Source organism: Zalophus californianus, chromosome 7 (genome assembly GCF_009762305.2).
Source record: "Zalophus californianus isolate mZalCal1 chromosome 7, mZalCal1.pri.v2, whole genome shotgun sequence".
Taxonomy (NCBI): Eukaryota; Metazoa; Chordata; class Mammalia; order Carnivora; family Otariidae; genus Zalophus; species Zalophus californianus.
The window spans coordinates 68,835,154-68,979,332 of record NC_045601.1 but is presented as its reverse complement, the minus strand read 5'-3'; the positions used below and the strand labels follow the sequence as shown (position 1 = coordinate 68,979,332).

General features: G+C 36.9%; 1 protein-coding gene across 2 annotated transcripts; it reads right to left on the bottom strand.

Annotated features, from left to right (window-relative positions):
- Window positions 1-33,224: 33,224 nt before the first annotated feature.
- On the bottom strand, window positions 33,225-100,409 carry MAP3K7 (mitogen-activated protein kinase kinase kinase 7). 2 transcript variants are annotated; one of them, XM_027601916.2, is made up of 17 exons: window positions 99,957-100,409; window positions 86,522-86,632; window positions 83,744-83,809; window positions 83,204-83,249; window positions 81,974-82,112; window positions 77,260-77,384; window positions 74,105-74,233; window positions 72,218-72,348; window positions 70,219-70,300; window positions 67,361-67,491; window positions 66,568-66,697; window positions 62,937-63,017; window positions 53,879-53,943; window positions 41,950-42,055; window positions 37,627-37,688; window positions 36,638-36,753; window positions 33,225-34,589 (listed from the first exon to the last, which is right to left on the bottom strand). In XM_027601916.2, the coding sequence occupies exons 1-17, from the start codon at window positions 100,074-100,076 to the stop codon at window positions 34,409-34,411; spliced, it is 1,821 nt and encodes a 606-aa protein (XP_027457717.1). In that variant the 5' UTR covers window positions 100,077-100,409; the 3' UTR covers window positions 33,225-34,408. The 2 variants fall into 2 exon arrangements, with proteins under 2 accessions (XP_027457717.1, XP_027457718.1); XM_027601917.2 differs by lacking the exon at window positions 62,937-63,017 and having other exon boundaries at window positions 34,353-34,589; window positions 99,957-100,225.
- Between the last annotated feature and the right edge of the window lie 43,770 nt (window positions 100,410-144,179).

The window sequence follows — 144,179 nt, the reverse complement described above, 5'->3', positions numbered from 1 at the left end:
TCATTGTACAGAGGTGTGTATGCAAGTAAATGCTTCCTGCTTCCTCAAAGGATTTGAGGCAGTTTAGAGGAAACACAGAGGGTAGAGTAATAAGATTTTAATAAAGAGTGAGTTCCCAAATTAGAATAGAATGGCAAGACACCTGCAGAGTAATGTCATTGCTTCTACATGTGGAGGGCTCCGTGGGGTTTTTTTTAGCTCCTTTCACATACCTCATCTCACTTGGTCCTGCGGTAGGCAGCACAGCAGGGATCGGCTACACCTGTGAGGAGACTGAGTGTGGCAGTGAGGAGCAGAGTGGGTCTTTCAACTCCAGGCTGAGGCTCTTTCTATAGGAAAGCTCCTGCATCTAGAAACAGAGTTTTTGAACTGTGAGATTGAGGAGGAACAAGCGGGCATAAGCAGTGCCCACAGCATCCTGCTATCCGCATGTTAGTGATACACAGTGGGGTGAGCGCATGCTCCTCCAGAGTACCTTAAGAAGCTTCAACTGGTTTGTTTGGTCACTTGGCTGGACCCATTTAGGCTTTGGCTTCCTGGGAATATTTTATATTGAATTATGCCTGGGAATGTTCCTAGTATCTCGCTGGCTGACACAGCACCCCACGACAACAATAATAGTAGCAGCAGCTCCCAATGACTGATGGCTTACTATGTTCAAGACATTCTGCAATATTATATGGTCTTCCCATTTAGAGCTCTGTTTCCTTTCTTCTCAGATAAATGTTCCATTTCTGCCAAAGTTTCTATTCAAGCTGGCTTTAGGATGCCCACCAACCAGTTTGTCTTCCTGAGGGTAGACCATGAGGGCTCTTACCCTCGGCTGCTCTACATGGAGGCACATTACCTTCGCCACCAAGAGGGCCAGGACTCTTTTTTCAAGAGTGGTCCAGTTCCAGATGCCAGGTCTCCTTCAGATGCCAGCTTCTTCTGACCTGCTTCCTCTTGATCTAGTGCTTCCTTTATTCATGGCTGACATCGCTTGCTTTGGATTCAAATATATCCAGGGTCCCTACCCTAGCATACCTTAGGCACAGGCACAGAGCCTGGATCTCATTCATCGTTATGAAGGACAGTGGACAGTGTGTGGTACCTGAATGGGCTTTCGGATCGTGCAGACTTGGGTGTGAACTGTGGCTCCACGGTGTGTCTGCTGGGAGGTTGCGTGATGCACTGAATTGCTCTGCACTTCAAGTTCCTTATTTGTTAGCAGGGATTTATAGTCTGCTTTGCAAAGGCTTTGGATGAAGATGAAATGTGACATCTGCGTAAGGCGTAAATTTGGTCCCTGGCACATAGGCAGTGCTAAGTACCCAGACTCTGAGGCTTTACCTGGGCCCTTGCCTGAGCTCCTGCTTCCTTTTTGTGCCCCTTAGTATCTTAATGCCTGTCACAGGAGGTATCTGGGCCCGTTTTCGGAGCATGTGCCAGCCCCATACCACTATTCCTACCGCCTTAGTTCCCACTTTCACCTTCACTTCTAGGTTTGTGGAGCCAAACCCGAGGGCCTGGACTCCTGCCGGATGGGGCCCTGTGTCCCAGGTACATGGAGGATCCAAACGTGGGCCTCTGGCAGACCCTGCACCACTGACTAGTGATTCGGGGGTCATGAGTGCCCTATGGTCCGTCTAGGTTGGCAGGTGATCAAGCAAGACTGCAACAACATGTGCATCAGATCTTGCTATTCAAAGTCTCCTCCATGGTCACCAGCATTGGCATCACCTGGGAGCTTGTTAGAAATGCAGAGTCCTGGGCCACTGAATCAGAATCTGTATCTTAACAAGATCTCCGGTGATTCACATGGACATCGAGGCTTGAGAAGTCCTGGATTGGCCCCCAGAAGACAAGGGCCCTGCAAATCATTTCTACAGGAGAACTTGGGTTCTTCATTCCAGGAGGGAGCACTGGTTTCTACAAAGCCTCCAAAAGGTGTGTTCAAAACAAGCATTAAAGTCGAATTTATCTGTGTAGGAGTCAGTTTTGTCTTCTTTCTAGGTTGTCTAAAGCAAACCTTTGAATGTCTTTCTCCAAGACCCACAAATAATCCAGGATGCTGCTAGCTTGCTTCAGATTATCTCGCTTGTCCCCACTGCCGTTCGGTCAAGTCTCCCAGGCCATACCTACTCCAGGCCTTTCTGATCATGGAAACACAATCACACACACAAAGGCAGACACATACACACAGATGCAAACATGTACATGGGCATACATTACACACACACATGCACACACACACCAGGGGCCATGCCATTTCCTACTCCTGGACCTGAGCTTATGTTGTCTCTTCTGCTGCCTGGGATGCCTTCATGCCCTCGTTTGGCTGAATTTTAGTCTTTAAGTTTCATTTAAAGTGTCAGCTCAGGGGTGCCTAGCTGGTTCAGTCAATAGAGCATGCACCTCTTGGTCTCGGGGCTGTGAGTTCAAGCCCCACGTTGGGTGTAGAGATTACTTAAAAATAAAATCTTAAAGGGGCGCCTGGGTGGCTCAGTTGTTAAGCGTCTGCCTTCAGCTCAGGTCATGATCCCAGGGTCCTGGGATCAAGCCCCACATCGGGCTCCCTGCTCCGCGGGAGGCCTGCTTCTCCCTCTCCCACTGCCCCTGCTTGTGTTCCTTCTCTAGCTGTGTCTCTCTCTGTCAAATAAATAAAATTAAAAAAATAAAATAAAATAAAATCTTAAAAAATAAATGAATGACTAGCTCAGCCAGCGCCGCCATTTTGCTCTCACGAGGCCCTTTATACAAAGGCTGTGTGATGGCATCTCTATTACTGCCACATGGCATTACAGTGTTCTGTTTATGGCTTGATCACGTCCTGGAAACAGTGAACCCAGTGAGTGCAAGGACCAGGTCATATTTATTCCTCTTCGTATCTCCAACACCTAACACAATGTCAGATGCATTGTAGGGATGCCCTGAAAATGCTTATTGCATACGTGACGTGATAAAAAGCTTAGATTGTTCTACTGGCTTGGCATTTTGTCCTTTGAAGTTTAATTAGAGTGAAATAAAATTACTGCAGACTCAAAGCGTTTGGGGAAAATTCTGTAAAACCTTGCAACCCAAGTGGAAAAAGCAGATCAAAGAGAAATTAGACGGCAATTTGTTAAAAAAAATTCTGCAGTGGCATTTTAATTAGAGAATATCCTTCTCCTTGAAATTAAGAACTCCCAGGGAAATACTTGGAATGTTCAAGTATCCCTCCTCACACTTTTCCACCAGCCATTGCAGGCAGGATCTGCTGAGCAGCCGTTGTGAGGGAAAGCTCCGCGGAGGACAGCACACGGCACAATCAGACGTTCAGCACTGACACGGCATTCTGTACTTGGCACGATGAAGCCTTTCCCCCCTCCTCGTCCTGTGGGGAGAAGATGGCAGAACTGACAGGACTTGATGGCTGAGAGAAGAAACTCTGAGCATAACTGACCCGTTCCATGCACACAACTGGACTGTCAACAGGCAGGATTCAGCATTCTGGATACTCCTTTCGTGTCAACCAGTCTTTCCCTCTACCTCAGAAGGTCATCCCTTTTGACAAACATACACCAAACCCCAAGGTTCTTTGTAAGGAGGCAGTTGGAACCGGATCAGTGTTTCCTAGACTTTGGGATGTCACAGAGCCATAAAATTGTTGAAACTTAAGTGTAAGGATGACTAAGTTTAGAATTGCCAGATTTGTTTTGCTAACTAGAAATGCTAAGAACATCCATGATCAGAATTATGTCATAAAAGAAAATAAATGTTGACATTTAAATAAATGATCCCAGAAGAAAGCCCGGCTTTTAAAAAAATGGAATACATTTAGCTTTATGAAACACTCACATTTTTGTTATTTTTTCTCATTTCACAGCAGGCCAATGACAAGGAGTGTTTGTTTGGAGCAGTGTTTGGGAGATAGATATGGGCTTTGCCAATCTTTAATATGCTAGCTCCACGTATTTGTCGAAATCCCGAAGCCAAGCTTTTGTAGCAGAAAAGTGAGTGCAAGCTTGCGTGCTGGCATTCCGCGCCTGGCCAGTCACTGGCCTGCTCCTTATGTAACTGTGGCCAGAGGCACTCCCGCCATTACTTTTCCAGAGTCAGTGTGGTATGTCTCTGCTTTATGTTCATTAAAGAATATCGAAGACTTGAAACTTTGGCGTGATTTTTCTAGGGAGTTTGAGGTAGGATTGGGCTAAGCAAAAGGTTTGAGCTGAGGACTTTATCCCATGGTGTACCCACCTCTTATTTTTGCTCTGTCCACACCACGAAAATAAAGAAGATAACTTAGTACTGGAATGTGAATTTGGGGGCTTAATGCTAAGGGAAAATAAAAAAAGGAACACAAAACTCTGTGTATATATTATAAGAAAACTATGGAGTAAAAAGATGAAAAATAATTACAGTGATTGGTTGAAGGTGGGGGATCGTGGATAGATTTTTCTGTCACGTTTTCCAAGTTTTGTTACTATGTTTATATTACTTTTGGAATTTAAAAGTCATTTTGTAATTATAAATAAGTGAGAAAAATTGAAGAATTATATCTTAAGGGACTTTTTGGGATGTCACTGAAATGCTGTAAAAGCAAGCTGCAAACTAATGAATGTGTTGTGGCAGGCTGTATTTTCCAAAGATGGCCATAACACCACTGTCCTTCCCGCAGACTCCTCTTCCAAAGAATCTAACGCTCTTCCCACTGAGCTCTTCCCCCTGAATCTGGCCAGATCTCCGTAATGGCCTCAGCCAACTGAGTGTAGCAGAAGGGATGCAGTGTGACCTTTGAGGCTAGATTATAACAATGTCATATACTTCGGCTCTGCTTTCTTGGGATACCACCCCTTGAATTCAGCGGCCATGCTATGATGAAGTTCAAGGAAGCAGCCCATGTAGAGAGTCCACACGTAGATGTTCTGGTTGACAGTCCAAATGAGGACCCAGTATCAACTGCCAGACGTGTAAGTGAAGAAGCCTCCAGTTGATGCAATCTCCAGCCTTTGACTCTTTCCAGAGGCCTCAGACACCACGGAGAAGAGACAGCTGTCCCTTCTGTGCCTGGGTCAAATTCCTGATTCATAGAATCCCTAATTCTAAGCAAAATTAAATGATTGCTTCATATTATTAAGGTTTGGGGTTTGTTACATGAGGAATATGTGTGTAATATCATTCTCCTTTAGTAAAAGTAAGCAATCAAGAGCAAAAATGAAATTCCTGTATATCTATCTCTCTGTATCGTAGACCTTTGAACAATGCAGGGGGTTAGGGGTGCCACCCCACCCACCACAGAGTTGAAAACCCATATATAATTTTTGACTCCCCCAAAACTTAACTGCTTAACTACTAATTGCCTACTTGATGACCAGAAACCTTACTGATAACATAAACAGTCGATTAACACATACTTTGTATGTTTTATAGGTATTACACACTGTATTCTTATAAAAAATAAGCTAGAGAAAGGAAATGTTAAGAAAATCACGAGGAGAAAATACATGTACAGTACTATACTGTATTGGTAGAAAAACATCTGTGTATAAGTGAAACTGCGCAGCTGAAACCTGTGTTGTCCAAAGGTCAGCTAGAGACACAAAAACACCTTTGTACAGAGACACGTAACTTAAAAAAATTGTTATTGTGTTAAAATATACAAAACATAAAATTTACTATTTTAACCATTTTTTGAACTTTTAAAAATATAACTGACACATTTCCATTTTAACCATTTTTAAGTGTACAAATATTCATATTGTTGTACAGTCATTACCACCATCCATATCCAAAACTTTTTCCATCTTCCCAAACGGAAGCTGTACCCTGTTAACACTAACATCCCACCTCCCTCGGCCCCTAACAGCCACCCTTCAACTTTCTGTCTCTATGAATCTGACTATTCTAGGCACCTCATGTAAATGGAATCATACAGTATTTGTCCTCTTATAACTGGCTTACATCATTTAGCATAATTTCTCATGGGTTCAACTGTAAGGTAGCATGTGTCAGCATTTCCTTCCTTTTTAAGGGTGAATAATCTTCCATTGTATGTGTGTACCACATTTTGTTTATCCACTCATCTGTCAGTGGACACTTGGGTTGCTTCTACTTACTGTAAATAATGCCATTGTAGTGTAGTGTACACACTTGTTGAGTCACTATGATATACACCTGAAACTAGGGTAACAGTGTGTGTCAGCTACACTTCAATTAAAAAATAATAATGTGATTGTAAATAACGTTGCTGTGAACATAGGTGTGCAAATATATGTTCAAGTGCCTGTTTTCAATTCTTTGGGGTACATACCTGGAAGTGGAATTTGGGGATCATATGGTAATTGTTGATTTTCTGAGGAAGTATTATACTATTTTTCATAGAGACTGTACCATTTTACATTCCCGCCAGCCGTGCATAAGGGTTCCAATTTCTCCACATCCAACAATACTTATTATTTTGTAATTTTGTTCTTTATTTTTTTATAAGAGCCATCCTAGTAGGTGTAAAGTGGTTTCTCATCGTGGTATCTCATTTTCATTTTCCTAATTATTATTGTTGAGCATCTTTTCATGTGCTTGTCATTTGTATATTTTCTTTGGAGAAAGAGATATTTAAGTTCTTTGCCCATTTTTAAATTGGGTTATTTGGGTCTTTGGTTTGTATATAATCTTTTAAATGTATATATACACGAACAAGGCAGAGGCAGAAAAAAAATGGCCAACAGAGTGTTACCTCAAAGAGTGTGTGCTGGGAATGAGAAGACCAGGAAAAGTGAGATCTCTTTGCCTTTTATGTCACGTATTGCCAGTTTTCACTTGTCACCATGTGTCACTAATTGAATAAAGAAAAAAATTTAAAGAAATTATCAATAAAATGTCATTTTCCTTAAGTATCTTAAAATACCTGACTTGAGGTTTTTTTTTAATAGTACAGCCAAGAAAATGAAATAGTCTTGAGCTGACTGACCCTCCAAGCAAATTTCATAGGTAAAAAATTTCAATAATGAGAAGAAAACTTCATTGTTCTCGTTAAAGACCTTGGTCTGCCTTTCTCCCCCCCCCCCCCCCCCCCCCCCCGTCCCCTCCTCCCTTCTGGAAAGAGCTCAGACTAAGAGAGGAGCCTGTCTCTCTTTAAAGAGAGTATTTGTTTCCATGGTAACTTGCTTTCTTCATCTTCAGAGTTGTAAAGTGGGAAATTCTATTACAGGCTTATCCAGGCAGTTGCTTTTGAAATGGTGTCTGATATTAGCTGTTTGTTTCATTCACCTTTGCTGTTCAGGAATCTTTTGAATTTGGTGATTCTGTTTCGATCAGAGGAAGTAAAATAAAACAAAATGAAGCTGGTTATAATTGGTCTGATTGGGCCTGCTGTGCACTCTTATGGGGAGCGGTCGTGGGCTGTTGGAGCGCCCTGGGTGACGGCGTGATGTGTAAGGCCCAGGCCCACCTCTGCACCGATCCCCAGCAGCGAAGCCCAGCACACACAGCAGCTTGGAGATGCCCTGTGAGGTCAGCTGAAGAGGAAACAGAAACTACCTCTGCTGTCAGAAATGACTTCTTATTAATGGATTTCATGTCTTATCTATGAGATTCTGATGTGGGCAGGTGGACTTAATTACATCCCTGCTGTGAAAGCAACTGTAGTTCAAATAAAGCAAGTAACCAAATTACCTGAGGCTGGTGATTTTCATTTCTCCAGTAGCATCTATGCTTATAAAGCTTCATTTATTGACTCTTGGAATAGAAGGTTTTGAGAGTTTTTATTGACCATGGTGATTGGTATGCATGAAATCTATATGGTTTTTAATCTTTCTGAACCCTCAAACAAATGACATTTAAATCAATTTATATATGTGGAAAATCTCTCAAAAGCACCTCCTCTATTCAAGAAATTCAGCTACTTTATTTCATATGAAAGCAACTTCATGTGATTATACTGGGAAAATAACATTCTATGGGTTTTTTTTTTTTAAAAAAAGCTAATTGCTAATCAACGGCTTACCTCCAACTTTCTTAGGCAAAATATTAGTAAAAAATATTTAGATTGGGATGATGAGAAAGTTCTGGAGATGGATGGTGAAATGGTTAAAATGTAAACTTCATGTTATGTATATTTTACCACAATGAAAATAGTATTTAGAGTTTTCTAACTGGAAAATACAAGTTTCTGCAATTGCTAAAGAAAAGCATATTAAGCAAAACATAATTATCTGAGAGTCTTAGGCTCCTAGCTTTTTCCTCCAACTTTTTTGAAGTATAATTGAAAGATAAAAAATTGTATATATTTAAGGCGTACAACTTGAGGTTTTGATACACATGTGTATTGTGAAATGATCACCAGAATCAAGCTAATTAACACATCTACCACCACATAGTTGCCATCTGCTGGTGTTTTTTTTTTTTTTTTGGTGTGGTGAGAACTCTCTAACCTCTTAGCAAGTTTTAAGTACACAATATATATTAACTATAGTCACCAGACCGTACATTAGATCTCCAGAACTTACTCATCTTATACCTGAAAGTTGTACCCTTTAATAAACCTCTCTTCATTTCCCCCATTTCCCCTAAGGCGCTGGCATCCACAACCCTACTTCCTGCCTCTATGTTGACTATTTTGTTTTTTATTTTTTTTTTTAAGATTTTATTTATTTATTTGACAGAGAGGGAGACAGTGAGAGAGGGAACACAAGCAGAGGGAGTGGGAGAGGGAGAAGCAGGCTTCCCGCAGAGCAGGGATTCCTGGGCTCAATCCCAGGACCCCAGGATCATGACCTGAGCCGAAGGCAGACGCTTAATGACTGAGCCACCCAGGCGCCCCTTTATTTTTTAAAAGAGAGAGAGAGAGTGAACATGAGTGGGGTGAGGGGCAGAGGGAGAAGCAGACTCCCCGATTAGCGGGGAGCCTGACGACGTGGGGCTCGATCCCAGGACACAGAAATCATGACCTGAGCCAAAGGCAGATGCTTAACTGACTGAGCCATCCAGGTGCCCCGAGTTTGACTATTCTAGATTCCACATACAAGTGAGATCATGAAGTATTTATCTGTGTCTGGCTTATTTCACTTAGCATAATGTCCTTCAGTTTCATCCATGTTGTTGCAAATGGCAGAATTTCCTTCAAGTCTGAATAATATTCTATTTTACACACACACACACACACCCATTTTCTTTATCCATTCATTTGCCAACAGACATTTAGGTTGTTTCCATGCTTTGGTTACTGTGAATAATGATGCAATGAACAAGTGAGTACAGATATCTTTTTGAGATTTGGGCTCCTATGAGGGCTCATCCTTAAACTCAGACTCCCAAGAAAATTCCAAATTTCACTTTCTTTCGTCATCTTCAGTTTTGAAGCATTTAAAATGCTTCCCTTTTCCCATGAAAGATGATAAATATACTATGTTCAGTAGCCCTTACCTCTAGAGATATTACTTCATTCCCAACTCTTGCCTGGGAGGAGTTTGCTGTCTCACTAGGATAATCCAAGAACACAAATTATCCCAGAATCGCAAGGGATCTCTATGGCCATCTCCTCTGTTGTCCTACCAAAGTAGGACAGTATTTCTGACAGGTGGACATTGTTTGCCTGATTACTCCCACTGATGAGGAGCTCTCTACCTCCCAGTCTGCCCACTCCACCTTTGATCAGTCTCACTTTCTACACATTCAGCCAAGGGTTTGTCTTGGCCCTGTGTCAGGCACTGGAGACACTAAAGAGAACAACATGGATGTGGTCCTGCTCTCATAAAGTTTACGTTAGACTGTTCTGTCTTTTAGGCTGAAATCTTGCTCCTTCCCCTTAAGCTCATTTGTTCTAATTATGCCTGCAGTCATAAAGAGGGCATGATGCCATTAGTGCATGCTGGCCATGGGCAGCCCGGTGCCAAGGGCCTTGGCGGCTTCATTTCTTTCACTCTTCACAGGAATCCTATGAGGCAGAGACCATACTGTCTCCATTTTACCACTGAAACTGAGACTTAAAAGGTTAAGTATCTTGCCTAAGATCATATAGTTAGTATCTGTTTCTCCATTCATATTCATTCATTCATTTATCACACAGTGGTTGAGGATCTACTGTGTAACCAACTGACAATGGAGAAAAACTTGGTGGTGGCTGCCCTAAAGAACTCACAGACAAATGGGGGAAGACGTCAAGCAAACAAACAGGTATAATGCAGTGTGCTGGGCTGTGCTCTGCACATGCAGTGATGACACCTTGGAGGGTCTCTCATCTGGTCTTTGGGTCTAGTCAGGCTCCTGATGAACGCAGCCAGCCCCTGCCTTCTGTCACACATCTGACCCCTCTAATCCATCCATCCATCAATCACCTGTACCCTGAGTGATGTTTAAACTGTGAATCAGTTTTGTCACATTCACTCCTTTCTTTGTGCAGCCAACCAATATTTTTGGGGACACAAGAGTAAATAAATCAGATACAGGCAGGACATTTACAGAGTTTGTAAGGTAGGTAAGAAAAAGAGAGAGATGAAGAGGATCATTAAAAAAAAAAGCATACAGCCACTGTGAAAACAGTTTGACAGTTTCTCAGAAAGTTAAGCATAAAATTACCATATGACTAGCAAATCCACTCCTAGGTATATACCTAAAAGAATTGAAAACAGGTACTCAAATACCTGTACACAACTGTTCAAGCAGCATTTATTTACAAAAGCCAAAAGACAGAAACCACCCAAATGTTCATCAGGGGAGGAATGGAGAAACAAAACACAGTGGTATCTATACAACAGTGGAAAGTTACTTAAGTCATATGAAGTTGCTTCACAGAAGCGAGGCACAAAATGTTACCTATCATACAATTCTTTTTATATGAAATATCCAGAATAGGTAAATACATACAGACAGAAAACGGATGGTTGCCTGCAGCTGGGAGGAGGGAAAAATAGGGATTAACTGGTAATGGGTAGAGGGTTTTCTTTTGCGGTGATGAAAATGTTTTGAAACTAGGGGCACCTGGGTGGCTCAGTCATTAAGCGTCTGCCTTCAGCTCAGGTCACGATCCCAGGGTCCTGGGATCGAACCCCACATTGGGCTCCCTGCTCCGCGGGGAGCCTGCTTCTCCCTCTGCCTGCCGCTCCCCCTGCTTGTGCGCTCTTTCTCTGTCAAATAAATGAATAAAACCTTAAAAAAAATGTTTTGAAACTACAGGTGATGGTTGTGCAACATTGTGAATGTAGTAAATGGCACTGAATTGTATGCTTTAAAATTGTTAGTTTTCTGTTATGTGAATTTCACCTCAAAAAAACCCCCAAAAATATAACAAAGGAGCCAATTTTAGATTGGGAACAAGGAAGTATTCTCTGAGGAGGCACAGTTTGTTTGGGTTGTTTTTGTTTTTAAGATTTTATTTTTATTTGTCAGAGAGAGAGCATGAGCAGGGGGAGCGACAGGCAGAGGGAGAAGTAGACTCCCCGTTGAGCAAGGAGCCTGATGCAGGACTCGATCCCAGGGCCCTGAGATCATAACAAGATTGAAGGCAGACAATTAACTGACTGAACCACCCAGGCGTCCCTGAGGAAGCACAGTTGAAGCTGGGACCTTTAGGTCCCAGCTGAGCAAGAATTAGCTGGGAGCAGGTTGTGAGAAGATGCCACTGGCAAAAAGTAGGTGCGGATGGAGCTGAAGGGGAAGGCCGTGGCAGGATGAGGTAAAGGATTTGTAGACACATCAAGTGTCTCAGATCTTACCCCAAATACCACGGGAAATCTGAAGGGTTTTAATCCAGGGACAGTCACAGTAGCCTACATGTTACGACTTTTGATTTCTGCGGGAATGGATGGCAGGGGAAAAAGCAGAGCTGGGATGTAGGAAGAATGCAATGCACAAAAGCGACTCGGACTAAGGCTCCCTGGGGCTGTCAATTTGGTCCATATCCCTCCAGGGACACATCTGTCATCAGGACCTTATCCTTTCCCAGTTCCCCTGGCTCACCTCACCCTGCTCACCCCACAGCCTCTGCTGCAGCCATATGGAATGGCCCTCAGTACTCAGGAGGTACCAGAGTCTCTTTCACTCCAGGCCATTGAACATTGTGCTCCTATCCTGAAACATTTCCCCATAATATCTGCCTGGCCAACTTCTCTTCAATCTGCAGTATGCAGCTAAGGCTCATAGGGTCCTGGCCCCAGACTACTATAGGGCCCCCCCTGGGAGCTCCCTCCAGCACTCTGACCTAATTCTATGATGGAACATACCACAATGGGCGGCCTTTGCCCGTTTTTACCCGACTTGATTTTTTCCATTAACCCATGAATGCCTCCAAGCAGAAACTCCTTGTCCTGGTGCCTTGCACCATCCACTGTGGTAGATGAATTCTTTCACGAGACGTGAGTCAGAACTCAAGGTGGCTCCCCCAGAGGTCTGCTTTGAATTCTTAGTTAACATTTCTCCTTTTTTTCCTCCAAAGATCTCCATTCCCACCCTCCCACAGATACTGTCCCTTGTCAAAATGCTTGCCTCTTTCCACTTTTCAGAGTGGAATCTGAATTCCTTAGACAATATCAATCACATTTTAGTTCTGCAGACTTCTCAATGGTGAACGAGCCTCTCACCATCGCTTTTGTTCATAATGCCGACACACTCTTCAGTACATTGTCCTTCCTTTTTCATGACGCTTCTAGCTCTTTAATCTGAAGATTAGCAATTCATAGATAACTGATAGACCTATTGTTCTAATGGACATTTAACCCTCATGTTGCAAGTACTGGTCAGGTTTTTACTCTTGAAGATCCCATTTTATTTTAAAGATGTATTCATTTCACTGTTACTCAGGACCTTACCCATTTCTGGAAAACATTCACCTATTATCTTCCTGAGTGCCGTTCAGACTTCAGCATAATGTTAAGAGCCCAAGCAACTTGTACTGAGCCCCACCTCTGCCATGCACTAGCAGGGTAACCTCAAGCAAATTATTTCACCTCTGCATGCTTTTGTGCCCTCCTTTGTAAACTGGGGATACTAATGGTACTTACCTCAGAGTTTTTGTGAACACTGGACAAGTTAATACTTATAATACACTTAAACAGTGGCTGGAGTTTGCAGCAGCAACAAATACCTTCCGAGGAAGGGGAAATAGAGGGGGGTGGCTGTGTGTGCTATGGCAGCTGGGAGCTCCTGTCTGCACAACTCCACCTGGTCCTTTCTCCTTTCTGTGCTGAGTGGGGACAGGCTGGAGAAAGCTAACTTGGGAAAAGTGTGCTGCTGCCTGCATAGTGAACTCCAGCAATACACCGACCACAGAACACGTCTTTCTGAAGCTACAACAGCCGTAGGGACCTTGGTTTGGTTGCCATGGTACCCTCACATTTACTAAACTGATAAAAAATATTCTCTTGAATGCCTAGACTGAAAAATCATCCTCTACCGAAAGAAAAAAGAAATAACATTCCTGATAAGATAGCTTTAACTTAATTTTCATATTAAAGACTTAATTGATAAGAAAAAGCTAAAATCTAAGTCTGAGGAAAAGTTTGAAATGGAAAATACTTCTTTGCTTAGCTCAAGAAAAGGGACTTTTTTTTTCTTTTAAAGATTTTATTTATTTATTTGAGAGAGAGAATGAGATAGAGCATGAGAGGGGGGAGGGTCAGAGGGAGAAGCAGACTCCCTGCTGAGCAGGGAGCCAGATGCAGGACTCGATCCTGGGACTCTAGGATCATGACCTGAGCTGAAGGCAGTCGCCTAACCAACTGAGCCACCCAGGCGCCCGTGACTTTTTTCTTTAGCTGAGCAAAATCAACATGACTGAGCCATTGCTACTTTTTGACTCTTATCAACTTTCTGATTAACATTTAGGAGGCATTTATGCCCTGCTTGCCTCAATAAGTAGAAGCAGTTCATAACTTCAATACAATGGGTAATAGAATAAGAGATTAAAATGCAGACCAGCCACCTGTAGAGGATGTTGATGGCCTAGATTCCATCTGCTTGGCACATGTGTTACTCAGGGGGAGGACATGGAGCCAGACACCTCCTTGGGGTTGGGCAAGGATTGGCTGAGGAAGGATCAGCAAACCCCCCTGAAGGTCAAGAAGGCGGTTCAGCCAGGTAGGTGGAGACAGGTGCCCAGAGAGGAAGGTGACCAGTGGAAGGTAACCGGCCATTTAGGCAAGCAGTTGACCTTGGAAAGTTCCAGCAGGGTATCATGGGCTACAGGATGGGACCTCTGGGAATAGACCATATTTGGATGTTGGATAGGTGGGGAATTGGACAACCTGAGTTGGATCAGCTAACATATTTGATGGTGGTGTTGATGGGATTAGGGCCTACAATGAACAAGATCAAGGCAGGACTCCAGCCCTAAAGGGAAGCTGTCATCCTAGGAGGGCATAAGCTTAGCCGGAGGAGCAGTAAGGGGACCTTACATTGAGTCCCTGAGTGGCCCACACTCCCAGGGTGTGGACAGGACTGAGTCAAGTCACCTGGAGGACCATGGCAGGGATGTGGTAGTAGGAAAGGGCTCTCCCTGATTGGTGGTATCAGTTCGGTAAGCTATGTGCTGCAAGTGGCCAAAAACCCAAGTTCCTGTGGCTTCCTGTGTAGGGACATTTATTAATAAGTCTGGAAAGAGTGATCTCAGGGTTGGTAGGCAGCTTGTCAAGGTCATTCCCATCCTCTGCTCCATCACCCTTACATGTGGGCTTTTTGTCACTATCATCACAAGATGGTTCCATGTATTAGGTCCTCATGGTGTCTTAAGCAGGAAGGACAAATGGGAGCAAAAGCCTGCTTCCTTCTAGGCCTGTCTGGAAGGCTTTTACAGGAGCCCCCACCATCCCCAGCAGTCTTTCCCCCACTGCCCACTGGCCATATGTAGGTTATTCAGCCACCCCAACGAACCTGTAACAGAAGTTCAAAATGCAAATCTCTTGTTTCCAGCCTCCACAGAAGCAAGAGAGAAGGGTGGTAAAGATAATGATTACTGGAAATCTTTTTTACATAAATCTTTTGTCTAATGTAATTTTTTTTTTTCTTTTCCCCTTAATTTGAGCAGCACCCTAGATGCCCCTTCCTTCTTCCTTATCACAAGAATATTAAATTGCTTTGGCTCCTTTTAGGAAAAAATGGTATTGATTTTCTCATAGACAATTCATCCCTCTCTCTGAGGTTAACCAATCCTTATTCTTCAGGGTCAGGTGTTATGGCATGTGAGCCTTGCACCACAACTGGTAGCCCATAGTGAGGTGAGACACCAACAGCTGGACAGATGGCAGCCTGAGAGAATACTACCCGACATTCCTCATCTTGGAAAACTGCCAAACTCCCAAGGAGGGTCAATTTCAGGCAGTTGAGTTTTCACTTATGACTTCTGCCTCTCCTCATCCCAATCTATGTCCTTGGATAGAAAACGCCTAAGGATATAATAATAAAAACAAAAAGTATGTAACTATGAGGCATGAATTTCCTTATATGCTAAAAGGGTAGAGACTTGAAAACTGAAAAGATCAGTTCTCCCAGCCTAAAATGGTCTAGAAAACAGTTGAGCAAGAAGGCCATTTTAGGGTCTTCTGACCTGGAGGTGCTCAGACTTCAGGGGACGAACATACTACAGAACTGGGTATACCTTGGGGAGAAATGTAGGGGCCACTGAGCATCTAGAGTAGAATAAAGACACGTTCAGACAAATTAATCAAAAAGTTTACCTCACTTGTACCTTTTCTGAAGAAGTTGCTGGATGATACACTTTAGCAAAATGAGGGAGTAAACCACAAAAAAGAAAGACATGATGTCCAGGAAACAGGGATCCAGCCCAAGAAAGCACCAAAGGGAAGTCACAGGATGACAGCTCAGCCCTGGCGTGGAGAGTACCAAGTCTGTATGGGAGCTCAGGGAATTGTACTAGGTCTGCAGAATGATGGCTCCAGAGAGGAAATGGATCTGCAACTGTGTTTGAGAATATGAAAAATTATTAATAGGTGTGGGTGATAAATCTGTTGGAGCATTTTTTTTTAAAGGTAATAAATCTAGCTCTTCCTTGGCGCTGCCTGCGGAGGTGGCAGCCATCTCCTATTTCACTCTGGTGAAGCCCAAGGTTGTTAAAAGAGGACCATCTGGCACCAGTTAGTGATAGATCAAAATCAAGCACAGCTGGTGGGAACCCAGAGGTAGAAGATTCAAGGGCCATATCTTGATGCCCAACACTGGTTACAGGAGCAACAAGAAAACAAAGCACATGCTGCCCAGTGGCTTCCGGGACTTCCTCGTCCACACTGTCAAGCAGCTTGAAGTGCTGCAAATGTGCAACAAATCTTACTGTACAGAGATTGCTCACAATATCTCCTCCAAGAACCTTAAAGCCATTGTGGAAAGAACAGTTCAGCTGGCCATCAGTCATCAATCCCAATGCCAGGCCTGCATCAAAGAAAATGAATAGACAGCTTCTGCACATGTCGTATTGTGTTGTTAAAACCATAAAATGACCAAAATAAGGTGATAAATCTATAGACAAATGAAAAAAGATACTAGGAGAAACAAATGGTTTTAAGAGAAAGACCATATAATTATGGACATGTTACTTGGCTCGGCTGTGAACGCTAGTTATCTAGTTATAATGCAATATTGACTGATTTAATCTAAAATTGTGACCGAACTATATTGGGATGAAAGGGTAAGGAAAATGGGAGAGGTGTGCACAAACTGGCTAAATCTTCCACTACCATAATATGAGGTCAAAATTTTGGTATGCAAAATTTGTAATAGCAGTACATATTATTTACAAATATTAAGTTGTTAAAAAGAAACAACAGGCCCCAAATGGAGTCACCTGTACTAATCTCCATGCCAGTAGCCCAAGACTTAATACCTAACCTAATTGGGGGCGCCTGGGTGGCTCAGTCGTTAAGCGTCTGCCTTTAGCTCGGGTCATGATCCCAGAGTCCTGGGATCAAGCCCCGTGTCGGGCTCCCTGCTCGGTGGGAAGCCTGCTTCTCCCTCTCCCACTCCCCCTGCTTGTATTCCCTCTCTTGCTGTGTCTCTCTGTGTCAAATAAATAAAATCTTAAAAAAAAAAATACCTAACCTAATTGAAGTTCTAGCCTCCTTCAGGAATGGAATTTGGAACCCATTTGAAATATCCTTATCAACACTAGTGAGTTAATCTGCATGACAGAATCCTGCCCTTCCCCCAAAGGAAAGTGGCTGCGGCGCCTGGGTGGCTCAGTCAGCTGGGCGTCTGCCTCTTGATTTTGGCTCAGGTCATAATCTCAGGGTCTTGGGATTGAGCCCTTAATCAGGCTTCCCATTTAGCAGGGAGTCTGCTTGAGGATTTCTCTTCCTCTCCCTTTGTCCCTCCCTCCCCCGGCTCGTGCTCTCTTGGTCTAAAATAAATAAATCTTGAAAAAAAAAAAAAGAAAACTGACTTTGCCTGAAATAATCCTTTTTTTTTTTAATGACTTCCTTGCCCATACCCCATTCTGGCTATAAAAGCCTTCCATTTTGTACAGCTCCTCAGAGCTCCTTTCTATTTGCTAGATGTGATGTTGCTCAATTCATGAATTGCTGAATAAAGCCAATTAGATCTTCAGATCTACTCACTTGAAAATGGTTTTTAACAGGGCAAATAGAAGAAGTGGACTGAGAGCGAGAGGTGGGGCATAAGTTGCTCATTTTGCTAGAAGATACATTGGATTTTAAAACTAAATGCACATATCTCCTTAAAAAATAAAATGCATCTTTAAAATACCTATACAAAGTCAGGCAAATTGTTAATTTACTTGCGGAGGTGTCTTCTGCTTCTTTGCTCTGAAGCTCCTGCCCCCTATCCTGTGGTCAGGCTGCCATGGCTGTGCTATACAATCAAGACCCTTAATGAGCTGACCCAGCAGGCGGAAGTGGAGGAGGCGTCAGCATTTCAGGGCTTGTTTAGCCACTTTAGGTCCATCCATGTTGTGGCAAATGGCAAGCCTTCATTCCTTTTTATGGCTGAGTAATATTTCTGTGTGTGTGTGTGTGTGTGTGTGTGTGTGTGTACACCACATTTTCTTTATCCATTCACCTACCAATGGACACTTAGGCTGCTTCCATACCTTGGCTATTGTAAATAATGCTGCAATAAATATATGGGTGCATATATCTTTTTGAATTAATGTTTTCATTTTCTTTGGGTACTTAGGCTGCTTCCATACCTTGGCTATTGTAAATAATGCTGCAATAAATATATGGGTGCATATATCTTTTTGAATTAATGTTTTCATTTTCTTTGGGTAAATATCCAGTAGCAGAATTATTGAATCATAAGGGGAATTCTATTTTTAATTTTTGGAGGAACCTCCATACTGTTTTCCACAGTAGCTATACCAGTTTACATTCTCAACACCCGTGCACAAGGGGTTCCTTTTTCTCCACATCCTCACCAATACTTATTATTTCTCATGTTTTGTTAAACTTATTCCAGAATAGTCTGGGAGCCTCTATAAAAAATGAAATCATATTCTTGGATAGAACATTCCTTTTGAGGAATCTAAGGATTAAGAGCACCTGTATAGAAGGATATAGACAAAGAAGTTATTTCAAATACTGCATAATGACCAAAAATATTTAATTAAAAAATACCGTAAACCTCAAAAATGCCTACTAATAGGGAAAAGATTAAATTATGTAAATTATGTAGTTTTTTTTAAAGGACTGAATTAAGTCTATATATGCTGATCTGGATTGATGTCCGTGATCTATTGCTACATGAAAATAGGACATCGAAGAGCAGATATATAATGCTGTTTTGGTAAAAAAAAAAAAAAAAAAAAAAAATTAAAGCAAAAGAAAAAAGCCTGCATGTATTTTGAAAACAGTTAGGGAAGGATACTTTTAACAGATTATTACCTTCTTTATGTAATTGTGAATTGTTCGGCATGTTTAATGAGAATAGATAACTTTGTAATTTGAAAATCTAAGTCTGAAGAAGGAGGAGGCAGAAGTGAAGACAGAACAGTGGAAAGTCATGCACTGAAGGTGCAGTGGTCTATGGGGACACAGGTTGCTGTAGGAGGGTGGGAATTACAGATTTGTATTTGTGTATTTGCTAAAAGATTCTGCAACAAGAATATGAATTTCTTGGTTTATAAAAAAGTGATTTACATTTTTAAAATAAATGTTTTTAAAAATTGTATTTTTAAAAGTAGTTGTATCAGATGAATAAGGCTTCATAAAATTTATAGGCATTTATAGCATACATAATGTAACTAACCTGATGAAGGCCTGCAAAGATAATTTTTTAGATAATCAAGAATATTCTTTTCTTTTTAAATTGATCTTCTGTGATTACCGCAGTCTGTAAATAGTGACAAAGACCAATAAATGAGGAGGGAAGGAGGGAAAACACAAGAGCACAGCATAATGAATTGGTCTATAACCATCTAGAAGAGAACAAATTTCAACTAGCAGTTTTTCAGAGTACATTGCAGCCACACATATAATGAATCATAAATCTCTCTGCATCCCAATAAGGTTTTTGATCTGAAGGACACAAGGAAAGCTTCAAGTTGTATTGTCTTCCTTGAGGGAAAGAAATGAAGGTGAATTAAAAAATCAATGAGGAACAAATCCCAATCTGAGACACTCAGCTTATATAGTTGTGAGCAAACTCCCATCAACAGAATACATACGTAGACAGAAACTTTGCATAGACAAAGCAAAGCACCTTTGTGCCTATGTGATCAGACTCTGAAACCAGGAACCAAAGGAGCTGGGTCCTTTTCATGATCACATACCTTTACTAGCAGTGAAATGTCCTTTAACTTTGCTTACTCGTTCCTTTAAAGTAGATAAAGGGGGTTTCCTGCTGTGCTTCTATTCAGGCCTTGCCAATACTGTCAACCACTTGGGGTCCTGACAAAAGACCAGAGAAAATACTGGAGAGATACTTTAGTTTTAAAGCTACTTTAGCTTATTCTCATACTTAGAAAACCTCAGATGAGTCTACTTTTTCCAACATTAGCTATGCCAACTATCACAGTTAAAACTACGTGCTATTAACAAAAGTGACTTTTTTGGGGGGGAGGGGCAGAGGGAGAGAGGATCTTAAGCAGGTTCCAAGCCTGTGCCCAGTGTGGAGCCAGATGTGGGCTCGACCTCACAACCCTGAGATCATGACCTGAGCTGAAATCAAGAGTTGGACTCTTGACCAACTGAGCCACCCAAGCATCCCCATAAGTGACTACCCTAAAAGGAACAGAAAGGAAGCACGTACTCTTTGGGTAGGTTGATAAATTGAAACATACAGAAAATCAACTTTTATATTTTTCCTTGCCTAAACAAGCTAGTACCTGAGCCAGTTCTGCTGCCTGAAATGTTTAAACATTGCTATAATTGTTCCTTAGAACTTCACTAGGATCTGAACCTGCCATTTCCCTTAAATAACAGCCTGTCACAGTGACAAATGCGGAGGTGGTTGGTCCGCAATGCAAAAGTAGTCTGTTTCAGCAGGCTGTTCCACGTACGAGCAACAGTCAGGTTCATTAAAATGAAGGAATAAAACTTGTTCCTACTGAGACACAGTGCTTTGGTTATTTTGGGGTAAGATGTCGTTTTATACTTAAAAATAGTCAAATGGGGCTTAGAAGTATTAAATGTTAGAGATTTCCTTTACCACCTTTGTTCCAAATTCTTATTCTGCTGGCTGGTAGGAATGGGGCATTTTATTATCTATTAGAATGTGACATTTTATCTCATAGGACTATCCCCTACAAACTGATTTCAAGAACATGTGGATATACTTCTTCACTTTCCTTTGGTGAATAGCCGTCTTGTATTTTTAGTGATTTTTTTTTTTAAATATATAAAGAAGGAAAAAGAAAAGAACCACAGTAGCGAGGACAAGGTCAGACTATTCACTGACATGACAATCTCGTTTTTAGTATTTGTAATTCCAGGCTAGGCATGCCACCTATAGATATAATGGTAACAAGCACATTTCTGCTTTCTCCTAGATCACCATCCATCAAATTGCTCCTGGACGTGGGGAAGGAGGTGCAGTCATCAATGAGCTTTGCTTTGGAGTGCGAAAACGAGAGGGTTATAGCTGTGTGAATGAAAAGCAATTCCCTGGAGGAAAGACTGGTTCTGGGCCTGGTTAGATGCCACCTTACTGTTGGGAGTCAGGAGGCCCAGCCAGTTTCCATGCCGAGTACACAGGATGGCAGAGATCCAATTCTACATGCCTGTTATCTCGGTACTGTTAATGTTACCTTCCCCATTCTCTGCTAGGGCAAATTCATTTCTTCTGTCACATATACTTAAGATGTTGATGGTAAGAAAGAATGAATCAAAATATTGGGACGGGAAGGAGAATTGAATGTGTATTTGTTGACTCCTCTTTTCAGTAAAGATTCTAAGTCCTCTCATTTACAGTAACGACGTTAACATAAATTCTTTACAGTGCTTTTAAAAATGTTACCTTGATTTAGGAATCATGTTCTGTGAATGGATGTAAAAGTCAAGCCCCCCCATAGATCTTTAAGAATGTAGGAAGAGTCCTGGATTTGAGCCAAATTATTGCTCCTCTGCACAAGGGATGTGCTTGCAAGACCAGCATAATGGAAAGAGCCTCTCTCCGATAAAATGGCAGGGTAGCGTTGCCTGATACAACATATGACCCATTGTTAAGTCTTGCTATATTAAACCTGAGGGACGCTGAAACATCTGCCTCCAAACATACGTGGAAATTGAACTTAATACTCTAATCACCATAAATTGTAGTGATTATTTGTGTAAAACCCTAAGTATATGCTGTGACTAAATGAGTCATTTACAGAATATCCTTTCAGTTATTAACTTGGCATAAATACTAATCCCTGAAGAGTAAGTTGAACATTAATCACTTTGAACATGCAAGGACCTTTTTTAATCCCGAGTTTCTTATTTACATATGATAATTTCCCTGGTGGTAGCTGAGTAGGGATGATCATTGCTATGTAAGCAATAATGTATGACAAGGCAAGCTGGAACAAGGGATGGGGTTTTCCTCTTCTCCCAATCCCTTCCCTTCCTTCATTCCCAATTTAAACTTAATTAAAACTCCTCAGAACTTGGTTCTGCTAACTAACTAGAGGGCCACACAAGCCCTGAAATGCTGACGCCTCCTCCACTTCCGCCTGCTGGGTCAGCTCATTAAGGGTCTTGATTGTATAGCACAGCCATGGCGGCCTGACCACAGGATGGGGGGCAGGAGCTTCAGAGCAAAGAAGCAGAAGACACCTCCGCAAGTAAATTAACAATTTGCCTATGTATAGGTATTTTAAAGATGCATTTTATTTTTTAAGGAGATATGTGCATTTAGTTTTAAAATCCAATGTATCTTCTAGCAAAATGAGCAACTTATGCCCCACCTCTCGCTCAGTCCACTTCTTCTATTTGCCCTGTTAAAAACCATTTTCAAGTGAGTAGATCTGAAGATCTAATTGGCTTTATTCAGCAATTCATGAATTGAGCAACATCACATCTAGCAAATAGAAAGGAGCTCTGAGGAGCTGTACAAAATGGAAGGCTTTTATAGCCAGAATGGGGTATGGGCAAGGAAGTCATTAAAAAAAAAAAAAAAAAGGATTATTTCAGGCAAGGTCACTTTCCTATGGGGGAAGGGTGGGGGTCTATCATGCAGATTAACTCAGGGAATTTCACCTAGAGTGTATAATACTAAGTGAAATTAAGTCACAGAAAGAAAAATACCATATGATTTCACTCATATGTGGAATTTTTGAATAAAGAAAAAGAGACAATGAAAAAGACTTTTAAATACAGAGAATAAACTGGTGGTTGCCAGAGGGGAGATGGGTGAAAGCATGAGAGAAATAGATGAAGGGGATTAGGAGTACACTTACCTTGATGAGCACTGAGAAACACACAGAATTGTTCAATCATTATATTGTATACCTGAAACTAATATATAACACTGTAGAGTAACGTAACAGTGTAACATTACACTGTATGTTAATTACAGTTGAATAAAGAATATTAAACAATTTTGTAGAAAAAAACAAAAAGCTTTTTCTCTTTGACAAATATGATTAAGAAAATGAAAAAGGCAAGCCACAGACTGGGACAAAACATTCACAGCACAAGTATCAGACAAAAAACTGTAACAAGAGTACATAGAAATCTTACAACACAATATTAAGAGAAATAACCCAATTACAAAATGGGCAAAGGATTTTGACACTGTACAAAATAAATGATAATGAAAGCCGAATAAGCACATGCCAATATGCTGAAAATCATTAGTTGTCAGGGAAATATTCAAATTAAAACTGCTGTAGGTTACCACTACACACCTATTAGGATGGCTAAAATTAAAAAGACTGATCACACCAGATGTTGACAAGGATGTGGAGCAACTGTAATTCTGATACTGCTCTAGTACTGCTGGTGGGAACGTAGAATTATATAGCTGCTCTGGAGAAGTTTGGCAGTTTCTTAACAAGTTAAATATATACCTACCATAAAACTCAGCTGTTCCACTTCCAAGTATTTACCCCAAAGAAATGAAGACACATGTCTATGTGAAAACTTGCACACAAATGTTCATAGGAGCTTTATTTGTTAAGATTAAAAAACTGGAAACCCCAAATATCCATCAGTAGTTGAATGCATCACCAAACTTTGCTGCATCTATATAACAACTCTGCCGAAAAATAATAAAGGGACAAACTATTCATATATGCAGCAACCTAGGTGAATATCAAAATCATTATGCTGAGTAAAAAACCAGCCAAAAGAGATTACATTCTATAGGATTAAATTCTAGAAAATGCCAAATAATTACAGTTATAGAAAGCAGATTAGTGGTTGGGAAAGGAAGTGGAGGAGGGACACATTATCAAGGGGTACAAGGAAACTTTTGGAATTGGGGAAAGTCTCAGTATCCTATGGTGGTTTCACAGATGTATACGTCTTGCAAACTTATCAAATTGTACACCCAAGTATGTGCAATTTGCATGAAAATTATACATTAACTGTTGAGCATCTGTTTCCTAAGAACTTTAAAATCACTTTGTCCAGTTCAAAACAAACCTACTCCCAACTCCACTGGGTTTCTCACTGAAATTACATTAAACAATCTATACATACATGTAGCTACATAACAATTTTTATGTTGTTTTCTCATTTCGGAAAATGTTCATGTCTTGTTTTAAATCATTTATTAAGGCTATGGTGTTCATCGGCCCTATTTCCTGTTAAATGTTTTCTTTGGTATTTTATAGTATTATTGCCATTTCAGTTGGAGTAAAAAAAAAATCTCATTTCTACTTCTTATTGTTTATAGAGAAAAAACTAATTTTGATACATCAGATATAGTCACTCTAGCAAATTCCCTAATTTTTAGAATTTAAGTAGTCTTGTGGGCTTTCTATATAATTTTACATTCTGCAAGTAAAGTTAATCTTATTTCCAGTGTTTATATTCATTATTGTTTTGGGGTCTTTTCATCAGCTAGAACTTAAAAAAAAGTGTTGAATGACAGTGCACCTTTGCTTTGTTTCAGATTTTAATTAAAATGTTTCATATTTAGTGAAAATGACAGTCATTTAACTAATATGCTGTTGGTTTAGATGTGTTATCTTTATGAAGTTTGGGAAATTCCATTTTAATCCTTTATTTGTAAATATTATCAAATGTCCTTTAAGGCATCTATTGATAGAACTGTACAGTTCATTTATATAATGAATTATACTGATTTTTTTAAATGTTGCATTTTTGTTATAAACACTACTTCATGTATCAATCTTTTAATATTTTGAAGCACTCAATTCAGACAGATTTATATTATCAAGTGTAGAACTGTATCACACTGTCAACCTTAAAAGTTATTTTACCAGCAAAATGGATTTGGAAATAGCAGAGGAATTACAATTCAGAACATGTAAGCTATGGCAAACCATAGCCAAATCAGATTAAAGGAGAGGAACGGTACTTTATTTAGAGAAAAGGAGGAAGTTGGGAGGGGCTGTTTTGAACCAAAGTCTATTGAGGGAAAGTGAGAGTTCAGGGTGATGAGGGTTTCTCATCGGCTGAATTGTGGTATTTTCTTATTGGCTGGGCTAGTTGTTGGGCATGGAGAAATTTTTTCTTCCTTCTGCTGGAGTAGTCAAGGAGGTTTCTTCTAATTGGGAATACAGGGTATGTCTCTTCCTTTTAGGGTCTGCACTGGTGATGAGTGAATGAAAACTCTCCCTTCTGGCCTCCTGACTCTATTTTAATTTTTTTAAGACTTTAAGTAATCTCTACACCCAACATGGGGCTTGAACTCACAACCCTGATATTTAGAGTTGCATGCTCCACTGACTGAGCCTGCCAAGTGCTCCTCCTATTTTAAATGGGTTTCCTTTATTCAGTTTCATAATACTTTTTAATGGACATATAGTATTACCTGGTGTAGATCTATAATTTACTTAACATGGATTAATGGCTATTTAGATTGCTTTTTAAAAACTCAATGCTGGGGTGCCTGGGTGACTCAGTCGGTTGAGCGTCTGATTCGTGGTTTTGGCTCTGGTCATAATCTTGGGATCCTGGGATTGAGCCCTGCATCAAGCCCCACATCGGGCTCTGCCCTCAGCTTGGAGTCTGCTTGTCCCTCTCCCTCCCCCTCTGCTCCTCCCTTTGCTCTCTTTCAAATAAAATCTTAAAACCACAAAAACAACTCAATGCTGTGATAAACATAATTGTGTAACAGTATACCTCTAAAATGATTTCTGATTTCACTTTTTTAAAAGATTTTATTTATTTGACAGAGAGAGCATAAGTAGGCAGAGCGGCAGGCAGAGGGAGGAGAAGCAAGCTCCCCGCTCAGCAGGGAGCCCGATGTGGGGCTTGATCCCAGGACGCTGGGGTCATGACCTGAGCTGAAGGCAGATGCTTAACTGAGCCACCCAGGCGCCCATCACCTTTACTTTCTATGCTTCCTCCGTAGAGATGGGGAGTGGTGGAAAAGACAAAGTTCGTATATTCAAAACTTCTTGAAGTTCTGATGTTCAGGTATCACTCCTTGCATACAAAGGCAGTTTCTCCCCCAGGCTCTACTTACCTAAAGACATTCTGAGTTGCCCTCCTATAGTTTTTGAAGCTCTAGCTCTGCATCTTTCCTAATCTTATCCTTACCTCCATGCTCCTATGTTCTGTGAGTCTCAGGGAAATGGTAGATTTTATCTTTCACTGACTCATTCATGATTCTGACTCCAGTTACAATGTGTGGGTGTTTCCCCCCCATACCAAGCCATTCAACACCAGCTGGGTGTCCTATAATTCAACTCCATTCTGACACTGTCTACTCAGATACAGTATGAGATTCCACAGGTTAAGGGTTCAGTCCTACAAGACTACATCCTGCCCCCATTTCAGGTGCCAATTCCAAGTCCAAGTCATCATCTGTTCTTCTGATCTGACTGGCTATATAAATCAGAGGTCTCAAAAATCTCTTCCTTGGATTTAATTTGCTGGAGTGGCTCACAGAACTTGAGAAACATTTTACTTAGTAGAACACCAGTTTGTTATAAAAGAATATAACCCAGGAACAGCTGAATGGAACAAATGCACAGGGCAAGGTTATTTGGAAACGGTTCAGAGTATCCATGCCTTCTGTGTGCATCACTCTCCTCCATTCTTCGTGTTTACCAACCCAGGAGCAACCTGAATCCTGTTCTTTTGGGGTTTTTATGGGAGCTCCATTACACAGGCATGACCAATTAAAATACCGGCCTTTGGTGACTGAATTCCATCTCCAGCCCTTCTCTCCCCCCTGAGGTGGAGGGCAGGGGGATGAAAGAAAGTTCCCACCTTCTAACCAGGTAGTTGGCCCCCCTGGCAACCAACTGCCATCCCCACCACGTAGGGCCTTTCCAAAAAAATCACCTCATTAACAAAGCAAGACATCTTTATTGTTCTCACCACCTAAGAAATTCCAGCTGTGTGCCAGAATAGGAAGAGAGAATATAGATTTCTTATTATACATCACAGTATCTTACTCCTTCTCTTAGCTTTCCCAACAGTAGATGGGTTAGAATCTAGAAAACTTACAACGGCAATACCCCTTCTATCTGCTCTATGGTGTAGGTAATTCTACAATCTGCTAGTGTAACAGAATCACTTCAGGAACTGGAAAAAAAAGTTTATATCCTTGAATAATAGCCTGTCATTGTGAAGCAGAATTTCAGAGGCTGGGGTCCCTAGAATGTGTATTAATAAGAAAACAATTTAAAGCCATTCAAGTTCTGACTTATTTTTTTTACTCCTCTTGTTGAGACTGTGCTTCATCCTCACCAAAATCCATTGGAGAACCTTTGGAATCCCCTCCCTTTGGGTCCACCCCTACCTGCAAGGATCCAGGCTGGGGCCAGTAGCAGAAGGGAAGTTCCTGCCCCTGTGGGATTCATGCAAGGGCTCCAATGGTTGTGCCCATGGCAAAGGGCCCTTAGTTCCTGCCGAAAAAACATGGTTAGAGTGATGTGTAAGGTGGTGTTCTTCTGGTTTTTAATTTTTACTGTGCAGAAAACAGTAAAAATGTAAAGAACTTTTAAAAGGGAGAAATTACTACAATGTCAATACCTGAAGATAACAACCACATCACTTTTGTTTTCTCTCATAGTCTTTGCTGGAACTATTCCATTCAATGGCATTATTATTTCATATCCATTAAAGACCAAATCGACTTTTATAAATAACGCTTAGGAACCTAGTTCTCCTCCCCTTTTATTAAGTCTATCAGAAAATGTATTCCAAGTTCTAAACTAATTAAAAAGGAGATTTTTTAAGCCTTGAAGCTAAGAAGACCTGGGTTTGAACTGCTGTCCATTTTACTGGTGCTCTAACTTCACATTTTGAAGTTTTATTTTTCTGAGCTGCACCAATTACAAATACAGGGAAATCTTTTTTTTTTTTTAAAGATTTTATTTATTTGAGAGAAAGAGAGAATGAGACATAGAGAGCACGAGAGGAAAGAGGGTCAGAGGGAGAAGCAGACTCCCTGCCGAGCAGGGAGCCCGATGCGGGACTCGATCCCAGAACTCCGGGATCATGACCTGAGCTGAAGGCAGTCGCCCAACCAACTGAGCCACCCAGGCGCCCAATACAGGGAAATCTTTAAGCACACCATACTGATTGGATTTTGACACTACTGTGCATTCTTGTGAGGGGCCAGCTTTGCCTACTTCCCATATTACGGAGAGAGGGGAGGACAGAGGGCGTAGAGGTGGCCGTGGTCTCGTTTCCTTATGAGGGTTGTGGTGAAGGCTACTTGTCCTCTAAATCTTTTTGATCCTTCATTCTTAACTGAATGCCGACCGTCTAGTTAGGCCTGTGGCTGTCCATTTACACAGACATTCGCAGCCTCCCAGCAGGTAGGGTAAATGCATGTGACGACGTTCCGGCAAATGGATGAGAGCATGAGTGACTGCACCTTCGCTGCTCTTGCCCCTTCCCTTTCCTCTTTGGCTACGAGGCAAATGAGCAAAGCTACTATATTACTTTAAACTTTTTCTGTGAGAAAGAAAAAACTGCTATCTTGTTTAAAGCTATTATTTTGGACAGCAGCCAAACTTAGGTCCTTATGAATCACAGGGTACATGGAGCACAGAGACTAGAGACTTTTCTGATATGGCTGCAAAAGAAAGTAAAAAGGGAAGAAATACTCAGCTTAGGCCAAGGAACTTTGTACCACTTCCTAAAGCCTCCCGTACATAAAATGTGGAATCATGAATGGGAAGACAGAATTATGTAGTCAGACATGAGTTTTAGTATGAATTTTTAAGATTATTGTGAGGCAATGTACTAATATATAACAGCCTAAATGTACTGAAATAGATTGTAAGCATATAGATTATCAATTTCATATGCAGCTTAGAGAATAAAGACGTTTCCAATTCTCAAAGAAACAGTATCTGTTAAAAGGTTCTCATGGAAGAAACAAGAGTGGTTATCGATTTTTGCAAGTAATATGCTCATGACATTTTAGATGGATATTAGGTAGTATCTTTATAGGAAACGGATTAAAAGTCAAAAAGGTGTGTGAGGTAATATCACCATTTTTTCTTCAAACATAAAAAAAGTTACACCCATTTTCAGGTTTCTTCAGGCTCTAATTTGAATTTAGTAAATTTATCAATCAATGATTAATGCAGTTTTTCCTATAATAACTGAAGAGGAGGTATCTACAAGAATAAAAACAAGTCTGAGAAGTTAACTGCATTTGTACATTACTTTTATTTTTCAGAAGATAAATATCCAGCATTTGCTCAGTGATTTCTGGTATATTCAAAGCAATTATCCTGATGTCATATGGCATCTATAAGAGAGCACTGACCACTAAATTACAGGATAAAAAATGCATTTCATTACTTGGAAATATAAAAGCACCATGGAGGTGCTTGGGTGGCTCAGATGGTTAAGCATCTGCCTTCGGCTCAGGTCATGATCCCAGGGTCCTGGGATTGAGTTCCCCTTCTCCTTCTGCCCCTCCCCACCGCGCCCCTCCTCTTATGCACTCTCTCTCTCAAATAAATAAAACCTTTAAAAAAGCACCAGGAAACTCAGACAAAGTTAAATAAGCATTTGATTCTCAAAGACTTCACTGAGAAAACTGACATGAAGGGCAGTTCATTTCACAAACTCAGTTTTGGTGGGACCTCATGGCAGTAGGGATGAGAAACTCTGAGAGCAGATACTAATTACTGATAGAAAAGGAACACAGACCCTGGCAGTAAGCAGTACATGAGCTATCAGGGTGATCTTATTTATTTCTATGGGCACCTCTATAGCAGACAGGACCATCAACAGCATCGGTAGGAGATATCCATATCAAATACTATATACAGAAGACTGTTTGGTTACTTAAAATATAGTTTCCCGGGTTTCTGAGCAAGCAAAACAGCAGCCGCAATCTAAATGAAAATGAAAAGAAGAACTTTTAAGAAGTTACACTGATCAACCGTATTTGCTGAAAACTACCATGAACCTACCAATATGTTATTGTCCACGTCCATGTTGCATTTCTAACACCTAATGCAGAGAGGAACAGGCTTACTTTAACAAACAACCCAAATCACTCAGTAATTTATATACCATGTTGTGTTTCATATAAATCATTATTTAATGAAATAAATAAATTAAGTAAAGTATTAGGGTCCTGTAAAAATGTAAAAATTAAGTGATCTTCAGTGTTTCAGAAGATAACACGACACAAGCTGGCCACAATGGATGCATTGATTGCCTCTTCAAACCCATTTTCTCTTGAAGACTGATACTGAAAGATTCTCACGTATCACCAGGAATGGTTTAATTAAAATTCCTGTCAAAGGAATTAAAACAACTATTCAAGAGGGAGAAAAAAAGCTTAAAAAGTAAAAGTACATACTGAATGATTTCATTGTTTAAAACTGTAGAACACGCAAACAAATTTTTATTGTTAGAAAGCACTGTGTCTGGGGCATGGAGTAAAGGGAGGGAAGGACTGCAAAGGAGCATAGGGGACCTTGGGAAGGAAATGTTCAGTATGTATTTTGCTTGTTGGATGGCTTCCCGAGTGTAAGAGCATGTCAAAACTCAATAAACTGCATTAAACATCATTAAATGGATGCAGTTTCTTGTATAAAAATTATATCCCAATTAAAAAAAAAACAAAAAGGTAAAAACAAAAATACTAATGACAAACCAAAAATGAAAAAGCCTGGAGTAAGCCTTTCCTGAGAGTGGAGATGGAGAACAAGTCTTCTTTCTAGGCCTAGCTTTACAGTATCATTATTTGTATTTCCATTTTTAGCATGTCTTTCAGCTGAGGGGAGTAGAAGAGTGAAGAAGACACCCCACTCAACGAATAAATGAATGTGAAAGCTGAAGCACTCAGCAAGTTTTAAATTACAGTATGGCAGAGTGGTTTAGAGCACAGACTTGGGTTTAGAAGACATGTGTGGGTCTCAGTGTTGGCTTTGTTGTGATCTACAGAGTGGTCACAAAGCCTCTGTGCCTGCAAGTGACCTCATATCTTCCCCCCATCATTTGCATTTCTCATGCTCTTCTTCACATCATGGGCTGATAGTGGCCACAGAGTCCCCTTGCCTGAGATTCTGCCTAAAACAGATGATGGAGGAAAAGCAGACTCAGGAACAAGTCTTAACCTTTAGGAGCCTAATTTTCCATCTGTGAAATGGAAATATGAGCTAACTACCATGTGACTAAAGAGAACATGTAACTCAAGAGAACATGTAACTCAAGAGAACATGTAACTCAGCATTAGCCACAGGAGCTTCACTTATACTTAAAGTAATGTAGATATACTACAGGAAATCAGTTTTCTAATGAGAAGAATCATTCAGTAATGTTGTGCTTCATATAAATCATTATTTAATGAAATTGTGAAGAGTACCCATTTAACAAAAAAATGTGAACTGTTATAGATGGATATGTTAACTGGCCTGTCACTTAGCCTCTCAAAAATCATGATTACAACTGTGTTGAGTATTTTGAGAATACTCACTTTTCAGTTTTTATCTGATTTTGTGTAAGGTAAACACACTGCTACAGCAGAATACCCCATAGCTCATTTGCTGATATAAATCATTAACCATTTTTATAAACAAGTTTAGAATAACAATCTGAATTTTATTACAAACAAAAATAAATCTAAAAAGCTTCCTTCAAGTATACAGTATGCACAAGGATTTCTGCATTACATTGTTTTACATAAAATGTTCCAAATGACAGAAGTAGGACTTCCTACCATTTGAAGAGAGGAGTTGACTGCTGAAAACCACACACTTACAGAAAGAAAAATGTTTCATAGGCAAGGCCTGTGATATCTGGCTACAAGCAGGAGCTGAAACTAGGAACACGGAAGAAACTTGGGAGGAAAAAAAACAAATACTCTAAAATGGTTGAGTAAAAGAGTCAAACATTTGTAAACAACTTTTAAGCAAATCTCTTCAATAGGCACGTTGCTATAAAGTAATGTTAAATGATTTTCATTCGACTCAAAAAAAGTTATTTTTAATGCTGAGGAGTGTCTCTCTCTAGACTTTGTTTTCTTTCCCTTGAGGAAAAAATGAAATGTAATTAGGGACTGTGAATTTCTTACATGAGGGCCTTTAATCCACTTGCTTGTCTGGTTCACTATTTCTACCCAAAAATGAGGGTTAGAATAAAAAGTAAAACTTTTTTATAAATAAAAAATTTGGCTCGTTAAAATCTGTTTGAAGGTTTGATGAGTGAGGATGCTGGATAAAACTGGCTGTGGATTTTAATTATCCCTGCTGCCCTTTTCTCCCATTAAGGATAATCAGGACTTAAAAAGTATGAGCTTTTCAACACAACTTTAAAACCAAGTAGGCTGAAGTACACTCAGTGTCTAGGACAGTGTGAGAATCCCCAGGAACTTAACTGTAAACAAACAAGCAAACGTTCAACAGCCTTTTTTTGCACTTGGCACCATGACTTAACACTTACTATTTTCTTCCATTTTCCTATTGGAGATTTTTATGAAGTGATTGCATGTAATAATAATATTTTCCCTTTAAGTATGTAATACATAGCAAAAACACATTAATGACTAGGAATAAAATCTGAAATCTATAATGCTAAATTCTAATGGAAAGGTCGAGCATTAGCATCCACACTTGAATATCTCATGCTCTGAGATAATCAGAAAAGTCTATGAACACTGACTAGGTCCCTTTTGGTGGAGTGACACATACATATCACAAGCAGCAATGTTATGAATGAGTTATACCTTTCCTTAGTCTACAGTTATTTTTTATGCCAATTTTATTTTACTACTGATGTGTTGAGACCAGTAGACTTTCAATTAGGTAATCAAATTATTTGGGAATGATAGCCCTTCTTTTATTTAAATAAAGTAATGGTAGACATTTATTTACTGAAAACTACATTTTGAGGAAGCTAAAAATGACACAGTTTAGTACAAACTGTCTTTTACCTTTATTGCTTGTATACACAGGAATACATTATAAAACTCAGTTGGGAGGAGGAAAAAAATAACAGAAGAAAAAGTTACCTGCTTTAGCATTTTTAAGAATAGTTTTGATAACTTCTTAGATCAACTTGCTTATCTGAAACAGAGCAAAACTACAATACAATCATGATATAGTTCTAATAATCACAGCAATTATGCTTTCATTTTTAATTTTCTCTTCATAAAACATTAATGCTATAAAAAATGAAGTTGATGACATCCTTGTTTAAAAGACACCTTGTACTGGTATCAAAATGTGATTTTAATACCAACTGAAAAAATAGAGCTTATATAGTCTATTATTTCAATGAAGTTTTTTTATTACTTTTATTTTCAAAGTACGTTGGTAGCAAAGTTATTATAAGTTAACAATATAAATTTTCTCTTTATAAGTGTCGAAATTCCCTTGAAAGTGTTGAAAGGCAGCAGGCATTCTAGGATGGGCTTGCAAGGAAAATCAATTTTCCAATGTTGATAAATAGTATACTTGATGAATTTACTTTTTTAACTTCCTTACTAACTTCTCCTGATTTGCCAGGTTTTTTACTCTTTTGGTATCATAAAAGAAATCTAAGCCCAAGCCTTTAGCTGGAGCAATTATTTCCATTTTCCATTATTTCTCTTTAGTTTTTCAAATATACACTAAAACAATCCAATAATCACTGCAGGAAGGAATGATCATTTAAGCTGGACCGTGTTCATTTACCTTTTAATTTCATTTAAGAGATATTAATATTAGAGTGATAAAATCTTTACAGTTTAAACACACATACACACAATCACAAAATTAAAAATCTCTTTATCTTAAAAAAAAGGGTTCCACTTTGTTCAATGTATCATAATCAAATTTTAGTCCAATGAAATATGCTTTTATTAAATACAGCAGCCGCCACTTACCTTTCAATAGTTTATGGATAGAACTAAGTTCAGTACTGATTGAAGGATGCTGGCATCAGAGCCCTCACCTGCAACTATCCCTAAATGTTCTGCATTTCTATTAATGTACCACTGATTATTCTAGATTTATAATACCCTGTCTTTAACTTGGTATATACCATCTTTTGGAAAAAAAATTTTTTGAGATGAGATACAAGAACAAAATCATTCTTGAGGTTCCACCTCGAAAAAAAGACAATGTTTGCACATAGCAGCTAGTTTGATACCCCCTGTTTTTGTTAGGCTAGCCTTCACACAATGAGCATGCATATACAGCCATGGTTCACTGCATCTGTTCTGAAGTTGAGAACTGCTGCTTATTCAAGTCACAGATGCCCCCATGTTATGCAAGGAGACAGTTGAATTGCATGTCCACCATGAGAAAAAGAAAATAAACGATGAAACAAAATGCAGCAAATATAGGCAGTTGGCATTCAGAACACGCCCAAAAGCTAACACTCATGAATTGTCACTATAAGGGCTTTTCTTTAAAAAAAAAAAAAAAAGTCTTTCTTTGCATATTTTAAAATTTAAAGGTCCCAGAGGATCATGAAGTGCCCTGTCGTTTTTGCTGCTGACTTCTGATGACCTCTAGTTGTTTTTTGCATTGCTGGTAGTAAGTAGAAAGGCTTTTGTTTTCATCTAAAAGCTTTTTATGTTCCTGTACCAGACGAGATGTATTTTGCTGGTCCTTTTCATCCTGGTCCAGTTCTGCAACTAGTTCTTGCCTAAAAACAAATACCACATAATAAAATATTGTACATGACAGAAAAATTCATACCTTAATAACTGATGAGCTCAACTTATTAGGACTTTTATTCTGGGTTGATCATTATGCATCTTATGTACACTACTCAAACATACTTGTAGGCTAGAATGGAAACTATCACTCACTCTTCTGTGCACCCATACAAACACCATAATCCTTTCGTAAGTAACTATACTTCAATAATTAGTGAATGCAGATAAAATGGTATAATAAAAGTTTCAAAACATTTTATTCGGTATCCCTTTTGTGCAGGAAGAAGAAAAAAAGGCTGGGGAAGGGCTCTGACCCCAGGAAAATAACATGATGTTTTATCATTCACTCACATTCCACTTTTAACTCTTGAACTTTTTATTCATGTTTTGAAGTCACAGTCTTCTTTAACTACAGTGCAAAGTGGGGGCTTCATAAAACATGTGCAAGCTAATTAAAATAGATGCTATCAACTTAAATCTATTTCCTATTTTAAAAGTGAGAACAATACAAAGTGCCACTTTCAAATGAGTTATTCACTTTTCTGAACATTTTCAAGAAAGACCATTAGAGACTTATAGCCTGATAAACTTTGGGAGATGTTCAATATTTATTCCTAAAGTGAAGTTACTGGATATAACTGAATAATTAATGAAAAGCCTCTAGATGATTTTCTCATACTATTTCTCATTTAAAGTATTTAAAATTGAATAAAACTGTCACAGTTATCACATTCCTTCAATCCATCATTTATTTTTTCCAACACAGAACTCCTCTTTCAAATGAACAAATATGAAAAAAGTATAGATTAAATATGTAAAAGAAAGAGGTGCTTTGTTTTTTTTTAACATAAAGCGTCAACAGTTCTACAGTTAGCTTCACAATTTGCAGACTCTAATATTTATTTCCTATATAGCCTTTAAAGTACTAAGTTGAAATCATTTTAACAGTAAACTGTTAAGGAGCTTTTTTTTTTTTTTTACTACAAACAAAACTTCCCACAAATTACTTCAGGAAGCAAGAAATTTTCATTTACTTAGATTAAAATAAACAGAGGGAATCCTATTACCATGTATACATATAGTTGCCATGATTTTGTCCTATAGCACTTCATTTCAGTTACCACAATAATTCAGCTTCAGAGGTATAAAATTTCATGAGGATCATGCTTAAGAAAACTGAAGTTTTTCCTTTGTTTTTTAAGAATTTCAAATGAAGGAGTATGAAAATTGGCTTTCTTAAAAAAGGGAGGAGGAAGGCAGCCTCTTTATAACTCTCAGAAAAACACGAGTATAAAACTCCCCAGAAAAACACTCTCTCCTAAACATATACCTAGAAAGAATGTATCTACAAAATATTTTTAAGATAAAGCACAGCTGAGTATTAATAAATCAATTTTATCTATGTCCAAGGAAATAATAAATCTTTATAAATCTAAACAGCTTTTAGCTTTAAAATTCTTAGAACATAAAACATGTTTATAATAACACCAGTTTATTTTCCTTAATTTTAATATATGTAGTCAAAGGGTTGAGTTTTGCATGAAAAATAGCCAAAAGTTGCTTCAAACTTAAAGATGAACACACATAAAACCTCCAACTTGGAAATATAGCTGACTCTGGAACAACATGGGTCTGAACTACATGGATCCACTTATACAGGGATTTTTGTGCAGTACTGTAAATGTATTTTCTTTTCCTTAGGACTTCCTTAATAAAACTTTCTCTCTAGCTTACTTTATTCTAAGAACACAGTACATAATACATATAACATATAAAATATGTGTTAACTGACTGTTTATGTTATTGGTAAGAATTCTGGTCAACAGTAGGCCATTAGCGTTTTTGGGGAGTCAAAAGTTACATGTGGATTTTTTAATGAGTGGGGGTTCAGCACCCCAACCCCCAAGCTGTTCAAGGGTCAACTATGCTTAACGATTAGTTCTAAAAATTACAAAGTTTTCATGTCTCCCAACAATATTTCACCCTAACATATTTTAAACTCAAAATAGTGTTTTATTCATAAAAGATAACTTACTTTCTCTGTAATAACAATGCAATTTCTGTTTGAACTTTCATATATTCTTGTGCCATTTTACAATGCTGTTCAAATACTGCCATAGATTCTTTGGAGTTTGGGCATGGTGCTAGAGGCTGAAAATAAATCAGAACTGTTAACACATAATTAAATCAAATCTTAATATCAAGACAGTGACTGTGATATGTTTTTATAGCACTAAAGCAATGGTCTTTTAAAAATAAGTGTTAAACCATGGCCTAGAAAATTTCAGTGTCCTTTTGTCAGAGTTAACTCAGAGCTTGAATTCATCTTGCTGTTTTAACACTTTTGTTACAGAGAATCATGACCAGAGTATCATTGGTCTCTGGCTTTCCATTTCAGGTTGTCAAACCATATTATACAAAAAGAAGTTTATGGCTCCCATACTCATGAGGAGACATTGAAATGTATTACTTATATTTTCAGTCACTATGAACATGACAGTGTATCATGAAATCTATTAAGTAGAAATGAGCTCACGTAAATTTTACACTATAGCACTAAAATTAAAGAGCAAAAATGCTATTCTTGGCATTCATTTTTTTTTTTTTTTTTTGAGAGTGTGAGAGAGAGAATCTCAAGCAGGCTCCACACCCAGTGGAAAGCCCGACGTGGGGCTAGATCTCATGACCCTCAGATCATGACCTGAGCCAAAATCAAGAGTCGGATGCTTAACTGATTGAGCCACCCAGGTGCCCCCGTCACCCATTCTTGCATTCTTAAATAAAGATATGAAAGTATTTTAAGACAACTGTTAAGAACATATGATTTTACCAATTTTAGATCTGATTAACTTAACTGAACGAATCATTTTAACTTGATTTTAGAAAGTTTAAGGAGGCCAACTAAAAGCATAAATAAATGAATGTATGATGACAGATATGAACGTAACTGTCCACTTTCTAGATAGATTCTCTAAACTTTTTCTAAGGAAAAAGTAAACATTCACAGAGAAAGTACTCTTTTACCTGTAGTTGGTGATCCAGTGTAAGATAAGCCATTGGGATAGAGTTATCTGATCCATTAGTATCTGGAATTCAAGTATGTATTTTATTTTCTATCATAAATAATTATAAGCAAAAAGCAAGAAAGCATGCATGAATAGTGGCATTTTTTTCCTAAAATAAATAATACATTAAAGTTATTGCTATTGGTAATGAAGAAAGTCTATTTCTGAATTCTAAAGGTAAAAAGAGAATATCCAATCACCAGATAATCAGAATGCAACCATACTCTCATACATTAAAGGGTATAAGCCCTTGTTCAATTAAAAACAAAAATATCTACTGCTGAGACTAATACTACATTATATGTTAACCAACTTGAATTTAAATGAAATCCTGAAAGAAAACAAAACCAAAAACAGTGGTATGGGACCTTTATACTTTAAATTCAGTCTTCACTGACCCGACCTAATCAAATCTCCTGTCTCTTTCTTTCCTTGATCATGCTGTTTACTATAATGCTGTGTCAATTCCCTGAATATTAGTGTTCTTTAATGAAAAAAGGGGGGCAGGGAAGAGACACATTCTCTTCCAGTGGATTATTTTCAATTTATATATAGATTCTAGTGTGAACCCCTTCCCACCTCTCCTAATGAGAACCACTAAAGAAAATGAAAGATGCTTTTGAGGGGAGTATACTGAACACAGGTGTAATGAAGAGTATGGAAACTGTAGCTCAATGTCATGCATGGAACAGTTACATCGGTTAAATCAACCAACCAGTCAATTTTACCAAAGTATTTGAACAGACAGCTTTTGTTTGTATTTCAAAAGAGATACTGACATAACAACTTGCCATGAGTCACATGGGATTAACATTTATGCCTCCAGAAGCAGGCAGGATAACTGTGAAGTAAAATAGACTTTTTTATTTCAGAAGTAGCTGCTTTCCCACTGTTAGGAAAGAGTAAATGAGTTAAGTAAGTGAACTGTTCAGGGGCGCCTGGGTGGCTCAGTCGGTTAAGCATCTGCCTTTGGGCTCAGGTCATGATCTCAGGGTCCTGGGATTGAGCCCCACATCGGGCTCCCTGTTCAGCAGAGAGCCTGCTTCTCCCTCTCCCTCTGCCTGCCGCTCTACTTGCTTGTGCTCTATCTCTCTGTCAAATAAATACATAAAAAATCTAAAAAAAAAAAAAAGTGAACTGAGAAGTTCACAAAAGCCCTTTTCCTGACAAGTGACTTCTTGAAAGAGTGGTGCAGATAAAGACAAGGTCGGGCTGACAGCAAGGCACTGCATGCAATGCAGTAAAAAACTAAGACATTTTGATGGTTCAGTAACTTCAATAATTTATTACTGTTAATTCTAGTTTTCTTTTTCAAAGCCATTATGAATGTGCTTGCAAGTAACTCCAAAAGCTAAGCTAAATCAAATGAAATAAGATAATGCATGTAAGAAATACCATGCAATGCTAACACGTAGTAAGCAGTCAACACATGGTGGTGATGGTTATTATTGCTGTTGTTGTTATTGATAATAAATGGAGAATTAGGAAGGAAGGAAGGGCAATTTTACATACTTAAGTTTGTATTTCAGATCTAAAAAGTAATGTTTAAAAAAAGTAATGCTTATTAAAATACTGGAGTGCAATAAAGAAAGAGTTACAGTGTAGTGCCTAGTAGTCTTACCTACTTTAAAATCCTACACTAACATAAGTATTCTTCTGGAAATGGCTAAACAAGAAATACACTTAACTTGTTATTTCTCTAACTCCTTCCCCACCCACAACAACAGTTTCAAACTATGCTTCCATGTAACACTATTTTCCACAAAATTATAACTGATTAAAAAATATTTCCCCGACTTTATAGGAAAAATTAAGTATCTTGAACTCTTTCAACATTTCTTTTATTACTTTCTTAAATCTCTCACACTTGATAGATCTTATTAAATAAACACCCTGTATCTGATATGTATTTAATTTTTAATTTTTATTTTTTTTTAAAAGATTTCAGGGAGAAGCAGGCTTCCTGCAGAGCAGGGAGCCCAATGCCGGGCTCGATCCTGGGATCATGACCTGAGCTAAAGGCAGATGCTTAACCGAATGAGCCACCCAGGTGCCCCTCTGATATGTATTTTAAAATTAAGTATGTCAGTGTTTCACAGTATTCAGGGAATGGAAAAAAAAATCCAAGGATTGTTCTATTAACTATTAAAACACTCAGCTATGCACTGCAAATTTAGTAGTTCCTTAAATTTATTACATAAAGCATGATGAGTTTATTTTTATTTTTAATGTGTCAGTATTATGACTCTAATAAGACTGTAAGCAGTGGGCCATGTCTTATACTTCTATCTTTGCAAATAAGAATAACTCTTTGGTGGGTTTTTCCCTCTCTGTGGCTCCCTCTACTATGTCTAGTCATCTCTCTCACTAACTGCTCTTGGGTATGTATGTCTTTCTTTATCCACAGTATATTATAAATAGAAATCCAAGAACACTCATTATATGCTATGATTATTAAATTGATATGCTTTTTATATTTCTCTGAAAATGCATAGAAATTCTTCCTCTTTTAAAATAAAACTACCTAATTAATTAGGTTATTTAAACTTATGTATGCACTTCTAATTTTTTCCTGAATCAGGGGGCCTTCAAACAAAAAGGCTTTACCAGTATCTCTTCCCCGTAATTTATTGTATTAGCTTACCAGTACTTTTCTTAGAAACAGTACAAAGCTGAACTTCATTAAATATAAGCTTAAACCAGTCTCAACTTCTAAAATTATATTCAAAATTATCTAAAAATGATAACCACATACTTGCCGTATTTTAAGGCAAAGGCAAAATTCAGTTGAATTTTGGACCTAGGCATGATTTCTAGCTATTGGTATTTTAGGTCCCAGAAAAGAAAAAAATGAGCTTGGGGTTGAAAGGCTGGAAGAACACATGAAGTTGAAAAAAAACAGCAGTTATGTGAGAAGGACACAGAGAATTTTTATTTTACTTTCATGGACTCACAATTATGTCGACTGGAATGGCTACATTAGTCTAGGCTGAAGTCAGGAGGCCCTGCCAAGTTGAGCACTAGGTGTCAGCAAATGCTGTAATGTCAGGGCAAATACTCCCTCACCAGAGGGTTGAAGAACCAAACAGAGCTAATCTTACCTCAATGTTAATGATCAAATCTGTCAAGAGCATTTCCTTATCTACCTCTGAGGAGAAATCACACTGTGATGAATTCTGCGTATGTGCTGAGTAGTGTTCTGGACAATCTTAGGTTGGGCTATGCTAGGGGTGAAACTTGGGAGGAGTTTTTTGCCACCACTAAATTTAAACTTACTAAAACTAGAGAGTACACCGCTGGCTAAACATAATTGTATCTTGCGTGAAACAGAGAAAAGCTACTCAGTTAATTTTTTAAATTATGGACTTGACTAAGCCATGCCAGATATCTATAAATACTTATTAAGTAGTGTTTTAGTTTGTAAAGGGAGAAAGCTGACTTTTTAATTTCAATTTAATTGCCACTATTAATAACATAGTTGATCTTAAATAAAATCCCAAATGGTTTAATCTTCCAAGGTCTAAGAATCATCTTTCCCTAACACATTACCATATAAATAATAAATTTTTACAGAACCATAGTGATGAGTATTTATCAGGAAATTCTCTTAATGCTAAGGGAAAGTTAATTCCACTATGATGGCACATAATTTCCTGCTTGCCCATAGTAAAACAATTCCATCATTAGATTTTAATGCTAGTATTTTGACCAGTTAGTCATTCATGTTAGGGAGTTGTAATTTAACAGGCTTTTTAAGGTCTAGTTAACAGAAATTTATGTAACCGAAATGAAGTCTCCCTACCAGTTAAAAAATGATTCAAAAATGATTCAAACGGTCAGAAATTTTTTTTCTCACTGAAGTACATGGTATCTTGTGTCTAAAGACTGAGATTACGATGTTATTTTTATCATTCTGACTTTAGTTATCTAAAAGATAATGAACTTTACTACTATCATCTGTAGGATGGACCGAAAATAGGAAAATCAGAGACTGAAGTATCAAGAATACAGTATCTTCCTGTCTGCAGTGACCCCAAACCAAACCATCTTCAATACACATGTTTAGTATATGGGGGAAAAAAATGCAGAAGGCAAGACAATCTATCTCAGTACTCAAAAACTCATCTTTAAGTTTATTGCTAAATATTGATTTTATTAATATGAAAATCTAAACTACTGTAAAATGCCTGCCTTTATAAAGATCAGAGTCATGACAAAAATAAATGAAAACAAATATGATGAATTCAACTTCTTAATTATAGTGAGGAAATACACTGGTCACCTGTGGAATCATCAGGAGTCCATGGATGACTTCGAGTTGGCTTTTCTGAAGTTGGTCCTGAGGTAGTGATCATTCTGACGCTAGGACTGGATGACCTACTGCTTACCTATAGGAAGAAGTGATTGGAGGAACAAAATGTGATTTTTAAAAGTGAAAAAGAAAAGAGAAAATTATTATAAAGCAAAGGACAGCCTTCCATTTCTATCACTAGAGGTCCTGAAATACTCTTGCAAAAAATAAATAAATCCTCTAAGATTTTTACACACACACACACACACACACACACACACACACAAACATGTATGCATATATGTATACATACACATATAAAATTTATATGCACTCATGCATAATACCTCTTAAAACTTGATGAGCTTTCAAGAAAGTAAGAGAAATGCTCTGAGACCATAAATAAAGAAGGATTAGGAGTCCAGTAAGTGCTTAAACTGTTAGCCCTGGGAATTACAATTGAACACCAATGACTTAGAGCTTTTGTTTTGACTACGTTCTGCACTCAGAGGAATAGGCATAAAGTCTTGGGCGTTTGTAGGATGGGTATGAGTGGGGAACTGCTGTGCTTAAAGCTAAAACCTAAGAAAGGCTTCAGTCTTGGGCGAAGAGTGAACTAGGAAGAAAAATCTACCCTATAAAAGCAGATAGCAAATAAATTTGTTCGTGTTGGGAGTGGCTCTGGGTGGAGGGGAGAAATGTTATCCACTGTGAATTCATAAAATATTTCCATAATTGCTGGATGATACAACAAATCTTAACCACAACCAATCCCAAGCAGAAAAAATAACAGAAAAACTACAATAATGAATTAAACATGGATCATATTATAGTCAAATTCTAAAAAACAAAGACAAACAGAAGATGGCAGAAAGCAGCCAAAGACAGATTACCCACAAAACCAGACCAATTAGGTTCTCGACAGCAAAAAGGAAGCCAGAAGAAATTGGAATATCTTTAAACTGCTAAAAGAAAATAACTACCATCCTAAAATTGTTTGGTCAACAAAAATGTAAAGAATGAGGTCAAAATAAGGTCAAAATAACAATCTTAGATAAGCAAAAACGGATTCTACCATCCATAAGCTCTTATCATAACAATTTCTGAAGCATGTACTTTAGGGATAAGAAAAAATTTTCCCTGATTCATTGAAGGGCCAAGTTGCAATCAGGAATACTGGTAAACGTAAGGATGAATCTATACACAAAAAATATTAAACAACTGAAACATGACTAATTTACAACATCACCAAGCAAACAAATAAATAAGACAGTATTAAAGCCTGAATAACAATAGCATAAGCAAGAGAAGCACTGACTTAAAAATCCTTATATTGTTGAAGATGAGGATTTACCAATCCTTATATTGGTAAAGGTATTTACTTCAGGTTGAGTATGAGTGTTAAAATTTCACAGGTAGTTACTAAAAGTAGTAATATATATGATTCCCAAATTAGAAAGACAAATAATGGAATGAGAAATATATTTGTTCAATTCAAAGGCAAAAAAGGAGCAAAAAGGGAAATAAGAGAAAACATAAAATAAGAAGGAACAAATTTATCAGTAACCATAATATAAATGGATTAAATTCTTCAGTTAAGATATTTAAAATATCAGACTGTCAGGCTGGATTAAATGCTCTTTTAAGAGACAGATCTAGTTCACAGAGTAAACAGGAAGTTAAAGGATGAAAAAAAGATAGGTAAACCTACCCAAAATAAAGTTATGTAGCTATATTAATATGAGAGAGAATACATTTTCGGGTAAAAAAAAAAAATTACTAGACAAAGAGATAAAATGATTAAGTGAGTCAATTCATTATGTAACAACAATTCAAAATTTATATGCTCTACCTATTACAAGATACGCTATATCAATACACAGCTTCCAAACAGATACAGCAATAAAACTGCAAGGAGAAAGGGACACATTCACTACCATAGTGCAGTATTTTAATACTCCTCTGTAAATCATTTATAAAAGCAGACCAAAAAACAAAATACAACACCAGTAAAACCTGAACTCCGTAAGAAGCAAGCTTTATCTAAACATATCAATGAACCCTATACCTAAAAACTGGAGAATATGCATTCTTTTTAAACACCACGGAACATTTATGAAAACTGCTCATGTATTAGCTATAAGGCAAATCTCAAAAAGTTAAAAAAATTTAGTATTATATAAACATATATTTTTGTACTGACTCAAAATTAACCTTAAAAATCTCATATATTTGGACACTTAAAAACACTTCTAAAGAACTCATTGTTCAAAGAAAACAAAATGGAAATGAGAAAGGATTTGAACTGATTTTTACCATGAAACACAGTAAAACCTGTGGGATACAACTACAGAGGCACTTGGAGAAAAAAATACTTAATTCCAAATATTAAGATGAAAAAAATTAGAAGCAGTGACAATTTACAAGCTAGGGATTTAACTTATAAAATTAGAAAAAGAACAAAGTCATCAGCCTCCCCTCAAAAATAACAAAATAAGAATAAGAGAATACTATAATTTAGTGGTTAGTAAATTAAAACAAAAAATTCACAAGAAATAGACAAATTCCAAAAAATATATAAATCACTAAAGTTTGTTTTTTTTTTTAAGATTTTATTTCTTTATTTGACAGAGAGAGAGCATAAGCAGGGGGAGAGGCAGAGGCAGACGGAGAAGCAGACTCCCCGCTGAGCAGGGAGCCTGACATGGGGCTCGATCCCAGGACCCTGGAATCATGACCCGAGCAGAAGGCAGCCGCTTAACCGACTGAGCCACCCAGGTGCCCCTAAATCACTAAAGTTTCTACACATTATAGAAAATACCAAGTCCAGAGGATTTTACAGGTGAGTTCTATAATACACTTTCCAACTTAAAAGAAATTATTCTAGAAAAAAGAAACACTTCCTGACTCATTCTGTAAAGGCAGTAAACCTGATTAAGAAACAAGGTCAGAATAAGAAAAACTGCTAGCCAACCTCACTGATGAAAATAGGTGCAAAAGTCAAAGTCCTAAATATATTAGCAAATGGAATTTGGCAGTGTAAAAACAATAAAGATAATTTGAAAAGTTGAGGATACTAGGAATTCTATTAATCCAATTCATACTAACAGATTAAAGGAGAAAAATCTCAATAGATGCATAAAAAAGCATATGACAACATTTAACAGCCATTTATGAAACTACATTTAACAAACTTGAATTCCATTTAAGAGAAGATAGTTTCTTAACCAGAGAAATGGTATTTATAAAAAGTCTAGAAATGTGGTAGCACAGAAAATGGCACTGTAGGCTGGTGGACAACAGAGGTCACAGGCAAGAAGCACACAGGGAGACTCATGGGAATTGATCATGTTCCATTTCTTAAGCTGGGTGGCGGATTCATGAGTGTTCATTTTATTATCAGGCTTCATAACTTACATATTACATATACTCTATGTATTAATATTTCATATATTAAAAACTCTCAAAGGACATGAGTTAAATGGATTTTGTAAGATTCTCTCTTAAAAAAACACTTTTTTCTTCTTAAAGTGTTACTGAATACTCTGTAGGAGACTCAAAAAAGAATATGGAGTTAAGAATATAAAAAGTACATAAATTCAAAAAAATCTTCAACAGAAACACTCAAAGACTGCATCAAGTAAAATGAGAGGCAATAATAGTAGAAAGTCCCCTTGAGTAGAAATTAGCAGATGTGAGTTCTAATTATGGTACAATGTCTGATTTAGTTTACTTCAAGAAGTCTTGCTTTCTTTATCTGAAGAGGGGGTGGGGCTAGGTTAAAGATGTGGTAACTTTTAGTATTTTATCCACTCACTGCTAGAGTTCTATTATTTTAAGCCTTGAAAACTCACAATGGATTGAGGATACTAAAAAGTAAAGGGCACTTTTATAACAATTTCAGAAATTAATCATAATATAATTGTGAAGAAAAGACTGACAGAATATTACTTTCATCTTGGGTACCTACTGAAATTGCTTCAGAAATTCCAAAAAGCTTTCCCTACACCATAAACAATTTTCAACTCCATATCTGATTGGTCTTTCTAAAACCTTAGTTTATTCATGCCACGCTTAGAAAGGTGCCCTGTGTATAACAATGCTCATTCTGTTCTTCTCTCCTCCTTCCTAATTCTTCATCCTTTAGGGCCCTGCTGAGATTCCCTTCAATATCATATGTTTATTCTTGCTACATCCTTGGTTCTTTGAGCACAAAGCCAGAACCTGTGTTTGAAGACTGCTTTATTCTAGCAGCTTGTAGAATACAAATGTTCATTTACTGGTTGTTTAATGGATCATTCCTAAAATTCCCACCCTGGCATTCCTGACCCTCCATGGCCAGGTGTTACCTTACCTATCCAGATTATCTCTCCTCTGACAATTCCTTATGCCCCTTTCTCTTCCTGCTTTTAATCTAGACCCCATATTCATTCAAGGATTATATGGTCTAGTGCAAAGAGCAAGTATGACAACTAAACTATATGAAACTGACCTTTTTATACATCAAAACAGTTGAGTATCAGCAAATTCACATGATTTAGTCTAATACTTTGTGGAGACCTGGGTTTAAATCTCAGTTCTGCCATTTTTGGCTGTGTGAACTTGAATCAGTCGTCTTTTGGAGCCTTAAGCTCCTTATTTATCAAGTGTGGTTGAGCAGTAGTAATAGTTAAGAAGTGAGGCACTAGAAACAATACAATCCAGAATTTGAATCTCTTGTCTGCTATTTATTAGCAGTGTGGCTTTATGTAAGTTATTTAACCTGTAAGCCTCAATAAGTAAAATGAGGACAGTAATTACCTGCCTCATCAGTTTGTAAAAAAATCAAATGAAATGAAGTACCCAAAGTGTTTTTTGACACAATAAAAATGTTCACTAAATGGCTGATTATTAGGCTGTAAATCTAAGAGAGGAATATATGAATGAACTTGCAGCACCTAACAATTCCCTCTCAAGATCAAAATCACAGTTCTTTTAATAAAACGTAGTGACTAAACCCTATCACAAAGATACTTTTTTCCTTTGGCTGTATTTATAGTCTGCTACTACATAAACCTCAACTTGATACTGAAATAGTTTATATTACCGTCAATGTTTATTATTCCTCAAAAATATTATAATATACTAAGGGCAGAGATCATGTGTACTTTTATATTATACTCTCCAGTATTTAGGAAATTACTGAATATATAGTAACTATAAAATAAATACTCATTGAATAAAATGATAACATAAGCTGTTAGCACTCAGATATAAGACTGGTGCTTAGGCTTATTTACCTTTTGTATACAAGAAAGAATATGTACCAAGAAGAACCAGTAATGAAATTCCTAACTCTTACTTTCAGATGCTGCTACCTTTGGCAAAAAAAAGTACAGATAATATGACATTATTCCCAAGTCCTTTAAACCTTCTTCTTCTTCTTTTTTTTTTTTTTAGAGCGGGGGGAAGGAAGAGAGGGAGTGGGAGAGAGAGAATCTTAAGCAGGCTCTATGCCTAACTTAGAGCCTGATATGGGGCTCGATCTCACAACCCTGAGATCATAACCTGAGCTGAAATCAAGAGTCGGATGTTTACCAGACTGAGTCACCTAGACGCCCCAAGGCTAATATTTTTAAGTTTCAAAACTAGTTTTTCCTTAAAACTACAAGAAAAGCCATCATGAGCTAAATTTAGATCCATAAATTAACTAAGTAAGTCTTCATATTTCAAGAAATTGGTAAGTAACAATATGCTAAAACGTTCATATAAAAAAAACCTAAAGAAATATTTAAAAACAAGCCATAATCAAATTTCTTGAACACCTGAAAAGTTAAGGTATAAATAAGAGGATCAGGTAATATTTGACAATTAAAAAAAAAACAAACTCATTTATGGTTTAAATTTATGTTACTGCTTGCAAATTACTACAGAAGAAGTAAAATTAAAAAAAAAAAAATCACTGGTCAAATTCTTATGGTCATGTATGCTCTCAAAACTGGGAGGGGAAGACGAACCATGAGAGACTATGGACTCTGAGAAACAAACTTGAGGGTCTAGAGGGGAGGGGGGGGATGGGTTAGCCTGGTGATGGGTATTAAAGGGGGCACGTTCTGCATGGAGCACTGGGTGTTATACGCGAACAATGAATCATGGAACACTACATCTAAAACTAATGATGTAATGTATGGTGATTAACATAATAAAATAAAATTAAAAGAAAAGAATAAATGTCAAGCTATGTTAAAAAAAACAAAAAAAAACCTCATTTGGGCTGCTCCTTCTTCAAGACATTTACAATTACTTTATTCTATTCTTATACAAATTGTAAAGTTTAAGAGAGATAGAGAAACCTGTCTTACCGCAAGGTTGGATATGAAAGTGGTTACAAAGAGTACAGAAAAGCCACACTGAAATTTAAGGCAGAAGAATACTAAGCCAAATTTAAACCAGAGGGCAAATTAACCATCGGTAGACATGAAACAGAACTGGACTTTGCCCAGAACTTTATCTCTATACTTATAAAAAGGAATTGGGAGTTATTTTACAGACAAAAATAAAGCTTTGCTTTTTACGTCTCACCTGAATGACTGGGAAAATATTTTCATAAGTAAAAGATTGATGTCCAGTGCTACCATTTAGACTGACATTTAAAAGCTATTTAAAACCTTCAGCTGCTAAAATTATACAAGCACAAAACACAGAGATTAACTGTTGATTTATATGATAATTTTGCTGAAGTAACATCTGAATAATACAAACATTAAAAAGAAATGGGTATCAAGTTAGTGATGTGCATTTACAAGGGTACTTCCTCCATTATGATAGTCACAGATAATTCAATTAAGTCTATACATGACAGGTAATACTGAAAACATTCTTTCTAATCTGAAGGTATAGGATCAATCTAATTCTAGCTTCACTATAGTTCATTATAAGGAAATTTTAGAATTTTATTATTCTTACATGGTTTTTAAATTCTCCAAGAGAAAGGTATACTATGAACCAGGAATTTTTTAACAGAAATTATTTATACTGAAGGAGGTGCAGACTGAGGACAGACAGAAGAAGAAGTAGTATAATAAATTATATCCCTTAAATAAATAACAACTGATATGTGATAAAAGGCCTTTGAGGCCAATACTTTCTATGATCCCTAAGACAAACTTGTCTTATAATACAGGAACCGAATGCCAAAGGGATTTTACTTCTTTCCCAGTGCTATTTTTGTTTTCTGGATAGTAATAAATTATAATGAGAGCAAGGAAGTAGTAAGAACATTGGGAGGTACGCTATGGGGAGGCAGGTATACATTATTAAGCATCTACAGTGTGTCTGGTACTTTTACATGTTCTAAGAACCCCAAGGAGTGGGTGTTATGGTCCCCACTGGTACATAAGATTGCTGAAGCTCAGGGAAATTAAAGAACTTACCTAGAGTCACATACCTGACTAATAAAAGTAGATTCTAAAGTCCACTTAAAAATATAGTATGCCTCGTTCTCTAAACAATCATAATCACATCATCTATCTTGCAGTTGTGATTTTCACTGACTGCTGTCCCCCCCGCAAAAGACATCCTGAAAACAGATCTATATTGGATACAACTCCAGAAGGGGCATGCAGACATACACGAAAATGTGTAATTTTAGTGAAACACAGAAAGGCTACCCAGATGTATAAAAAATAAATCTGTGCAGCTACCTATGGAAATTTATTATCAAGGTGAATTAGCCTTGCTCAATAATATGATACAGCTAAAGCTCATCAATCATTGAAAACTACTTAAATACTTAATGATGATGCAGACTATCAGAAGTCAAAACACTTGAAATTGAAGAGATCTAGGACTACTTTAGCATGCAATACACTCAGTTTCACACGCAACACAGAATGACAGAGGTTTGTGTGCTTTGGAGTCATATCTAGTTTAATAACTTGGTTATAGCAATTACTGGTAGTACAAGGGAAGATGACTTTGGAAAGTTTCTCTAACCCTCAGTTTATTCATCTGCAAATGAGGAAAATAAAAGTACCAAATTTACAGGGTTATGATTTAAATAACATACATTAGTGGGGCGCCTGGGTAGCTCAGCTGGTTAAGTGTCTGCCTTCCACTCAGGTCATGATCCCAGGGTCCTGGGATTGAGTCCCGCATCAGGCTCCCTGCTCATCGAGGAGTCTGCTTCTCCCTCTCCCTCTGCCCCTCCCCTCTGCTCCTGTTCTTGCATGCTCTGTCTCTCTCAAATAAAAATCTTTAAAAAAAAAAAAAAAAAGGCCTGACTGGCACAACATTGGTGCACAACAGATATTACTGCAGTTCTCTAATTGATCTGGGCCTAAGTCTGATGTGCTCAAATACATCAGGGAAAGCTGGGCCTTCTTGGCACTGTCAATGCTCCCTAGCCAAAGACCACCAGGAACATACCCATAGTGGGATGAGATGAGTTTAACATTCACTGCAGTGAAGCAGAGTGCTTGCAATGGGATAATGTGGGGTCTCTCTGAAAAGATTTTAGAGCTTACTGTATATTTGGAGTACAACATTGGTGCACAACAGATATTACTGCAGTTCTCTAATTGATCTGAGCCTAAGTCTGATGTGCTCAAATATATCAGGGGAAGCTGGGCCTTCTTGGCACTGTCAATGCTCCCTAGCCAAAGACGACCAGGAACATACCCATAGTGGGATGAGATGAGTTTAACACTCATTGCAGTGAAGCAGAGTGCTTGCTATGGGATAATGTGGGGTCTCTCTGAAAAGATTTTAGAGCTTACTGTGTATTTGGAGCTTTTGCTGAATGATTTTGGGGAGGTTCTAAGGAAGGAGGGGTTCACTCTAGATTGGCTACTGCCAGAAAACAGAGGCAATTCTTCAGGGAAGATAAACTCGGATGAGGATAAAGCTGCAGCTGGTAAAGAAGCACAGTCACTCGCATCAGCTGGGAAAAGGCAATGTCTGGTATTTTGTGTGTGGCACAGTGACCCTGTTTTGTCTGTGCTGAGACATTATAAAATGTTCTTGTTTTGTCTCATCTTATCATGGTCTCAGTATAATCTTGTCTATTGGTGTTCTGAGAAATTGTTTATGTCCAGCTTCTAACAGTACTTGAGGCCTCAGCGTCAGATCAGTTCCTGGACATCCTGGGGCAACTTTTTTTCTCAGTATGTTTTCAAAGTACCTAAGAGGCCAGATTCACTACGTGTGCTTAATAAGCTTCCTCGCTTAATAAAAACCTGAATTAATTTAAAAGTGAGTTGTATGTTGTAAGGATGCACTATTTCAGACAAATCACAACTACTGTTAATTCAGATGTTTGCTTCATTCACTATTCTGCTCAATAGCAATGGCAGTATAAAAACAACCTAATTTTAATTTAAAGATATAAAGTCTAAGTGATTTTAAGGTCAGTCTTGAATCAAGAGCCAAAGTATAAACTCCAATCAGTTCACTTTCCTCTATGAGATGTATTATTAAGCTTCATTAGTAATTTTTCTCTCTTCCTCTGATGACTGTACTGGGTGGAACAAAGAACAAATTCTTTTATGTTCTTTCTCAATTTCCATGGCCAAAACCGATCGACCAACCAACCAACCAACAAAAAAACCCCATACATCTGTTTTATCATTGCTTAGCTAGACTTTAAAAAGAATTATACCTTCAATTTTGAAAATCCATACTGTGCATAATTTTCTTTTTCAAATGTTATTTTCATGAGTATTAAAAAGATTTAATGGTTTATCTTAACACTTTCAGAAGGAAAATGTTTTCCCAGTGTATTAGAATTACTATCTACCATTCTCATCCCAAATGGCATTTTAAGTTTATAATACTTAAGTAATTTTGAAAGGGTGAATCAGTGTTAAAAACTGGCTACACAATGGCTATCACCTGTTTTAAACAGGTTGTACTGCCACACCAAATTCCCCCTCACTCCGAATCTTCTGTAGTAGTCCATGACAATTCATGCAAATGATTGTCACACAACCACAGTCTGCCTCAGTTCCAGTGTTTTCCTACGGAAGGTATTATAAATTAAAAGGGTAACAATCATAATCTCAAGTAATACAGAATTTGTGATGAAATAAGGAAGGCTGGTATGGTGAGGTCAGTCCTGAATGACAGCAATGCCTTTACTACAGAGTACAAAGAAAAGCACTTGCACTAGCAGATGCTCCTGAACTGCCTTAGAGCAGGCTTTGCATTCCCAGTCAAAGGGAGAACACTTGGCTAAGAGTTTCTCATAACTGGAATATCAATGGCAATAGTAAACAGTGTTAAAAAGGCTGAGCTCATCAAGCCTCTAAGGAATCAAAGCAAATACCAGGTGCTAAACTATCTGTTACTAAAGGCCCTCATTAACACTTGAAGTATTTGAGGGGAAGAAAGTAGGAAATTTCATTCAAAAGTTCCAGGGCTTCACAAAAGCAGATATGCTGAAAAAGCCATTAAAATAAATGAAATAAAATGATTGTATGCATTTATAATACCTTCAGATTTAGGGTTACTTAATATCATATATAGTAAATTTATATGTATAATGTATGTATGTGTGTATATGCGTTTGAGTGTATAGGCACTGTGAGAAATAAAAATATATCCAGATATAAATGAAGATCAAGGATATTTATCATAAATATTTCAAGTGCTTTTTGTTAAGTTGATAGCTATAAAAGGCTTTCAAATTTTTATTAACAACTATAAAGATTCTCTAAAATTTAAAATATTATTTAAAAAAGGAGGTGTGCCTGGGTGGCTCAGTTGGTTAAGCATCTGCCTTCGGCTCAGGTCATGATCCTGGGGTCCTTGGATGGAGCCCCGTGTCAGGCTCCCTGCTTCTGCCTCTCCCTCTGCCATGCCCCCTGCTTGTGCTCTCTTGCTCTCTCAAATAAAATAAATTAAAATTTTTTTTAAAAATATGAAAGAATAAAACACCTTTCTAGAATGAAAAGTACTAGTTCATTTTATCAGAAATTAAATCATTTTGTTTCTAATACATAATCCTATTATTTTACATGAATATGGACCATAATGTGACATTTTTATTACTTCAGATATATGCTATACTCATAACACTTATTGCAACACAAGTGAAAATAAATCAACAAATACCTCACAATTAGTTCTCATTCATTTAAAAAATATCATATGAATTATATACATCCAGTATATTGATCTGAATAACAGAAAAAAACACTGGCTGAGCTTCCACTTTTATAGACTTGTTAAAACTCTGTACTAGTCAGTAATGACTAAAATTATAACACTGTCTGGATCATTTATAAAGAAAGTGATAAAGAGATAAGAGGAGTTTAGAAGAACATCCAGAAATATAAGATGAAGAAAACCTTAGCAACTGTGATAGAAGCCTTTCCAGAATTTATCCATCTGCTTAGTAAATACTGTCTTAAGAATATTTCACAAAAATATAAATCCAGTAAGATATGACAAATTAAAAGATGTTAGAGACATCTAGATATGTCAGTGCCTTATGTAATGTCACAGGAGTGACATTTTCTTGGGAAAATATTTATTAGTAAATATTAATAATCAGTAAAATAATTAGTAAAAAATTTTTTCTTTACCTCCTTAGTAAAAAGGAGGCAGCACTAAGGATTCACTTCAGAGGATAAGGATAACAAACTGTTAAATTACAAAGTTGGTATTTCTTTATGAAATCATATATAAAAACCCTGTAATGCACATGGAGCACTATTGAATTAATCAACCTACTATAATAAATTATCCTTCAAGTTAAACTAATAATGGCATCTATACTTTTTTCCCAAAGTATTTAAATTCAAATGCCAATGAACTCCTCTACCACAATTTTAGGTCAACTCATGAAACTAATTCTGCAGAGTATATATGTTATAGTTAATTCTTGATTTCTGCCCCTTATTATTCTTCAAAGACAGAGAATTCAAATGTTAAGTTTTACCTGACCAGGTTCTGTTCCAGTAACAGTCAAGTCTTGGATGGATCTACGTCTTGGCTGTCCGTTGCCTTTTAAAAGATAAAAAAAAGCAGAATACTGAGATCTCTTCAGACAGACAACAAGGTTGTTACTGCTACAGTAGGAAGCTGGAATTTGTTCCTCCTTGGATCTACACAAAATGTTTGTGGGAAAAATAGTTAAGTCAGTTTATTGTTAAAAAGAAGAAGAAGAAGAAGAGAATGTTGTAAGGAAAGGAAGAGAAACAGCTGCAGAATTTTAACTCAAAAGTTGCTGGCCTACAACAAAGTAGGTCCTACTCCTACCCCACATGAATAGCTGTTGAACTCTCTTGCACCATCTTCTGTCATGTATTTAAATAGAGGAATATTTGTGGGCTGGGGCTGATGATGGCATCTATTTCAAGGGCCTTACGTTACAGTGTCTACAGCAAGACAGCTAGCCAGCAGGTAGTATGACATGACTGCCTTTAACCAACAACAGTACCTTGTTCATTCAGAGCCTAAAAGGATGCTTAGGCTTAAATTTATTATACTGAGTCACACTTACTTAATCCCATTAGTTTTTGTCAGAATCTAGTAATTTATTACTGGTGAACAACTCTATTTTAATTTCCTGCTGAAGATGAATGACTCTCATTCGATTCTCAAATGTACAGCTTGCTGAAATGGGCTATTGTGTTAATTCTGCTTTAGGAACACCAATGCTAATAATAATTTAATCTAAAAATTAGTTTATGAAAAATTTCTATAAATATAAGGAAAACAGAATGAATTAAGCAAGAGTTTCACTCAGTACTTTTATGTGGGCACAGAGTTGTTTATATGGTATCTTCTAAGATGAGAGATCAGTTGTCTAAAAGGAAACACCAAAATATTGTGAGAAACAGCTGAAACAATACTCAAAATTCTTTTGACTCTGAAAGCTATATTACATAATTTCTCAACTAGTAGGTAGCACTCAGAACATGCACTCTAACAGTTCTGGCCCGATTAGCAGACAATTCATTCTTAAAATTTTGTATTTCTATAATCCTCAGTATCTTATTTTAAACCAATCAGCAATATACCTTAGCATCTTAATCCATGTGACCCCATTATTTTGCATGTAAACTCAAAGGACCTTACAACAGAATAAAGTTTAATGCAGTAATATGTGTAGTAAATATAAAAACTCAAGTTTATAGCCACACTCAAATTCATAAGACATCATCACTTTTTTTCATTTTAAGCTATGTTTTAGAGTTCTCTACATAATTTTAGCTCAAATTTACTTCAAATTTCACTTCATTCCAAGTTCCAACTTTTTTAAAAAATATTTTATTTATTTATTTGAGAAAGAGAGAGAGTGAGAGAGAGCACAAGCAGAGGGAGTGGCAGAGGGAGGAGAAGCAGGCTCCCTGCTGAGCAGGGAGCCCGATGTGGGACTCGATCCCAGGACTCCAGGATCATGACCTGAGCCAAAGGCAGACGCTTAACGGACTGAGCCACCCAGGCGCCCCGCAAGTTCCAACTTTTGGATACAAATTAAAATAACAAAAATAACACACATTTGTTGAATCAGGCACACTAAGACACTTTTATGAAAATTTTTAACTATTGCTGTTTCCTGAGAACAAAAAGATCCCTACCACCATGACTAATAAGCAATTTTAGGCACACTTCATTCAACACAATCATTCTAAAATTAGCTTAGATGAGACAGGCTTATAAAAGTGTCTGGAATTCTCTTTTCAGATTAGCAACATTTGTGAATCTGGGGAACCACCCAGCACATGTGTCTAAAAATCATTACATCACCACTGCAATAACAAAAACAAACTAAAATCTAAGTGGGGTAGAAGGAAGGGGAATAAAAACTTTTAAGGAAGTAGGGTAAATAAGAGGTGACACAGTTAACAAATGCCATAAAATGAGAAATCTTCAAGCTACAACATGAATCAAAGCAAGCAATATTAGGCAATGCATTTTAATTAGCATAACCAACGGCAGAAACCATCTGGCAAATAGTTTAGACAAAGCAAAAAAGGACTGCAATCAACAAATACTTGTTGCTCCAATATTAAGTTTTAAGTCATAATTTAGAAATGTGAATGTAAAAAAAATAAAACTCCTATTATCGCAAATGAAAATTACTGGGTGTGTTCTCAGTAAATTTAGCTTGAGTCTGAACTTTTTTTGCAACTAAATACTAATTTAGAAACTCACTTATTTTACATTTTTTCATAGTTCTTTGATATGTACATACCTATACTACACATGGTAGTGTAAATGAGAAAAGCAGAATCAAGGGCTAATACGATGTCTACAGATGCCTAATCAAGGAATCTGAAACCTGCAAATGATGTCCTGAGTATTTCATTTTGTAATAAATTCTGGAGCTTTCAGGACTTACAATAGGGAACAAGTGATACTTTTTAGAACAACTTGTCTAAGAGCAACAAAAGGAATATACTATATCCCTAGCCCATCATAACCCCCCCACATACCCCCTTTTCCCTCCAAAAAGAAAGTATGGTTGAAATAGCAGCTTATAGGTCAGTTCAATTGTTCTTACAATAATGTCACAAAAACAGAATCCATCTCTTCAAAAAGCTGCTCTTTTAAGTACAACTTATTTACTGAACTGGTATTTGAACAGAGTCCTTCCTAGTCACTCCTGTGGCTTTTCTTATTGGTTTAAGTAAGCTCATTGTTTTCCTTACCTTAATTACTGTTATTTTTCTATTTTCCAAACTTCCTCAAGACTCTTTTCATGTAAAAATCAACACTACATTTTCCTGGAGACATCTCTTAACAAATATTGGAAAATATGAGATTCATAAGTTTTGAATATTAAAATATTCATTAAAATAATGTTAATATATAGAAATGAATATTAATACATATTATATAGAAAATAAAGTATTAATGAATATTAAACTATTCCTTAAACTATTTTTAATATTAAAAATGATATTAAAATTTTTAATATTAAAAATTGTGTTTTCATGTTTAAAATATAGGATTTAAAAAAATTTGTACGGCACTATACACTGTAGTATTATATCATTGCTTCATAGTAAACTGTGCAATTTAAAAATATATGTTCTCATTTAGGCTGCCACAAACTTCATACTCTTTTATTTATTTCAACAAATCCTACCTCATTCCTTAGAAGGCCCTTCAGGGTGAGTTTTTTTTCCCTCCTAACAAAGGAAAGTAATTATTATTGATGTTTTGTTTTCTAACAAACTAGATTTCATTAGGTTAGAGTTCAGTTTTTTCGACTGCAAAATGTGATCTTGATAGGCTACTATATGTAAAGACTATTAAACATTCTCTTTAATGTTGGTTAGATGAACTTCCTTATTTAATTAGCCACAAATAACAGAATTTTAGCAAGGTGAGGTGGCTATACACAACAGAAGCAGAAATATTTCAGCATAGCTCTCCTTGGCCCTCAGAGTCCCTAATTCAAAGGTTTATAGCTGCTAATGACACTATGTGTCCAAGGCAGAACTTGCCAGATCTAGGAAAGTTTCCTTATCTCACTGTCTCTTCACACCAGCACTGCACTATTCAGGGGGAAAAACTGCACCAGTAATTTATGTACTTACAGTTAAAGTAATGTTTATAAATAGTATCTACTGGTTCTTGAACCAAATATAGTATTAATAGGTTATATTCTTGTCCTGACGGGAGAAAGCCAAATAGTGCCCAAGTGTCTCTGAACAGTACTGCAGCCTCCAGCTGTCCAGCATTCTACAAAGCCCTCATTGCACTGCCCCCCCACCAGCCCAATCTGTTTGCCAATTACTTCAGGTATCTGAAACTTCGAAGGAGGAAAATACTTTAGTATGAGAAACTCAACTACCCATTTATTTTTGTTAAATATGCTTGGGCTCTCCCATACTCTACTTACTCTATTTAACTACTCATCATACTCTTGAAAACAACTAATATAGAGCTAAATGTGTCTGACTGAAATTAAAAGTGAATATTCATTAAATTTTTCTCAGTTAAGATACCTAATGCAGCTGAAATCATAAGGACACCTGGAGTTTCTTTCAGCTTTAAGAACAGTATTACAAAATTGAAGGGGGAGATGAAACATGAGAAACGATGGACTCTGAGGGGCAAGCTGGGGGTTCTGGAGGAAGTGGGGTGGGAGGATGGGTTAGCCTGGTGATGGCTATTGAAGAGGGCATGTTCTGCATGGAGCACTGGGTGTTGTACACAAACAATGAATCATGGAACACTATATCAAAAACTAATGATGTAATGTATGGTAATTAACATAACAATAAAAAAAGGGGGGGAAGAACAGTATTACAAACAAAAAGCAGCTAAATTCAGGCTCTTCAGGGACCTAGGCAAAAACATTTTACATGACTGACTAAAAAACATTTGCATATTCCATCTTTATTATTTATTATATCCTTAAGAACTGTATGTAAAGACGGAAAATCATCTTTGGTTAAAGCATTCTATGATTTTAAAATGCTATGCCATATTATTTTAGCCTTACAAAAGGTATACTAAAGCACCACTGTTCAAGGCTCTCAAATGGAAGCACATTAAGGCAATTTTTATCTACGGAATAAATGAGAATTTTCAAGTGTTTTAAATGAACTCAAGCATTATAATTTAGTCTGAACTAAGAAATTCAGAACTACTGAGCATAACAGCAAAGAAACTGTTTAAACATAAATATTCTTTAAACTTTGTAGGTTATTTTTTTAAAGATGTATTTATAATATAATTACGGTAGTCCTACAATATCAGTATTTGGAAAAATTTACTTTTGCAATATTTGGAAATATGTATCATTTTAGGATAGTAATCAATCTGGTCTAAACTGTATATAAGGAATTTCATTTTAGAAAGTAAGGAACTACAGAAGACTAATGTTTTCATTAAATCTTTTATAGGTGGTATATACGTATGTATTTGATAGTAGCTTTTCAGTGGATTGCAAAATGCATTATTATTGCAGCTGATTTCCTTAAGTGCTGTAACTATTCACACAAGGACTCCAGAGCAGAACTGCTAATCTTTTTTGATTACTGAAACTAAAGCCATGAACAAAATCTGCATTAACTACTCAGTCTCTTACCCCATGCTTTAAACGGGAAAGGCTGTTGCTCCTGTTTTGTTAATTTTTGACGTTTTACCTGTTTATCTTTGACACTGGGATTTTTGAAAGAAATGTAAAATTTAGGTATTCTAACACCAGTAAATATTATCAGAATGTATTATATAGTTTCATAATTCATATACCCTATTTCATTTGAGTATATGAGATGAAGATGGGGAAAAAAATAGAGCCTTGGAAGCCTGGATATAACAAAAATGAATGCGGGAAAGTCAAGAAAATCCAAGTAGAAGAACCAAATAAACAAAAATTCATATTCTTATTAAAATCTTGGAAGAAAAAAATTAGTAAACTTAAGCAATCTAATAATATGCCACTCATTCACCTTTTCTTTAAATAAAAGTAAAACAAATGAAAAGGAACTGGCTAAAAGGGAGAAATGATTATGCTTTTAACACTTGGAAAATATTTAAGAAAGTCTATTTCCTCTTCTCAAAGTTCATTTCAAATTATCAGTTTATAATGTTCAATAAACAAACAGATTAGAAACTGGTAGGTCAAACAGTTTAAATCCTGAGCAAGAAACTTCTACATTTACATTTACTTTGCTTAGGTAGAACCCTGTTACTTGACAGGACCCTCTCCACAAATGAGGAATTGGCAAAATGTCATACTCTACTGGCAATCTGCTCTTAACTACGTGTTGCTTGGTAATAAAAAGCCAGATTGATCTCCAGCCACTCTTTGTGGACAGTGAAAAGTAGAAGGGAGTCATCAGCAGCAAACTTTGCCAATACTTCTTCAGAGCCAGCGTCAATGTAGAAGAGGTATAAAAAATTGTGTAGCTTGATCCATAGGAACTCCTGAGGTATTAAAGGTCTATTTTTGCAGGACCTGAGTGACTATTACATTAATGAATGTCACTGTAAGCCTTAGATTGCTTGCTCTTCCTCATCTGAATGATGGCAGAATATAAAACAGTGCAAAGAGCAAGCAAAAAACAAGACTTGAATTTGTCCACCTGTGACTAGATTAGGCATTTCAGTCACTATAAAGATGTATTTAAAAAAAAAATTCTTTAGAGTAACAGTGTGTATTTCACAATTTAAACAACTTGGTAAATTTGAAAAAATTCAAGCAAGATACACCTCAAAAAGATGTATTTGTACATTGCCAATAAGTACACATAAAAGTTTTGTGATGCTTAAAGGAACACTTTTTTATGACAAGAGGCAGTTCATTCTGAGAAGTACATTAGACCCAGTATACTGGACTTGGCCAAAGAAAAGTATTATCCAAAATACTTATTCATTACAGATAAGATAAAAAAAATCGCTATATTTAAAAAAATGCTTACAAATGGGATCCAGCACTAATGAGTACCTGTTTGGGTATATCAAGAGGTTCTGTAATACCATAGGACTTGTGGGAAATGGACTCTGAAGAAAAAAATTCTAAAAGGTACTAAGAAATTTTGGGAATTAAGTAACATCTTCCTTTATAATTTAAAATGGCCATTTAAGACCATTTGAAATATTCTCAAAGTTTGGGTTATATTTTTATATTTAATTTTTAAAAATACAACTTAAGAACACATTAATGTCTGGCTTTTATGTCCAACTGTTGTTAATTTCAGTGCTTGTATTCTTTTATTAAAGAAAACAAAACTGATTAGGTTAATGTTTGGATATCTGGGGGGGGAAGTCACCAAGAATATTTAATAAAATGTTATTACTGAATACCATTTCTATTTGAACAGCATTGTTGCTCTGGCAATTAAGAGCAGACTTAAGGTTTCCTGACTCCAATAAGGACCCAGTGTCAAGAGAGGGTCTTCTGGCCAAAGAGCTCTCTTTAATGTGAACACATTATCCTCCTGTGAAAGAGGAGCAAGGCAGAATTACTCTATCTTCTCTGACTCAAACGAAAGAGGAGAAAATGGACGTGACTTGGAGTCAGATCTAGGTTGGGATCCTGGCTATGTGCCTCTGGGAAAACCACTCAAAACTCATGAGATCTAAGTTCCTCATTCGTAAAATAGCCATAATTTTATCTGGTAACCCATTTATAAGACTGCTATAGAGGTCAATTAAGAATGTGTACTCTGAACTACTTTATAGGCCACACAAGAGCATCTAAGCAGGGTTTCTCAGCATTGGTATTGTTGACATTTAAGGCTGGATAATTCTTGGCTTTTGGAAGATTGTCTGGTACACTGTAGGATGTTTAGCAGCATCCTGGGCTCCTGCCCACCATATATATGCCACCTGCCACTTGTGACAACCAAACATGTTTCCAGATGTTGCCAAATATCCCCTGGAGGGCAAATGCATCCTGGTTGAGAACCATTAAGACTATTCTTTCTCTTTTCTCTCCCTCAGTCAGTATTTTGTATAGTACTGGCTACATCGTTCAATACATGTTGTGTGTATATGTTCTTAATGCTTACTCATAAGACATGGATTAAGATTATACTGCCACTTGCCTAAATTCTCCTGATTCATTCAGACATTGAAAGTAATCACACTTAACAGTATGCATGTTTAAATGTTCCCACTTCTTTAGTCAAATATTATTCTCTTAAACACTGTACCTTTCAGCATGGAGGTAAAATGATCTCAAGTACTTTGTTAATTCTGCAAGCACGCCATGACTCAGTAAATGAAATTACTATGTGAGAAATGGGTTAACTCTTTTCTCTGAACAGCAATAGTGATGATGTTATAGAATAAAGCACTTTGAAAGAATAAAAATTAATTACTTTAATATAAAATGGTTTTCTACAAACAAAATGCCTCCTAAGAATTATTTATGTTTTATGCATATTTATAATGTATACAGATTTTATATATCCTAGTTCCTAGCCATGGGAGGTCAATAATAGTTTGTTCATTTAATAGGTACATATTTATTAAACACTATGTGTGAGGCACTGTGTCAGGTAACTGCTAATACTGTCAACAGTAAGTAACAAAGACATGGTCTCTATTCTGTTTTCATTTTACTAGAGGAGAAAATGACCTCTAGGTATTCAACTATGATACAATACTATGCTAAAAGCACAATCACAGGTAGTGTATAGAGTGCTGAGGAATTTACCCAAATCACACCCATGAATGTGTGTGGGAAAAACTGTGTATTTCTTTTTGGGGAAGAGGTGGAGGAAAACCCAAAGCAGGTGGAGAAATAAATAATTTTGATGACATATACTAACCGATAATGAAGGTCACATATGCCATTTAAGTTTCTGCCAAATATGGTGATTTAGAGTCATCTATGAAATTATTACTATAACAAATAAAAGCAATTTACCAATTAAGACTGAAGTACCATGTGTGAGTTAGGTATAAAAACATGTAATGTGCAGGAAGATTCTCTTGATAACATACAAGAATCAGAATTGACCTTGATTCTTGGGCAAGATACCATGCAAAACAGCAAATCTCATTTTTATTTTGTTTCTATTTTCTAGGTTAAGGCAAAAGGGTATTTAGCAATTCTTTTTCAACTTCAAATTTCACTTGCTACCAACAGAAAGAGGCTTGGAGAGGAAGCCTAGAGGAAACCCCAGAAGTAGAAACTTAGGAAGGAAAGGAGCCAAGGTCAACAAATATTTTTAAATAGTTGTTTCCTCTTTCTGCTGGGTGCAAATAAAGTCTTGGTTCAGCTCATCTGCTCACTTAAAAGCAGGCAGGAAGTTGGTAAAATTCTAGGCTAGTATTCTCCCTTCTGGGAAAAGGTTTACTTTGCCTTCTAGTCTACCCTCATTTTTGGAGACTTAAGGTATCCTGTCAAGTCTGCCTCAGTATATATAAATGTGTAGTTTTCAATCTGTCTTCCTAATCTCTGCATGCAAGGTATCTCTTTTTATGTCCTGAACAAATTGGAGCAAGAAGCATTTTATAAGTACTAGGGATCATTATTCCGGTCCCACAGCTATTAGACCAACTCAGGTGGTCTATGATACCTGATATGACGATCTCAGGGACATCCAGAATGTTGCCAAATGAAGCAGTTTTACGGTGGCCCCGTTTAGGCTTGGAATAGGCTGCAAAAACATATATATACAGTATACATGCAAACAACCACAAACAGTAACAAAGAAAACGATTAACTACAAAAACAGAATACTTTTCAAATAGTTATGTTAATAATACTTCATGCAAAATGGCATGCAGAACTATCTAACTTTTCATCCATGCTTAGAAAAGGCGTGATTTAGGAGAAAATATCAATAAAGAAGTCTCACATACTGGTTTTAATTAGCAAGAAAAAAAATAAAAAGGACAGAGACAAACAAAGCTGCAGGGTAATGAGGAAGCTAAATTTCAAACATGTTCAGAGAAACAATCTACCTAAGTGAAATCGCTGATAAGCGATGGAGGGCTAGGATGAAAGTGGGAAGGGAGAGAGGAGTTAAAACGAAATAAGCTGCCATATTTGTTTTAATCACACAAACAAAGGAATATATGTTCAAATTAGATGTTTCTTGAAGTGTGCTATAAATAAAATTCGTGATTAAATAATTATTGAATCAAAGTATGAAATGTATATGCTTTTTAAAATAAGTATTTACACATACTTCTATTAAACTGAATATTTACTGTAGTTTCCAAAGTTCAAGGTACATTTCCATTAAATGTGAACAGTATTAAAAGCTGGAGAATATGAGTTTTTCAAAGACAATTCATAAAAAAAATCTTAACTGTACAAAATTCAGTGATGTTCAATGGCATCTGTTCTACATTTAGAGAGGGTGGGATAATTTAAATGTGTGTGGTTGTTTTTAACCTAGTGAAATATCACTTCTGTAAGGAATAATTATAAACCAATACCTGACTAGAAAATTGACACTAGCAAAGATATAAAACTGTTGTAACACCACTTCTTATTTTAGAGTAGCAATCATTATTTAGCACATCTAACTTGAATGATATCCTTGAAGTGGAAAGGTTCCCCAAGTGTGAAGATATGTCATTGTGTGCACTATTCATCTGCCACTACACTGAGATGCCCTCACTCCACAGGAAAACACTTGCGACTCAGAGACCAGGAGGGCTCGTTAGTGACTGATGAGCTCCATTCAACCTGATCATTTATAAAGATCTCTCTGTGTGGCAAAGAATTCCAGTCCCCTGCCAATCTCTATTCTTCCCCTCTTTCTAGCAACTGAACCCTGACTTTACTCAGGACAGCAATGTCCCCAGATAAAAGATCACAGATCCTTTTGTCCCTTGCAGCCAGGTGTAGTCATTTGACCATATTACTATGGCCAAAGGCATCTATACGGAAGTTGTTGGGGGGAACTTCTGGTAAAGATCCTTAAAAGAGCTTGGGTATGGGCCCTTTGGCCTTCACCTAATTTTTCTTTCTTGCTGCCTGGACTGTGGATGTGACAACTGCAATTATGGTAACTATTCTGGAGCACAAAGTTACCTTGAGGATGGAAGCCACACAATAGGATTGTGGCCCAGAAACAGAGGAGCACAGCTGCCTAATGATCATGGAGCCTACCTTCAAATTTCTTTACGTGTGAACAAGAAAGCTTATGTGTTAAAGACACTGCTATTTTGAATATTCTGTTATAGCTAGCCGGTTCTAGTGCTGATATAATCAGTGTTCATTAGTAGATGAAGACAAGTACAATATGTTGGTCCTCTGGAAAACTTCTGAAAAGAGCTCCACAAAAAATGAGAATTTCTATTTAAAAAAAAAAAAAAACAACCTGGTTAGGTTAGCTAAGTTAAAAAATATATATAATATACATGAAAATACATGTATACACATATATGGTTAAAAGACCAGAGGTAAATACACAAAATTGTTAAGTGTTTTATCTCTCAGTGGGACAATTATGGAAAACTGGTTTTTTTTTTTTTGGTTGTTTCCATTTTCATATTTTCCATAAAGAAATGTATTTATTTTTATAATTAGCTCCCCTCTACCCCTGGAAGAACTGGAAAGAAAACAAACCAGCATTACTAAGCTCAAACCTGGTTGGAAAGAAGGTTACAAGTTCACTCAGGTAATAAAACATATACAGTTGACCCTTGAACAATATGGGTTTCAATTGCGTGGGTCCAATTATATGTGATTAAAAAAAAAAAAACAGTATAGTACTGCAAATGTGTTTTCTTATAATATTCTTGTTTTTTTTTTTTAAAGATTTTATTTATTTGAGAGAGAGAGCATAAGCAGGGGGAGCAGCAGCGGGAGAGGGAGAAGCAGACTCCCTGCTGAGCAGGGAGCCAGATGTGGGGCTGGATCCCAGGACCCTAAGATCATGACCTGAGCCGAAGGCAGACACTTAACAGACTGAGCCACCCGGGTGCCCCTAGTTTCCTTACAACATTCTTAATAACATTTTCTTTCCTCTAGTTTACTTTATTGTAAGAATACAGTAAATAATACATATAAAATACAAAACATGTGTTAACTATTTGTTGTCGGTAAGGCTTCAGGTCAATAGCAGTAGTTAAGTTCTGGGGGAGTCAAAAGTTACATATGGATTTTCTTTTTTTTTTTTTTAAAGACTTTCTTTATTTGAGATAAAGTGAGAGCAGGAGAACATGAGGGTGGGGGCGGGGAGCAGAGGGAGGGGGGAGAAGCAGGTTCTCCACTGAGCAGAGAGCCTGCCTGACACGGGGCTTGATCCCAGGACCCTGAGATCATGACCTGAGCTGAAGGCAGACATTTAACTGACTGAGTCACCCAGGTGCCCCTGGATTGACTGATTGATTTTCCTTCTTTCTCTCTCTTTCCTTCCTTCCTCTTTCCTTTTTTCTTCCTTCCCTTCTTTAATTTTTTTAGGTTTGATTTATTTATTTAGAGAGAGAGCATGAGCCGGGGGAGGGGCAGAGAGAACGAGAGGAAGAGTGAGAATTTCAAGCAGATTCCCTGTCAGACGCTCAACTGACTAAGCCACCCAGGCAGGCGCCTCTACATGTGGATTTTCAACTGCATGGCGGGTCGATGCCCTGAACCTGGGCGATGCTCAAGGGTCAACTGTAATTGCTTTTGTGCTAACCAGTCCTTCTGTAATTAATCATTTTAAGAACTGAAAAAATGGAATTCAAATGCTAGCTTTTTCAAGATTAAATAAAATTACCATGATCTTTTATATAACAATTAAAAGAACTAGCTACACCCAACTTAGCTATTTTTGCTACTGGAAGGAAGAGCAGACAGTAAGGCCAAATCATATTTGGATCTAGAGTACATTTTTCTGCTAATTTCAAAACAAAATATTTGCTATTATTTGAAGTCAGCACAAATTCTAGTAGAATCACTAAAAATCCTCTAAAACATTCTGGTTTTGGCAAAATTTCAATTTCCCACTTAAATTTTCAGTTCACATTTGAGCTGAATTACATTCGATAAAAATATATTTTATGATCCAAATAATTTTACAAGTCATACTTGCTTTATTTGGAACTGGAGAAAAACATATAAATTATTTGCTAGAAGCTTAGAAAGTATATTGTAAGCCTACTTCTTGCTTTAAAAAAATTTATGACATAAAAAAACCTGACATTCCCACTACTGAAACAATTAAAACTACTCTTTCCACTCCTTTCAGATTTTTATTTCCTTTTTACCTGTGGTCGCAGCAATCCTGGCTTCTATTTCAGACATGTCAGCACTCATTCTCTTGCCCTCGGAGGTTGGGGGCAAACTCTCCACACTGCTCCCACGGGAAGCTCCCAAGCTTAAACGTCCCGATTCACTCTGTTAAAATTATAGGTCAATTTGAATTACTGAAGCTCTTTAAATTGAAAAATCCTGGGCAGCCTAGGAGGAAGATATCACCTGAGATTCTTAATGGATTCTGTTCTGAAAGAAAAGTGAAGTTTTAGGGAGAGGGAGCTGCAGGGGTAAGGGAGAGAAAACTACAGATGCTGCCTTTAGGAAAGGGCAGTCACTGGAGTTGGGAGTTAAAGGCTACAATTATTAGTTTACCTAAATGCCTCAGGTAAGACGAATAAAATCACTTAAAATACTTTTAAATCAACAACAGCAAAAATATAATAAATCTGGACAATACAAAATGATAGACTTAAGACAAACTCCTTTAACTGGGTAGTAGAACCAAGAAATAACCATTTTACTTTTTTTTTAGCATTTTACATTTTTAATCATCAACCATTAAAGTTAGGGAACATCACAGAGAAGGAGGTGCACTGTGGCAAAGGCAGCAATCATCAGGAGGGAAAACAATTTGGTGATAAACGGTAGGAAAATCTCACTTTATGTCTCTATTCTTATCTGTCTGCTTTAGGAACAAGATTCAGCATTTGTATAATGGAAGATGACAAATAATTAATTTCAGTTAGTATAAAGTTATGACTACTAGTAAGGTAATCATATTTTACTTTTAGTAACCAAACAAACCTGCTGCTTTGCCTGATTTTTCAACAATTTTGATTCTAAGCGTTTAATAGTATCATTTGTGGCAGGAACTTGCTCCATATTAGTGTCACTTTTATTACTGGTATTTGTAGAAGCGATGTCCATGAATGAGCCTAGGAAAGCAGAAATATTTATGATTACAGGTTGGGAATAATACAGATGCTTCATTCAATAATATGTAACTTAAATTCTTTTCTAAACTAACAAGACATGAATAGAAACAAAATAAGACTTTTTGAGCCAATGAAGATATCCAAACTCATTTTAAATGAAATTTAAGATAGTATAAAAAGGGAACCAAAATGCTCAGTCTTTTTTTTTTTTTTTTAAAGATTTTATTTATTTGACAGAGAGAGCACAAGCAGAGGGAGAGAGAGGGAGAAGCAGGCTCCCTACTGAGCAAGGCGCCTGATGTGGGACTTGATCCCAGGACCCTGGGATCATGACCCGGGCCAAAGGCAGCCGCTTAACCAACTGAGCCACCCAGGAGTCCCGAAAATGCTCAGTCTTGTAATAGCCAAGGATGACTGTAAGGTTTTTAGCCTGAGCTAGTAAATCACAGTTTAGGGATTAAATCAAATCCTTAATCAAGATGAGGAAGACCATGGGAAAAGTAAGTTTGAGGGGAATGTCAGGAGCTTAGTTTTTGGAAAATGTTAAGTTTGAGTTCCTATTAGATATCAAGTAAGTAGCTAGATACAGGAGTACGAGGTTCAGGTCAGGTGTGAACAAAGTATCAGCAAATAGAAGTATACAGAGTTATGATATTGGATAAGATTACTTAGGAAATGAATGTAGAGAGATAAGCAGAAGAGCCTTAATGACTGAGCCCTAAGCATGCTGACACGAATAGATTGGGAAGATAAAAAAAATTACCAGCAAAGGAAACTATTAGAGAAAGTGGCCAGAGATAGAAGATGGAAACCCAGGCTAGTATGGTATCCTAGAGACCAACTAAAGAAAGTGCTACATATAAAGAGAAAGTAATGAACTGTGTCATATGTTACTGAAAGTCAAAAAAGATGAGAACTAGGTAGCGTAGCTGGTTAAGCGTCCGACTCTTGGTTTTGGCTCAGGTCAGGATCTCAGGGTCATGAGATCGAGCCCCAACTCAGGCTCTGTGCTCATCAGGGAGTCTGTTTAAGATTCTTTCTGTCTCCCTCTGCTCCCCCGCCCCGCCTTACTTGTGCATGCTCTATCTCCCTCCCTCTCTCTCAAATAAATAAATCTTAAAAAAAAAAATGATGAGAACTGAAAATCATTTCAATTTAGTCATGTGGAGACAACTGGTGACCTTGACAAGAGCAATGCTGGAGTAGTGGTATAATAAAAGCCTGAATGGACTGGGCACTAGAGAGAATGAGGAAGAGAGAAGCTAAGAGGATGCAAATACAGACTATAGATGCCCTGGGAATGATTCCAATAGAAAGGCTGATGATGCAAGAGACTGAGGGAAGAACTGCTGGGAAGAGCAGGTGGGATACAGTGCACAAGGAAACAAGCTTGCCTCTGGTGAGGAGCATGGAGAGCTCAGCCACAGTAACAGAAAAGAATGTAGAGCAGATGGGCACAGATACAGGTAGATGGGCAGATGGAGTAGGGGAGCTTCTGGAAGCTATCTTCTGATCGCTCCAATTTTTCAAAGAAATAGGCAAATAGGATCAGCTGAAAGTGAGGAGTGAAGAGGAGACATTTGAAGTTTGAGGAGAGAGGCTAAAGTATAAAATTAAGTCATCTAGGCGAGAGGGGATAGACTGAACTATAGTACAACTGTTCAGCATCACTAAATCACTAAGGCATTTGAAGACAGTAAACATGTGCTGTTTCCAGCCACATTCAGCTGCACTGGTACAGGCAAGGGCAAGCCAAGTGTCAGATTTAACCACTTGTGGTTTAGCCAAATAAGCCTAAGACAAGAAATTATAATAACTATCCGGAATTAAGTGAAGGGAGGATAAAAGGAAAGATCTGAGAACTGTGGCTCAGTGAAAAGATGGAAGGATCAAAGGCCTGAAGGTCACAGTACTTAAACAGTTTGGAGGTGGTGGTAGAAACAAATAATGGAGAAGTTCGCTTTAGAATTCAGAGCAACTTAAAGCTTTTCAGTAAAAATAGAATTTGGGAGTAACTATTAAACCAGCTTAAAATAAATGTAATTATTTTTGAGGTGGGGGAAACAGATGAGCAAAAATATTTGTCAGTAAAAATAAAATTTTAAGTACCAGATAAATATATGTGTACATATACACATGTACCTTTTAGTTGTAATTAAATTAATAATGAATGCTTTTGCCATATATTTTGAAAAGCACAATTTATCTTAGAGACTTATTTCTACTTTTTGATGACCACAAAGTACAGATTCCACTACTACTTTGTATTTAGAAAACTAACGAACTTTGAACTAAAAATAAAAGTTCTTAAATAAGAGTTTCTATAGACTCTTCTACAAAGACCAAAAGGTAGAGTGTTCATGATGAAGAAATATGCTGTTTTTTACATTTACAATGATTCCTAGTATTATCTGATCTACCCGTGTCTGTGTAAAAAACTTTATTTTTCAAATAAAGAATGACATTCCCAGCAATACAATATCCCATATCTTTTTATTATATTTAACCATGCAAGAATTCTAAGACTTGGAAGCAGGTCTTTAGTAACTCTTTAATCTGGGTACCTTCATGAAGAATGATGCACCTGGAAACCCAAATTGCAGTCAATCATACAAAATGAAGAAATTAAAATGCAAATGGAGACATCATTCATTGCCTCTTGATTATAATTTCATGGGAAAAGACACAAAAAATTAGGGTTATTACTCTTTCAATCTACCCACTTACCTGTACTGGTGGCAGAGTTGCTCTGTCCTTCATCTGAATACTGACAAGGATACTGTAATGGCTCATCTGCTCCTGGAAAGTACTATGTATGAAAAAGTAAATCACATTTAAAATTTCTTTAATACAAAATAAATCCTGCAAGAATTAACTTGAAGAATACACATTATTTACTTGTCCTGGGATGTGGAAGTAGCAGAGATGGTGCTTTATTTTCCCTAAGGCATATACTGAATTTATAGATGTCTAAACTCAGTATATGCCTTGTATTTTTTTTAATTTTATTATGTTAATCACATTACATCACTAGTTTCTGATGTAGTGTTCCATGATTCATTGTTTGCATATAACACCCAGTGCTCCATGCAGAACGTGACCTCCTCAATACCCATCACCAAGCTAACCCATCCCCCCACCCCCCTCCCCTCTAGAACCCTCAGTTTGTCAGAGTCCATAGTCTCTCATGGTTCGTCTCCCCCTCCGAGTCCCCCACCTTCATTTTTCCCTTCCTACTTTTTTTTTTTTAATATACAATGTATTTGTTTCAGAGGTACAGGTCTGTGTGATTCATCAGTCTTACACAATTCACAGACGCCTTAAGTTTTTGATTTTACAAAGATGATGATAATGTGCTACTCTTATATTTCAACTGTGATCAATGCTGTGTATGTACTTAAGTATCTATTTTACACAGAGCCTAGAAAGTCCTCAAGAAAACAGCTTTATTTTTCTAGAGGAACATATCAAATATAATAGTATTCCTCGTAATTATGTAAAATGGATTTATGTTCTCATAGCACTGATACAAACTTCCAAATTGCAGAAATTATTGTCAGTCTGACAACTGAGCCTGGTATGCCATAGAATAATTATTAGAACCAATATTTTGAATATCAAAGATAGATTATGGCTGTACCTCTATAAAATGGAGATACAATATTGGAAACTTTTGCTGGACAAAAATTAGAATTTAGGGAAAAAAATAAAGGCTTTCTTTTCAAGTCAGACAAAGCACATATAAGTACAATTATAACTTGAACAATTTATATATCCCAATGTTTTAGGGTATCTCACTATGGAGACTAAGTTTTCTTATGGGCACAACTTTAGGGCCTAGGATTCTAAATATAGCTGGTACCCACATATGATGTAAGTTTTAATCAGATTAGTTCAATCTTGGTTTCCCTAAATCATTTTCAATAGAATAAACAAATCTTTGGCCATTTAGGAAGTCTGTATTTAAGGAGACTGAAAGGTTCTTCTACTGAGAAAAATTGTTCTACTGTTCTAAAATTCAGGCACTTTCATAAGTATGTGAACTTTTAAAGTCAAAGTACCACTTGGGAGATTTTGTTAATGTACCAAAAACTAGAAGCCTAAAATTATTCAAATAATTCTAAAAGTGTTTGTTTATAGACTAAGAATTTTGATAATCGTTTGAAAGGGTTCTTCTAAATTAAAAAATTCTATCTATAAATCCCAGAAGTTTAACTTTTTAATGGTAAATAAAAAGCTAAAAATATGCAGTTAAACAACAGAAGGTAAAAATCATTAAATAAACGTGTCTGGGAATACAACCATTCTATTGCCTTGCATAAATGATTGCTTGATGAAGATATGTACTCAAGAAAATTTAAAATTTAGTTTGGCAAGTATTAGAGTCAGAAAATACCTAAGTCCTATATAAAGACATCTAATTGAGCTTCTCTCACATTACTGATGAGGCAACAGGCCCCAAAACACATCTGTCCACTAACTTAGGCAGGAGGAAAAAGCAAGTTCAGAAACCTAGTCTAGCTATCTATTATAAAAAACTTAGATTTCCCCCCCCAAAGTAACGTTTCCTCCGATTATGAGTAATAAATGCCAATTCTAATTAGGACAATACAGAAAAGTATAAAGCAAAAAAGAGCAATAATGTCTTTTCACTTTAAAACCCCATTCAAACTCAGTATATATCAAATTCCCCTAAATCCAAAGCCCCTCAAAAGAAGGATTATACCCGCATCAAGTGAGTCATTATTTTCACAATTTCCTCCATTGAAGGGCGCTGAGAAGGATCTTTAGACCAACAACGAGTCATCAGGCTCTCAATGGGCTTAGGTAAATTTTTGATCAGTGGTGGTCGAGTACCTATAATTGAAAATTAGAGGGGGGGGGAAGAATGTATTTACCCAAAGAATGGTGTAAGCTTTTTATATGTATTTCCAATACAGTATTTATTTTATAGATCTTGTAATTTAAGATTTATTTTGGAATAATAAAAGTACTTTTTTTTGTCTATTAGGTTTATATTACATTTTCATAAAGGGGAAGGTACACCTCTTGCAAAGTCAAATTAAAATTTTTATATTCATTATAGTAAAAATAAGACTGAGAAATAGTATCTCATTTGTTCTAACATTGTTCTTTTAACAAATTATAATGGTTTAGTGGGTGCTTTATTAAGTAAAATAAAATGGTGGTTTGAGATAATCTTACTTGAACTAGATTTTCAGATTCACTGTAAAAATTTCAAATGTATTTGAAAAATCACCTTGGAGAAGTCATCAACTATGATGTTATACTCACTGACCTCTAAATGACTCTTTTGTCAATGGCAGACCTTTTTCGCTGCTGTGAATCCATCACTTCCCCAACTGAAAACTGTCAACTTTTGTGTAATTAACAAGACTAATATAGCGAGGTCCCTAACTTAAAGAAAACCTCAAATATAATGAAATCTTTGTAATTCTACCAACTTACAAGTTAGTTCTTTTATTCTGTACTTCACTAACAGTCAATTATTTACTGACAACTGACAGAAAAACAAAACACACTGTCTTAGTCAATGTTCTAGCATTCTCTACAATGACATTAAGGTGGTAAAATGAAAGGCAGTACAGGAAACCAAAAAAAAAAAAAAAACCACTTAGGATTACTCAGATGATGGGACTGTTTGACAAGTCTATGAATGACCTAGTTAGGTAGGTATTTGTATGATCTGTGGAATAGTGTATTAAAATGCCATAATCAGAATGATTATAACCAACTGATAGAAATTAAATAATAGAGAATGATATAAAAATTAGGAGGGTTAAGCAATTTTCCTCCATGAGTTTATTTTTCCCAAATTAAATGTGAAATAACTTGATTAATGAAGAACATGTATTCTAACAACCTGAGTGGTTAGAAACATCACAACTACATGTTTAAAAGAAGCAGGAGGGATAAAGGACACTGAGTTCATAAGTCAATATAACTTAAAAATATGGACACTGGGAGTCAGAAAGATCTGGATGGGAATCCCAGCAATACCACTTACTAATCTGATGACCTTGGACAACTTCCTTTCCCTCTCTAAGTCTTGGTTTCTGTAAAATTGTTAAATGAAGCAATAATAGTAATCCCCTTATAAGGATGAATGAAAAGATAAAAAGAAAGCATATGTGAAGCGCTCTGTGTTTTGCCTTTATGAATAGCTGAATTAACAATTCTTATTATTATTCTCTGCTCCCTCAGGAGAAAAGGCTATACCTCCTCAATTAACCTTAAGAACGTTGAGAAAGATTTTATTTTGTCCAGAGAGTCCAATCTGAGGTTTCTCTATCCCCTAGAGAAAGCCAACCCAGGTAGTTGGCTCTGGCTGTCTACTGATGGCCTTTCCCTAATTAGCAGTATCAGCAGACCTCCTCAGCCTTGGGCAAAGGACAGGACCACTCTCAGCCGTGCCCTACCTGACTTTGGGGGCGAGGGGGGAGAGTAGGAGATTGAAGACAGCAGAGTATTCTGGTAACAAAGAACCGGACATTTTAATGTTAGGGATAAATGGTCTTTTTTGAGGTAGATACAACTGTCCAGACAGAAAATATAGAAAATATATTAAAGAAAAATGTCTTTTTAAACGAACCGTTATGAACAGCCCACATAATACGGAAAGCTGGGCCACCAATCTCATCAAAGGGTTTCCGACGTGTTATCACTTCCCAAAGGATAATACCCCAGCTGAAGACATCACATTTTTCACTGTAATTGCTACCTAGAGAAAAAGGTGGTATAATTTTAAGATTCTTTTCCACAACTTACAGGAACAAATGCCTACATAAATTTTTAAGAATGTGCACTGTGTACAAGAACAGGAGGATGCAGCATGTAGAGCTGAGAAATTACTCTTTCTAAAGTACCTTAAGTCTCTGCAACAAAACATTTATTTATGAATTAAGTAGTAATGATTAACTTTAGAAAGTCAGTCATTTTCTACCTTTTCATCGAGAGGCACAGGATTTCTCTTTTATTTATTCTGACTTATACTTTCCATGGGGCAGAATATGAAACATTTGTACTTCCCTTTCTGTGATTTTTTAATCTTAAATTTTCTTCCCCCATTCATTCTCTTGATAGAACTACTCTACTATCACAGCAGAAAAAACTTCTAATTTAATGATAAGACTTTCTTTTCAGTATCTGGCAAGATAAAATTCTTAATTTGCGGAGAGCCTGGGTGGCTCAGTCATTAAGCGTCTGCCTTCGGCTTAGGTCATGATCTCAGGGTCCTGGGACTGAGCCCCGCATCAGGCTCCCTGCTCCGCAGGAGGCCTGCTTCTCCCCTCTCCCACTCCCCCTGCTTGTGTTCCCTCTCTCGCTGTGTCTCTGTCAAATAAATAAATAAGATCTTTAAAAAAAATTCTTAATTTGCAAACTTAAAAGTTGTAAGCAATGAAAATTATGGATAACAAATTTATAGTAAACAAATTATGCTGCAAAATTTACAGTATCACTAAATTGGGTGAACCAGCACAATAAACAGCCAAAAAAAACCAAAACCCCAAAAACCCACTGTATGAATGATTATAGTGATAGTCACACAGGTACTTAGCATGTGTACCACAGAGGCACTAAGCAGTGCACTGTAAGCATGAAAATGATATTACAATCGAATTTGGGTTATAGGGGCTGACATCTTTCAGAAATGAAGAAATCTGCATAGTCTTATAGTATGAACTTTTTTACTCTAAATTTTAAAAGTAACTTTTATTTCTGGCCTCTTTTGTATAAAATAAATCTTTTTGCTCTTTACACTAAGTAATACTATGTGATTTTAACTCACAGAGAAGCATTTTAAATGAATTGTTTTAGGGGTGCCTGGGTGGCTCAGTCGGTTAAGTGTCTGACCAGCTCAGGTCACCATCCCATGGTTCTGGGATCGAGTCCCACATCAGGCTCCCTGCTCCATGGGGAGCCTGATTCTTCCTCTGCCTGCCACTTCCCCTGCTTTGTGCGTGCATGCACGCACTCTCTCTCTGTCAAATAAAATCTTAAAAAAAAAAAATAGTTTTAAACCAATGTATTCTGTATATGAACTTAAAAATAGGAAGCATTTAATTTTGTATAATTTAACAGTTGCTGGTTTCATTCACTTTTTAATTGAATTTAATGGCAAAACAGCTCCACTCAAGTGACCAACTGCATGGCAAATTTCTTTCTAGCAGGTGCTAAAAACAAAGAAACAAAAAAACTTTAAATTCATCAAAAATAAAAGAAATAAGCCATAATCAGAATCTGATTACTAAACATATCTGAATTTTATGGACCGTCATACTTCCTAACATACAAATCACACATCTTCAGTTCAACTTTTCTCACTTAAAAGATAATTTGATGTTTTCATATAGAAACCTATTATGAAATTTGTGGATCATTCTTTTAGCACTTGAGTGAGATATGGAGATGTAAAAGAAATTAAACATAAGCTTATCCTTTACTTGTCTTTCTTAGTATTGTATTTCTGCCAAATTACTTGCATTCCTTCTAAGGCATGCTCATTTACACTGTCAATTTTTAATTGCTAGGAAACCAACACAAAGCACCGTTATTTTTGGTATTTATGTTCTATAAAGTTTCTGTGAAGACTGGACTAGTGAATGCGGAGTCATTAGCTCGTAGGGGCAATCAGGGTTAGGTTCCTGTGAACCTCTTAGTGTCAACTGATCAGTACATAACCTTGTTTTATATGTGTTTCTGTTTAAGACACCTTATTTAATATATACTGTAGGGTCATTAACATTGAACTTATGGAACACCACTATAACTCATGCCTGAATAAAGATTAGCTAGCTCATGTATTTTCTCTGTTAAGATATATCAGAATCTTATTATACTTAGGAAAGCACTTATTATACTAGAAAGCACTTCAATGCTGCCCTTGGAGGCCATCTTAAACAGTGAAATCACCAACAAAAAGCACATAAAAAATGAAAAAAACAAAAACAAAAACACGGCACTAAGTAGATCATTAAAATGACACAGTATGAAAGCTGAAATAAGAAGGCAGTGTGTTGTCTTGTTCCTCAGCTGGGAACATGTGTTGGATGACTCAAAATTCTCCCCTGCTCTGTACATGCCTGCAAAAAACCATGAAAGCACCATGAATACTGATTTTAGGGTTAAAAATAGGCACGTTTTACAGCTGTAATAGGTGGAATATGAAAATGAGGCTTGACTGTACATATACTTGAACTTGTATAGGACACTGCTAGACAATACAAATCTTGCTATGAGATTTAAGATCTAGGGCTGTATTTATTTACTACCTTCTTATTAGACTTTAGTACAGTTGACCTGTGACTATTGATTTGAAATGCAGAGGTCCACTTAAATGCCGATTTTTTTTTTGAGAAATACAGTACAATACTATAAATGTAGTTCCCGTACTATTTTCTTAATAACATTTTCTTTTTTCAGTTTATTTTATTGTAAGAATACAGTAATACATCTATAATATATGTGTTAAAAGATTGTTTATGTTATCACTAATGCTTCTGGTCAACAGCTGTCTATTAGTAGTTAGGTTTGGGGGAGTCAGAAGTTACATGTGGATTTCCAACTGCATGGTACCGGCCAGCTCCACTAACCTCAGCATTGTTCAAGGGTCAACTGTATATCCTTTTTCTAATATGTACTATGCAGAAATAAAACCACTGAAACAGGATAAAGCCTTAAACACACACTGGATGTACATGGAGTAAGAAGGCAGATTATCAATCACAACATGCTTTTGTCATTTACCTTCAAAAACTTCAGGTGCCATCCAAGCAGCACTCCCCTTGTTATTGGTCATATGAGTCTGAATATCACAGGCTGTACCAAAGTCACAGATTTTTAATACTGTCCCGCCTGCAACCAGCAGCAAGCTATTTACAAAAAACAAAAACAAAGGTTGTAAGACCAATACTTGATATCTACAATAAAAGAAGAGATATTTGTGGTTAAGCAAAATGTCATCATTCAACTCTTGTCAAATGCTTCCTGGTTACCCAAATAGCTAAATGGTTAAGAGGAATATTAGCAAAAAATAAATGACCTTAACCTAGTTCTCTTAGGGAGACTGCTAGATCCACATTTTGATGTCTCCATCTCTATATCCGTAATCTTTCCTGACCATACATCTCCCTGGGCCAAAATAAAACATAGGGTTTAAAAAAGTCCTAGTAGGTCAACATTATGTGTCCTAAAATGGAAGTAAATGGATATCAGTACCTTCGTAAATCACTTGTCCCCTAAACTCAATCTACCTATTGTAGTGTTTTTCAAGCTGCAGGCAGAAACCTAGTCATAAAATTTAAATCATAAAAATCTAGATCAGAGATCTGGAAACTTAAGTCACAAAACTCATTCAGCAGACTATAACAGCATTTAAAAAAACAAGAGAAAATATCAAAATGCATCACAACTAGTAAAATTAAATACTGTTTGATGTATGTTGTTTCAGTTTTATACACATTAATATGTATACATGATAGACTGTGAAGTATTTCTTATTGTGGATCATGGTCCAAATGTTTGCAAACCTGTTTTGTTCTTATTAACCTTATGGTGAATAGAGATAATTCTTTAGCCTACTGTTGCCAGACTGGTTAGCTGTTCACTGACCCCATTTCCTTTCCCTCCTGGGCATGAAAGATTACCCTTTCCAGACTTCTGAGTAGTTAGATGGCTATATGACCATTCTATCCAACGGGTTGTAGGTAGAAGTGATGTACTTCACTTTCAAGCCTGGCCATAAAAATCTCCCACATACATGTATTCCTTTTCCTTTCCTCATATGCCACTGAATGCAGAGGATTTTGAAACTACAAGGAGCCTGGGATCCTGAGCCACCATGTGAGAAACTATTTCATTTTGGACTTCATATGAGTAAAAAAAATAAACTTGTATTTTGTAAAGCCATGAGATTTTAGAGCTTACCTATTGTAACAGTGCCACTCTAACCAATATAAGAAATTGGTATAGAAGTGGATGCTGCTATAACAAAAATCTAATATATTTGATATTAGCTTAGCAGTAGGCGACAAGAAAGCTAAAATTGGAGGCTGGAAAGATAGAGATCCATGTAATGACATGGCAAAACATCTGGTAAAATCTGTCTCCTATGATAATTTGTGACCTTGAAGGACTGGAAAAACTGACTGCTTCTAAACTCCAAATAGCAGGAAATAAGACTGACAAAGGCCCTTAAGACTCAGTACTGCAGCAAAGAACAAATTAAGAGAAAGAACTTCCCACCTACACTTGATGATTTCACGGTGCCTCTGTTCAGTTGAGAAAAGGCAATGTGGCCAGAAATCAAATAAACCAGGTTCAAGATTTTGTCTAAGAATGAATTCTGGTAAAAGTCACAGGCACATGAAACTGACTGGAACCAGGGAGATCACAAGTCTACTTTTGAGGAAATCAATATTGCCAAAGGAACCACAAATTTCTAATTAAAAGACTTTTGATTATTTTGAGTCTTACAACAATCCTCAGGACCCCAGATCTACACAAGCAAGGTGCAGCTGTGAAAACCATACAGCTTCGGAGGAGAGTATATGCCAATACCCACATCTGACATGGTATGAAGAACGCACAAAGAGGAACCTACAAAAGGGTGAAGCTTGGAGTCATGAGCAATGGATAAGGGAGTTCCTTTTCAAGGGCCAAAGGAAGATCTGATCAAGACCCCTCTCACAAATCCAGGGCAGAGGGACCAGACAATGCCAAGACTTCAACCCTATAGACTAGTAACTGCTGTATGCCTCCATGCTTCCCTGTTCCCAGTGGAAACTTTTACTGATTGTCCTGTCTTTCTGCTATTATGCATTGTTTGGGTTGGGAGAGAGGTGACAGATAACTTGTCCTTTTAATTCATTTGTTTCCAAACTATGGGAGGCCACATCTAGACCAGCTGGAGGACCGCATGTCATCCTGAGATGTTCATCCTGGATGAACTGGATGGTGACTGCAAGAGCCTTTGGGATGTTTAACTGGAAAAGAGTAGTGTGTGGTTCTCACCTGTGGTTAGAGTAGTACATACTCTGGGTGACTGGGACTGGCCAGTTGCTCATAAAAGCCATCCCCTTCTTCCTCTGGGGCATATAAGACATTTCCCAACCTCTCCTGTAGGTTATTATACCTAAGACTGAGTTGTGGCCACTGATATGTGGGTAGCGGGAGGGTCACTTCTAGGCCTGGCTCAAAAAACCTCTCGTATGTGATCTCCATTCTCTTTATCTGCTGGCTGAATACGTAAGTTCCCAAAGTCCTGGAGGATGGCAGAAGTACAAGACGGAGGGAGCTTAACTGGGTCCCTGAATGACAATATGGAAGATCATCTGCCAAACAGGAACACCTGTTTTGGATTTCACATGCATGAGCAATAAATTTCTACTGTGATAAGCCCAGTATTAGCTACAGCAGCTGGTGTTAAAACAATATTCCTATTATGATTCCTTTAAAGAAACTGATACTCAGAGTCTTAGTTTTTATATCCCAATGTAACTTATTACTCCTATAAAAACTGAAATCAGTATAAGGCATTTTAAAAGTGTAAAAAGAACTATGAAAGTAAAAGACAATTTTATTAGCTTATTAAAGAGTTAAACATTTAAAAATAAATGTGTAAAACACTTTCTATATCATTACCTAAAAAGCTTAAAGTCATGTATAAACAAGAAGTAATTCTACTAGTTTTCTGTAAACAAGTAGAAATAATTCTTTATTTTGAATTCCCTTCAACCACTTTCTCTTATATATAGCCAACATTTATCTTAATGTATGTTTACTTATTTTGTTTCACCATTCCTTCTTGAATCTTATACTTGTCTTATGTAATCATTTTCTTTCTTCCCCAAATACCTTCAGTTAAGGTCCATTTATAGTGAATTCTCTTGTTTCAAAGCATCTTTAACTCACACCCTCCTCCTTAAAAACTAATTTAGGGTCGGTACACTATTTTCTCTCAGCTCTGTGAAGTTATGATTCCAGTTTTCTAGCTTCCACTAATGGTGCTGGAAACTATACTTCAGTCTGTCAATCCTTTGTAGGTAATCTCTTTTCTGATTAGCTGATTTAAAAATCTCCCTTTTGTTTTTGTTGTTCTGAATCCTCTAAGGTGTGTCATAGGGTAGACTTCTTTTCATTTATCCTGTTTAGAAATCATACCTTTGTTCAGAAAATCCCTGGCCAATCCCTCTTGAATTATAAACTCTCTCCATCCTATTTTCTTCTACTGGAGTTCTCTGTTGTCTGTCCTGTCTTTCCTTTCCCTGTGATCCTTAACCTATCATTTTTCTCATTTATTTATTTGTTTGTGTTGCATTCTGGGTTGAACTGTTTTCTCTTTTTCCCCAGGTCCCTGAGAGGAGAAATAAGGTACACTAGTGAGAACAGTCATTCTAAGAGCTGAAACCTATGTAGAATGTATCAGATTAGACATGAGAGTGACAAGTTGTACCCAGAAGGGACACTTTAAAGCTACCTGTATCGGGCGCCTGGGTGGCTCAGATGGTTAAGCGTCTGCCTTCGGCTCAGGTCATGATCCCAGAGTCCTGGGATCGAGTCCCGCATCGGGCTCCCTGCTCCTTGGGAGCCTGCTTCTCCCTCTGCCTCTCTCTTTCTCTCTCTCTCTCTCATGAATAAATAAAAATAAAACCTTAAAAAAAAAAAGCTACCTGTATCAAGAGAATGCAATACTTGAGACTGGTTTCCTAGGGGAAACCTCTTATATGAGGACTGATGTGGTGGCGGGGGAGTGCGGAGAGAGAGAATGGCATGTGGACTTTTTTTTTTACTCTGTCACAAGTGGATAAAGAAGAAAAAAAATCAGAGAGGAAAGGGGACAATATCACATGTATGTTTTCTTTAATTGAGTACTTATGCAAACAAAAAACCCCCAAAGTTTCAGCCTTTTAAAGTACTTATTTAGGGAGTTTTGAAGTTCTTTCAAAGTCTAATATGAAGAAATACAGAATATTTCAATTTCTACCCAGATGCCGGAAATATCCTTTTGCCTTCCTCTAAAATGGCAAATAATAACCACTCTGTAAATTTTAACCATTCTGTAAAGAATGTCTACTACATGTGGACATTGTACTAGCTATTAGGAATATAGTGGGGAATAAGACAAATTTGTTTCTGTTCTTATAGAACTGTCTGGGGGCAACAATATATACAGCAGGCACAAAATAAGATTTCGAGGCTAACCAATTATAGAAGTATGCTAATCTACGGCAGGAGTTATTAAAATAAAAATTTGATTAAAATTAAAATCCTACTAAAGACAACATTTTAAAATGCAAGCTTAGATAAATAAATAATGAAAGTGAGTTAAAAATAAACACTCTCAAGCCAAAAGGGAAGAGAAAAGAGAGTCAAGTGCCAACAATTAGCTTGAATTAGGAAGTGGGCGGGGGGCTTGGGGGGTGGGAGAGACAGAGATAGACACCACACTATTAGGACTTACTTTGGTGGTTTCAGGTCCCTGTGAATTAGAGCTTTGGGTTGCATGCTGTGAAGATAAGCCACTCCTTGGGAACACTGTAAACACCAACTCATTGCATGGGCAGCAGTGTAATATGGCAATGGTTCAGCACCATGCAGCACTGCAAAAGAAAGGCACAAACTAAAAAGAACTTTATTGCATATAACAAAAGACACAAGGTGAATGCGAGCACTATTGGAACACATGACTGGGTATTTTTCTACACATGCTCCCATCAGTCCTGCTTTTAATTCTTTTCTAAATACAAAGATGGAAATATCTAATAATTTCAAATGGGTAACTACCACATAAGTACCTAAAATGTAATAGTACTTCTATTAAATGTTATACATACACTCTAGCAAAATTAATATGAATTACCACATTTTTCCACAGTGACAGTCTTTCACACAATAATATAAATTATAAGCAATGTGATGGCATGCTACTATAAGATACAGAGAAGTAGTACAAAAAGAAATAAAACAATGTGTATCAAGATGTTTACAACTATGCTTTCTACATTAGCTAAAAACTAGAAATAGTTCAACTAAGTAAGACAATGGAGTATTAGAGATACCCATTAACAATGATGAACACATGAGCAGTAAATATAAGTAAAATTTACGTAAAATGTTAATTTAAAAAATAAAATGCAACCATTTATTTCATATAAAGGCAACAATTAATATACTTACTATATGGCTGGTGTTTCTTAAGAGTGAAAAAGTTAGTTCCGTTCTATAAAAATAACTAAATGACCTAGTTTCTTTCATTGTTATAATTAAAATGTTTTGTGAAGTGAGTTTTCACAATTTTATTTTTTGTAAAGACAGCAAATTAAGCAAAATGAAATGGAAGAAAGTATGGCTAAAGAGTTCTCAAATGAGGAGGCTCAAAGCTAAGAAAGGGCAAAAAGAAAAACATTAAAAGTATGAAGAGATTTTAAAATTTAAAAAGCAAATTTTACTTTACTTAACTGCTTTTAACATCATGAAAAATACCATCAATTGAAAAGATTGATAGACTTCTAAATTTCACATACTAATGTTGTAACATCTCATCTTTTCATTTCTAATTTTAGATTTTTTTAAAATTACCTCCTTTTGAGATTCTGAAGGTAAACTGTGAAGAACATTAAGTAACAGTGTGTATTAAAAGCTTTTCAATGATTTTACTCTGCTAGATAAAGACAGGTCTAATGACACTCACCATTATATAAAGAACCCCCTTCAGCATATTCCATCACAAGACACACCTAAAAGAAACATGTGTCAGTATAATAATTAACCACAGGGCTGTAACATCTTAGGTGACTTGAGAGATAACTGAGTTCAATCTTTAATTTTATAAATGCATTAAAAATTATTCTTTTGGTCCCCACTATGTGAATGGTACTAACGGAAAAAGAAGGGGATCTATGACCTAAGGCCTTGTCTTGTAAGGGCCTACTGTCTTAAGAGTGGGGGTGTATGTAAAAACATAATTGCAAGTCCTCTGAGAACATTCTCCAGGGCTGAGTAGATGCTGTCGCAGAACATCATAAGCCTCATAAGATGAGGTTATTGGATAAGACCACCCAAGATAACTCCTCCAATATACTGTGCTGCTAACAGTAACAGAAACAAATATATAAAATCTAATTTTTAAAAAAATAACAACAGATCAAAATAGTTTCATAAACTACACACCTGAAACATTTACTATGTCAATGCTTACAGACAGGTGACAATGAAAAAGTGACAAACTTACTGGATTCAAGCAGGCTCCATATAGCTTTACAATATTAGGATGGTTCACACGGGATAACTGTCGAAGCTGTAACAAATTAAGGTTTCTTTTAAAAGATGCTAACTTTTGAGGAACTGATTACATTACATCCTTACAATTTCAGGGTGTACAAAACATCAGTTTAATCATTCAACAATCATTATTTACTATGTAGCAGGCACTGTGGTATAAATGGCTGCCCAGAATGGCAAAGATTCCCTGCCCTAGAGCTCTCACAATTTACTTGGGAGATAGGCATGCAAACAAATAATTAAGCCAAAATGCAAAGTGCTGTAACAGGAGTTACGAACAAGCCACGATAAGGACAAGTAAGAAAAAATAAACTTTAACCAGAAACATTAGGACACCATCCCAGAGATGGCACTGAACTTAGTTAGCCAAGGCAGAAGAATCTATGTCACCGTCATCACCTTCCGAGCTATGGCTGCATAGTCCACCTAACTCTGTGCCAGGCCCTGGTGGGCACTTGATAGATTGTGTTTAATTCTCACAACTCTGCAAGAGCGGTATTGTCATTTCTACCTTTAAGAAAAACGGACCTTTAAGATAAGGCTCAGAGAAGGTTAAGTGAGCAGCTCAATATCCTACAGCTACCGTAGGTTTGAACTTTGGTCCATCTGACTTAAAATCTGCACTCTTTCTGCATATGTGTATTGTCTTCTCTACGTCCTTCTCCCATCTCTTGAATTAATTGCCTTCTGTCCATTCCCACGATCACTGCCTTAGTAATTCTTCCAACATGAACTGCTGCAGTAATTACTAGGGTATTTTCCCAGCTGTATTCCCTACTTCCTTGTGGTAGTACCAGGTACCTATGCAAATAATCCTCCCCAATCCAAAGAATCACACTGAGGTCAGTGAGGGTTTGGCTGTACTGTTTCTCGTGCTCTACACCTGAAACTTCTATTAATGTGTCCCTCCAAACTGCACCTTACTCTTTCTTCTCTCTCCCCTCTCTTCCTCTTTTTCTCTATTATCCACACTATACTGCTGGCGTATATGCTAAGGTAAACCTTTTTATTATTTGCTACTAGAAAGTTGTATTTCTCTACAGTCAACATTTGTGTATTTTCAGTCCTAACACAACAATTAATATCACTATTTATTATATTCATTTATTATACACATATAATTATTATATTTCATCTTCTAAAGGTTTAGCACTGAGCTTCGGATAGTAGATTATGTAAGCATTTATTTCTGCTCCTTCCCCAAATCCCACCAAGATATTAAAGGCATTTTTTCAAGGCACAAATTCAGAAGGATGAAGAGAATGTGAAATGAGAAAAGAGCACACATTTTTGGAAGTTGGAAAGCAAATGACTAACAATAACTGACACAGCACACCTAAAAGAAATGAGAAAAAGTGAGCAGAAATTAGATTAAGCTCATAAAACCTCCAAAGGGTTGGGAGTGGTGGGAGTGGTGGTAGTACCAGGTACCTAGGCAAATAAGCCAACAAAGGAACAGAGAGATTAGTTGAAAGGCAGACCAGATTCTCTCCCTTCCTGACTTCAGTTTAGTGACTGCCTATTTATCATCCCAACAATTAGAGATTGATTCTTTGATATAACAAAGAGTCTCTGGATTGGGGGACACCAAACACAACTAAGGGATGAGCTCAAAGTAGTTGCCTCTGAGAAGCAGAAAACTTGATGGGAGGAGATCTAGAGAATTAAAGTTTTTAAAATAAAACTATGTGGAGAACTATTTGACAATCTGAATTACCTGTACGTATAACCTCGATAAAATTTTTTTCATCAAAGCTATTATAATCTTTTTGACTCCTAATTCTTAGCATTTAACACATATGCTTCTAGCTAGTTTTGTGAAAGTGCCAATGCACTTTTAGACCTTATTTAAACCATAAACAAAAATCATGAATAAGGCAAGGCTGAGGCCACTCTAGGAGCATATTACCAGAGATGATCTTTTCTTCATGGGACCCCAAATTATCAGCATTTCTCAACTCATTTAATTAATTACAAAAATCCACTTTATCGTATCCTAAGTTTTCATTCTCCATATTTTGGATTTAAAAATATCATAAAGTATATTTGCAAGTTATAATTAAATACAATCACAGATATAAATTCAGAAAGGTTTGTAAGGTAAAGACCACTTATCCATTGGCCAATGAGAAAAAAAACCCCAAAATTTAAGGAACTGCCATGATCTAATATACAAAATAGTATAAAATTAATAAAGAATAAATCTGACAATACAATTACTATTGATTACTGAATTCATGATTATTGAATTCTCCTTCATCAAATCTGTAAGAGAACAGAGTTCTAGATTTTCATGCTAAATGAGAAAAAAATTAAATTCGAAATTATTTCCCTGTAAAGTGATCTCATTTGAATTTCTAAAAATATTGTCAAAAATGAATGCATAAAATTTCCCTTCTTAATTTTAGATAATGGGAGAGAATACCATTTCCTTTCTATTTTAAAATTTAAATCCTATGCCTTGAAATAGATCTGAATTACACGGATGAGACTGTATTTTAATTCAGGGATGAATTCATTTATGTAGTTAAGAGTCTCCCCCCCCCAATTTTTAATCAGAATTAAGAGTGTGAATGAAAAATGTTTCTATAGCATTATCTTTGGTTCAACCAAATTGCTGTGGTTCAAGTATACAGAGAAATGACAACTGGGAAACAACTTTTTCATAATATTAAATTCACAGAGTATCTTAGGTGAAGAATTATATATTAGAAATATTTTAACTTACCTCTACAATAAAAGCTTTCCTCTCAGATTCACTTTCTATTTGTTTAATAGCAACATCTTTTGCTCTCCAGTTAGCTTTGCAAACCACTCCAAAGGCTCCTCTTCCAACAACCTGAGTTAAAAAACAAAAAACAAAAATACCCATGAGAATCAGAAATAAATAGATCCTGCCCAACATATAAACACTGAAGCCGACTTGAAAGACTTATTGAAATCATCACTATCTGGATTTGCCACTGAGCAAGTACAAAGTTTCATTAAAGTGAGGAAATAATGAAATGAACTTATCTCTATCTTTTTGAAAGTTTATTGTCTAGCCAGCTCTTCACTGTCAGGTAAAACCAAACAACAGACAACAAAGACTCCTGGAGCAAGAAAACAAATTAAAACAGGCAAGATGAGGGAGAGGATAGAGAGATGATGTTTGGGAAAATAAATATAAAAAGCAAGAACATACAATCAATGTTTTTAAGCTATTTAAAAACAGCTTTTGAATAATTCAGTAGGGGTATGAAATGGAGGTGAAAGGATAAAAATACAGATGATAAAAAGACTGGCCACTGTGAAGGCAAACAAAATATGGTATCACCTATACAACAGAATACATTCATCAAGAGAAAGAAATGAACTACTAATTGATACATGCTACAATGTGGATGAACACACTATGCTAAGTGAAAGAACCTAGACATAAGAAACCACATACTGTATGACTCCATTGACATGAAAAGGCAAATCCATAGAAATAGAAAGTAGATCAGTGGTTGCTTGGTACTGACAGTGAAAATTGGGATTAACTGTAAATGGGTAGGATGAATATTAATTAGGGGGATGAAAATGTCTGAAAACTGATTTATGGTGATAGTTGTATAACTTGGCAAATTTGTACAAATGGCTAAACAGGTCAAGTGAGTGAATTTTATGATATGTAAAATATCTCATTAAAGTTATTTTTGCAAGTTCTAAAGTAAAGATTGGCCATATGTTGTATTACTGTTGACAGCTAAGTGATGGGTACCTCATGGGTTCATTGCTCTCTCACGCTATGTTTTCTACTTTCACATATGTTTGAAATTTGCCATAAAATAAAATCAACAAAAGAACAGTTTTTGATCCTTGTAAAACAAAATCATTAGGTTTTTATCACTGTAAAGGATCTTAGTTAAGTGTCATCTACTCCAATTTTTCAGCTTCTAATGTATCTAAGTACTTTGTGTCAATGTTTTTTCCTTAAGTGAAATACCTACCTCTCTGTACATCTCTCATTTATGATGTACTTTCTATGTAGTGCTTTACATACATTACCTCATTTACACAACCACAGGAGACAGGTACTAATGCTATTCTTTTTTTACAGATAAAGTAACCTAGTTTTAAAGTAAACTAACTTGCCCAAGGCTATATTAGTAAAGAACAGTTTGATGCCACAGAGTTTAACACCAGAATGTTAAGGATCCTAATATACACACATATATCTCTAGTCTATGTCAGAAAAGTACCAGTTATCTTTCCTTGGAGAAATTTTCACTTTAGACAAACTTACAAGAACAAATCCCTGGGCACAAAGCTCTTCTGTAACAAAGCTGGCTATATTTACATCAGAACTCTTTTTAGAGTAAGAAGAAAGTGCTAATAACTACTGAGACAGTAGCTTGAAACTGGGATGTATGGCTACTCTAGCCATAGCTCAAATTCTGTTTCATACATTACACAAAGCAGTATGGACATTTCTCATGTTAAATAATGTATAAAACTACCCAAATGGTTAACCATGTACCAGGTACTAGTCTATGCACTTTTCAGGCATTAACACATTCTTCTCTATTTTATTTTGTCATCTCTAAGTATTTTTTTAAGTTTTTAATTTTAATTCCAGAATAGTTAACATACACTGTTATATTAGTTTCAGGTGTACAATATAGCGACTCAACAATCCTCCACATTATTCAGTGCTCATCATGGTAAGTGTACTCTTTAATCCCTGTCACCTATTTCACCCATCCCCTCTGGTAACCTTCAGTTTGTTCTCTACAGTTAAGAGTCTGTTTCTTGGGGCACCTAGGTGGCTCAGTCGTTAAGCGTCTGCCTTTGGCTCAGGTCATGATCCCAGGGTCCTGGGATCGAGCCTCTTCTCCCTCTCCCACTCCCCCTGCTTGTGTTCCCTCTCGCTCTCTGTCAAATAAATAAAAATCTTAAAAAAAAAAAAGAGTCTGTTTCTTGGTTTGTCTTTTTATTTTTCCTTGGTTCATTTGTTTTGTTTCTTAAATTCCACATATGAGTGAAACCATAGGGTATTTGTCTTTGACTGATTAGCTTGGCAGAATACTCTCTGGCTATATCCAGGTTGTTGCAAATGGCAAGATTTCATTCTTCTTTATGGCTGAATGATATTCCTGTGTGTGTGTGTGTGTGTGTGTGTGTGTGTGTGTGTGTGTGTGTGTGTGTGTGTGTGTGTGTGTGTGTGTGTGTGTACATACGTACACACACATCACCTTTATCCATTTGTCAGTCGATGGACACTTAGGCTACTTCCATATCTTGGCTATTGTAAATAATGCTGCAATAAACCTGGGGGGGGCATGTATCCCTTTGAATTAGTGTTTTCATATTTTTTGGGTAAATACGCAGTAGTGCAATTACTGGATCACAGGGTAGTTCTATTTTTAACTTTTTAAAGAACTTCTATACTGTTTTCCACAGTGGCTATACGAGTTTGCATTCCCACCAACAGTGCATGAGGGTTCCTTTTTCTCCACATCCTCACCAATACTTGCTCTTTCTTGTTGTTTTTGATTTTAGCCACTCTGACAGATGTGAGGTGATATCTCATTATAGTTTTGAACTGCATTTCTCTGATGATGAGTGATGTTGATCATATTTTCATGTGTCTGTTTGGCCATCTGTATGTCTTCTTTGGAGAAAGGTCTGTTCGTGTCTTTGGCCCATTTTTTAATTGGGTTGTTTTTGGGTGTTGAGTTATATCTCTTGTAAGAGAAAGAAACCAACATCAGTCATTTCCACTAGTCATCCAGTTACTTTAACATGAATGGGTACTGGCTAAACCTGGCACCATCAGAGTAAGGGAAAGAACACATCTGGGCTCTAAACCCCAACAGACTTGAGTTTGAATATAGGTTCTGTCTACCTATTAGCTATTAATGCTGGGGAGATTAACACCTCTGTGCTTCTGTTTTCTCAACAGTAAAAGGGAGATGCTTACAGTGTCCTCCGTGATATTTATAGGGTTCATAAGAAAGCCAAAGCCATGCATTTTCTTAAATCCTACAAAAGAATAAGTGCTTAGAGTTAGGTATGAATCAGTGTACGGAGCTATATTATTCATTTCTCTTACAATTAGCCATAATGAGTAGCAAACAGGTCCTGAAACAAATTTCAACTTTATGGCAACATTAGGCTAAGAAGGTATGGATGGAGACCAGACATCTATTGATATTACTATGAGATAATGATTATGAGTTTAAAATATTCTTCAACCATGTATTTAAAGGTGCCTCATAGCAACTGGTACTTAGTAGGTCTCCTCCTGTTTTATTTTCCTATTCTCAGGAGCGTCCATGAAGGAATTCCAAACATTACATTTGTGGATCATTCACTTGTCACAAAAACTGTTAGGTGTTGTATGACTAGCTGTGATCCACAAGTGCCATCTAGTGCTGAGATAATGGCTGAAATCATGTGGACAAATGAGGACATGATGAACTTTCCTCCATTTGCTTCAGGAAGCAATTTTTGGGAACACTTTGAAATATAAAACAGGCATATACATGTAAGATGAGAGCCCATGGCTTTAAGAAGCCACCACTCATGTTAGGGCTATAAGATACTTCACATATATAGTGAAACAACAGATACAAAATGATAGTAAAGAAAGTATAAGATGCCTAAAGGTTGTATACATAAATTGAAATGCATGATAAAAAAAATAACTGCTATGAATTCAAAGGAGTGACATTAGAAGCACGGAGTCAATGCTTAAAGAATTAAATTTCTGTGTATCTAATGATTCTGATTGCCAATTCCAGTGAATGAAGGGGAGTTTCTCCACACCACCAAGCAATGCTCAGACACCAGCTGGGTTTCTTATAATTCAGTTCAATTCTGACACTATCTACCTGGACATAGCATCAGATCCTGCAGGTTAAGGGCTCAGTTCTGTAAGACTGCCCCTTCCTCCCACAAACTTCAGATGCCAGTCACAAGCCCAGGTATCACTTGTGCTTCTGACCAATGGTTACAGATTGGAGGTTCCAATGACTCCCTCCTTGGGTTCACTTAATTTGCTAGAGCAGCTCATAAAACTCAAACATTTTACTTACTAGATTACCAGTTTATTATAAAAGGATATAACTCAGGAACCACCAGATGAAGAGAACCATAGGGTAAGGTATGCGGAAAGGGCGCAGAGCTTCCGTGAGCTCTCCAGGCAAGCCACTCTCCTAGCACTTCTATGTGTTCACCAACCTGGAAGTTCTCTAAACACTGTTCTTTTGGATTTTTATAGAGGCTTCATTAGACAGGTATGATTGGTTAAATCTTTGGTCACTGGCAAGTGATCTGACCTCCAGTCTCTCTCCTTGAATCTCCTCTCCCCTCCTTGGAGGTTAGGGGGATGGAACTGAAAGTTCCAACCTTCTAATCACAAAGTAGGTTCTCCTAGCACCAGCCCCCATCCTTTGGTAGGGTTCAAAAGTAGCCTCATTAACATAACAGAAAGAGAGAAGGGAGAGAGATAGAGAAACATTTTTATATCTCTCTTCACTTAGGAACTTCTGAGGGTTTTGGGAGCTGTGAGCTAGGAACTGTGAAAAAGGCCAAATATATGTAAGAAATATACTATTTGGTCATTCAGAATGCAGTACCAAAAAAACCTCCCATTTTCTCAAAAGGCATAAATGTAGAGACATTAAGAGTAACAAGAAAAAAAAATAAAGAACTGACCTTGTGAGACAGAGAAATAATTCAAGACAAAACAACAGTGTTAAAATAATTTTTTAAATACTTAACAGCTGAAGTGAGCCAAAGTTGAGTCTATGATGGTGGCTGAAGAAACACCCCCTCCTCTTCAGGGATAGGCTTAGTGATTCAGGATAGGTTTAGGGATTTGAGGGCAGAAAGAACTTAACCCTCCCACTTCTCAAAGAGATCCCTAAGAGAGGGCAGCCTCATGCAGCTTAGCTAACAAGGGAAGCTACAGATGATTGAGAATGCAAGGGAGACAGACAAAGGGAGGCCCTACTCAGGTTCTCTCAGCCCCAAGAGAACAAGGAAATGATACAAAAAACTCTTGCCAAGAGAAAAGTGAGGCAACTGAAAATAAGAATTTTCTGAACTGTTGGAAGGAGGCTATTGTAGAGCAAACTGTTGGAACCTATCATCACAGGCTGTGGGATGGTAGATAACTCAAACACAGGGAGCTAAATGCAGAGCTCAGCTGAGTTTTGGAGAATCAATGAAAGCCAAGGGGGAAGGCCTAGTCCGTAAACAAGAGAGAAATAGGTAAGTTCTCCTTTCAAAATGGGTAAGGGTGAGGTTCATGCCAAGAGAATAATGAACTTAATTTGTTTACTCCTTACACTATTAGTTTTTGAATGTCTACTATATCCAGCTACAATTTAGGATACCAGAGATACAGCAATAAATAAGACAAAGGCCCTGATCTACATGGAATGTGCTTTTAATGAAGGGAGGTAGGGGGGAAGACAGTCAATGGACAAAAAGATGAATGAGAAAAATATCAGATTGCAAAAAAATGCCATGGAGAAAACAAAAAGTGAGGATGATAGGACAAAGAGACTAGTGGAAACTTTGAGATGGACAGTATGCAAGGCCATCTCAGGAGGTTACTAACCTGATATCTGAATGATACAAGGAACCAATCAAAGAAGAAGAAACAAGTAATGCGAAGGCCCTAAGGAGGGGTGGAAATAATCCCTCATTCCCTATTCAACAATATTTGAACTCCATCTACAGACTAGGTGGTATCCTAGACACTCAAGATACAGAAGTGAACAAAATAAACCATAATCCTTGTTCCTACTGCTTATATTCTTGTGGATAGAGACAAAGAGGGAGCAATATATACAAGAAAACACGTATATTTTAGTAAATAACAAGTGTGCTAAGAAGAAAAGGAGAAAAATCTTGTGTGTACACACGTGTATGCACTACCCACCCTGCCAATTTTAAACAGGGTAGTCCTGTAAAGCTGCACTGAGAAAGGTAACATTTTAGCGATGACCTAGAGAAATACTTGGAGGGTTTGGTGTGGGCAGTGCATAGTGGGAGAAGGGAAGAGTGATGCAAGATAAGGCTGGAGAGACAGGCAGAGTCTGGATCCTGAATGGCTCTCTGCATCACAAAAAGGAGTTTGGATTTCAGTCTAAGTGCAATGGGAAGCAAAAGGAGGAGTTTAAGAAGGAAAGATGTGATATGATTTTTATTAAAAAAATCATTCTAGCTCTTACATGAAAAATGGATTGTAGAGAAGCTAGAATATATAGAGAGACTAGATAGGAGGCTATTATCGCAGCTTAAGCAAGAGAGAGTAGCTGTGAGGACAAGACTGATGGTAGTGCAGAAAAATGGGCGGATCTGGGATATGTTTGACAGGGTTAAACGAGCTTGTGAGCACCTGAGTGGCTCAGGTGGTTAAGCTCCTGCCTTCGGCTCAGGTCATGATCTCAGGGTCCTGGGACTGAGCCCCCCATCAGGCTCCTTGCTCAGTGGAGAGTTTGCTTCTCCCTCTCCCTCTGCTCCTCCTTCCCCGCTTATGCTTCTTTCTCTCTCTCTCCATCTCAAATTAAAAAGAAAAAAAAAAGAAAGAGCTTGCTGATGGTCTGCACACAGCAGGATGGGTGGAGAGAACGGATGAATCAAGGATAATGTCTAGATTAGGCAACAGCTTTATGAAGGAAAACAAAGAATGGAGCAAGCAGATTTTTTTTTTTAAGATAACACATTTAGCAACTAAATAACAGCATTTAGTTGGTTATTTCTAGTCAATCAACTGGTTCAGATTACCAAAAAATAGTATCTAAATACTGGGGCCCCGGAACTGAGTTCTGAAGAACTTCAATATCTAGAACACACAGGAGAAAGAACCAGCAAAATCTGGGAAGAAACAGTCAATAATGTAGCAAGCAACCCAGAAGAGTGTCACAAGAAGCCAAGGGAAGACTTCCAAAAAGAAAGCAAATGCAAAAACAGCAAAAGCATTAATTCAATGGCTCTCAAAGTGTGGTCTCTGGATCAAAAGCATCAGCATCACCTGGGTATTTGTGAGAAATATAAATTCTAAGGTTCCAACCCCTAAGTACTGAGTCTGAGGGTAGGGTCCAGCAATCTGTGTTTTAATAAGCTTTTCAAGTGATTCTGGTTTGAGAACTTTAGGTTATATTAAAAACATAATTAACGGTGAAACAAAATACTCTGGTGGAAGCCATCACAGAGACCAGTTGATATTATCTATGAAAAGTTGTCCAGAGCACTAAGGGGCCATCTTGGGCATGAAGAAAGGAAAAGGGGAATTCTTGTGAGCAACTCAATGTTTTTCTTGACATACAGGTCAGTAGAAATGAGTGGCATAGATGGCAAACTGAGACACATTAGCAACTGAGGTAAACAATGAAAACCAAATATTCAAATTACAAAACAAAGAAAGGAAGTCACTTTTTACTACCAAATTTCTAACTCAAGTTGACAAATCAAATATGCTTTTTGGATTGCATTCATATCCAAATAACGTAAGTTTCTTTGACACATTATCATTAACAATTATTTTGAATGACTTCTTTCCCCAAAGATCAATTTTCAGCAAGGGTGTAAAAAAGGGCACACATCCAAATTACAAGTATCTCCCCCATCACACATATCCATACAAAATGGCAAACCCAGAAATAAATACTAGATATTTTTCACAGTCCCTCATCTGTAAAAATAGAACAGAGGAATGCAAAGAGGACTTTGGTTTTAAAAGGGAAGTTAATTTAGAAATATTTCCTCCTAAATTTATGAATGTTTTCTAAATTAAAATGTTGTTAGATTAATTCTCTTATGATATGCATCCTTCCCCCCCTGTGGTGTTCTGGTTCTGGGTCCAAAACTTTAGTTTCATAGAGTAAAGCAGATTTAAATGTAATTTTTAAGTAAAATATACAACAGAAGAATATGAGAGAAAGTGTGAATATTTCCATGCAATTTATATTAAAAAGCACAAATATCAAAATCAGAATTCATTGTGTGTGTGTGTTTAAAGAAAGCAACTCCTTTAATAACTAATTTCTTTAGGATGGGAGACTATTCCTTCATCCAAGTCATGTTATTAAAAACAAATGAACAAACAAAAAACCCACCTAAGTTATACAAAATGGAAAAGGATGCCCATATGCTCTTAATTTACTATGAAATAATTCTTCTTAATTGTCCCCAATTCATGTTATTTTTAGTTCAGTGACTATAGTTGTCACTTTGATTTGGCCCAGCTCGGTGGACTATGTGAATGGACCCTGGCTATGCTGCCACTGCTCTGGCTAGAAATATGGAACATGACAGAACAAGCATAGATCTTGCATGTATTCGTTAGAACTTAGAGCCTCCAACTATTTCAGAACTTAGAACTTCAATATCTATTAATAAACTGTGGCAGAGCAGAACTGCCATCTGCTGACAAGACAGGCTTGATAAGATAAAGGTAAAGCTTTGATTATTCAAAACTTTTGAATTTTCACGCAGTCTTTTAAAACCTGCCATAGACATCTGACCCAGTTAGTAGGCCTTTCTTTCAAATAATATGCCCATGTCATCTTTTTTTTTTTTTATTTAAAAGATTTTATTTATTCATTTAACAGAGACAGAGACAGTGAGAGCGGGAACACAAGCAGGGGGAGCGGGAGAGGGAGAAGCAGGCTCCCCGCGGAGCAGGGAGCCCGACGCGGGGCTCGATCCCAGGACCCCGGGACCATGACCTGAGCCGAAGGCAGACGCTCAACGACTGAGCCACCCAGGCGCCCCCCCATGTCATCTTTTAAGCCACACACACACAATATAAGTTATCGTGTGCTTATCTCTTCACTGTGCTAACAATTTCAGATTTCTAATGAAACCAATGATCATTAAGTTTCATATGGAAGAGTTTATTAATTCTGGATATCCACAATTAAATACACATTTATAGACTCAGTTTTTTCAGGCCACTATAAACAAGGTTTTTCTCCATTATCAGTTACCCATATACTTCTAAATCTACAAAATATACATCATTGCCGAAGTTCTTTCTACATTTCCCTTTAAAACAAAACCTTTGGGTCTCTATAATGAAGCTTAACAACATATAAATACTGTAGTGATTATATGTGCCTTGCTCATATTATACTTGATGTCAGCACTGTAGGTCTCCCTTTTAAAAAGCAGCCACGCCAAATAGGGTCTTTTTAGGATTTTAGTGAAAGAACACCAATACATAGTTTACTTATAGCATCTACCCTTTACAGCATTTTAAAAAACCCCTGCTAAACAAACTTATTTGCTAGGTATAATGGAGTATAATGGAATCAACATTTGGATAGAGAATCAGATTTCTAGTTTAAATGCTGCCTTAGCCAAATCACAAACTTACTGCAACCTCTGGTTTTATCACATGCAGTATAAAAGAACTGGATGAGCACTAAATCCTCATGATTATGCAGTGATAACTTCAACTACTCATTCAACAAATATTTATAGAAAAACTAGGTTCTCTACACATTGGTGTTACAAGTGTGAATAAGGCACCTTACATTTTGCTGGGGGATACACAATTTTGCTTACTGGTTAAGTGCCACAAAGGATAACAGAACTGATGAAGATCTAGGTTATTCAGGGCAAGTTTCCCTAAGGAAATTCCCATTTGAGGTGGGACTTGGTGAGAGGAAGCAGCCATGTGAAGTTCTTGGGGTAGAGAATTCTAGGCAGAGGAACAAGTGCAAAGACATTCACCTTTGTGCCTTTACCAATCTATGATGCTTACCTTATTCAAAATCTGGTTTCAAACTATTTTCCATTCAATGAAGTCTTCTGTGATTAACCCTACTTTCAAATTATGGCTTCAGTGCTCAGATATCTATAGCCACAGTTTTAAATTCATGGTTCTGAAAATGTTAATTATTAACTGTTCTGTGTTTATTCTAGTCTCACAATAAGTCAAAAATTTCAAGAGAATCCTAGCATTCTTCTATTCATCTTCCACAGTATCTCAGCTGTATTCTACACAGAAGAGAATGCTCACTAAATGTGTAGGACCAACCACCGTAAAGAAAATCAGTATTTTGTTTCTCGATTCCCAGAGTAAGGTTTGGTTAGAGTGCTTCAAAAAGAACTAAAGCAACACTGTAAATCTAGTAGAAAGAGCACTGACTCAGGAGTGAGAAATCTCAAATTCAATTCCCAGCCCTACCATTTACTTAGACATGAGGTTTCTAGTAAATCAAACTCTATGACCATTTGTCAATATCTGCAAAATGGGGATATCTGCCCCGTCTAACCAGGGTTGGTTGGTCACCAACTACATTCGACAAGAGATCATGTAGAGCTTACTGTGTGAACAGAGCAAAAATACTGGAAATAATGAATGTGTTTTCATTTTAGAACTGGAAGACACCTTAAATGATCATGTTTAATCCTTCATTTCACATGAGAAGTCAGACACCCAGAAAAACTAGGTTACCTGCTCAAGGCTACAGAAATATATTATGGTAGAATCAGTATGGCATTCAATTCTTTAGAACACCCAGCCCAGTACACTTTTTACCACACCGCACTGCCTTTACCACTTTTTGCAACCTAGTCTTCAATGTACACACCTCACAATTTATTCTAACATTCTCTTCCAGAATGGTAAAAACTAGGTGGCTTAAAAAAAAAGTACTTATATAGGTTTCTGAGGCCTCACATAATTTGGTATCAGAACTGAATTTAGGAAGTACAGCCCTGATATTACTGAGTCACAAGATTAGGAATGTAAGGATTACAATCAGCTGATGCCTTAAAAATATGCACTAAAATATCTACTAAATGACTGCATATTTGGTCTGTGGTTGGAGTATTTTTCTTACACAGTTTCTAACTGAATCAATATAATGTTGCTTCAATTACAGTTATTTAAAAAATACAGAATATAATTTATAGACAATGTATCTGTACTATTTAAAATACTAAAAGCAATGTAAAATACTTTTTGTTTCTGGTCATTTTCTTTGTTCTCTTATTTTTGATTTTAATCTAGAAGCAAAATCTAAGTTGAGAAATAGTTATTAACTGAGTGCCTATAGTACACTCTGGATTATATAACACTGTTTTAATGTGTGCAAGTAAATGTAATGGGAATTATATAATGTTTTCGACATTAGAAAGGTCCAAATTCAATCTTTAAAGTGAAAATAAATGGGGTATTAAAAAATGAAAACTAAACTAAATAACCAGCTAATTTTAGAAATTTTCATCTGAAAACAAAAATTTACTCCTCAGGAATGACCTAAGTATACTAATAAAGAAAGGTTGAAACAATATCTAAACTGAAAGAAAAATCTTTAGAAACATAAAACTTTATCAGAAGTTAAATAGCTTTCTGCAAAGAGCAGTAAAATGATGTCTCCTCAGTAACTTCCATTCTTCCAAAAGGCAATAATGTAAAATACTTTAGAAAGTAGTGTGACAAAATGAAGGTTGTAAGAATCAAATAATGTAAGTCTGTGAAAGCATTTGGTAGTACAAGTTATTATTATATAACAATTTGTAGTCTACAAGTACAGCAGTTTGCCACAGAGTAGACGTAAATGCTTATTTAAAAACTGCAATTCTTTTATACTGACTCATTGAATTTTTCTTAAAAAAGAAAGTTAGCCATGAAAGCGGATCAACCATCCACTTCTGAAAAAGGAATTTATCATAGCCTCAATAGAAAACACACACCCCCATACACACAAATAAATTCCCTCCTCTTTCCAAAATATGGGTCCTTCTTTTAGCCATGTGACCTTAAAGAGGGTCACTGTTCCTCTGTGGAACTCAGTTCTCTAGTAGTAAGTGTCAGATACCATGTTGGGTGTTTTGATTTTATTGCCTAATAGGACGTATACAGATAAAATTAAATAGAAATTATTATTCCTGTTTTATAGTTAAGGAATAAAGCTATAATGCTCAAAGGGATTAGTTAGGAAACTCGCTTCAAATCACACTGCTAATAAGTAGTACACCTGATACGTTGAACCTTCTAACTCCAAAGGCCTTGTTTAAGCTACCTTTTAAAATGAGGCTGTTCTCAATGATTACTTTATGCCATAAAAAGATATGATTAAGGAATCCATTTTCTTCCAAAATATACATACAAAAGAAATTATTTGTTGAATGATAATTATCTCACTATTTTAGCTTGCCACTGCCTAAAAATAATTTTGGGTTTTTAAAGTAGAGATAACTCACTGCAAGTCTATAACATAGGATACACAGTATTCTTTATGGCATATATACCGCAAAGTATTTAATAAATTTTAAAAATGAAGAAAAAATGGTAACTGATGCTACTTTCAACTAAAGCTTTACCACTTTCTAAAGTGTATCTTTAAAATATATATAGTTTTTAATTTTCTAAATTTGGTGGTCCTCAGAACCAATCTACTCTGTATATTTGAAAACAAACATGTTAAAAGCACATTACTATCTTTCTCTAAGATAACTTATTACAGAATAAAGAATGTATTTGGATTTTCTAACAGCGATTTCTGGTTTGGTGTTATATTGTGGTTTTCACCGAAATCATTAATTATCTCTTCGGAATATGCTACCTTGAAACATTTTTTCATCGCAGTTTACATTACTAATGGTAAAATTTATCCAAATTAGTCCAACTGAAGGCAGAACATTTAATATTATGACTACTGCTCTATAGAATCGGCGAAACTGAGAACCATTCGGTAGTTGGGGAAACACTTTATTTAGACATGATGATATATTTATTTATCAAGCATTTATTGAACACACATTACGTACCAGGCACTGAGCTATAAGTCGAACATAATACAGTCGCTGGCCCTTAAGAACACCAAATCTCAGTGAACTGCAACTCCAAAACGACCATGGTCTTCGATGAATTTACTACATGTATATATTTAAGAACTGGTGGACCACACCATCTCACCAGTTCATTCTGCAGTTTCAGATGATCGAACTCCAGGCACCGGACCAAACACAAAAGTGCCGAAGCGAGGAAAAAGCAAGCTTTCCCAGAGCATCTGAAGGCAAAATCCCCTCTATAACTAGCCTGTGTGGGGACTCCCGGGGGGACCCGACCGGGCCCAGAGAATCAGACGGGCCGGGGGAGGCACCTTAAGAGTCGGGACCACGCAAAGGCCGGTTCCGGTGCCCCCGTGCCGGGCCTCACTCACCTCTTCCACCTCGATCTCCTTGTAGTCGATCTCTTCAAAGTTGAGGACTTGGGAGGGGGCTTCGATCATCTCACCAGCCGAAGACGAAGAAGAGGAGGAAGCAGCGGAGGCTGTAGACATGATCCCTCGCGAAGCCCGGGGGGCCCGGGGAGGCTGCCACCCGGACACTCCGGGGGAGCCCCGCGCCCACCCGCCTCCGGACCGACCTTCAGACTGAAGCCACGGCTATCCGTGGCGGGGACAGGGACAGCGGCTACAGCCGAGTCCCGGGTCCGGCTCCGCTGCGTTTTCGCCGCCGGGCCCCGCCCACTGAACTTCCGGTTCCGTCCTGAAATCGGAAATTGGAGGGCTGTGAGCTCAAGAAAGGGGAGGGGAGAATTTTGTGACTGAGACAGAGAAAGGAAGGACAGATTGGGGGTGGGGTGGGTGAGAGTGAGTGGCGGGCTTGGAACTGCAGAACAAATTTCGCGAGATCTTTATTAAAGGGCCTCAGCATCGGGTGATACCGCGAGAGCTGATGCGCTGACGTAATTAAAATGCGCGAACGGAAGCGGCGCGGAGTACGAGGGAATATTTAATGCGGTTGGTCGTTCAGAGACTAGCGGGAAAGATAAAAACTAAGGTTTCAACTCTGGTAAAGTGTGTTATGGCTCCGCTCCCTTTTCTCTCAGAGACCTGCGGACGGATGGGCTAGTGTTGGACTAAGTTTTTGTGACGAAGCTTTTCAGTTTCACCTCTAAGCTAAACAACTATTTAAGAAGCCTTGGGAAATGTGTTTCCCTCAATGCGGTGTATGGAAGAAAGCAGTTGATACTGTTACTTTGAGCCAGTCCCTGATGGTATGAGAGATTCTAAAGAAAATAATACAGAGCGAGCCAACGCATGTAACCTGAATAACACTGTGTAGGCTGAGTGCACACAAACAGAAGTTAATATTAGGTAAGGTAGATATTTATAACTTGGCATAACTTGTATTCATCTGAAGTTGTGGGTTGTATTATACTTATCGAGTGCGGAGCACTCAGATGCTTTACGTTTATAATTTAATCATCAGTATCCTTGCAAATTAAATATTTTGGCTACCATTTTAAGGACATGAGAAAATAAGCTCAGAGAGATGAAAAAGATTATGAACCTCACAGGCTAGTAGAAGCTGGGTCAGTGTAGCTCCAAGGTGAATAGTGTTGCCTGTGTTGTGCTATCAATACAATTTTTAGTTTTAACCTAGCCTTTAAACTTTATTTAGTCGATTTGACCTAAAGCCTAACTGGGGAAATTGGAGTTAGAAATGAAGGCTTAAGGACCAAGGATGAAACCTTATTAATGTCAAATTCTAAGACTCAGTAGGGTAAGAGACAGAAAAGGAACAGTCGGGGAAGTGAGAGGAATGGTAATGGGAATATCACTGGAGGACAGCTTTCCAATTAAAGAGTAGCCAACCCAATAAATGCTGTACAGAAGTAAGTTAAACACATTTGGGATAGCAAATGGATCATTGGATTTGGAAATTAAGTTTTGAACTGGAAAACATCTGTCATTTTTTTGTAGTTCTGGTAATAATGATAGTTTGGTGAATGGCTATAAAAAGAATGAAAGAATTTCTTCTCCATATACACTCTGGGTGATACACAGTGTCTTGAATACCTAGACCACTTTTATGATGACTCCCAATCTCTCCCAATGCTCAAATATTACCTGAATTCCCAGCCTATTGAACATCTCTCTTTAGGTGTAGCATAAACACGTAAACTTCAAGATTCCAAAAGCAAATGCAAATGTTACCCACTAAAATATGTTTTTCCGTGTGCATTTTCTATCTGTGAAGGATACCATCCATCTACTCATTTGTCCAAGTGCGAAATCAGGGCTTTATTTCAACATTTAAAGTGATGTTTAGTGCACTAATAACTAAACAGAAGTAGATTAAGTCAATAGGATAACTATCATTTTCACCTGTCATTTCTAGATTTCTCAAATTAAGATGGTCACCTCTTACCTCATGCTATCACTCTGCAGGTCGTTACTGCATTAACAGTAGTGATCTTAAATCAGTGCGTCTACCAAGTGGAAGCTCAAGAAATGTTTGTTCCATGTTCTGGTTAAATGAATAGCTTTTGCTAGTTCTCCCTTTGCCTGGAGTGTAAGGTCTGTTTTCTGTACCTTCAGTTTAGAACTAATATCCCACTGACAAGGGACTAATCCTTACAGCCATGATGCTATTCTGTTTGACCTCCTCTCCCCGCCCCTAACGTATTGTTAGGAAACAAATCAAACAGAAGAGTTGAAAGAATTTTACAGTGAACTCCTATATACTTACCATCAAGATTCTAACATTAACATTTTACTATACTTGCTTTATTCTATATTTGTCCATCTATTTACCCATGCACACATACTTCTATCATTTTTTTGTTGGATGCATTTCAAAATGAACTTCCTACATGATTTTGAAATCTACAGTATTTCTGCTTCTATAGTTTATCCATTGATTTGGACTTATGAGACTGATACTAAAGTCAGTTCTCCATTGTGCTTGCAGACTGCTTTTTTTTGGGGGGGGCGGGGAGGCAGGCAGGGAGGTCTGCCTGGAACCTTTTCACTAGCTTCTGATAAAGTTCCAGCATTATTCATGTCTGCATCCAGTCATCCCCAAAGTCCAGTTCACCTCCTGTGATTTGATTATGTCAATTCCCAGTTTTCATTTAAGCTGAGTCAAGTTGTATTTTTGTCACTTGCAATCAAAGATTCCTAAGTAATTCAGTTTGAATCCAGAGAAATGAGGGAAGGGGGCTGAACTTATCTTAATTCACCTTAACTTTTCCCTTTAACTTCTTTAACTTTAATGAGTTAAGAATGGAAGGTTGAACCTCACAATTTAAACTTTGGTTACCAGTCTGTTGTGTCTACACAAATTTCCAGAGATACAAACAAGGCTTTTAAAGAGTCTTCTTGAAGTCCCTCCCAGTTTGAGCACTCTCCACCAACCACCCTCATGTCAGTGTCCTAATAACTACTCTTTAACCTTCAATCCTGTCTTCAGTTTTAACTCTTCTGCACTATCCATGGCATGAGGACCAAGAGTTTTGATATCAATTTCCCACTATCTCTTTGAATTTTTTAAGTGGGATTCTCATCTTACTTGGCTCATTTTGGATATGAGGATATCTGGCACCTATTTTCATGGAGACTTAGCGGAAACAGACTAAAATAGTTCCACTTTAATATTCTGTTGCATCGGCATGTATAATACATCAGATAACGAGTTCCATATTTTGTCAGTTAATATGTTTGTTATGAATAACAGGAGCTCAACACACAATGGCTTAAACATTAAAAGGAATTTATTTGCCTAGTTAAGTGGAAAGTCAAGAGCTAGGACAGATTTTAGGTGTCATAAACTTTGATTCATAAACTTAACGATAGCATCAATAATTTAGTTTCCATTATTGTCATCTGCCTTTTGTGGTATTTGCCATTACTCTAAAACAGAGTTTCTCAACCCTTTTTTCTTTATTGCTTCCCTAAGAGCCTTTTAAGATTTTTTTTCTCAACGCCCCCTGCCCCCCAGTTTTAATACCACCGATATGGTACTTACCTGTTTATGGACTTTATGCCTGTTTTATGCTTTATACATAAAAAGAGTAAGATTTTTTTTTTCTCTCCCCAATTTTCACCCCCACTGAGAATATAGGCTCTAGCAGTTTCGCTTTTCATGTGATATACACACTCTCCAGTACAATGACAGAGTGTCTCTTTTGGTAGCTATTTCAGAAGAGCAAGGAACTTCCATTTTCAAAAAGCCCTTGGCAACTGTACCCTTGAGTAAGCAATAGGAGACAGGAGGTTTGAAGTTGAAAATATCTTGTATAACTTAGACTGAGGACTCCCAGGAATCATGGGCTTTGAGAAGGAGGAACTCCCAACCAGAAGAAAAATCTGAAGACTCCTAGGAGGAGCAAAGCAGGGAATGTTTGTTTGGTTGGCAACCAACAAATGTTCATTATTCATATGTCTATTCCGGTTGAGCTGTAAATCTAGAAAGTATTATCTTTACTGCCTGTTCTAGAACCAAACTAGCCCAACCTGATCAAATATTATTCTTTCCAGGAAGTTCAGAAATAGTTTTCTGTTCAAATATTCAAAACTGCAATACACGAAGGATAGCCAACTCCTTAGCAATTCAGTGACACAGCTGGAGAGCAGCTCCCCAAATTCATGTATTTCTCAAATATTTGAATTTATTCCATATTTGTTACTCCCCACATCTTTTTCCTAGGTCTTTTGCAGCCCATGGGATGCTGAAGGGGTTTGTGTTTCAGATGCCCATTATATGGATGGTAAAGTTAGGCCTGTGAAGCAGGGGAGGGAGGGAGTAGAGGCAGGTACAGTTCCAAAGCATTCTTGACATTACGTATAATGGACATTTCTGTTTGTAGCTAACTAATGTTTTAGTTTTTACTCCCTCAGCTAAGCTGGCTGCAAGGCAACTGCCTTGATGGTGCCCTTGTGTCCTGCAGATAAAATCTCCATTGTTTTTGAATATTTGATAAGAAAAAGTTCAACTGGTTTCAAAATTCATTCATATTATCACAAGAAATTTGAACATTACATTTGCATTCAAAGAAGAGGAAGAGCTGTTAGAGTCTTAAATATGATTTCAACTGTTGCAAATTTTAAAATTGTTCTAAAAATATTTAAACACTTTTTTCATTTCTTTTCATCAAAGAGAACAAAGTTTCTCTTTGATGATGACTATCAAGTGTTTGAAGGGAACATCCTTAAAGGTCTTGATCAGGAATTGATAGTGGGCATTTTAAGCAGAAAATTTTATATTAAAAAGTAAAATTTATGAAGGAAAATGTATTAAAAATTCTTATTAAAATTTTGAAAAATATTTGATATTTATATAAATTCAATGCTTAATGTCATCTCTAATGTTTTGTTTATTTTTTAAAATTATATAGTATGAGAAAAGCAATTATATTCTTTTATTAAGCCCCAAATAGATACCTCCAAATTCTTCACAGTTCATCTCAGAGTATCTTACAGTGTTATTCTCTACATGAAAAATTTGAAGAAGCACTAAGTTAAGAGGCTGTTAAAGTGGTTAAAGCAAGAAATAAGTAGTTTGAACAGTATAGATAGTGGCCATAAGAATTATAGATAAATGGATAGATTTGAGAGATACTGAGGAAATGGAATTGGTGGAATTAGTGATTGACTGGATGTGGAGGAAAGAGGGAAAGAAAAGAGCAATATAAAGAATGATTCCCAAACTTTTCACTTGTACAACTTGGATAGGAAGGATGCTATTTACAGAAGCAGAGAAGACTGGGACAAGGTTTGGGGAGAAAAGAATAAAGAAATCAGTTTTAGACATATTGAGCTAGAGGTACCTGAGAGACTTCCAAGTGTAATTATCAAACAGACAGTCTTAGGGAAAAACATGGCACTAGGGAAACAGATCCTGGCCTGCTAACAATAATTTAAGTCATGGAAATGAATAAGGTCACCTAGGGAAGATGTGTCAAGTGAGAAAGAATAGGACTTAAAACAGAACCTTAAGGAATAAAATATTTAAGGCATGGGTGGATGCAGAGGAATTGCTAAAGAAATTTGTGGAAAACTAACAATTATGATGTTGTGGAAACCAAGATAAAAGGATGTTTCAGTGTTCAATACTTCCAGGAACTTAAACATGAGGTGTCCACTGTGGGTGTGTAAGATTCCTTGCAGTATGGACTTGAGTCCAAAATAGGAGAAGAGGGGTCTAGGTCAGGAGCTGAATGCAGGCTTTGCTTATATTACCACATTCTGGTGAAGGTAATATCAAAGTAGGAGAATGGAATATATTTACCAGCTTGTTGTCTTGAGTTAGAACTTAAAAATATTTAGACATGTAGTATGTGAGCCTTTAATTGTATTCTTGCCCTGGACCCACAAATATTAGGAGAAGTTCTGTTTTTTGTGTGTTAGGTTTCTATTCCTACATACTAGTCTAGAGGTAAGCTGTTCTCAACTTGGATTTGCAATTTCCCAAATTTCCCACAACGTCTCTGCTCAGTCACCATCCCAGAGGTAGTGATGTTAGCCTCCTTTCAGCAACATACCCCTTCACTTTCTATCCATTACTCAGTTTTATTTCTAGCTCTTTACCTATCTGACATCATCTTATTTAATTATTTGCCTCCTTGTTTATTTTCTGTCCTCCCACCCCTCCCCATTCCTGCTCACTGGATGTTAGTTCTACTTGGGACAGGGATTATAAGCATTGTGCTCACCACTGTCTCAGGATTGAGAACAGCACCTGAAATGTAGTAGACATTTAAAAATTTTCTAAAATGTAAATGAGTATCTTTAATTCTAAGTAAATACTATTTAATTTATTTCAGGTATAAGGAATGAGTTAATCACATATTTTTTATAGTATCATCGAGAGAAGATTTAATAAACGGCTAAATTAATATACAAGTATCATATCAATTGTTTATCATGGAGATTTCTTAAGTATTTGAGAGTTTTGAAAATGCTTTGTTCTCCTGGTCAATTTAAATCTTTCTCCAATCTTAAAATTATTCATTTTTAAGATATTTCACTTTCTAGATTTTGCAAGGATAAACTTTAGTTCCTCTTCTTTCCAAATACTCATTACTATTTAATGCATTTAAATTGCTTATTGAAATTGAAATGTTACTGTGATGCTAATGATTGCTTTCAGAAATAACTGATATTTTAACTAAAATAGTTGTAAAATCAGGGGTGCCTGACTGACTCAGTCAGTAGAGTATGAGACTCTTGATCTCAGGGTCCTGAGTTCAAGCCCTATGTTGGACGTAGAGCTTACTTAAAAAAAATAAATAAATAAAACAGATGTAGAATCAAACAGAATAGGCAGATTTTTATTTTTTGAACTTCTGAGGCAAGCTTAAACATCATGATATATTTTAGCATTAGTTTTTAAAAGCAAAAACTTAATCAGATAAGAACATACTTCAGAAATAAAAATAATCTTCATAGAAGTACTGCTCTTCACTACAAAAGTGCATTCATTAAATATTTTATTTCACAGACTAATATGTCAAATTAGTGTTCTCAGATGGTCTATCTCAGAAGAAATTCCAGAAACAATTTGGCTTCATTTACAGGAATAAATAAGGGTGGTTTATTTCACACAGCCTCAGGGAATCACAAATTAAAACTTTCCACTAAAATGAATGCCATCTACTGTTCATTATTTCAACAAACAAACCACTCCACTCTGCTGAAGTTGCAATCAGGATAAGGGATATATAGTGCTTGAAACCTGCAAGGCTGAGAGGGCCTACTTTGCATTCTTATTCGTAAACAGCCCATTTCACATCTTCCTCTGAGTTCCCCAGCACCCCACAGAGCTACTCTCAGTGGTGCAAATCTCCATTAAGTAAACAGAGGCTCTGTATTTAGAAGCCATCTCTGGGAACTCATAGTGTTCTGAGAGGGAAATTGGTATTATCAAGATTAAGGTATTAAGAAAAGTTCTGTTAAATTTTTGTTGGGATGCTAATTTTCTAAAAGTTGTTAATTCAATTATGTAATGTGCTTAAACTTTAACACATGGTACAGGAAAAGAAACAGGGTCTTTCAATTATGCCCAGAGGCATTCAGAAAGTTAAGGGAAATACGTCTAAACGAAAATCATCCCCCAGTGGTATTTTAGCTTGATGTTCAATATTCACTTGTTCTGTCATATTTGTCATCTGTCATATCTGTCATAAGTTTGGGAAATCAATATTTAAAGCTCAGATAGTTGAAGAAATACTGGAAATATTAGAAAAATTCAGGAAATGTAATTATGACGATTATTCTTTAAATGGAATCTCCTACTTGTAGTGCAATTTTAGCATGGATTATTAAATTCATGCTGGGAGCTTTAGCTTGAATTGTTAAAGAAATAATCCAATAATTTTTTATTATTTGAAGCCTGACTGACCACACTGTCAATATTGAGCTAAATGAGTTACCTTGTAAGTTATACGATATTCCTATTAATATTACAATATTTTGTTCATGTTAGGAATATGAATCATATCAAAGTTGTTAAATATTAAAATGTCAATCCATCTCTAAATCTTAATGTATATGAAATGGTATGTGAAAGTATGTAGTACAGTGCCTAGAAAATATGTGGTGTTCAGCAATGTTAATATGAATGAAATACTAGATAGAGGAACAGAAGTAGATGACATGATGTGACAACAAAAGTTAGCCACAGCCTACAGTTCTGTCAGTGAGTATTACTCCTGGAGAATCTGATCAGGTAGGTCTAAAATGTGACTGAGGCAGCCTTAGTTTCTGTTTCCCAGCCTGGCTGGAGTTGAGAACAGTTAAGGTCACATATAGGTAATAGCATGTATTTTAATAATTCATTTTGAAGAACTAAAAATTATACAACTTTAATCTTGGGCCTATTTTTCTATTGTTGAAAAGAAGAAAGTTGATGTTAGTGATTCTGTTCTGTTTGATAATACATATCTTTTGGCCACAGTTGAAGACTCTTTCCAGTAGCATCTATGGAACAATTCACCTTGGTGAGGACACATTGATCTTGGCTGAAATCTTTGGTTTTATAAATTTAATAAATCAATTTTATTGGTTCACTCAAAGGCTGATTAGGCTTTAGATTCCTGCTTGTCAAAACCACTAGTGACCATAAGAACTAAAAAGCCAGTACTATAGTATGGTCCTTATGAGTGAGGGGCTGGAGAAAGGGAGCCTAGTTAGAGCAGGGGACTCTAATAATAGAGTAGATTAACAAAAGAAGCTTGAAAGGGGTGGTGTATTTAAAGATTATGGTGCGGTTGTGATGAACTCACCAGTGTCCCATGAAATCATTTTACCAACATTCTCTGAATACTTTTATAAAGACAGTAACTGGCATTGTAACCGTAGAAAGATTTCTCATTTTAATGGACCCTTGAGGTTCTTTGTAAAATCACCAAAACGTATTTACCTGAAAGTTTAGAGCCAGATTACTGGTCCTAGCTTCTATTGAGCTATTGAATTCGATTCTACTACTAGTAGCTGCTAACAATCCAGTTCTAGGCTTTTGCATATTGAACTATCAGAAGATCAAATTGCTTTTGGGTATATTGGGGGTCCCTTAAGAAAAATAGATTAATTGTAACCCTATTTGTTTGCAGGATGTTTTTTGAATATGGGCCTTCTCTGGAAAAATGTGGAGCCTTTTCTATTTATTTGATGAGATAATTATACTTTAGGATTGCATCACTACGAATTTTCTAATAGTATTTCTTTTCTTATCTGATCATTTATGGATGTAAGGCCAACTATGCTTAAAACTTGGTGGTAGTGTGGTGAGATTCTTTGGTTTCAGGGAGAAGAAATTAAAGTTGAAATTTAAGCAGAGTAAAACATTTTAAAGAGTCCAAGTTCAATTAATCATTAAGAATGAATCTTCAGGGATGTTTAGGAATATGGTCATACTGTAATTGAGTATATCAAATATAATGTTTTACTGCATGGCCATTAAGTAGAAATTCGTAATTTGGAGAGGGTGAAAAATATTATCATTCAGTTTATGTTAGAGCTTTAAAATCTTTAATTTTTTAAAACTTTCCTAGTAAATACTTGTGTTTCCTTGATAAATGGCACTTGCTTAAGGTTAGTATGTCATTACCCTGATCAAACTGGATTCACAGCCTAAAGGGAAATTTCATTCTGAAATCTAATGAAGCAATTCTTGATCAATCTAAAAGAGAGTGAGTTTTATACCTTCTCATATATCCAGACAATTCAAAAGTTTATTAATCAATATAAGCTATCTTCATTAAAAGAGAAACGATAGCATATTTGAATTGACGTATGGTCTTTATTAAACTAACAAAAATGGAGTCATCTTTGGTTTCAACTTCATATAATATTGCTTACCTTAACTTTCTTGCTCAGAATTGATTTCTGCTTTTTCTAAAGGACTCATTATCAACTTTAATAAACCTCAGCTTGATCCCCTTTGGAAAACAAATAATACATTATTTCCTGAGTCTCTAGCTTAATTTACCAAAAAAAAAATTGCATATCATCAAAATTGATAATTCAGCTCCAGTTGAAGCATATTGAACTGACATACAAAAGATTTCTGAAAGCAGCAAAATTTAGCTGTAGGACTGTAATAAGATGTAAAATCTGGGTTAAAAATTTAGTCTTGAAATGCCATTATATTTTGAGAAAGAATGTGGGAGATTTAGGACATGTAGAGAATAAGTAGTTAAACAACACTTCTTTCAAGATGCTTTTTTACTTTAGATTTTTAATTGACTTTATAATTGTGTTTATATTAGGAGAAATTGTTGGGGTTTAATCTATTTTTATTTTTGATATTTTATGGCTAAAATCGTGTATATAACTATCTCTTAGAAGAAAAAGTCCTACGTCGAAGCCATCCCCTCTTAACTAGGTGGACAAAAGTAAAGATTAAAAAATAAAATTGAGAGCTCACTGCAAGTGGGCTGCTGTGGCTGTGTGTAGTGTTCTGGTGTATCTCTTCCTGGATAGCTCAGTCCTAAATCATTAATCCACTCCTCCATCAAGCAGCAGTGATTTACTGAGTATAGGCAGTAGTAGCTACTATACTATAGTGTCCTTAAAGGCTAGTTAGCATGGTGCTATGAAGAGTTTTATTTTCATATCTTCTCTTTTTACTCTAGAGCCTCTTCAGTTACACATACCAATTGCCATTTCTTGCCTGTTGTAGCAGACACTATGAGTGCCATAGTCATACCCTCTCAGATTCTTTTTGTATTTCCAAACATGCCAACTTGATTTTTAAGGGCCAGCTATTACATCTTTGTTGGGGCTAACTTTGGGTTAGCAAAACTCACTTTGTTGACATGCTTGGGTGGTCTGAAAATGCATGAAAAGTAATATTCCTAGGTAATGGCCCTTACCCCAGTGAACATGGTATAGAGGGATAACCACGAGGCTCTTCACCCCTTTACTGGAATAAGTCTAGAGCTTTCCTACGGTGTCCACTGTGGTATTTGGCTTATGCACCATGAATTAGCTGCCTTTCCTTTTCTGTATTATGTTCTCATTTCCCTGTCAAGGTCACTATTTCAAATAAAGCATGTGCACTCAATCCCTGTCTCAGGGTTTGCGTTTAGGGGAAACCAAACTAAGAACTTGGTATTCTCTAAACAATAAAGATAGAATCTTGGTTGAAGCCATGCAAGTCTACAAAATTCAAATAGTAGGTACGATTTTTTTTTTTTTTTTTACTTTTTCAGGACTGAAAACTTATATACCCCAATATACGACTGGCAGAATCTTACTGGGTATATTTGATTTTAAATCCACATTCAAGTAAATGCTGTATTGGATTCACCAAATGATCTACCACATTGTTCACTTTAATTAATGGAAGTAACTGAGTGGAATGATTACATATACCATTTTTTTAATTGAACAAAATACATTGAACATCCACTATGTGTCAGGTACTCTTCGAGGCTTTAGAGATACAGCAATCAATAAGATTATTGATTAGTCTTTTTTTTTTTTTGATTACTTAGTCTTAACTCTCCACCCTTTTATGGAAGCTTAAAGTTGAGCTTATTTTGTTGTTTACATACTATTCTTACAAACCTTAATAGTTGTTAATAAATTATTGGTTTTACTCAATGTGTTTAATACTTTTCCCTAGTACTTGCATTGCAAGACTCAAAGTTGTAATACGTTTCCTCTGTTATGCTTTTCCATATTGATTGCTGCTTACTGATTTTGCATATTTGGTAGATCTACTTAATCAGTCCTTTTTTTTCCTCTTCAGTTTCAGACATTCTTCTCTTTCAAGAATTCTCTTTCAAGAACGACTTCATTACTGTAGACTCCATTTCGAGGTCTTTATTATTCCAGTAATGTCTTACTGCAATTAGCATTTTTCAATGTTATATTTGGTTCAGCCATATTTACACTTAAGATTTTTTTAAAGTTTTTGATTAAGTATAAAAATGCTTACAGCTGAATACATTTTTATTAAGTAAATAAGTGGTCCAAAACACAAGTAATTCTTAATACTCTGCAGAATAGCATACAGCAGTTTGAAATAAGTGTCACCTTTAGCTTTTCACATTTCAGCTTAATTTAAAAAATATTAAGTTAAAACTTCCTTAGAAATGCATAAAATTCTTGTAAATGGTTATTGCTTTCCTGTCACATGTCAAGGTAAACATTTATAAATTAAAAGCTGTGGTTTTTTTCAAGTGCATGTGTTGATTGGAGTGTTCACCTGAAATTTGCACTCAGCTGAACCTTGAGGAAATAGCAGGAAGTTTATACACATAGAGTCTGTTATTTAAAGGTTTGTACTCATATAATATGTGTGTTCCTTTGAAAAAAGTAATTATTAGTCATTCTCTGCCTTTAATATTTTTTGCATATAGAAATGATTCTTAGCACTCTGTAGTTGGCTTTTTACTTGTCCACCTAATACTCACTTCCCTTTCTTCTGGCATTAGCATCTTAGTTCTCCTTTGGAGAATGACCCATCTCTGTACTTGGGTTTCAGGTGAGGTTGACTACTCCCCCCGCCCCCCCCCCGCCCCCAACTTTCAGTGGTGGGAAAACCATCTAGGTGTGGCCATGAAGAAAATACCTCCCTTTGGTCACAGTGATTCGTTCAGTAGATATGTAAACCAAGTCAGGCTAATCAGAACCAATAGACTTTGGCTAGAAATATGGGAAAGAGACATTCTCTTTCTGCTAGGGTTGCTAGACTGGTAGTTTGTATATCCAGAGCTGCTACTAACTGTTCTTATGATCATCTGGGGAGACCTTGCTTGAGAACAAAGCCTGTAAGGGAATTGGAGCATGGATGGAAAGAGATGGGATCCTAATGACAATGCCTGAGCATCTGGGTTCAGAGGTGTCTGGAGGTCCACCCCTGAACTATTTGCATTTTTTTCTCACTTGTAACAGTAGGTTTTATAATACTATATATACTATATGAAACCATTGTTCTCCTTCCCCCAGCAAGACTTTTGTGATCAAATCACCAAATAAATGGACTTATATTTTAAAAATCTTTTGGCTCTTGGGATATATGCTAGAGAGTTAAGTTTTCTTTTCTGTGAAGCAATAAGTAGAGTCTATGATGTTGAAACCATAGTTAGATGCTTAAAGGAGAGCAGAGCTACTGAAACTGAATATGACCTGAATCTGCAATCATAAAGAAGACCTATTATCCTTAGAGATACACTGTTTATTCAACAAATGTATACCAAGTTCCTGCTATTTTAGGCATGGGAATAGAGCAATGAGCAATACAGATAAAAATTTCTGAACTCTCTGAGCTGACATTCTTGTGTTATTTCAGAGGACTTGGTACCCAGAACTGGAGCCATTTTGGGGGCAGGTGGCACTCAGGAAGACTTAATTCCTCTGCCTAAAACCCAATGGTTTCTCACTGTACTTACGTAAAATCTAGAGGCCTTAACAAGCTTACCAGTACTGCATGGATCTGGCCCATGTTCACTTGTCTAAAACCTTATCCAAGAACTTACACTTCCTTACTCATGCTGCTCCAGGCAAACAAGCTTTCTTTCCTCCCTTGAACATTCATCTTTCTCACATTCACATCTTCTCTCCATCTCGTCTATCCCTCCCCTGACACTTCACATGGTCACAGTTTAAATGACACTTCTTCAGAGAGACATTCCCTCCCTACCCAGCCTAAAGTGGGTCTCCTTAATATTTGATCTCTTTTTTCATAGTATTTATAATAAATTTAATATGTATCTATATTTATATATATTTTTTAGTGTTTATTTACCTCTCCCTCTCTGTGAGGTCAGAGACTATATTTGTTTTGTTCACCACTGAATTACTCAGTGCCTGGCATAGTGCCCAACACATTGTAGGGACTCAAATATATTTATTGCATAACTATGTGGCTTGACCCCAGCCTCTTTAGATGTAGCTTTTACTGTCTTAACCCTTCTTCGAGCCTCATGCTTTCCAAGTCAAGGACCCTTTGTCGCCCTCTTCTTTAAGCTGCTTATCCTAGAGGTCATTCTGGTATAGCAGTCATCATCTATTTATGTGATAGGCTGGGCTGCAGGCACCAAACTGGGAGAGTGACCACAGAAACCTGATGAGATAACTGGAACCAAAACAGAAACCCTGCCCTTTCAACTAGAGTTTTTGAGTTGGAATTGAAAGGGGCAGGGTAATTTGGTCATTATGGGAGCACTGAATCCCAAACCTGACTGTGGGCTAAAGAGGTTCAGGCAACAACATGGAAGCCAGTGATGAGACTGGGAATATGGGCAAGTGTGTCAGCTTCTAAACTTGTTTGGAGTGTGATGTTTGTGTGAGTTGGAGGTGGTGTGGAGGACAGCTCTAACTACTTACATGCTGACTGCCTGACACACACAGTGGCTGGATAACCAGGCAAAGGTGGGGGAATCAAAATAATCTGAGGTGCTGGGAGATGCTGGGGGAACTGGAGGCAGTAGAAATGATATGAGCCGAGATACATACATACGACTTTCCTATTCCCATTCTATACTGGTTATTTTAGATGGGGTATAAACAGATCCTATCAGCTTACTCTGATCCCTTTTAGACTTCAAACCTTCTTAGAGCCAAGGTATTAATTTTTCTTCCTGATGTTTCATTATGAAAGTTTTCAAATGTACAGCAAACTTGAAAATATTTTACTGTGAAACCCAAGTATTTACCACCTAGAGCCTAACATTAACATTTTTACTTTCCTTGTTTTATTACATCTCTATCTATTTAGCCCTTCATCCACCTATTAATATATCTTAACTTTTGATGTATTCACTGGTGAAAGTAATTGTAGACATTGGTACATTTTCCTTTAAGTGCTTCAACATTCATATCATTAACCGGAGTTCAGTGTTTTTTTACATTTTTTTTTCTTTTGAGGTAAGTTTTATGTATAATAAATGTACAAATCTTTAGTATCCATTTGCTAGGTTTTGACAAATGGATACCCCTATATAATCCAAACCCTATTCAGGTATAAAACATTGCCATCATCTGTGTAAATTCCCTTATACCCTTACCAGTTCAAAGGCCAAGGCTGTTCTGTTTTTTCGGTTTTGTTTGTTTGTTTTTATTTTTTCCCTATCATAGTTTGGAGACATCAGCTTATACAAGTTAGGGTCATTAATGAGCCCTTAAATAATCTTTCTTTAGTAGTCATTTGTTCTTCTCATGATTCAAATAAAAATTCTGCTTCCAAAATTAAAAATCAATCAAAACTTGAAAGAAAAAACTTGGCACAGTGTCTGCTTCATAATGAATTTCATCGGTTGGGGCCTAGTGTTGTGTTATCTAACTCACATTTTCTCAGGGTGCACCAGATACAGAATAAAGATAGGATAAAGGGTTACAAGTTCACTTTAATAGAAAGGAAACAGTATTTCTGTGGTTATCACCTCCCTCCATCCTCCCCTCACCCCCTGCCCCAGTCCACTCCAAGGTCATTCTGGTCTCTTAAATTCTTACCAGTGCTTTTAAGACATCTCCATACAGGGGCTCCTGGGTGGCTCAGTCGTTAGGTGTCTGCCTTCAGCTCAGGTCATGGTCCCGGGGTGCCGGGGTCCTGGGACAGAGCCCCGTATCGGGCTCCCTTCTCCATGGGAAGCCTGCTTCTCCCTCTCCCGCTCCCCCTGCTTGTGTTCCGTCTCTCGCTGTGTCTCTCTCTGTCAAATAAATAAATAAAAATCTTAAAAAAGTCTCCATACATGTCATATATAATCTTGCTAACATGACTGAAATCATCTCTCTGTGTTAACACTAGCTTATTACCCTCACTTGGTTTAAATTGGTACTCCTAAAGTCTCTGCTAAACTAAAGATGTATTTCCCAGGAGCATCCTTGGTCTCTTAGAAATAGACCTTTGGTAACCAAATCCCACTTGTCTTCTAGATATGTATACTCAGACATGTCTGAATTTTCTGTGGGTTCATAGCTTAGCTTTATATTGGTGTCTGCTACTACTATTACAAATGATATCCTTGAAAACTAAACCACTGAGAAGGGTACACCTTTTTTCTAGTTACTCCTGTAATACCATGGAAAACACTTTATGTTTTATATTGGCCTCTAGCTTTCATACATTCCTTTTCATGTATTAAAGTGAAGACTTAAGACATTTAAACATTGACACACCTGAACTACCTTCTGCACATAGAATTTGGGCTCTTATACACCATCTTATCAGCAATGATTTAGAAATCAACCAAAAATTTAGCTTCGCCTATCTCCTTGGCTTTATCCAAGTAGTGGTATTTATTTAATAGTTGAATATCCAATTATATTTTATCTTTATTTGAAAAATGAATTAACAATAGAAAAATGAATGAGCTGGTAAAAACAAAGGCCTAAGTATCTTAATAAATTTAGGACAAAGACTATAATCATTAAATGAGATGAAAGCAATGATTTACCAATTTCAATCAAAGATTCATTAGACTTAAAAGTGGCTTGTCTTTATGTTGAGATATATTTTTTTTAAAAAAAGAAAGAACAGGGTGCCTGGGTGGCTCAGTTGGTTGAGCGACTGCCTTTGGCTCGGGTCGTGATCTTGGAGTCCTGGGATCGAGTCCCGCATCGGGCTTCCTGCTTAGCGGGGAGCCTGCTTCTCCCTCTGACCCTCCCCCCTCTCGTGCTCTCTCTCTATCTCATTCTCTCTCTCAAATAAATAAATAAAATCTTAAAAAAGAAAAAAAGAAAGAACAGGGGCGCCTGGTTGGCTCAGTCGTTAAGTGTCTGCCTTCCACTCAGGTCATGATCCCAGGGCAGGAAGCCTGCTTCTCCCTCTCCCACTCCCCCTGCTTGTGTTCCCTCTCTCTCTGTGTCTCTCTCTGTCAAATAAATAAATAAAATCTTTAAAAAAAACATGTGGGATGTTTTAGAAATATACTACCAAAGATTGGGTTTAAAAGGTAAAGAAGAATGAGAGGTTTTATAACATTTTGCAGCTCTTTGAGAAGAAAACCCAATGTTAAAATAGTTTATCATAATGTAATTTTCCTATTACTATTTATCAAAATTAATAATGACACACATACTATATGATTATTTATCCAGTGCAGATTTATCCCAGCATCATATAATCTTCCCTGGGTTGTTGTCTCTTTCTCCTCCCCCTTCCCAACCCTCCCCCACTCCTCCTCCTTCTTTTTCTTCTTCCCACTCTTTCATGAGAACAGACATCCACATTTTGAATGTTGATAAGGTGCAGCCAAATTGCTCTCTAAAGAGCATAAATCCCATTCTTGAGGTAGTAGGAAAATCTAAAAAGGATAAAGGTTTATTGTTTTCATGTGAAGAAATTAATACACTTTAAAAAATCCTGTATTTTTATTGTGTTTAAAATGTTCAGGTAGAGAAGATAAGTATGTTGTATTGAGAAACTGTCTTAAAATTTTGAAATTGTTGCTTCTTAGAGGTTGGTAGTCTGGTTACTCTGAGGTAACATAAAAAACTGAAACTTGTATGTGTAGGTGTTGGCCAGGTGGAGTGTAGGAAACATTTTGGATACAGGGAAGAGCAAGTGGAAATACATGATATACAAACAAAAATCCCAATATTCAACATTTGAGATGAAATTAAGTATATATGGTGTCAGTTATAAGATGGAGTCAATTATAAGAAATGAGGTGGTTCTGTAGGTACTGACACAGAAAGATATTCTTTATTATATTATTTAGGGTGAAAACACAGATGATAAAAGCCTGTTGTTTTTGTTAAACAAACACTGTATGTATGTGTGTGCTTGTGTATCCACACATATTTGTATCTCTGCTCACAGAGATAAAGTGTCTGGGAGGGTTCAAACCAAATTGTTAATTGTGTTATTCTTTGAGAATTGAGTGGGTTGAGGTGGTGATACAGAGATTTTTTATTTAATATACTTATGTTTTAATTGAAAAATTTTTAAAACAGCCAAATTTTAAATTTTTGTTCATTTTGTAATGAACTATTTTTTAAAGAAAAAGAATGTTTTATATGGAAACATGGTGGACTGCTCCTAAAATGCATTAGTTAATAAATGTGCAGGAAGCATCAGGACATTTCCTGTAGCAGTTCTTTACTGATCTCTTACAAAATAGGCTAGGTTAGTTTAGTGATTTTCTAACATTTTTAAAGCCATGGAGCCTGTTGTTTAAATGATGAAAATCAGAGTGAAAATGATGAAATCAGAGTCAGTTGGTGGAACCTGGGAGTAAGGGGCCTCTGTTGGTATTCTCCTCCCCTTATAATCTTTTCACAGACCCTAGGGCTTGCCGAACACAGTTTGAAATACACTGTTCTCTTCCCTGGATGCTTTTGATTTAGTCCTTCCTGAAGGTCAGAGGGATATACTAGCTCTGTGATTCTAAAGCACAGAGAATAAAGAATGCTTATAGGTAACCCCAGAATTCTCTCTTGCCTTGCAGAAAACACGTTTAGAAGCAGGAGACATTCATGTCATGTAAGATAGTTCCAGATGTATAATAGAAGAGACACAGTTTTTATTTTGCATTTTTTGGCTTTGGAGTCTTATAATCTTAGAATGCAAGCTTTATGATCTATGCCCTTTTTATATCCACTAAATGACTAGAAGAGTTGTTAAACTAACAAATATAGGTTCTATACATGTCTGGCTTCTCTGCCAATCTTAAATGTAATGAAACAAACAGCTTTAAAAAGTAAAACATTATTTTGTATTTGTCTAAGAATATCCCTCTTTCAAGTCCAAGCAACTGAACAAAGAAATTAAATTTAAAAGGCATAAATACTATTTAATAGTGAAATTTAAACCAATTTTGAAAGAATTATTCTTCTTTTGGGATATGTACATAATGTTATATTTAGTGTTTCATGCCTAACATTTGATTTCTGGGATTAGTATTAGAAGCAAAATTTCTTAATGCCATATATTGTTATGCTAGTTTGTTAATAAAACTTGAAAGTTATTTTGACATAAACATGCTAGTGTGTTTAAAATAATAGAGAAGGCATAGTATCATAATTTATTCACATAGGCCCAAGTTTTTGTTCTGTGCTGTAAATGGTTTTATTTTTATTTAAAATTTGTATGTGTGTGTATGTGACTATATAGTGAAGGGAAATAAAACAGCCATAATATAGATGAAAAAAATCTCAGTTCCCCACAAGGTGGTACTGTGGTTCTTTTACTCTTTCAAAAATCTAAGCACAGAATTGGTATTTCTCTACTTGTCTTCCTTCCCCCAACATTTTACAGGTGATCTACAATTAGATTCTAATAAAAATGAGAAATAATTTTAAGGGAAACTTGATACTTTTAGGCTTGAGGTAAATGGCAAGCAACTAAAAATTCTCTAGCCTTCTTTAGAAGAGTTTTTCCCCTTTGGGTTTTGCTTTTTTTAAAAAAGTTCATATACAAACTTTGGTTATAGTTTTTGGTATTTATACTTTTTGTGCTATATATACTATGATAGTGTACGTAGTAGCAGTTTTGTTACAAAAAATAGCATTATCAGACATCTTTAAAATGTTTCCATAAATGAGTATAAATGTAACTCCTCATTTTTAGGCAATTCAATTTTCTCCCTCTTCTAACCAATAAAGAACTTGATCTTAAACCTCAGTTCTGTAGGTAAAAATTACAGAACATGGCTTAGAAAAAGACAACAAAACACTTGAATAGATCTTGTGCTATTTCTTTTTACACTTTATCTTTCAGCTTATTTGAAGATTTGAAAAATATGTTCATATATGAATATGGAACATCATATATGTTTGTTTTTCCCTGTGGTAAGAAATCAAGGCAAGTCAGTACAAGACTGGGTTCCAGTTTCAGCTTCCCGGTTCAGCCTGCTGGTAGCTTGTGTCGTTGTTGAGTCCTTGCATAGATTTCTGGGCTTGGCAGAGGGGGCACAATGACAAAGATGCCACCGTGGCACTTGCCTTTAGGGCAGCAGTGGTCTCAGCAGTCCTGCATAGCAGAAAATTACTGTTTGGAAGTGGGAGAGGGCACGTGTATCTTGAGACCCCGTTTACATAGTAAGCAGAGCTCTTCCTTGACTGCCTGATTAGTTGGGGTGGCCCGGGGAGCACGCCAATGGAGATGATAGGGATTTGTCTTGGGAATCCTAGAGTCAAGGAAGTGGAAACAAATCTTTGATGAATTTGTTGGCTACAATAATGAATATGGAAGAAAAAGGAGAAATGAAAAGAGAAGTAAAAGGATTCTGGGAGAGATTGGGGAGACAAAATCAAGGGAAAACACGGGATAAAAAATGACAGCAAAAGCCAGGGAAGAGAGAAGGAGAACATAAAGGAGGAAGAAGAGGAATTGAACGAAGACGGGGCAGGGCACTAGGAGTTCGAGGCTGCGCATAGGTCCTCGCGTTTTTCTCAGCCTCTCAGCCCGCGGAGAAGGCATCTTCGGTCCCGTTTAACGGGTGGGAAACATCGACCTTAAGAGGCTAGATAACTGCTCAAGGTCACCGAGTTAAGTACCGGAGGCAGGATTCTCACTCCTCCTCCACCCGGATCCAGGGTCTGGCCGGATCGTGCCAACGGGCCAGGGAAAAGGGCGCGCAGAGCGGGCAAAGCGCAGAACCCGCCGTGCTGGAGTCGCCGCTCCGGGAGCGAGCAGCGGAGGGGGCCGGGCGGGGAGCGGTCAATAACTCCCGAAGCAAGGGCGCTTTTCAGGGGCGCAGCCCGTGGGCATCTCTAGCCATCCTTTCCCCAGCCGGAGTCTGGGCAGAGGAGCGAGGGCGAGCGGCACTGGGCTCCTGCAAGGGGAGAGGCGTCCCATCCCTCCGCTCACCGTCGCATCCAGGTTCTTATCGCTCTGCACTTGGGTCCCCCAATCAAACCATCGCGGGGTGCCCCCGCTTTCTCTCTCGCGGCCTGCACCTCCACCCCAACCTGGACGCACCGATTGGCTGGCTGCGGACGGGCGCTGCTCGGGGTGGGTGCCGAATTAACCACACGCCTCAGGCCGGGCTCCGAGGGCAGTGTTTCCCAGCGCCTAGGCTCACGCTATGGTGGAGCATATCTGTCAATGAGACCAGACTCAGACACAGGGAAGCCAGGGGTGTTTACTAGCCTCATGGTAACTTACAAGAGCATACACAGATACGTGAGTAGAGACTTGTGCACCTCATAAGAGGTAAAAACAAAACAATCACAAGGAAGAATAATGCCCAGTTTGTATTGTAAGTCAATGCAGTTTCATGTTATGAGCATCCCATTTGATGAATAATAGCTCCTGCCAATTCTTAGTGATTATTCAATGATTATTAATTGACGAGACACCTTTCACCTGAAAATGGCTTGTCTGCATTGTCTTCGCAGAGAACTGCGAATTAAAGTTTCTTTGTTAGGGAGAACAAAGAAGAATCCAAATTATTTTAAGGAGGCTTTAGCATTTGACTTGGCAAACCGTTTTTGCTAAAAGATCAACCTTCGCTCTTTGATTCGCCCCCTCTCTGTCACAGCCTCAGTGCAGGGTTGTCTTTGCAAGGCTAATGCTCCCAGTTGGTTTGGGGCCCCTCTCTTTCAGAGTTTAGTAGTTTAGAAGTAAGAGGAGATTTAGAAGCCTCCTAGCAGATACAACCTTTTACTTTCACCCAGGAGGTAAAAGAGGCCTGGAGAAGTTTAGGGCATCTTGTAAGTTTGCGCCAAAGCGTGGGACCAACACCAGGTCCCCACCCTTGTGCTCTGCTTCTGTTGGAGTGGTGGCCAGCTGTTCCCATTGTCTCCCTTCACTTGGCCCCCCACCCTATGCTCATCCTCCCTCTTGGGAGCCCAGTAAAACTCCCTTCTTGGAGGTTTGTCAAGAAGGCAATGTCTTCTTCCTTTTCATCTTAAAAATTATTTTCTTTTGCTGTCAGATTCATTCTGACATAGATCAGGGGTGGAAAAGTGTGTGGTATAGAATAGAGTCATTAGTAAATCCATCTCGTTTTTTGTTTCATTTGACAGCAACACATTAAATTAATCCCTGTCCAAAAGAATCACATTAAGGGAGCTGTCAATGCTAATCCCCAGCTCATTGTTGCTACCTAGCTCAGGGTTGACTTTAATAGGTCGTGCTGACATTTGTTTCTTCAGAGACACATCGGTGACTTCATCCAGACCCAAATCTGTTCTCATCAAAAAGTGTAGGCACTGGCAAATTTTTACAGACCCTGAATTCTCTGGGTTTCTAGCGTGGGGTTTGGGCTCTTGTTGGAAACACTGATTCACATTTATACATTTAACTGAGTAAAGATGCTTCTAACAATAAAAAGAAAAGGTAGAAAGCCTTCAGAAAAACAAAAAGTTGATCTACAAAGAAATTTAAAACTAGAATGATACTTTATTCTTATACTTATTTGTAGCATCCTGTATTAGCTACTACTGTTATCTATAGATCTGCTTGTATACAAACCAGATTTAACATGAGAAAAAATGAGAAAATGGTTGAGAGAAGAATAGATTATGTAGACTAATGAAAAGGGGAAAAGAAGCAAGGATGAGAAAATCTGGAGAAACGTAAAAGTCTATAGAAAAGATGGAGAAAAAGGGAATTTACTAGCAAGGAAGAATAACATTTAAGCAGTAATTTGAATAGAAAGAATTTGGGCAGTGTAGAAAGTAGGAAAAATACATTACAATGAGATTAAAATGTTCCTTTAGCCAACATTTAGAAACTATGATCATAAAATTTTTTCTTTAAATGTAATCTCTCTGCCTCTCTATCCTCTGTTTTTCACACCTTCCCCCAACCCCTGCACACTGATATGGATTATCCAGCTTTGTGCTTATGACATTTATGGATTCCAGATCTGACAATCATATATTAGCCTTTATCTGGGTGGCTGAGAAGAAGCAGAGGACTGATCCAATCTTAAATCATTTAACCTGTTCTTAGAATATGCCTCTCACCTGGTTATTATTTTTGTAGATATTTGGCAAGGTTTTGAAGATGAAATAGGAGCTAGAAATTGAGAAGGTGGGATACACTATTTAACAAACTTATGTTGAGTAAAATGTTATAAAAACTGCAGATTTGCTATATCCATATATACCAGAAAATAAGCATGTATATTCTATTTTCACTGATTGAACCACATACTTTATTCATATTGGAAAGTGATACTGTAAACTTTTTTGTCAAGTGAAAACTCACCTCTGCTTCAATTCCCCCCTCCCCCTGAAAATCTGTATTTTCAAGTAAACATGGCGCAGTTATATCTCTTACTTTCAGGATTTTAGTTATTATCTCCTTTTGCTCCCTTTATCTCCTCAGAATTACCTTTGAACATAACCATTTAAAAGGTTACTTTTAATTTCTGTAAAACACAGAACTACCTATTGAAGGCAATTTCATTTATGTAAATGATTGAACAACTGAGGTTCCTTCTCAAAAAATGAGCTAGGGTTTTTGTGGTCTATATAATAAGGCTACCAAGGGTCAGTAAGAAAAGAACTATGCATGCCAACAATCTCTAGACAAATACCAGGAGCATGAGGAATAAGAACTTAGGTTCAATTTGCATCAGTGGACTAAGACCTGGTTGACATTTTAAGAAATTGGTGGGTTAGAGAAGACATGAATGAAATGCTAAAACTCCAGGTACTCCAATGCTTTGTACTCAGCACAGTGTCTTGTACATAGTAGGCATTCAGTGAATAATTTTTACATCAATAATGAATGTTTGTGTAACACATGCATGCAGGAGGGAATGTAGGACAGAATGAATACAGATAAGAAACAGAAAAGAGAAGGCCAGAGGAGGTGGCAGAATTGGACATTGTTAGTTGTAGAAGTGGGCATAATTGGTGGTACTTTACTGGTTTGCAATGACTGAGGAACTGGCTCTGGGAATTAAAGCAGAGGGTAAAGCCAGTAGGCAATAATGCTGTGGAGATATGAGTGCTTATCCTTCGGAAATGTATACATATGCACTGGTCACTTTATTCATGCTCAGATAAGAGCTTTGCCTTCAAGGAACATGTATTTTAAAGGAAAAACATGTTTTCGAATTTAGATAATTCACTATGTGTAATGATGTATCAGGAAATGACTTTCAGCCATTGAACTTCATGGTTCTGTGCAGTCAGGAAGAGCTCCTCCCTTTCTTCTCTGCTGGATGGTGGAAACAGGGAATTTCCTAATGCCAAACCATTGGTGGTAGATCCCAAGGCCACTAGTGGAAGCTGGGGTGGGGCTTGGGGGATGTTATCAGTTTGGTGGTGACTGCAGTGGCCGTGCGGTTATAGGGTGGGAAACTTTTTAGTAAACTCCCAGTCACTCTCCAGAGCGTTAGACCATTTCCTAATACCCCTCCCATCCACTAATCCTCCTGTTGTTTTCTTCACTGGTTCAAGTGTCAGTCTGTCTGCTTTCCTTTTCCACATCTGTTTCCTATGGTTTTTGTGTGGGTTTTTCTTCATCCCATGGTGGAATAGAGCCCTGATTCACTGCTTTTGCCCTGTGACCCATCTGACCTTGAGGCAAACACAGCATTTTTTATTTTTAAAAAGGATTGTTTTTATTAGTAATGATGGGGAAGGAGGGGGCAGCTAGAGGTGTGAGGGTATCCCCATTTTTCCTTTCTTTTTATACAACTAATTTTTTATGGAATAAAAAATATATATAGAAGGATCTAAATCAGAGGCTAAGTTTCAGACTTCACTTTAGTTATTTGTCACAGGAGTTGGAGACGTCAGGGAAGGACATCCTTCTGAGAGGATGGTGAAGAATTGGAGCAGGTGTGGGCACTGCGGGCAATGTCGCAGCTTGGACTGGGTGGGGAACGTCAAGGATAGGGAAGAAAAAGTCAGTTCTGGGCCTCTACTCTCCACTCACCTCTCTTCACTTGTCTCTGCTTCTGAATACAGGCTCCCCAGCAGGTTCCCTCACCCTGCCGCCCACCCTCAGACCAGGACAGCAGGGAGCAGGGTGAGAAGTCAGACACACAAGATTGTTTCTAAGTGTTGATAATCTTCTCTGAGCTCTTGATGGCTTCTCTGACCTGTGGCACGTTTCCACGATATGGTTTTCTGGGTTAGTAGACCAGGCTGTGAAATATAAAGAAGGCGCAAGGGGAAAAAGGGATGAGCAGGAACTTACATACTTTTAGTTTTCTTCTATTGCTTCTAAGCTTTTGGAAAAGACTGTAACTGACAACTACAACCCATTTTCAAACTTAAATTATATCTGTGCAATTTAGGTAGAAAGCCCCTGGGCAGATATGGTACCTTTTTTTTCTGTGCCTGCCAGGGTACCAAGCACATTGAAGGCATTTAACAAATAATGATAATAATTTAAAGCAATGGGAGCATTGGGTGTATAGGGAGATAAGAAACTGGAAGACTGGGCCCACTAATAATTAATAATGTCTCAGGAGGTGGTCCTACTGTTTTTGGATTTTAAATCCCCTTGTTCAATTTCTTGCTGGAGTGAATTCCACACAAAAAGGAATAATCTTTAATTTGATACTTAGTCACTTCAGTGTCCTGTGCTGAGCTGCTAAGATTCATATTCTTATGAAAATATATGCATTCATAATCAGTCTGATAATGTTGCTCCCCAGGGCTTCTAAATGCAAAAGCAAGAGATCATATATTCAGATATGTGGCTTCAAAGTCATAGATCATCTGAGAAGTTCGCATTTCTCATTTTTTACTTTTTATTCTTGGAATTGAAAGGAAAACAACACCGTGAAAACTTCTAATTAAATACATAATGAAACAAGGCCCAGCACCCGTGAGTTTAGGCTTCACCAGGAGTGAATTCTTGTCCTTTTATGTGATAGGCTGAATTGACAGACATTGTAATAAAATGACAGGATAACTAGAGTATGCTTTTGATTAAGATTTGATTACCAATTATTTTGTTGCTCCCTGTGCTTACATCCTGAAGTCTGCATTTATTTATTTAGGTTAAAATATTCAGAGGCCATAGGAAAAGCTACCCCCAAGGAAAGTTCGGAAAGAATGCGAAGTGTGTCTTCTGTGCCCATCCTTTCTTCCAGTGTGTTCTTTTTCCTAGGTCTCTTACACTGTTTAGCACCTGCCTTGGGTTTGGTTTAGACTTTCATTCTCTTCTCTGGGTCAAAGCTTGTTATTCTTTGCTTTTCTGAGCTGACTCCATTTCATTTCAGATTCGGCTTTCATAATATTTTTGAATCCTTCCTCTCCTCTATATCCTCTTTGCCACGGTCTTGTTTTGAGACTGTGTCATCTCTTATCTGAATTACTGCAATAGCTTCTTTTTTAAAAATTTATTTTATTTATTTATTTGACAGAGAGAGAGAGAGACAGTGAGAGCAGGAACACAAGCAGAAGGTGTGGGAGAGGGAGAAGCAGGCTTCCCGCCGAGCAGGGAGCCTGATGCGGGGCTCGATCCCAGGACCCTGGGATCATGACCTGAGCCGAAGGCAGACGCTTAAAGATTGAGCCACCCAGGCGCCCCTGCAATAGCTTCTTGATTGGTACATTCAGGTCTTCTTGTAGCCCATCCTTCACCTGCTGTTTTTGTTTTGTTTTATTTATTTTTTTCTTAAAACACAGGTCTGCTTTTGTCTCTCCTCTGGTTAAAAATTTTGACACCCCACTTGCATTGGCTTTCAGATAAAAATCATACTCCTTAGCAGAGCATAAAAAGTACTTTGTTATCTGGCCCCTGACTATCTTCCCAGCATCATCAATTGTTACCTGACCATGGTTCTTTGTACATGTGTCTTTAAAAGGGCTGCTTTGCTCCATCCACACCTTTGAACATGACAGTCTGTCTGCTTGGATTGCATTTTTCCCTTTGTTTCTCTGAAAGACACCTGCCTTTCCTTCAAGGCTCACCTTGTAATTTACCTTATTGAATTAAAAGTGGCAGTTATTTCCTCTTCATTCCCACACTTCCTTTTAGGAGACTCTGTACTTGGACCGGGGTGGGATTAAGTCAGATTCTCTTTCCAAGAATTGATACGGGGATAGAGAGTGAATTAGTTGGCTATGCATGTTGGATGAGTAAGGTCTTATGGTCTCAATGGTTGATGTGGTCATATGGGCAAGGCAAGAAAGTTGATCTATGGGAAAAAGTAGGAAAATGGGAGCAATTGCAGGAAAAAGCACATATGAAAGATGTGCTAAGAAAGAACAAGTGGGGAGCTGTCTTGGTTTCTCATTGGTTTATCAGTTCTTATTGGAGTCCCTTTTGAGACTGTAGTTGCCTTTTAGAGACTCTTAGCTATTTATGCTAGTATATTGTTTATTTAACTTGTCCAATTGAGTTTCTGTTTTTTGTTAAAAATGATTCTTTATTAAGACTAATATATGCAGTAAAATGATTTTATATATATATCCATCTTCTCTAATAGACAGTACGCTCCCTTATGGTAGGGATACTGTCTTATTTATCTTGAAATCCCAGCCATTAGTCTAGCTGTGGTAGATTGACAATATATATTTGAATGAATGAATACTAACCTCATTTTTTCAATGCCTTTTCTAACAAAGAGCTTATGAAATTACAAAGTTGGTGTTGCTATCATAGTGGATGATAAAGTGTTAGGTCTTCCGGTAACATATTTGTATTTTAAGAAGGGCTTTCTGGAATCAGTCCTTTGAGGTACAGGAAGAGCCACAAAAGTGGGAATTTATCAGTACTGGATTTCTTGGGGAGGTATTTTGGGAGCTTTTCAATGCCTGAAATTATACCATACCTTTGTTCAGGGCCAGTGGGGTATAGGGCCAAGAGCAGGAGGAACTGTGTGAGGGACAGAAGGACTCCTTTCCTGCAGGGACTGATGAAGTGGGAACCAGGACTGGGACCTTACGGCCCAGAACTGCATTTACTGCCTTCCAAATGTTTTTATATAAGCACAGATCATCCAGGAAAAACAGACAATAGTCTTAGAGGAATGAGTTAAAATACTGAGTTATTTGAGGTAATATCATGATATGGAAAGCTCACTTTGTGAATCAGTATATTGCTCTTTAAATATTGTTATCTCTAATAATACACTCTCTTACACTTTCTGCATTGGTATTACTGATCAAAAGACACTTAACAGACATCAAATAAACAATTATTTTCAATGGCATAAGTTAAAGAGGATGTTGTCATATAATAGCTGAGACCTCACTATAGGAAAATCAAATGGGACAGATTATTGAAATTAGCCTGAGATGAATGTTTCTTTCTCCCAAATTTAACCTTCCAATATTTTTAGGTCATATAATTCTTGATCTCTACGTTTAATAGTGAGGTGTACACTTTTACCCTCTTTTTTTCCTGACTTACAGTATTACATTAATAAGGCTTCTTCTTTTTTGGCTACACCAAGACTCTTTTTTTTTTTTTTTTTTTTGGTTGATTAAACCAGGGCAGTGAAACTGTCATTTCTCAAACTGCCATCCTCATTAACTGGCATTTCTCTTGGTACAGATACCTTTGAGAACATCAGCCTGTATCAGGCCGAAGCCTATTTAAGGCAAGGCCTCTTCTATACAAACCTTTAAACGGGGAAAGCATCCTTCTTAATACTATTTTGGCAAATGGCGCTAGGCATTAGAGGCTGGCTTTATTTGAGAACTTAATAAATTCTACTTGTAGTTTAAGGTGATGTTCCTTTTAAAATTAAATATAATTTTAATAGGGTAGAGGTGTAGAGTAGGCATGTTCTTGGATAAACACATAAATTTGTGGATGCTTAACAGATTCTGTGCTTATTCCTCCCTAGTGAAAATGTTTCTCAGCTCTAGTAAAACATATATGTACTATCCTCTAGAGAATCTAAGAACATAAATGGAAGTTAAACAGCTGGACAGAACGCCAGATGTTTTAAAATATAGCTGGGAATCAAAGTTAGAAAGCAAAAAGAACTCTTTAACTTCAAAGGTAGCCAATTAAGTTGCAAACACTATTGATAATAGTTGCTTTATTCAGAGCCTTATTATATAAAACACCATGCTGTCTTGAAACTGAAGAGGTTGCCTTGTAGTTGTCTCCATAATCCATAATTGAAAGAATCATAAATGTAACAATTATTTCCCTCTATGATTGCTTTCACAATTTCTTGTTCTCTGCAGGATCCTTGTGTTTTTTTTTTTCTTTCAGCTCATTGCAACAATCAAGCAATTATAGTGTGATTCATATTTAAGATTAAATTTTGCATGTCTACTGAGGTATATAAAAATCTCTATTTTTCATAATTGTGAGCTATGTTTATATAATCAATCAACTTTTTAAGTAAGTAGTATTGATTGCAGTATATTCTTTATAAGTAATATCTATTTGGCCTAAATTTTTTTTTTATCAATCAATGGCTTATAACAAAACAATGTGATTAAAGATGGACATAAATAGTATAATATTCAGATTGGAATAGCTACTCCATATGATGAAAAAAAGATAAGAAATAAAAGCAATTCCCATATGTTGTATTTTAATCTAATCTTTAAAAGTCCTGTTATCCTCCAGAAGATATTTCTGGCTTTCAGTACTTTAAAATGTTAGTAATGAACTAAATGAAGATGTTATTACTTCTTGGGTTCGATATTATCATTCTGTAGATATCATGCAGTGACAGACGATGCTTACAAATCTATTTTTTCCTTCTCTATATTTAAGGAAATTCAGTTAATATTTGTTTAGGAGTGATTACTTACCAGGCTTGGGTTACAGACTGGCCAGCTTCTTTGAGAACCCCAATTTAACAGTTGAGTTTAAGGAGAGAGGAAAAGCCCTCTTTCTTCTTGCCCACTCCCCCTTCCAACTTGTGTCTAGTGGGAGAACAGGGAGTGAAACTAAGTAGGGAAGAGGAGAGGAAAAATTAAAGGGAAGGGAGGGCATAGTTCCAGAGAGGTTCTCATGCTTTTTGAATAAGTGAAATGAAAGTAGCTCTCCATGTGTAAGTTCAAACTCTATTAAAAAAGAAAAAAGCCATCAAAGTATGTCATCTTAACCAAAGTTAATAGCATTTTGTAATATTTTAGACTTTATTTATAAAACATTCAAATATTTCTTTTCATTTATAACCTATATATTTTAATGAAAACACTCATATTTTACTTAACTTCAGAGGCCATCTAATTCATTCTCCTAATTGTACAGGAGAACCACTGAGTATTCTATATTATAATTAGGGTGGTTATATACTTTATTGTCCAAATCTGGACACTGAAAATAAAAGAGGTTGCTATTAATAATTACCCTAGGACGACAGATATAAACTGGGGAACTAGGATTTATGAGCACCTTTATTATAAAAAATAGAAGCTAAGATTGAATCATTAAAATTAATTTAATTGTTTTTTTTATTGTTCTGCCATTATGACCGAGGAAAAAGTTAAATTGGCTATTCTAATAACAGCTAACATTTTTTATCACTTATTATGTACCAAGCAATATTATGAGTATTTTATTTGCAAAAACATGATTAAGCCTCATGACAACTCTTTGAGGTAGCTATTCTCATCCCTATTTCATAGATGAGGAAACTGAGGTTAGAGAGGTTAAATTACTTGCCCAAAGCCATAAAGCTACTACTAAAAGAGGTGGGATGCAAAGTCAGGTATTTTGGCTCCAAAGTTTATGCCTTAATCATCACTTTATTTTGCCTCTCATGCATCCAGCACTGTTGGTTGTGGAGGCAGGTCTTGAATGCAGTAGTTTTTGAAGGGCTAAACAGATCTCAGATGTTTGCAATCCTAGGGGCCATAAAAAACTGGAAATCCAGGGTAGGAGGTTGTGAAGTGGATGCTTAGAGATGAATAAAAACACCTGGTACTATAAATCAGAAATTATAGAATGAGACTGCAGTTATGGATGACCCTTGGTGTGCTTTCTAAGGTGTGGCTCTTACGCATGCTTCAAGGAAGCAGGAATGATAACCACACGGTGGACCCAGGGCAATCAGAGGCAAAAGGAATATCTGACTTAGATGAGGAATAAAGACAGGGAATGGAGACTCCTGACTATTCTTTTGTCTATACATGAGCTATATACACAAACTTGTCTTCAGTTTTTGTTGGTAGAAGGGAACGACTTGCTCTTGCTTCCAGGGAATAAAAGAATGAAAGAAAGCTGGTGAAAACAGGGACAAAGGGAGGTTTTCAGTCAATGCACTGAGGCTCCTTGGCACAGCCTCCAATCCTGGCTACCACTAAACTGCTGGAAACCACAAGGAGGTTCCACAATGCTGAGTTTGTGTGAGAAATCACAGAGAAACTGCTGGATCCATTATTCCTTGATTTCCAGCCTTCTTTATAGTAGGAAATTATGACATTCAAGCATTGGGAGCAATGTACTGCCAGTTGTAATGTGGGTTGTGTTGATATATGTTTTTAATTAAAAAAAATTTTGTTAAAGATTTTATTTATTAGAGAGAGAGAGGGAGAGCACGATCATGGGGGAGAAAGAGGGGAGGAGGGACAAGCAGACTCTGTGCTGAGCGTGGAAACCATCTTGGGGCTCCACGTGGGACTTGATCCCACAATCCTGAGATCATGACCTCAACCGAAATCAAGAGTCAGACGCTTAATGGACTGAGCCACCCAGGCACTCTGGGTCGTATTGATGTTTCAGACAGTTATTTCCATTCTTATCAACCAAGATATCTTTAGTTCTAATCATTTATTATCAAATTGATTTTGGTGCAAATATATATTTATCACATATACTTTTAAAGCCTTTGACATATTGTTTCTAAGTTTCTTTAAGAATATGAGAATACATTCATTCACCTCTTTTATTGACAATTTACTCAACTGGTCTCAGTAGTTTTATTCATTCAACTGCCAAACTTAATCTTGATTGTGTTGGTTAATCTTATTGAGGATCCTTTTATTGTATAATGATTCCATGAGGGGAAAATAATTCCTGTCTTCAAAATATAAGAGCCAAAAAGCAAAACAGAACAAACAATAAGTAACATAATCAAAGCAACATAAATAAGGGCAGATGATAATAGAATCACTCATATTAAGTCTCGGTGGTTATAGTTTAAAAGGGCATTCACTGGATATTTTCTCCTATCCTAATCTGTTTGAATATTATTGAGTATTTTTGCAAAATGGTCAAGTACAATGATGAAAATCTGAAAGAAAAAAAATCATGATATCTTAAAAAAAACTAAATAAAATCCCAAATTTTAGATTATATTTATAAAATGCTTGTCTATTTTTTTCATGTGCACTATTTAAAAAAGCCCTCTAGTTTTAAATTAGTAGAGAGATCAGAGGTTATGTAATTCAGTCTCCTTCATAGGGTGAGCAACTGAGGATCAGAATTTTTCAGGTCTTTTTCAAGTTCACTTGGGAGCACAGGGTCTCTTAGTCTGTAGCCCTTTCAGTAGTTTGGTATTCACTTAAAATAAAAAAAAAATTAATATCATGTGAATAGGATATAGAATGTACTAATCTAATTCAGGAAAATGTAATTTTTTTTCTCTAACAAAATAAAACATTCTTCTGATACACACAAAGCACCAGCCAAAATCAGCAAACTGCATAAATAATTCTAAATTCTAATCTTGCTTTTGTCACTGTCTTTGTGCAGGATTTGGTAGGTCAGTTCACCTCAATGACAGTTACCCCATGTATACAATAGGAAGGCTATCTTTTTTTTTTTAATGCATCAACAATTGGAAGGGAGCTTGAAAATTCCATGTGAGGGACATACTATCATGTTTTGATAAGAAGCAAATTATTTGAAGTATTAATAATACATAGTTAAGCAAGGCAGAAAATCTTTAAGCATGATATTCTTTGTTTATGCCTTTGATGTCAATTCTACTTTTTAGATAGAATTAAATGTATTTTCTGTATATGTTTTTCTGTCTTGGCCAAAATCTTTTTAGAAATAAATTGTGTTGTAAAACTACAATAACTTTTCTGAACTTAGTAAGCCACGCTAAATCATTCAAGCAATTTCTCCCTGAATTCCTGCCTTAGCTCAATGGACTATGGCCATTGGTCGCATTAACTGGGTAATAACTGACTCTCCATTACTTTCTGACATTACAGCTGAACCACAAATAAGAGAGCACAAACACTGAGGGTAAATTGTGAACAAATAGCACAGCTATTTAACTCTTTTTATGTACATATGTTTTATTTTTTTTAGAGGCTGGGCAGGCTTTCATTTTAGGTTAGTGAAATAAAAATGAAGGAAGGACCCAAATAATCTGTTTTGGAGTAGTATCTTTCTTAAATTATAATATTAGAATAGGCATAATATTAGAATAGGCATAATCCCAATCCATTTTCAACTTCAGTGCATGCAAGACTTAATTATAGACATTATTAAAAACACTTTATGCTTTTTTATGGGAACTAACATTTAAATCTTTTTGACAAAGTTCTGTTTGCTGTACCTCATTTGCCTTGTCTATTGTACAGAACAAATAAAATGCATAATCATCTTGTTCTTTATTAAAGGCATATCCATTTTAATCTTGAAGACATAGGTTTGAGTCAAAGAACTATCTTTTAAATAGAATTATTCCTTGGATTTAATATGTTGGCATTTCTCTTATGGTTCTAATTGTATTTTTATTTTAACCATTAGAGGGCATATTAGTCCAAGAAATATTAAACAAAAAGCATAGCAACAAGGAAATATAAGTAGTAGGCAAAGAAAATTTATGTATTTAACTATGCTTATGTTCACTCATTGTCATTTACAACATAATTTACCAGGTTTTTTTTTAATCTGAAAATAATTCAGGTATATAGAGTTTCAAGCAAGAAATAACTCTTCACTTTTTATTGCTAGCCACTACTCCTAGGAGAATGAGGTTGGCCTAGTTGAATTTGGCAAGGTTGACCATTATGTGACCAAGGAGGACATAATAAATCATGGCATTTGAAGAACATCCTGAGTTCAAAGTTACATATGATTAGGTTATTATGAATTAAGTAAATGCCAGTCCCTGGTTTTGTAGTTAAAAAAAAAAAAAAAAGCACCTAAGTGTGAATGAATGCAGTTCAGCAACTATGCTTCACTGCAAGTATTTATAACCTTTAAAATTTGGTACAAATTACAGAGAGAACAATGGATGGCTCCAGAGTGAACAAAAAGCTTTATTTCACTAGAAAGGCTTGGCTGAGGTCATAAACTGCAAGAGGGCAGGCAGCTCAAGAGGCTTATGGATGACTGCGGAGTCTCAGAATGAGTTCATTTGTTTTCAGTCTACAGCAAACTGTTATTATTTCTAATGGTCAGTCTTTTGCTCTAATGGCTGCAGGTTTTAATCTGTAAAGCTGAAATAGATACCAGCTAGTATTTAATAATAATGCTTTTATGACATTAAGTTAAAGGAATACTTTAAATGATTAATTCATTAATTTATTTAATAAAGCTAATTGAGCACCTGCTAAATTTCAAGTTCTGGGCTAGGTGCTAGGGAATAAAGACATTAATACATTGTCCCTGGCTTGAAAATACGCTTTTCTTTTAAATTGCCCTGTGATTTACAGAGAAATAAATCAGCAAATAGCTGTAGTATATGATAACTTTATATATGAGTAGGAGAATAGAAGAGATTTACCCAACCTATTACAAAAAATATTTTACGTTATATTTCTAAGGAAACTGAAGGTATAGGCAAAATCATTAGTATATACTATTTTCAGTTTAAGGCTGCAGAACTGCTCTGGTGATATTTTTTTCTGAGAGTCAATTATATAATAAATCATAGTAATTAGTTGCATAAAGCAAGGTAATAATGTAATTAAAACCAAAATATTTACTTGCTATAGAAGATACTTTTATGCATCTTAATTCTGCTCCTTGCGAGCTAATAATACTCTATAGGAATTTCTGTGTGGCTTTTACATCTGGTGGTTGTGGAATTAGCATGTACAAAGAGAGCTCAGAATTATGCTTTAATTATGATTTGAATGATGATTTGAGTCTAAGCATGAGTTGTCAACAGAACTGTGAGCTGGGGGAAAAAGAGATAAGGACTGTTAGTGGGATTAAAAAGTATATTTGCAGTCTCTTACTTTAAAGTGCCTTTTGTTTTAAAAGAAGTAATTAATGTTAGGAATTAATTGGTTCAGATTCTTGATTTTAAAGTTATCACTTGGTTGCTAAGATGAAGCCTTTTCAGAATTACTACACGATATGCAATGACAGGAACATTTCAGTTGAAAGGTAGAAAACATAATTGAAAAGCTAGCTTTTGAGTGCCTGCTTATCACCCTAATTGATAGCAGATGAGCCCAAGGAACTAAATGTAGTTCAATAAACAATTTATTTAGCTGGATTTCACATTATGATGCATGGTTTCCTCTAAGAGCCAAATATTTTTGCTGATGTTTTGATATAATAGTAGGCTTTAAGTGGAGCCTGGTTATGCATTAACTATTATAAAGCAATTAGTAAGTAAAAATTATATGCAAAAATGGATCTAGATATAGACTCTAAAAGTCTTTTAAGGTTTGGGTAACCAAATTGGGGTATTCATAAAATGCAACCATAAAGAATGATATTTCAGGTGTGTATTTATTGACATAGAAATCACATTACAAAACAGGCTATATAGTATGTTAGAAAAAACGACATATGTAGGAATGGGGAAAACCAGAAAGGGCGTATACCAGTGTTAACAGTGGTTATCTCAGGCAGTGGAATTGTGGGAGATTTTTATTTTCATTAGGCATATCTGTATTTTCCTAATTTTTCCTACAGCAAACATATTTAATTATGTGATAAATTACAATATATTAACATCATATGTTAATATGATGTTTAGCAGGAAAATCTTCATATGACTTTAGAATATAACTATGTACTCTTGCTGATATTTAGTTGGTCCTAACATATATTTACAATTCCTATTTGTTTATTTGTCCTCTGTTTTTGTATTTATACATTTTACTCTAACAAGTATTAAAAATTTAGCAAAATATATCATCAATAATACCTAATTAGTCTCATAAAATGAGAATATAGAGTGAATTCATAACTGGAAAAAAGGACAATCAAACAATGGACCTAAATTTAAGCTTTGCAATATAGGAGAAGGGAATATTTAAGATAATATGAAGGAATTATGTATAGCATGTGACCTGGCCATATAGAAGGAATGAAATGAAAGACAATAGATCCAAATTATACACATTTTGAATCTACACATGGGGAAGAGGCTAATAGAACTATTGGTAGTGATTGATCAAACCAGTCAGGAAAGAAATTGTCTTTCATTTAAAAAAAGATGATCGTTGGCTAACACCCTGGCCTCCTTTCTATAAGATTGTATCCCTTTGAGGAGAAAACATGGTCCAGTTGATCTGCTCAAGGAGAGTTTATTTTCTTCTATTTAAAACTAGCTTTTGGCAGGTGTATTCTCAGGATACTGTAATTCAGACAACACATCAGTGTAAACAGTTAAACCACACATACAAAATCAAATGAGGTGGGTGGATTTAAGTGGAAGTTAAGCAGGAATTTCTAATTCAGGAAGAGGAGAAATCACCTCTAAATGATATACTTCGAAAACCCCCACACAGACATATACACACACTCACACACATAGATATACATATTATAGTGCTTTGTGGCATCTCTGTGACTCTAGGTCAAGGAGGATCAAGCTATAAAAGAAAAAGATTGCTTTCCTAGTTGAGATTAATAGTTAATCATGAGATAAGCTTTATTAAGTTGTTGCAAGTAAATGTTATAAAATCAAAGTTTAAGGGAAGGGCGCCTGGGTGGATCAGTTGGTTAAGCGACTGCCTTCAGCTCAGGTCATCATCCTGGAGTCCCGGGATCGAGTCCCGCATCAGGCTCCCTGCTCAGCAGGGAGTCTGCTTCTCCCTCTGACCCTCTTCCCTCTCGTGCTCTCTCTCTCTCAAATAAATAAATAAAATCTTTAAAAAAAAGTTTAAGGGAAGAAGTTATGTTTCTGGGGACACAGTATTAGGCTTCTTTCTCCCCTTTGTGATTAAATAAGATACTCTAGTGGGTGTTTTATTTTTTCCGCTTCATAGGCTGTCTTCATTCTGATATGTGGAAAACAGCTTTTAACTACTAGTGAATAATCAATTTCCATTACAATTTTATTAACAGTAAGTAATTAATCAGTCTCACAATTTTATTTAGAATGTTGGTTCAAATATCTGGCTGTAATTTTTTTCAGCCCAAATGATAATTTGTAAACCAACCATGTTTCAAATTGGCCCTTTATCTGATGAACTGATTTTCGTGAGAGAGAAAGCTTAGAAAAATTTCTAATTAGTGCTAAGACCTGATTTTCTGTGGCTCACTGCTTCATGTATTCTACTTCTTCAAATTATGCTGTAGGAAATGTCTTTAGAGGTTGGTGTTTTCTATCGATCTCTACAATTGTCCTCAGTAATTTAGAAGTTAACTGTGCAGTGATTTTTCAAGAATGTGCCAGAGCTTTGAGTCAGCACACACTTCTCTCCACCGAGCCAGGGGACAAAGATCCTTGTAGCTCCTCGTGGGCTCCAAGCATAAGAGTGGGATGCATGGACTCCAGCTGTCAGTTTATTTCCTCTGTGTAACTCTCCTGTTCTTTCAGCTCACAGTTCACTCCTTAAATGCCTCTTCCCTTATAAGCTGAGAAGGGATTTGTGCAGCATGAGCTTACCTAAGAAACTAAAGATCATTAATTAGAAAGGTGCTTCTGGGCAACAGGAAATTTTCCATTGGAAAGGTTTCAAATCTAAGAAAGTAATTAATTTCTCTGTGGAAGAAGATCACGTTTTTGTCTTCTGATGTCCTTCCCAATTGCAATTGAATGGTTTAAGGCGCAACAGAGGGAATATGACTCCTCTCTCATTAACCCTCACAGTTTGGCTTCCTCTTTTCTGTTTCTTTCCTTTCCTCTTCCTTTTTGGTATTAGTGGTGCCTTCTGGGGATTTTGGGTGACATTTTATTTTATTTTTGTGAGAAAAAGTTAAGGAATATGTTGGAAGGAATACAACACAATAAGTATTTTTCTTAATGTGCATATATTGTCAGAAGGAGTTCTTAGACTGAAAAGTTTGTTTATTAAAAATGACAAATTAGGAGAAATAGTTGCAATAAATAAGGTAAAGTTTTGCCATCATATATGTATATATGAAAGAGAGAGAGAGCTAATAGTCTTACAAAAGATACTGAAACTCCAATCAAAATGAAAAGAAACAACATGGGCAGACATTTCAAAGAAATAGAAGGATCTAAAATTTACTATTAGTAGTAATCATTGAAATTAATATTGAAAAATATTAAAGATATATGAGAAAAGTTTATGTATGTATCTACCTACCATCTATTATCATTATTGTCGTTTAGTATCAGTATGAACTCATGGATTCCTATTTTATTTATTGGGTTATAATTCTTACTGTTTTATTTTCATGCTCAAATTGCCCCAGAATTGGTCAGTGGGAGGCCCTTTAAGCTGGTTTTACATTTTTCTGACATGCTTCTGTCATTATTTGAGTGTTTTTTTACTTTTTGGCATAAAAAGATGTTTAAGGCTGGTCTTAAACTTTTCCTGCCACAGACCTGGAATCAGCTTTTCTGCAAGAACTCTTGTCCTATTAGTAGGGAATGATATTTAGAAACCAAGATGAGACGTTAAATGTGCTCATGGCTCTGAGGCCCGTTTAGTGGGTATAATTTGTGCATGTGTGTTTGTATATTAGAAATCATGAGCTCATACTGATAACTCTAATTTCAATCTAAATTCACAAAGTTCTTTTTTTTTATAAGATTTTATCTATTTATTTGACAGACACAGAGATCGAGCAAAAGCAGGAGGAGAGACAGAGGTGAGAAGCAGGCTCCCTGCTGAGCAGGACAAAGTTTTTTATTTGCTTTTCTGTCTTCCATAGTTGCATATCTCTTCTACAGGAGAACTCTGGCTCTGGCCACATCAACACATTTGCTCATTTGCTTAACCCTTCAATGCACATCAACTTGTTTAAGAACTCATATAATTTCCAAAGAAGACATCCAAATGGCCAACAGACACATGAAAAAGTGTCAACATCGCTCAGCATCAGGGAAATCCAAATCAAAACCTCAATGAGATACCACCTCACACCAGTCAGAATGGCTAAAATTAACAAGTCAGGAAACGACAGATGTTGGCAGGGATGCAGAGAAAGGGGAACCCTCCTACACTGTTGGTGGGAATGCAAGCTGGTGCAACCACTCTGGGAAACAGTATGGAGGTTCCTCAAAAAGTTGAAAATAGAGCTACCATACGATCCAGCAATTGCACTACTGGGTATTTACGCCAAAGATACAAATGTAGGGATCCAAAGGGGTACGTGCACCCCGATGTTTATAGCAGCAATGTCCACAATAGCCAAACTGTGGAAAGAGCCTAAATGTCCATTGACAGATGAATGGATAAAGAAGATTCTTTTATATATATATATATATATATATATATATATATATATATATATATATAACAATATTATGCAGCCATCAAAAGGAATGAGATCTTGCCATTTGCAATGATGTGGATGGAACTGGAGGGTGTTATGCTGAGTGAAATAAGTTAATCAGAGCAAGACATGTATCATATGACCTCACTGATATGAGGAATTCTTAATCTCAGGAAACAAACTGAGGGTTGCTGGACTGGAGGTGGGATGGGAGGGATGGGGTGGCTGGGTGATAGACATTGGGGAGGGTATGTGCTATGGTGAGTGCTGTGAATTGTGCAAGACTTGAATCACAGATCTGTACCTCTGAAACAAATAATGCAATATATGTTAAGAAAAAAAAAGAAGAAGATAGCAGGAGGGGAAGAATGAAGGGGGGGAATCGGAGGGGGAGATGAACCATGAGAGACGATGGACTCTGAAAAACAAACTGAGGGTTCTAGAGGGGAGGGGGTTGGGGGGATAAAAAAAAAGTACATAAACATTTGGCAAACCTAAAAAAAAAAGAAAGAATTCATATATTTACCACCACAAAAACAAACCTACTAAGATGAGATCCAGATTTGTTTGCAATTCTTTTATTCACTCAAAAGTAATTTTGGTTAGTTCTCTATTTCTCACATGGTATGCTTATATTATTTATTTAAAATACAGTTTGGATCACTTATTTCTGTGAATTGGTCTTTCTATTCATGCATCAGTAGTATACTATTCTATGGTATATTTTAATATCTGTTAGGGATAGTGCCATCTCCTAGCTTTTCTTTTTCTGGGTTTTCTTAGTATTCTTTCATGTTTCTTTTCCTTTTTAAAAAAGTTTTTATTTAGGGGCATCTGGGTGGCTCAATCACTTAAGCATCTGGCTCTTGATTTTGGCTCAGGTCATGATCTCAGGGTCCTGGGATCAAGGCTTGCATGGGGCCCCGCACTCAGCGGGGAGTATGCTGGAGATTCTCTTTCTCTCTCTCTCTTTGCCCCTCCCCCTACTTATGCTCTCTCTCTCTACTAAATAAATAAATCTGAAAAAAATGTTATTTAAATTCCAGCTAGTTAATATACAGTATAATTTTAGTTTCAGGTGTACAGTAGAGTGATTCAACACTTCCATTCATCACCTGGTGCTCATCATGATAAGTGCACTCCTTAATCCTCATCACTGTTTAACCTATTCCCCAACCCACCTCCCTTTTGGTAATCATCAGTTTGTTCTCTACAGTTAAGAGTCTGTTTCTTAAGAGAGGTTTGCCTCTCTATTTCTCCATTTTTCCCCCTTTGCTCATTTGTTTCTTAGATTTCACATATAAGTGAAATCATTTGGTATTTGTCTTTCTCTGACTGACTTATTTCACTTAGTATAATACTCTCTAGCTCCATCCATGTCGTTATAAATGGAAAGATTTCATTCCTTTTATGGCTGAGTAATATTCCATTGTCTATGTAAACCACATCTTCTTTATCCATTCATCAGTCAATGAACACTTGGGCCATTTCCATAATTTAGCTATTGTAAGTATTGCTGCTATAAACATTAGGGTGCATGTATTGCTTTGAATCAGTATTTTTGTATTCTTTGGGTAAATACCTAATAGTGTGATTGCTGGATCATAGGGTAGTTCTATTTTTAACTTTCTGAGAAATCTCCATACTGTTTTCCAGAGTGGCTGCATCAGTTTGCATTCCCACCAACAGTACAAGAGGGTTCCTTTTTTTCCACATCTTTGCTAACACCTGTTATTTCTTGTGTTGTGATTTTAACCATTCTGACAGATGTGAGGTGATATCTTAGTGTAGTTTGATTTGCATTTCCCTGATGATCAGTGATGTTGAGCATCCTTTCATGTGTCTGTTGGCCATCTGTATGTCTTCTTTGGAGAAATATCTATTCATGCCTTCTGCCCATTTTTTAATTGGATTATTGGATTATTGGATTGGATTGGTTTATTGGATTGGATTGGATTGGATTGGATTATTGGATTGGATTATTAATTGGATTATTCATTTTTGGGGTGGTGAATTTTATAAGTTCTTTATATATTTTGGATGCTAACCTTTTATGAGATATGTCACTTGCAAATATCTTCTCCCATTCTGTAGGTTGCCTCTTGTTTATTTTTCCATATGAACTCTAGTATTATCTTATTTAGCTCTAGAAAGGAACTTGTAAGTATTTTTATTGGGATAGTATTAAATTTGTACATTGACTTTTAAGGGAGAACTGACATTGTGATGATGTTGAAATGTCCTAACCAAGAATAAAGAGTATCTTTACACTTAGGAATGTTTTATGGTTTATTCATATAGTTTTATAGTTTTACTCACATATTCATTTTGAACATTTCTTGTTAAGTTTTTTCTTAAGTGTTTTATCTTTTTTGTTGCTGTTGTAAATGGGTTTTTCTCTTCCATCATATCTTCTATTTATTATTTGTGTATATGAAATTTGCTGATTTTTACATGTTAGTTCTGTATATTCCTATCTTGATTAATTCTTTAATTTCTTGAGATAGTTTTATCATTGATTCTCTAGGAGTTTCTAGATGTATTAAAATGTCCTCTGTGAGTTCCAGTTCAAGGTGGCAATTTAGGAGGCTCCTGAAATCACCTCTTCCCACAGACACACTGAATCTGTAGCTATAAATGGAGAAAATCCCTCTGAAAAAAATCCAGAAATTAGCGGAGTAAATACTACATATTGGCAAATAAGAAAATATACACATTAAAATAGATAGGAAAGGCTGAGACAAACTCTTACCATAAGCCCCACTTCCAGCAAAGTGACATATAGTCAGGAAGGAATTGAAATCCCAGCTTCTCCCTGAGGTGCAAAGGGTTTGGATCCAACATCTAGCACCCCAATTTTTAAGTCTTCCACCTAGGGGATGGGGCCCTAAAACATCTAGTTCTGAAAGCCAAGGCTTTCATCCATGAGAGCTACAAGACCATAGTGAGCTAAAAAACAGTTCTTAATGGACTCAAGAGGAGTTAGTGTGGCTATTCCCCTCAGGGCTCAGCACAGAGGGAGCAGACAGAAATACCATCTCCCAATCTTCCTCTGAAAGAAGCCTATTTATTTACTTTAAAAGCAGGCTGTCTGAGGGTCAGGATTCTAATTTGGCACACTTTTAGGGCTGATTGTGATCTTCCCCTGAGACCTGGGAGGCTAGTAGTTGCCCTCTCTATGTCTTCCCTCTGGTCTACTCCAGGTTGCTGGTGTCTCCCTGGAAGGAGCTTATACACATGTCTGATGCCCTGGCTTTTGTGGCTGCCACTCAGAGGATGTACCCTTTGATCATCTGGCTGTGATGACCAGTGGGGCTTATGTTCTCAGGACCCATAGAACTATAGCAAATAAAGAAACAATTCTTAACTGGCTATTCCGCTAGGACTCAGTACACAGGGAACAGACAGAAACACCCAGCTCCCTTTCTTTTCATGGAAGAGGTCTACTTGCATACTTTAAAAGTTGCTGCCTAAGTGTCTGGCTTCCCATCAGCCTACATCTAGATGCTGACTGATATCCTCCCCTTTGGTACATGGACAGGTTTGGGCATAGCCTTAACTACTAGAAGCTGTTAAGAACAAAGAAGGCAACTTGGACAATCACAAAGGTTTGAGAGAAAACCAAGAGCTAGGGCTAGGCTGAAAGATAAGTTTCCTCTACCATACAGAGCACTCATCAAGACAGAAATGTGGAAGTTTTATCTAATGCATAAAATCCAACACAAAGAGTTAAGAAAAATGAAGAAATAGAGGAATATGTTCCAAACAAAAGAATAAGAAAAAACTCCAGACCTTAATGAAATGGAGACAAGTAATGTCCCTGATAAAGAGTTGAAAATAATGGTCATAAAGCTGCTCACTGAGGTCAAGAGAACAATGCATAAACAAAGTGAGAATTTCAACAAAGAGGTAGAAATTATAAGAAAGTACCAGACAGAAATCACAGAGCTGAAGAATATAACTATATTGAATAATTCAATAGAGGGATTCAAACTATTTCAAAGCTATAGTAATCAAAACAGGATGGTTTTAGCATAAAAACAGACACATAGATCAATGGAGCAGAATAGAGAGCCCAGATATAAACCTACGCATACATGGTCAACTTATTTTTGATAAGAGTTCCAAGTATATACAATGGCAAACAGAAAGTCTTCTCAATAAATGGTGCTGGGAGACTGGACAGCCACATGCTAAAGAATGAAACTGGACCCCCTCTTATACCATACACAAAAACCAACTCAAAATGGATGAAAGACTTGAACATTAGACTTGAAACCATAAAACTCCTATAACAAAATATAGAGGGTAAGCCTCTTGACATCTTTCCTGGTAATGAATTTTTGGATTAAGCCCCAAAAGCAAAAGTAAAAAAAAAAAAAAAAAAAGTGGGACTACATCAAACTAAGAAACTTCTGTACAGTGAAGAAAACCATAACAAAATGACAAGGTGGTCTCCAGAATGGGAGAAAACATTTGCAAATCTTATATCTAATAAGGGATTAATATCCACCTCAATAGCAAAAAACCCAAACAATCTGATTAAAAAATCAGCAGAGAGGGATCCTTGGGTGGCTTAGTCAGTTAAGCATCTGACTCTTGATTTTGGCTCAGATCATGATTTCAGGGTTGTGAGATTGAGCCCCATGTCAGGGGTATGAGTTTGAGCCCAGGCTCTGTGCTGGGCATGGAGCCTGCTTAAGAGTCTCTCTCTCTCTTTCTCTCCCTGTGCCCCTCCCCCCTTCCTCTCTAAAAAAAAAAAAAAAAAAAAAATCAGCAGAGGAACTGAATACACATTTTTTCCA

What these genes read in the sequence shown, in the direction of transcription:
- MAP3K7 (XM_027601916.2), bottom strand. Translation starts at nt 100,076, where the DNA reads ATGTCTACAGCCTCCGCTGCTTCCTCCTCTTCTTCGTCTTCGGCTGGT. An exon ending in GGCACCTGAAGTTTTTGAAG is followed by an intron (nt 74,234 to 77,259) that starts GTAAATGACAAA and finishes CTTTTTCTCTAG; the next exon opens with GTAGCAATTACAGTGAAAAA. An exon ending in CCCTGAGATCGTCATATCAG is followed by an intron (nt 53,944 to 62,936) that starts GTATCATAGACC and finishes ATCTTTTAAAAG; the next exon opens with GCAACGGACAGCCAAGACGT.